General features: G+C 32.7%; 1 protein-coding gene across 4 annotated transcripts; it reads right to left on the reverse strand.

The window, feature by feature from the left end:
• Positions 1 to 8841: 8841 nt before the first annotated feature.
• On the reverse strand, positions 8842 to 109351 carry Ufl1 (UFM1 specific ligase 1). Of its 4 annotated transcripts, XR_013031942.1 has the most exons (18): positions 109201 to 109351; positions 104518 to 104663; positions 94448 to 94574; positions 88427 to 88541; positions 82821 to 82951; positions 76454 to 76512; positions 66834 to 66980; positions 64255 to 64430; positions 58647 to 58829; positions 48368 to 48479; positions 46659 to 46896; positions 40524 to 40687; positions 38643 to 38779; positions 24871 to 24951; positions 20925 to 21016; positions 18393 to 18492; positions 11962 to 12173; positions 8842 to 9745 (listed from the first exon to the last, which is right to left on the reverse strand). XR_013031942.1 is itself a non-coding variant. In XM_076516440.1 (17 exons), exons 1-17 carry the CDS (start codon positions 109275 to 109277, stop codon positions 9612 to 9614), a joined length of 2313 nt encoding a protein of 770 aa, XP_076372555.1. In that variant the 5' UTR covers positions 109278 to 109351; the 3' UTR covers positions 8842 to 9611. The 4 variants fall into 4 exon arrangements, 2 of the variants coding, with proteins under 2 accessions (XP_076372555.1, XP_076372553.1); XM_076516440.1 differs by lacking the exon at positions 18393 to 18492 and having other exon boundaries at positions 40542 to 40687; XM_076516438.1 differs by lacking the exon at positions 18393 to 18492.
• Positions 109352 to 122846: the final 13495 nt, after the last annotated feature.

Genomic DNA, 122846 nt, shown 5'->3' on the forward strand with positions numbered 1-122846 from the left:
CGAATTCAAGTCTCAAAAGAGGAGTGGGTACCATATAAAGTTTGAGCACTGGTATGATTTATATGTGCTATTTGCGGCTAATTCTTACCCTGCAATGGCTCAGTGGATCAAGTGAATATTCTCATTAACAAGTTTGTAGAAAGACTACCCACTGAGAAATATAGCACCACATGGGTGTAAAAGATCTTCAGTTACTGTTGCAATGTAGTAAGAAGTGATAACTTGAAACTACTCACAAAAGAAAACAATTTTGTAATAGCAGCTCCAATGACTTCACTTCGAACATCCTTTTCAAGTTCCCATTGTATACGAGGTTTGACCCCAGGAGATGGTTAACCAATCAGCCATATATCCTAAAGTTGTAATGAAACCGCACTAGTATCCAGTGAATATATAAGGCTACCTCAGTTCATCTGATTGTTTTGCCACAATTTATTTCACTGGTGTTTTTTTTTAGGACATTATCTTGGGAAAGAGGAGCAAAGCATATGCTTTTCATGTGGAATGTTGGATCATTTACGAGTAAACTCTTTACACTTAGGTAAGGCTGCTGGTTTTTACTTATGATTAAATATATACAGAAAAGCCAATAGTGGGCAATGAATACTACCGCTATGGCTCTGAGAAACTAAAAGAGTCAATGTCTGATGTAACTAATCAAAATGGAAAAGTGTAAAGAACAGTTAGCAGAAAAATGTATTGAGGGCAGTCCAGCTCACTCAGGGCTGTGCGAGTCTTGATATGTATCAGTGAGAATATAAAGGCAAGTGATCAAATTTCCAGCTGATACAGGAGTTACCAATGCAGTTTAGATCTCGTGGTGTATCAAGCAGCATTAGATTGAGCAATTATTTGTTGAAAGAAGTATGAAGTCCCATTGATGTTTTGTAATTATAGGTGCTTGGTTAGCCAACTGTTCATTGAAATGGTGACTACCACAGTAAGCAAACTGAAAGTAGCCTGTACAGTATATAGCAAAAACATTAAAGTTTACGCACATTTCACAGCATCCAAAACTAAAGCGATTATCATGACATCCGAAATAGCTGGTTGAAAACTGTGTAGACAGTCTATACTCAGCATAGTGGCAGCAACCCAGTGACTTATATATCAATTTATTTATTGGTGATTAAATCAAAACCAATAAAGCATAACATAGTTATAGGTCACATAAATTCAATTACGTATTTGAGTGCAGGCTTCTTCTGAGCACTAGGGATGTAGCCCATGTTGAATTACAGTGGATGTTAAAGTAATGATATGCAAGTACGTTATACGCTTTCTTCCTGACTTTAGTAATATATATTTTTTAAAAGTTTTTTTTTATTTAACATGGTTAGGAATTCCATGAGATTTCTTTGTAGTAGTTACTTTGTTCTTTGTTTTGTTATGTACAGTAGATAACATCTATTCTGCTCACAAGGATAATGTAGTAACTTATGGCAACTTTTCCGAACTTAATCTATTTTGCCAACAAAACTGACGCTGTCTTAATGTTAGAGCTGATCATTGTTTTCCTATAACAATGGTCAAAAGGTGACATTGTTGACTGGACAAAAAAACAAAATAAAAACAACTGAGTTTTCCTATATAATTCAGGATCACTGTGTTAGTTTAGTTTCTAACTGGAGGTTGACAGGTGTTGTCTTATTTGAAAATATAAGCATGTTTATTTCGACAAAGTTCTATCCTGAGAAAAAAATAAGCTGTGAATCTACTCACCATTGGGCAGAAGTGACTGCGTTTTTGAGTTCACACTATATACACTGAAGTTTCCTTTTGTTTGTTTTGTTATAAAATTGTGTTCTTGTTGTTAAATATTTCCATCTTGTACTCAACAATTAAGTTATCACACACAGATTACTCATCTTATTTTCTAAACCAATCTGTTGTTATCTATAGATAAATCTAACTTGTCAAAAATGTTCGTTCTTATTCATCTCTCATAATTACAAAGCAAAATAGTAATTTGATTTTGTTGATATAATCACAAGGATAAATTTGGGATCAACTGATAAGCTAGTCGTTTTTGATATTTGGTCTCTGTTTACGTATGTATCAGTTGAAGATGCACTTCGTTCTCTTAAAAAAATATTATGAGAGTAATAAATTTTCCCTGTTAGAAGGGAGTGAAATTATGATGCTGATCAACGACCACAATATATTGTCTTTTAATTTTTGAGTTTGTTTGTTTGGAATTAAGCATAAAGCTATCTGCGTTCTGCCCACCACAGGTATTGACACCTAGTTCCTAGCGGTGTGAGTCTGCAGACATACCATTGTCCCACTGTGGGGAAATTTTGTAGTCATTTGTAAGGTAAGAGAAACAACATACTGTTTGTTTGTTTGTTTGGGAATTTCGCACAAAGCTACTCGAGGGCTATCTGTGCTAGCCGTCCCTAATTTAGCAGTGTAAGACTAGACGGAAGGCAGCTAGTCATCACCACCCACCGCCAACTCTTGGGCTACTCTTTTACCAACGAATAGTGGGATTGACCGTCACATTATACACCCCCACGGCTGGGAGGGCGAGCATGTTTAGCGCGACGGGGGCGCGAACTCGCGACCCTCGGATTACGAGTCGCACGCCTTACGCGCTTGGCCATGCCAGGCCAACAACATACTGTATACATTTAATAAAAAAAAACTTTATATTTACCCATCATCGTAAATATAGCAACAGAATAAGATTACAATTAAAAGAAAGTTGTTAAAGACTATGATAACTTTATGGAAAATTTACTTGAAACCGTGTCTTTTGTTTGTTTGTTACCTGAGTGGGTGTCTCCCGCTGATACAGCGGTAAGTCTACGGATTTACAACGCTAAAATCAGGAGTTCGATTCCCCTCGGTGTACTGAGCATATAGCTCCATGTGACTTTGCTATAAGAAAACACACACAAACACACAGTTACCTGGGTGTATATTTTGAAGGGTTAGTCCACAGTGACACAACTTTAGGAATCAAATGACCTAAAAGTGTTGAAAATAAAACTCATACAGAAGTTTCAAATCCAATAAGAAATTTCTACTGCACCACAAACATACAAGAACGAATTAGTCTTGAAGAAAATTTATAATTTCTATTATCAGTTTCGAAGTCAGCTGTATCTTACCGGAAGGCAGTTCTGCGGTTTTATAACGTGGACAACCAAAGGCCTGAGTACTGAATAAACTGACAAAGGTGATACATTTTGAGAAACGAAATTATTTCCGAGGTTGAAATGTTTTTACTTGGAGACTTTGATACGCGAAATTATCGCTCCATGTGCGCTTAGAAAATGAGAAGTCGTATATGTAAAGAAATCAAATAAATTAAAACATTTTCGGAAGCACAACCAATGTATAATTCTAATGTTTTAATAAACTTGTAATTCATATGTTATGTAATATAATTGCAGTTTTACTTATGTACAGTGTACAAAATTTAATATTTACGTGCTTTTCAAATCACAGGAAGTAAGAATTTTGTATCAAGGTTTTGAACTAGGAAGCTCTTTTAATTTTTATTGTTGCTATTAGTGGCAGTAACTACAGAACCTGTGTATTTTGGTTTATTACTGCAGTTACAAGGCTCGGCATGGCCTAGCGCGTAAGGCGTGCGACTTGTAATCCGAGGGTCGCGGGTTCGCGCTCGCGTCGCGCTAAACATGCTCGCCCTCCAAGCCGTGGGGGCGTTATACAGTGACGGTCAATCCCACTATTCGTTGGTAAAAGAGTAGCCCAAGAGTTGGCGGATGGTGGTGATGACTAGCTGCCTTCCCTCTAGTCTTACACTGCTAAATTAGGGACGGCTAGCACAGATAGCCCTCGAGTAGCTTTGTGCGAAATTTCCAAACAAACAAACAAACAAATACTACAGTTACAGACTACAGAACCTGTGTATTTTAGTAGACCTGAGAAAAAATAAAAAGCAAGTATAACATGTAGAAAATAAGACAATCAAAGGAAACGATAGTTGGTTTGTATTTCAACTATTTGGTTCCAAACGACATAATCACATGCAATACAAAAAAGTCTGCAATGAGATAGTTTTCCGTTCATTTTTGATTGTTATAAACCAAAGACAAATAAAAAATATGAATATTTAGTATAATTCCATACATTTTCTGAATGTTCATGTTTGTATTTCCAATTGTTTGTACTTATATATACAGGGTGTTCGGAAAGTCACTGTGCACTTATATATTTTTTAACAGACATTTTTCAATATAGAATACAAGAGGTAAATATGAATGACAGTTATAAACAATGTTGAAAGTGACCTCCGTTGGCATCAATACAGGCCTGGATCCTTCTTATTTTGTTTCTAAACACCGCTATCAGTTGCTGGCTTGAAATAGACTGAATAAAATATGATAACAAAACTGCACAGTGACTTTCCGAACACCCTGTATATATGGATATATGTGTGTGCAGCTTTATGAATACATATAATTAAAGATCAATTCGTGTATCTTCTTTCATGTGATTATTATATTTTATAACTATTTTCGTAACCTCTGGGTTACTGTTTTCACTATGAAAAATAAGACAACTTATTGAATTTCAACAAAATATGAAACTTCCGAAGATAATTAACACCAACAACAAGTAACAATACCATAAACATAATATTAAATCGGGAGTGATACAATTACTAAAAAAAAATTAAAGAACCACCCAATACTGCCCCCACTATCATTTACAAAGCTAAAATCAGGGGTTCGATTCTCCTTGGTAGATTCAACAGATAGCCCGGTGAGGCTTTGCGATAACAAAACACACACACCACCAAATACAAACAAGATCCTAACGTAATACTTTTTCTTTTAAATCTCATAGTTAACAATTAATAAAAAAATATCAAATAGAAGCAAAATTATGACTGTAATACTTACGAGAGGATATTTTATCATAAATTATAGACTCAATTATAGGTGTTTATCAACTAAATATTCATGGAAAACTTTGTTAGATTGAAGAGTAAGTGTTTCCATGAATATGTTCATAAACGTATTGAAAGTATATGATTTCTGCTTACACCAAATAAGCTTTTAGAAATTCTATTACAATAACAGTTTTTTCTTTACATAATATTGTTAAAAAATTCATTAAATGAAAAATATAACTTTCACTTATAATTTTATATAAACATAGAAAATTATTGAAACTTGTTTGTGTTTTTGAATTTCGTGCAAAGCTACACGAGGTATATCTGCACTAGTCGTCCCTAATTTAACAATGTAAAAATGTAGTTAGTCATCACCACCTACAGCCAAGTATTTTACCCAATTATAATGGAATTGACCGTGTAATTATATTGCCCCACAGCTAATAGGGCGAACATGTTTGGTGCGACGGGTGAAACGCCTTAACCCATCTAACCATTCCGGGCCTCAACCGAAATGAAAGACTCAATTTATTGTTGTGATACAAGTGCAACTTTATCCATTAATGAGAAACAGCGATTCTCTAGAGCAGTGTGTGTGTGTGTTTTTCGTATAGCAAAGCCACAAAGGGCTATCTGCTCAGCCCACCGAGGGGAATCGAACCCCTGATTTTAGCGTTGTAAATTCGGAGACATACTTCTCTAGAGCAGAGAGTGCTCAAACTGCCCATTGTGAATGTTCTTATAGGAGAAATACTTCTGCTGCATCATGGCAGGCTCCTTGCTGTCTAGGGGAATCTAACACTAAATTTAAACGCCTTTTTAGAGAGACTTTTAATTCTTGTAAAAAATTAAACTATCACTTTTTAAATTAACCATAATTTGTTTGTTTGTTTTTTTTGAATTTCGCACAAAGCTACTCGAGAGCTATCTTTGCTAGCCGTCCCTAATTTTGCAGTGCAAGACTAGAGGGAAGGCAGCTAGTCATCACCACCATCCGCCAACTCTTGGGCTACTCTTTTACCAACGAATAGTGGGATTGACCGTCACTGTATAACGCCCCCACGGCTGAAAGGGCGAGCATGTTGGCGCGACAGGGATGCGAACCCGCGACTCTCAGATTACGAGTCGCACGCCTTAACGCGCTTGCCCATGCCGGGCCCAAATTAACCATAAACGAAGGTGTTAAATTTTGATATAATTTTATGGGTTTTGTTTGTAAACTAAGTTGAAATTTCCAGAAAATAGTTAAGTATGAACGTAAAATAATAAGAAAAGATTAACCCCTTAGAAATTATGTAATATTTTACTTCAAACCATTTTACATTTTGATGATGTAGTTTTCATTAATTGAATTTCGTTTCAAAAAGTTACCTTTTAAAAACACTTAATAGTTCAGTTAAGTTTATAATATATATTGCTTTGTAACTTTTTTACGTATTTGTTTTAGCAAAAAAATTTAGGATAGTTTTATTTACCAACGACTAAAAATGCACGTTGAACATGCTTTCCGACCAATGAACAATGGTGACTGAAAACCTTAAGGTAGATAATATATTCTTTGAATAAATTAAATCCTTTGTTTCCCTGTTATATGAGCTGTTTATACTTAAACTCGAAATAAATACTTTTGGTGTAATGTAATGACAACGACATACTAATTCACTTCATTCGATCTGAATTGCTCTAAACATGGTTGAATGAGGTCAGCTGGATTTCCTGGATTTAAACGGTATAATGGATTTTGTTTGAACGTCAATTTATGGTGTTTTTGCAGCCACAAAACTTACCCATCTTTTTCACGTTTATACTCAGAGCACTAAAAGGCTGTATTTACGATTGTGACTTGAGATTATACTTATTTTTTAAACCAAGTAGTTAGAAACAGAGGCTGTGATTCTGAAAATAGTGGGATAATGTATAATAAACATAGCGCCAAATTAAAAATATCATTATGTACAAGGCAGTTTTTTTACGTTTGGGCAGATTCTCCAAGGTGGATGTCAGTAACTTGTTGGCGATAAATTTCAACAATAAATAAAATATTAAAACAAGTCAGACGTACACGCTGTTGGTTATCACAGTTGTATTCAAAGTTTTAAATAAATCTCTTTTTTTTTTTTGCCAAAGTCTACATTGATTAAGACAATTTAACAAGACGAATGATTCTTTTCTTCTCTGTTACTACAACGGAGTCTGTGATAAATTTTTTTAAAAGTTGCCATTATGCGCTCTTTGTGGCTAAATTCAATCATGCAATGTACATCTACCTAAATTTCCTATGCATGTTTATATCCTCACAGAAGTCTAGAATGTTCCCCATGCAATGTAATATTATGATGCAATTATACTAAATTAAAACAAGTAAGACGCAGAAGGTTCTAATAACATGAACCAATAACACAGCAATACTTTAAAAAAAAACTTGATTTTAAAACAACGATTATTTAATATACATTTCTAAAAATAAGACAGTTTCTAGTCTCAAAAGTACAATAAGATACCAATAACTTACTATACGAGATTAAAATCAGTATAAAATCCCAATGAGGCTGAAAACAGTAATACACTCTACATGTCACTCCTGAAGAGAACAAACTGATATACATCAAAATACAAAATAAATCAAAACAAAACCTTCAGAACCAACACATTAGATGCAAAGTTGAGCAAAGTATCTTCATCCATAAAAGTAAAAGCAACTCCAGTTATGGTTGATAATGCTGGAGTTCTGAAAGATTAGCTCTTTCCACTTTCAGCAGTGAGTGATTAAAGTACATTTTCTGCAACAGAGAATACTGACAACCTCATATTGCAGGTTGAAAAAATTCAACTAGCTAAAAGGGATAATTTGTGGAGGTTAAAAATTATCAGATTCATCAGAAAAACCCTGTTATTAAAGTTTGTTAATATCATTGTATCCTCATTAAACAAATACTTCATCACGACAATATTCAGATTCAGATGTAGCTTTTGGTTTGGTTTAGTTTAACTAAAAATTGATAAAACAAGCTCTTTCACATAACCTATACCATTCAGATTTTTTCAAAGTTATAAGAGGTTATATTTCTGTTTATGTTATCTTGTTTTGTAAATCCGTTAACTAGACACATGCAACACTAACAATACATTTTCAATGATTCAGACTAAAGTGTTATAAAATCATTTTGTTGTTAAGAAGTGCATAATGATGGATGAATAATTAAAACATTTAAAGATGGGGTGAGTACTCACTATATTAGAATTGCCAGAGATAGTTTTTAAGTTTTATAAAAACCTTTTAGAAAGAGCATATCTTGGTAACCAAATGTTCAGTTTTTGGGTTAGACAAAAATGACATTTTTATTTAAATACCATAACTATATTTTGTAAAATTTCTACACTTTCTACTTGTATTAAAATAAACATATATATATTTGATATCCAGACTTCTATTCCAGAGATAAAACAATGATTACAATGACTACTAGAATTCCACTACAATAATGAAGGTTTACTAATTGCATGCTGTGCGTGCTCTAATGTTTTACGTATTCAGAAATAAATGCAAATTAATTTCTTAAAAATATTCAGATCCCTTGTATTTCTGTATTTGAATATATACATTTGTTAAGATAATCCAAGTTTTTATTTCCTGTTTTATCAGAAAATGAATTGGTTTTCCCATCTTTCTATTTCAAATAAGATAATAATAATAATAATAAAAAGTTTACTGAAGATGTATGGCCACTTGAGTGGTATGGAGAACCATTTTCACTACAAGTTTTAATTTTTTTCTCTCTTTTAATGATCAATAAACCAAAATTATAGTTGTGTGTTTTTTGAAAATGACTGAAATACTGAGTACAAAAATACATTTTTCTTTTGAGATATGAAGATTATTCCTATCTATGAATTTTTATAATTCCCTTTTTTTGAAAGTTTTAAATGATCACACACACAGTGGGAGAAAAAAATCTTTCACTGCACACTTTTTATACAACCTAAATTTATTTCATACACAAAACCATTTTATAAACTGGAATACATAACTTCAATCATTTAATTATACCATATTCAATTTTATACATCAACATTTTTTTCACATTCAAATAGAGAAGCTTAATGTGAGATTTTCTTGTGACTTATGCTGATCGTAATCCACCATATACGGTTTGTTCTGGTTACATTTTTGTTACCTACACATTATTTTTTCAGCTCTATAATATACTGATTTCATTTACATATAAAAATATTATCCAGATATTTAAGAACATTTAATTTCTTAGGAATTGGTAGCTTTTGGTACTAGGTAACAAACTTCATTCATTACTAAAAATAACCCAAAAATTAATTCTCTTATTTCTTTTTTCTTGCACAAAAGTTATTTTTGTATGTACTGTTAAGCACTTTCATTTGCCCAATAATATATCCCTAAAATCACTGAAAACATTTTGTTAGTGAGCTGAAAAGGCAATATGGAGAAAAAAGAAATTGCAATTTTCTACCCATTGCACACATTAGTTAGGTCTTAAAAATTAAACACAAAATTAAAAGTTTCTGTCACCACAGCTTTTAAATGGTTTTTTCTAATTAAAAAAAATAATAAAGTTATATAAATGATCTCCCAAAACCATGGAAAGGTAAACTAACTTATTTTGTGAAGCAGTTACAGAAAATATAAAATATACAAGATTATTAGTGAATCACAATATAAGCCATTACAAACGTATTTATATCTACGAAACTGACACATTCAGCATTAGGCGCTTCCTTCTGCTACTTTTTTGTATGTTGTAGCCACTTCTTTAACTCGAGGTACAAGTTCTTTCAGTCTGGCCTGGACTTCTTCTTTCTCCTCATCACTTCCTTTGGTCAGCTGCTTGACCACACTTTCTGAATCAAAAGAAAAAAAAATTGTAAAGAGAAAATACAATTAAAAAATTTCAAGATAACTAAACAAATATGGTCACATTCAAATAAAATTGATATTTAAAGGTATCCAATATTTGAAAAATAACTATTGGATACCTTTGAAATATGGCCAACATATGTGTATAAATATATGCTTGCTATTACATCTGGTTCAAGGACAATTGAGTGAAGTGGGAAGTTTTAAATACAGTTCTCAACTAGCTATGCAGTGATAAAAGAGCCTATTTCCTGTAAAAATGCAGCATACTCAGAGCATAAGGTGGGTATTTGACACAACCGCTTGTCACAACCAATCTTGACAAAATACTTCTTCAAGCTGGTAAAGCAGTGTGAAATGCTGTATTGCATGGAGAACAATGGTTAAAAAATGGAGATAATCAATGGATGTGGACAGAAAAACTACTATCTCTGTTCGATGAAATAAAGATGGCTTTAACATATCTGAAGAACAGGAAGGCAACTGAAGAAGATTTTGTCAAATGTGGTGACTGTAATAAGGTCTAAGCAATAGAAGAATGGCCTGAAGTCTGACATCATACATCATTGTTTACACCAATGTACAATAAGGCTGCTTTGACAAAATAGTGTTCCAATCAATATCCAATAAAGCTGTCTTGACAAAATAGTGCTCCAATCAATGTCCAATAAGGCTAACTTAACAAAATAGTGCTCCAATCAATGTCCAATAAGGCTGACTTGGTAAAATAGTGCTCAAATTACAGCATGATCAGCCTCATATAAACTCCAGCAAGGTACTGCTAAAGACAAGTAGAAGAAATATGGTGAACATATTGCAAGAATAGATTGCACTCAAACAAGCAGGTTTTCTTGAGAGAGACAAGAGATCAGATCATAAACTTGTGAAACTTAGAAGTGTAGATAATGCCACATACCATTCTGCATGTATTTTAAACACTTTACTGTGTGGAACACAACTGATGCAATGAGGCTTTCCCTGAACATCTAATTGACATATTAAGCTATCTGTACCATGAGCTAGACTTAGCAATGAGAACAGATGTAGGTAGTAGGAATAATTCAATGGTTGAAATGTCTGTTAAGAATGTGTGATATCACAGCACCTCTTTAACATATACAGCATGGACATAATGCAGGAGATTTTACAGGGTTTTGAAGGTGATACAAGTACTGAGAGCAGAAAAATTACATGGTTGGGTACACCAAGAACACAATACTCACTTGTGGAGGGAAAAAAGAGCATCAACAATTACTAGTAATTAAAGCCAGTGAGAGAAAGGATTTCAACTTGAACATTAAGAAAATAGAATGAATAATCATTAACTGAAATAAAGATATAAGCAGTGATAAAAAGTTTGAAGTGGGTGACAAGAGTTTGCCTGAAGGTTTTAAGTAAAATTAAATGTAGTGGTTAGAATCACAGATGACTGATAATTGCACTTGTAACTTTTCTGAGCAAGATCAACATTTGAAAAGACAAAAATGTAACTACAGCTTTGAAACTTTGTCTTCTAAGATTAACCACTTTTATAACAGCCACATAGAAGAGAGCCATAGGTCCCGAGGAAGACCAAGGAGAACCACTCTGATATCTTTGTGACGCTGTATTACCAAAGAGTACTCAAAGTTTCATGGAAGGATCAGAGAACTAACAGATGGGTATTAGACATGATACAAGATGAGCCTATATTGACAGTGAATGCACTAAAACCAAAGTTTGGGTTCTTTGAACACCTACTGAAATGTGAGATGATTGTTTGTAGAAATACATCATCTAGAATAGCATTAAAAAGAAGTGATGAGAACCATTTATCAATGGATAGAAAATGTAGAAAACAGGGTATAAGGAGGGCTGGTTGATTTGAGACGGATTGTATGTAAACATTCTGCCAGGTAAACAACAGTGGGATCTATGACAGCAATATGGGCTATTAGACATAAAAGTTGAAAACATTTTCTAAATTTTATAACAAATTAACATTTAATTAGTCTTGTTTCTCTTAACTACTGTCAGAACTGAATTTAAAAATGGTAGTTTCTCTTTGTAAAAATTCTAATTTTTGTTTCAGACATAACTAAAGAATAAGCTAAGACAGAAAACTATTAGAACAATCAATTGCTTTAATCAAAAAGAAATAAGAAACATTATCATATTCAATTAAGATAAAGACATTGGTGCTGAGAAAGCTACAACTCACCTTGGCAATCAATCAGTACTTTGTACAATTCCTCAGGAATTTTAAGTTGTAAGAATGAAATGATTTGTGGAACAAATTTCCCAGAAGCATGTAGCATGAATGAAGTTTGAAGTTGAAAAATCAGAAGAACAGCCAAGTGAAGACACAATGCTGGATCTGAACATTCGGCAAGTTGACTAATAAGTTCCTGTCGATGTGTCTGTATGAGTTGTCTATGTAAACAAATGTAATAATAATGGAAATGAATTACATCAAAAATAGCAGAATTCTACACCTCCATTACAACATATCTGTTTTTGTTCATCTATAAAAGTAGAGAAATTTAACTTTCTTCAGTCAGGCCAACATAACTATAAATTTAAAATTCAAAAACAGCTAAAATTGGTTAGAAATGCATCATTTACAACATTTGTTATATCCAAAAAATAAAGACCAGCCAAAGCACTCTGGGTAAGTCTGATGTTACTTACTTAACATTAGGCTTTAGTCAGTTTATCATAAAATATTAGTAGTTAATAGGCTATTAACTACCACACGATGAGTAAATTGGAATGGACAGCAACAACTTGTTATAAGAAGGGAAACTTCCAAAATGTCATCCTCCATATTTGTTTTTTTTTTACCACAGTTACTGTTCATTCCAGTTTACTCATCATGAATACTCTGCCTGAAGAATGCTTAACCAATACAGTTTGAACACAAAACAGCTTACAAACCAGTAAAGTGACCATCCAGCATTATAACCAAATATACATTCTGAATTATTAAACAAATATTAGTCAGTATATCCAATCTCTTTATTTCATCCTGCAGAACTCACTCTATACTAAGCATCTTCTCAAACTTTCCATTGTTTAGGGTACAAACTATCTTGTTACTTTAAAGCATGGATTCTCAACCGGGGTCCATGGAATATTTCTGGGGGTCCACAATGATATTTTGGTGGTCCATGAAGAAAACCAACTCAGAATGGTTTTTATTATTAAAAATTCAATTTCTACTGTAATTTTGGTTGGACGTGAAAAAAGCTGAAGTAGACATTCAAACGAATTTGGATGTATTTTCTAGATTTTGAAAAATTTCCAGAAGATTGCCTTGAAAGCAATAAAAAAAAGAAAAAAAAAGTGATAAGAGCTGGTTTTAAATATGCGCCTCAGGCAGTCGGTTCTTTTCCTATTATATTGTCTGTCTGACCTTCGCCTCCCATACTAATCTCCTTAGGGAATTTATTCCAGAAATACTTCGATCTGTCAAACCCTTCTAGGGGAAAATCTATTAAAATGTCGACTTGACCCAAGCAGTTCACTTCAGTTTAACGTTGAACTCCATTGTGAAAAGGTAAGAGATATTAAAAGTTCCTAGTACAGACATTCTTTCGTATTTTTTTTAATTTCTGCATTTCAATAATGAAAAAATTATTTCCCAGTATAAAAGTATAAAAAGACAAGAGAAAAATGGCAAATTTTTCCCGTTTTGATACAAATTTCAAATATCAATTCATATCTTGGCAGTTATCTGATATAATTATCAGCTTTGAGGAAGTTAAAAATGTCAATGGTGACCCTAATGATAATAATGAATGACTTGTATAGTTTTTTTTTAATCATTCAAGTTATTTTAACTATAACATTTCTATTTACCAGTTTTACCTCGAACATTTACCATGCACTCTGTTTCTAAATATGTTTTATTTGTCGAAAAATTTCTAAAAATGAATAGCAATATATATAGTTAGATATTATGAAATGCAATAATTGTATTACCAGCTGTATATATATTAATTATATATATATGTATGTATGTACGTATGTGTATATATATATATATATATTTTTTTTTTCAGACATCCCATGGCTGCTTCAAGTAAAAAGAAGTGCCGACAGTACTCCGTTGAATATTTGTCATACAGATTTATTCCAACACCACATAATGAAATGAAACCAATGTGCCTCATATGTATGGATGTACTTTCAAATATAGTATGAAACCTTGTAAACTAAAAATCCATCTAGAAAAGAAGCACACAGGAGAGAAAGATAAACCAGTAGAATACTTTAAAAAAACTTCGTGATGATTTCCAAGCTAGAAAAACGGTGTCTCAATTGTTTAATAACAAAGTGTGTAAAATGAGTGATGGTTTACTGGCATCATATGAAATTAGCAAAATAATAGCAAAGGCAGGAAAACCCCATAATGTTGGTGAAACAGTAATTTTACCAGCAGTGTCTGTTATGATTTCGTCAGTTATGAAACAAAATGCAAGTGAAATCTGATATCTAGTAAAAGTGCTATTGCTGCTTTTCTGAGGAAACTACAGTTGTATAAGAATAATATCAGGCGTCGTGAATTTGAACAGTTTCCTTGTTTAGCCTCTGTTATCAGCGATTTGCAAGATGAAGATCTTGCATTATATGGTGAATATATGGAAAATATGCATGAAGATATGCAAACTCGGTTTAGTGACCTACTCATGATGGTTATACTGACTTGGGTTTCAATTCCTTTCGAAGTTAATGTTGCCGATATAGACATATCTTTGCAAGAGTCTCTCATCGAATTACAAAGTGATGAAATAATGCGTGCAAAATTCAAAGATGGAAAGTACAATGTATGGAAGACAAATGATGTTGCTACAAAGTACCCTTTGCTCTGGGATAAAGCACAGCTCTACGTTATTGCTTTTCCAACATCTTATCTTGTTGAATCGGGATTTAGTCGTGTTTCTCAACTGTTATCAAAAGCTCGCAATAGACTTGACATTGTGAAAAGAGGTGATCTTCGATTATCATTAACATCGATGGAACCAGATATAAAGAAACTCGCCGAGCAGCATCAACCACAGGGATCTCATTGAATAAATATGCCTATATCTTTTTTTTTTCTTATCACACACTTAACTTTAACTGGTTTATCAAAAATTTTAACCAGTGTACATAAATAAATGCTGCAGTGAATTCAATTGCCTGAAGAGCTCTGATCTCCATGGGCTTGACCATGGAAGAAACATTATAATATTGTAATACAAGATATTGGTAAAGAATTATTATCATAATAATTTTGATTATTATTATTCTTACTAATTATCATTATTATTATAATTGTTGTAGAATACTTTATTTGCATTAAATTAGTTTTCATTTAAAAAATAAAGCTTAATTATATACTATTTCTTTGATTATTAAAACCTCAAAATTTATATTAGTGAAAAATAGAATATTGTCTTCTTATGACCAACAGTTATGAAGGGGTCCACCAAGAAAAAAAGAAGGGAAAAGGGGTCCATGGGTAAAAAAAGGTTGAGAACCACTGCTTTAAAGTAACACCAGTTTTAACTGAATATATTAGAAGTTAAAGTAACCAATTACATTTAAAACCGATATACAGAAGTCTGATTCTAGACTTAACGAGTTTCTTAAGCTGTAATAATTTGCTGATGTGTAAATACATGGCAGCTCTTAATCAACTCTTTCACATATCAGTTGTTCACTGTTTTAAATAATTGTAAATGAACTGTTTGTACTTAACACAATTAGAAAACACTGAATACTTGTTACATGGGAACTAATTTGTAAACAATAGTATAATCTAATAACTGATCCAAGAGAAGGAAAAGTCTAGCAGTAATTTTCAGAATGAATAAAGGAAAGTAAAGAAGAATGTATAACAGTATGTCATTCATACATTTATCATATTTAGTCAACATACACAAGTGTTTGAGAAGCAATTTATATTACAAAAACGTGCACAAACAGTAACTGTTATGTAAACTAGATTAAAGTTGGTTAAAGAGATTTAAAATTATTCTTATACAAGTGATTTAAAAGTTAAAATTAAGCTATAGATTATTAAGATTTTTTAATGTACTTGAATACCAATTATTTATTTTTATCTGAATAAACTTTAACAATCATTCAAAAGAACCAGCAAGTTAGTGTTATTGCTCCCAGAGAAAGTGAATAACATTTCACAAGTAAAACTCAAAGAAAAACAAATACTGAATACACGTTCTGGGACATTTTTCAGATTTACTCCATAAATCATTAAACATATAATTTATAAGCAGATCTAGAAAATATTCATACAAATAGGTAGAAAAATGCAAAAGTGATAAAATAAAGAAATTTGAGATAAACCACCTTACAAAACAAACTGTATTTTATTTTCTTGGCAACACTTGGAGAATTACTCTTTTTCAAGCTTCTCACTTAATGATAACATTTTGAAATGAAACAACAAAGTTGAAGAGAAGTTGGTAATTAAAAAATATAAAGAGTTTACAAAGAGAAAAAAAGAAAAACATAAAATAATAATTTAAGGTCATTTAAATATTTTTAAAAAAGCTAAACCATTCATTAATTTCCAAAGAACTTATAACAACACAATTTCAAAACAATTTCTACAGAATATACTCATTTTACCCATTCATGACAGGCTCGGTATAAAATACATGAGTTTGTATACACATTTGCACATATTAAGTATTTACACTATAACTTTTGATGTAATAAGTGTATTTTCACAAAAATTTAATAAACTTTCAGTAAACATTACATGTGTTTTGCATACAAAACGTAATTTTTTTTACTGAAATATTTTCACTAAAGATTTGTTTGTGAATATAGTCTGTTTTGTTACTAGTTCAAGCATAAAGTGATTTTCATATTATGATTAAAAAAACTATTATTCTATCCCAGAATCTCAAATATTATTTATGTATCTTTACAACCTCCTAAATATGTTTCAAAGTTTTGTTTTCTGCAAAACTCTATATTATTTGCTATTTTCTCTACCCTAACTCTACATAATGGGTTGGTCAATTTGATTGACTTCATAATCACCATAAAAAATTAGGAAATAAATATAAATTATGCTTTTTTTGTTCCAAAATGACTACAAATTACGACATAAAATCACAAATGTTTGGTCTAAATAGCTTAAACCTGGCTAGCATTACTAAAGCTGCACTGACACAGCTCGTATGCACTCATGTTACTGTATTCAATAATATAAGACTGGCCTTTATAAAGTGATCTGTTATGGCTGTGTTTTAGTGAACAAGCATTGTGTAAAATAGTCACATTCCACTTATATTATACATGTATATAAATTATTGCTCTTTACAAATAAGTTCTTAAACCTATTTTCCTTGAAACACAGAACAGTGAATAAAGAAGTGAACAATTATTTGATTTAGTTATGAACTTTGTACTCATTTGCTGCTTGTCATAGGTTGCTAAGCATTATAAAGTTTCACAAATGGATGACGTGAAACTAATTTTTGTAGGTTTTATATCTACATTTAAATTACCAAAATCCACAAATTACTATATTGATACCATAGGATTTTACTATGATTTATCAAGCTTAGTAGTTAAGCTGTATTTTGCATAAAAATTATGACACTTTGAGCAGACTAAAGCCTCAACCCACCTCCTTGAAATATTGTTTAAATAAAAAAAAAAGTTGATGTCATAATACTTCAAAATGGCTGAGAAAGCCAGGGAAGACATTCTAAGCTTTCAACTGGTTATGCAGATATGTATACAAGGGAGCATTTCAAAAAATGGAAAGAAGTGAGCTTGGTTCAGTACATGAGTATTATCTGAGCAAATAGAAAATATAGGAGGTTCTTATTTCATATTCTACACTGTCAATGCTGATAATTTGAGTACCTACTTTGCAAAAAAACTACAGACTTTGTATTTTAACATAACAAACGTCTAATTTCAATCAATTCTGCATTCAACATACCACGTAGGACAAAAATTGATATTTGTGATTTTTTAATATTTATTTTTAAATTGTGAAATTAACTGATGTATAATACTAAAATTTGAATTACAATCTTCAATTTGTTACCAAATGTATTGACATAGGTTCATAAAATAGTAGTTGAGTAACCTTTTTTAGTGTGAGTCAACAAATATAACGAAGTGGCATTTGGATTACGGTCCCAACAGATTTTCTTTTAATCAATTTAAATACAAGTGCTGCATTTGCTCCTTTGCCAATTGAATTGTATGTACCAATTTGAATATCAGATGACACTTGTATGTTGTTTGGAAATTAACTATGGATGAATAAATCTTTATTGTCTCATTTATAATAAATTAGAGGTTTGCTATGGAAAATGTGACAGATGGTATTGTGATGCATTATGATATAAAAGTTGTACTACAATATACATACTCTACAACATGCAATATCCAACAAAAATAAAAGAAGCATAATCAAATCAGAAATCATTTTAAAACTGGGTTGTTTACATCCTTTGTACATTAACAAACATTTCAGCTTTTTATAAAAATTAAGATAACCTTTATTTATTACCGTGAAAATGATTAAGTTATTTCTTTCATTGCTTTGTAGACCTTTAACATTTTAATCACCATGTTATTTCATACTGTTTCCTCCTTATGGTTCTATCTCACCTTACATTCTGCTCTCATGTATTTCTTCCTTTCAAACCATTCCTGTATCAGTCACTAACTGATAGGTTTGCTTCTGGCTTGTAAGAATATTTGCTCAAAACTTGCCAAGAAAATAAAATACAAACAGTTTTTTTATGGTGAATTATTCCTTAGAGAATATTTACACTACAAGGTACTACATCCTTCATTCCCAAATACAAAAACCACTATAATTAAAACACAACAGCAAAGAATATATTGAAATATCATGTAAGCAAGTAACCTTCAGTTTATAAATACATTTGTGACATTGAAAATTAAGTAAAAAATTGTAGACAATAAATAAGTTGAATACATCATAAACTAAATAAGTAATTATTTAGTGTCTTGTAGTAAACAAAGGAAGTGTTCACATCTGCTTTCCAACTTCTATGCTAAGGGTAGAATATTTAATAATAATCTAGTTTTACACCATATAAAATGTATGAAGAGGATATGAATGTGTAACAAATAACACAGTTGATATTTCTTGATTATTCAACATTTTTGTCTTTTGGTATTATAAACAAATACCATAGTATCTGTTTGTGTTCTTTCTTTAGCTTTAAATTCTCACTAACTCCAACACTTTTGAATTTCTGAACCACCTATGGGTCACAAAGTAATACATTCTTATATGCTGTTTATAGGAAAAAATCAATATGACCATTACCTAAATGTTAATATTTTCCCATAACTCCTCTCACACTCTAGCTTTATCCCAACAAAGCTTTATTTTCTCTGCCCATTAAGAATTGGGTATGAATCTTATCTCACTTTCTTAGTCTTTATATCCTACTATTGACCAAAGCAAGTTATACCTTGCCATTCTCTCAAACCATGTCAGTACACCCCAATCCCAATTCTGTATACAAGCTCCCCATTATTAATTCCTATTCACTTGAAGATAGTCAACAGGCAGACCAAAACTAGCCACTTTATAGGGAGTAAGGGTGGGAGAGTGCAAGTGAAGTGCAAAAGTGATCATAAATACATATTTGGCATAGGAAAATGTTAACTTTAAAAACATATCTCTACTTACACTATAAATAGAATCTCACACTGACAAGTTGGAAGGGCTAGCAAGGGCAAAATCCACACAAAAAGCATTTGCATAGAAAAAAAAAGGTGTGCAAATATGGGATATAACAATAGCACACAAGTGGGGTCTGCACTATTTCTGGAACAGACAACAATAAATCTAATTCTTGAGTGGTAAAGGCTGATCAGCCAAAGATGCAAAACTCTAACATCGTTAATATAACATGAATTCAGAAGGCCTGAATCAGGCAGATGTGGTCCCACATCTCATCATTGGAATTATAGGACTGAGGATCCAAATCTAGATCCAAAGTGTAGGGGTATGGCATGAGGATTATTTTTATTTTGTCTACTTCAGTAACATAGTATTATTAGACCAAACCTGATAGACATAGAATGTTACATGTTAAACCACCAGAATTATGAAAAGAAAGTAAGCAGCACAAAGATGGACAAACTCTCTTCCCAATTTGAACAAACAGAGATTACGTGATCAGGAATTACAAATTGAAATCCTAAATCCCAAACCTGAGAGGCAAGGCAATACCTTCTGTACCCAGAATTAAGAGGAGGATGTGGAACAAGTCCAACCAATGGTACAGGAACTGATGCTCTGGCATGCAGAATTATGAGGACTCCAGGACCCTCTTCCATGATCATAAAAATGAAGAGAATGACCAAAAAGAAATGCCATGCTCAACTCAACCATATAGCAAAGAGTCATTTCTGAACCAGAATTAGGAGGAGCAGGCTCCCATATATGCTGGTCCTGCTCCTATCATACATCTTGGAAAACCATCCAGGGTTATTGGTAGGAGAGGTACCCAATTTTGTCCTCTTCTCTTTGAGTGTAATAATGAGTTCAGGTATCATTCAGGAGAAATCAGAGGTTGTCCACCACTCAACAACTGGAAACTGGGAATGGTAAGAACTCCAATGCTCCACTAGGTGAATTGGAGGGGGAGGGGGTACTTGTGTTTGGGAGTTCCAACTTACGATACTCTGGAAGCAGTGCAATAGGTGAACCATGTTCCTTATTTTGAAAAGCAAACTGACCTCAATTTATTCAATCTAGGAATCAGCAGGGATGAGCTAAATCCCCTTACACTTTACTCTGATAGTTTAGTAGCTGAGTAGTAGTCTTGTAGTGTGTGTATCTGTCATTAATTTGTTCTAAACATTTTCAAATCAAAACTTTTGATAAAGAAATAAAACTGTTTAAATCATTTCCTGATGCTAAATGAAGTAAAAACCAAACTAAATTATAATATTAAGTAATTGTGAACAAGCAGTGTACCTGGTTAAAACAAAAGCCAAATATGTTCTTAAATGTAATGAACAATTTCACCAACTGACACATCCACTAACATTTTACATGACAAATACAAGTAATTACTTTTACAAGAGGTATTACCTGTATAAAGTACTACTGAACATCTTACTATAAAGCATTGATACAAAATATTCCTTTACCTTTCTCTTTTTTTATCCATCTTTTTAACCACAATGTCACATATACCTGGTCCAAGAATATCATCCATTTGTATCAGGAAATCATCTACAGACTAAAAATAACTATATGTATGTATTAATGTTTCCAGAAACATTTTTCTTTTGCAGTCTGTCATTTTATAATGGTAAATTTGATAATATACTTTCTAATTTGTTGACCCCTTGGAATTGTTGTGTTATTATAATTAGTGGTTATCCATTCATACTGGTTAGCAAGAAAATGAAAGGTACATTCTTAGATGTAAATATATAAAAGTGTAAAAATATGCAGAATAAAGAAAAAAATTTTTGAATTTCAAAAACATTCAAATGAGTTTTGAATTCAAATATTCTTGTCTTGATAGTGCAATAGATCACAAGTATCTAACTTCATGAACTAATGTAATGAGTTACAGGACTTTTAATGTATTCAGTGTTGAGTTAGATATTGTACAGAATAAAAGTATGCAAATTTAATGATCACCAGAACTGAATGATTTATGGAATTTACTGACTGATTAATTGGTGGACTAATAATTGATCATATTTAATTAATCAATTATTCCCATAAGACTAATCTTTTTACCAATAAATTATTGTAAAAGATATTTTTGGCTTATCCCTCGCTTTAGTGCGAAATGTAATTAACACTAAGACATTTGGTGTGGGTTGACCAAGAATAAAATCTGAACATTTTTCAAGAAATTTCTGGGATTAAACTATAATTCAGAGATTCAAAATCATGTCCTGCTGCCTGAATTGCAAGAAGTACAAGTACTACCTAAAACTTGTTACAGGGTCCAAAGAGACAGGTTAGAAAAATTCTAGTTTTTCAAGATATTTCTGGAATTAAATTAATAAAGAACCAAGCATATATATTGAGCAATTTTCTGTGTGTTTAAGCAAGCAATTTTTGGTTACAATGTGTGAACTTCTTTGCAATGTCACTGTCAAAAAAAAAACATTATAGCAAATACTTGCTGAATACTGTCACATGAGGTAAATGTATTATTTCTGATTTCAAAATGTTAAGTAATTGAAGCACTGTTGATCAACCTTAGGCTTAGCATTAAAATGTTTATGATCATAGACATAATACAAAATCCAGTTGTATCTTTAGTTACAGTTGATCTACCACAAGTGGTGTTACTAGGTCTGAGCATAATATCAACTGGCCTTTTCCCATAATTTTTAGATGATATATTTTTTCTCATAAAGCTGCCAATTCCCATTGTTTGTTGGTGTTTAAATAAAGCATTGTGCTTGGATCCTTTAATATGGCTTTTAAGTGTAGTTTTGCTTATTATCGAGATGTCAATGGTTTTATTTCACACGTTGAAACCAGCATTGTATTTAGTGGCACTATCACATACAAAATTATCCACATATCCTGATTTGTCAAGCTGTAAGGCATTAAATATGTATTTCCCACCAAGCATAGTTTTAATTTGTATTGTGTGTTTGGTCAAGCATGATAAATAAATATTTTGTTAAGTTTCAACAAACCTATGAACTGTCATTTGTTAAAACTGCATTGTGTATGCATAAATCATAAATGAGAATACAGATAGCATTCAATTTGCTAACATTTCTCATAGCCTGTGCATGATATAGAAGAGTCTAAGTTTATGATAGTTATATTGTGCATGTATGTATGTAACCATGTACAATTTTTCAAATATTAATTTCTTGAGTTTATGTGAACTGAATGGAAAAAAAAATGTTTTTTTACATAGCAAATAAATTCCAGGTGCTTTCGGGAGCTTTTGTGTATTTCCAGAACTGTCCAGGAGATGTACAGATCTTGCATTAAATTTTCTTAACAATTATTAAATGAAAGGATTACAATAAGAAAGAGTTTTCTGAAATTCTCAATAATGATTATTACTATTGTTAAAGCCTCCTATAAAAACATTGAGTAAATGATACTCAAATATAAAGGTAAAATTCAATGTAAGAGCATGTAATTACAAAATACATAACAGTTACTAGTATATAATTAAAACTGAAGTTTCAATTGCACAAGTCTATGTTTCATGTGTTAAAACACATGTAGTTATTTTGTTGTACCTGCTATAAAGTATAAATTACAAAATATTTCTATATTGTTGTCTAGTGAAGGTCACTTTTAGATAAATTAAATAGAAGTTCATTTTTTGTTCAATCATCTTTGTTAAATCAATCTGACTTCAGAATTTAGGTTTTGAAATTTAACAATTATTTCTTAGTTTTAGTTTATTGTTGGTATATTTTATATCAAATAAAATTTTGAAAAATGTAACAGTTTTATTTTTATCAAGGTTTCAGGTTTGCCAAGTTTATAAAACCCACTGGAAAGTAAAAGAGTTTAAAGAAATGTGAATTTTAAACTTTAGTATTGTGTTAATAGTTTAGTTAATCATTTGTTAAGATGACATGCTGACCAATTAAAAACAAACTAATTAACCAATGAATAAAGCTCTAACTTTTTTGCTGTAATAATAATTAAGTTAGATAGCTTGTTCAGATGATAAGGTTACTGATTTGACTAATAAACATTTCATTAACATTTGTAAAGTTTCAAGATTTTGTTGTTGTAATACGTTATTAAGGAAGCACATTATGCTAATATAGTAATAAAGTTTAACAAAATATAATTTATAAGCATAAATAAGTGATTTATTTTTGGGAGTAAATGAAGAGGATAGACCAACATTCTGTTGAGACATGAAGTATATGTTCTCCAAACATAAATCAAATTCATCTTGCTTTTAAATCATTCTTTGCCAACTTATTTTCTTAATAGTTAACTGATAAGTTAGACAATCTACTCCTACTTACCAAGCTCATCGGGATGTATGGTGATTTATATCTTGCCTTGTTATTTGAATTACAGATTAAGTTTGGTTTGGTTTGAATTTTGCATAAAACTACATGAAGGCTATCTATGCTAGCTGTCCCTAATTTAGCACTGTAAGACTAGAGGAAAGGCAGCTAGTCATCACCGCTCACCGCTAATTATTGGGCTTCTCTTTTATCAACAAATAGTGGTATTGACTGTCACATTATAATGCCTTCAAGGTTGAGAGAGTGAGCATGTTTGATGCAACGGGGATTTGAACCCGTGACCCTTAGATTGCGAGTCGAGTACCCTAACCACTTGGTCATGCTGGGCTTACAGATTAAATTCTCACACAGAATCTTTGTATGTTACTGGCGATATTTCAATTGAATATTTCTTATTTTTATAGTTGTGTTAGAAGGTAAGGTTATAGAATAATCTCTCGCATACAAAATTTACAAACCACCATAGTTAATTATGAGTTTCTCTTGCCTTGTTATTAGAGTTTTGTAACTTCTCCATAAGGCAATATTAAATATTCAACTTGCACACAGAATCCCCAAACTACAACAATGAGTTCCATATATTATTTACTGCTTGCTTTGATAGCTAAGTTTCAAAATAAGGTTAGAGGTTCAGATCCCACACAGCAATATCAAAAACCCATCTAATGAGTTCCAAGAATACAAGTTTTCTTGCCTACATAATTAAGACTTTGTTCAAATGACAAAATTTTCAATTAAAATCACACATACTTAGTTTCTGAGCTCATGGTTTTTCATGTTTTGAGAGGCAAGTTAAATATCCCAGAAAACAAGACTGAAGATTTAACTTCCATGTAATAAACACATAAATTACAGCAGTGATATTCTAGCATTGAAAGTGCAACTAACTAGATTTGTTATAAATCACATTTAGTTCAAAAACCTCACTTAAATTTGATGCACAGTGTTACTAACAAATAATACAACTTCTTTGCAAATTATTATACAATTTCTTACAAAATTACTAGCCAACATATTTAAATAAACATAGTTTTATTAAATTCAACTTGTTTGTAGTTTCAGATTATGGTTGAGAATAATTTATTATAGTTAAAAATATCACCTTTCCTCCTACTGAGTTATGAAGTTTTTGAAGGGGATCTTTCAAGTTTTCAGGTAAACTGGAGATAAGCTTCAGTCTCTTCTATAAAATGGCAAATAATAAATTTTATATAATTCTATTAAAAGAGTAATCACAAAACCAACCCAGATTTTTTCTTGAAACATAAACAATAAATTATATTATTTCTGAAAATACATTCGTTTATCATAAAATCTTTAGTGACATTAATATTTTTTAAACAATTAAAGAGATAATTACAATATTATAAGGAACATTCATGGTATTTAAATTAACTGTAGACTCTCAGCAATAAAACCACATCATTACTACTCTTATAAACTTGTAACAAATGCAAAAACAAGAATATTTTATTATAAATTTTTTATAGTATTAAATTAACAGAAACACTATCTGCTCAAATAATAAACAATCATAATACAGAAAAAATAGCCCATTCTTCAACAAAAGGAAATTAGTGACTGCACTTGAGTGAATTTATCTAACCTTAGATTAAAATTAACTAATGATTAAAACAAGCCACTGGAAATAAAAGAGCACTGTCTGTTCTAGTTTAGGCACCTACAATCAAAGTTCATTCATCAGTAAATTCCATGGCTTTTTTAAGAAATTTTATATTTAAATCAAATACTTTTCAGATTGATTCTATGAAAGTATAAATTTAGTATCAAATGGTACTGAAGCACTTCACAGTGTTCTACATAAAAAATAATTCTGGATGAAATTGCTTAAAACCACATTTTATAATGATTTTATGATGGAATTGAAGTTATTATGTTGACGTAACACATTGATTAGAGTCAGCATATGTTTCTATTTACTGTCTGGCACCCCTGTGATTTTTTTCCATTTCATGTACATTTCTAGAGTGAAACGGAAGTTTATTATCATAATTGCTTATGCATCTATATCTAGTTGTAAAAGCAAATGAGAGAAACCCTTTTCACAGTATTTCAATTATATTTTGCCATGTAAGTGAGGGTCGATTTAGGTCTACATCAGTATCACTGGGAGGAATTTGACCAATACATTGTATGGGAAGGGTCTTCAACCATTCACTCTAAATCTAGGAATCAAAAATGATGAGAAGCCTCTGTTCTGAAAACTTAAACCATCATGTGTGCAAATTCGGAACAATCTACAGCAAAAACTCCAAGAATGTACATCTGGATGCCATCAGGAAGTCGTAAATACAATGTGGAAGGTCAATTCTAGTCCAAAAACCAATCAGCATTGGGAATGTAACATTCAGTCTGTGGTAGGAGGAAATTCCCAATTCACTTACGTGTGAAGATATATGTTGGCTGGTCTAGCTCCAGCCAAAACCAGTCACACAGAAACTCACATCCAGGTGAAGGTAGGAAGAAGGATACCTAGCTGGAGTGATGGAATGAAAGATAGATTGGAAAATTCCAGTTTAAACGGATGGCATCTGGAATAAAACATCAGATCCATAGCATTAGGATAGTAGGTCCTTTTACACAGGCAGAACATCACCATCCTACTTTTTACTGAGTGGAACTGTGCACACTTAAGAAGATTTCTCCATGATCCACCACCCCAGTGGCTAGGATCAGTGATTGCTAAGTGTTAAGTTTTCATTTTGAATTTCACGCAAACGCTACACAAGGGCTATCTGCACTAGCTGTACCTAATTTTGCAGTATAAGACTGGAGGGAAAACAGCTAGTCATCTCCACCCACTGCCAACTCTTAGGCTACTCTTTATCAATGAAAAGTGGGATTGACCATAACATTATAACACACCCATGGCTGAAATGATGAGCATGTTTGGTGTGACAGGGATTTGAAACCATAACCCTAAGATTAAGAGACGAGTGTGTGGAAGAAGGAAAGAAAGAAATGCATTGGAAAATCCAAATAAATGTATCACCAGAGTGAGTGAAATGGGTAAAAACCATGAAACCCATTTTTACTTCAAGCAACCTAGGGAACATTAGAGATAGCCAGCAATCACTTTCTGCTTTACTCATGTTAATCTATAAGTGAACAACGTAGTACACACATATTTATAATGTAACATACTGTGAGAAATAATCTTTAAGCAGTCTTGTGGAACAATTCATCTCAACAGTTAACATAACAGATATTATTGATATTCTGGTACAGTTGATAAACATCAGTATACCTTGACAAGCACTACTTACCACAAAATGGGATCTATAACATGTAAGGTAATCCCATTAAAAAAAAAAAAAAAAAATAACATACTCAGAGTTTTACACAAATTTGAATAATGGCTACAGGGAGAAGAAAATTTCCAGCTGAGCAGGAAACTGCCAGACTGTGCAAGCATGAGGAGTTGTCTATGTGCTAACCTGGATAACCTCTTCCAAAGAAACAAAGAAATGAACAGCCAATGACAATGGAAGATCATGGATCTAACAAGATCTATGTTTAGGTTTATTCATAGTTTTATGTATTTCATCCAAGCTAAAAATGGCTTACATGCAGCAATCATAGCTTGGATAGAGACTACTGCAGATTAAGCTTTTCTTGTATATCACCATAGTCACATTGGTTAACTTTCTAAGTACAGGCTTAGTCCCAAAGACAGACCTCATAACTGTTTTGTACTTATTATAGTTTTCATACCATAACTCTTAGTACAGTAGGTATATCTACATGAAACTTTAAGGATTATCAGTAAACATTATAAAACTTTCAGAAACAAAATATCAGATTTTTTATCATGTTTTAAGATTTTTAAGCATTGATTTTCTCAAGCATTTTTCTTTCTAAATGTTGACTATCCAAGATACCAAATTTTTGTAACCCCCTAATAACTTTCACATAATTATCAAATGTTTTTCTTAAAAAACAAGTTTATATACTATTTGTTATTTTCAATATTTTATCTCTGTATGGCTTTAGTCAATATGACTGACCTCATAACCACACCATAAAAAATGAGGAAATAAATATAAATAATGCTTTTTGCATTCTAAAATGATTACAAATAACACAAAACCCCAAACGTCAAACAGCTTATATCTCATAACATTATACATTTATAAGCATTTATTATTTTCATTTTATCAACCTTTTAGCTGTGTTTGACTAACATTACAGGAGGTGTAATGAGATAACACATATGCACTCTTGTTATCATATTCAACAGAATAAAACTGACCTTTACAAAGTGACTTGTCTTGGGTTTGTTCTAATGGACCCGTATTTTGTAAAACACAGTCACATTTCTGTTATAACACATTACATATGCACATATATTATTACTATTCACAAATATGTTCTCATATTTCAGTTATTTTTTATAAAACATAGAACAGTATATATACAGAAAATAATGACCTCTATCTACTACTTACAGCTGTAAAATAGTTTGTACTTACTTGCCACAGCCTGCATGCTTAGCCATGTAATTTTGCATGTGGTAGATATAACACAAAACTTTTTTTAGTTTTATATATGCATTTTGAAACAAAAAAGAAATAACTTACTCTACCAATATCAATGTATTCCACTGTAACTTACCAGATTTACTGAATAACTATATTTAGGTCAGAAACAAAAAGTTTTTCAAACAACATTTTCACTTATTACCTCCTTCCAAAATTTGAGACAAGAGAAATAATCTTGGGAAGTTCTCATCTTCAAGAGGTCAAGAAAATCACATCAGGGAAGGAGGGGGGGGTCTGAGCCTTTGATTGGTTATAAACATATGACAGAGTGATATGGGTGTATACAAGCATGTATTTCCAAAAATGGAAGAGGGGGGAAGAGCCACTGTGTTTGATTTACTAAACATTTATATTTCGGCAAATAGATAAAATTCTTATTTTATATTCTAGCTTGTAAGTATTGGAAATATGAGTTTCTAATTTGTAAGAAACTAGAGACCTTGTATCTGGACATCACAAACATTTAGTTTGAAATAAAGCTGCACTGAAAACACCATGTGACATACAAAAATATTTAATAATTTCTTTTTAATATTTACTTTAAAATTAAGAAATTAACTAATGTATGATACTAAAATATGAATTATAATTTACAACATGATACCAAATTTATTTACATACATTCATAAAATAGTAGTCCAAAATATTTTAATGTAAGCCTGTAAACATGATGACATGCCCTTTGATCCTTGACCACAAGAAACCCATAGAAATAAATATAATGTATCATCATGAATGCCTGGCATTGTCCTATTTTTGATATCTGTGTCAGCCTTAAGTTTAAGAAATGTCAAAATGAAGACACCGTAATATTGGCTTGCTGGGCAGTACTCATTTCATGTCTTTTACTTTGGAAACTGACTGCCTGCAGAGTGCTCAGGCTTTATTATGTGCAATCCTTGCTTTATCTATACAGGTTTGGTCATGCCTTATCCACATGGACTCAACCTGGGCATGACTGCATGCTCTTCAATACTTCAATACACCAATATTGGAAGTTCCTTTTTTTTTTTTTTTAAAAGAGATGTTTAAGGACACACACTACCTGAGATGTTTTCATCCTTGTACGGGTTTCTGGATTGTTTTATACCAATTATGTTCTCCAATTTTTACAAGTACCTCACACAAGAAGTAATTTCTTCTGAAATTATGTTCCCTATGCCATATAGAAAAGACATTTAAGATTAGGTTATCAAAAGCAAGGTTTATGCAAAGCCTCTACTACCAAAGCATTCAACAGTTCTTGTTGGCTTGCTCTAGTTTACCTACATAAGGTTGGTGGCTATACAGTGGAGAACATGAGATGAACCACTGCCATTTGTGTTTTCACCTACATTCCAGGTGGAGTGTTTTACAATGAAATGTTGTCATACACGTTAAACAGGGTTCTTCAATCTCCAGCATGATGTATCTAAAAATTTCATGTATACAATAGTGATTCAGATGCATTTGGATAACTTTGGCTGAGCTATCTGGATGGTCTGTGGCTGGCAGTGGTGATTGTCCCAGTAAGAGTTATTATAATGTTCAAAGTTGGTGTTGCTATCTTATAAATCTACAATATTAATCCTAGCCTCTGAGTCAGTAGGTGGTATGAAGTTAAAGCCAGTGAGAGTGAACTCATCAGAAACTGATAGTTAAGTTTCTTGAAAAAGAACACAGCAGAGAACAGAGCACTTTTTACATGTATTCAGTTTGTCAGCTTGATGTTTAGATATCCATGTTTATCTCCCTGTTTAAATCAGGGTTGTTCATCATGTTCACAAATTCCTATGGAAACCCACCTAAATACTAATGTTAATTATATATCACTGCTTGTAGGCAATATATTAATTATCAGAGAGAAATGAGCTAACGATAGGAATTCTGAAAAGTCGCACAATGACAGCAGATCAGTATCCTCTCAGAATGGGGTTGCCATTTTTCAGGTAAGTGTACAGTGGTTAGCAACATCTAAAGATGCTCTCTTAAAAGAGAGAAATCTTCAAGATGCAGGACTTCACATCAATCCAGTTTTGCTTATCATTGCTAACTAGGCATCACTGCATGCAATACAGTGTTGTAAGGTGTGCTCACCACTTGATGATTTATCAGTGTGTGTATGTGTTTTCTTATACCAAAGCCACATTAAGCTATTTGCTATGTCCACTGAGGGGAATCAAACCCCCAATTTTAGCATTGTAAATCCATAGACTTACAGAGAACTGATGATTTGTTAACCTATTCATTATTTGTGGCACACTGTCTTGTAGATTTAAGTATTACTGGCTGATGATCTCATGATCTGGCAATTCAATTACCCTAATGAAGCCCACAACTGGGCTTCAGGTGGTTTATAACTGGGACTGATCTTAGCAGTAGAATAGTTTCTGTCTCAGCTGAAATGCCCTCCACATTAGGTCTGTAATAAATAAATTGATAGTTTTGTACAAGTATTTACACTTCCACTCATAACAACTCTTTGTCATCAAAATTAAACATTAAACTAACAAATCCTACAGTTATAATTTTCCAACACTGAAAACTTATTTCCAACAGGTACTTCCCTCTGTTTACAAAATTAGATAATCACTGCTGACTTCTACATGTGAACTTTTTCATTACTCATGCCACAAGCTTTCCTCAGTCCCATACTGGAATCAAAGAATTCCAAATGTGTCTCTCATGCAAATCATCATGCATCACTTCTCTACCAAAAGGAGCAGAATATACTCATGTGATGCTTGTGACACCCTTTAAACACCTCTATTGGACTATCACTTAGAAGTTTGGCAGATAATAGAAGCAATGGAAGTAAGTGGGGGAAGATGTATGGGAAGAAGAAAGTATCTATGAGAAATACATTTTCAATATTGGAAAAGTGATACCTTCTGATACAAGACTTCCCTCGCCAACAAAACAAGCAAGAATCAACGATCAGGAGAAAGTGTCAAGCAAGAATCCCATCATTTATGATCGATCAGGAGAAAGTGTCCAAAGGATACCTCTGTAAATAAAAGTCAGATTCAAATAAGGGAACAGCATCATTTATGATCCAGGTATACTAATAACCTATCTGTGTAAGAGATCAGGGCAGAAAGCAAGAGAATGAGGGACAGCCAAGGATAGCACCAGAATAATCCCTGCTGTGACCCACAACACAGAAGGATGAAATCCAGGGAGAAGACAGACAAATTGAAAACTGTGTGAATACTTATGTTGATTGGTTTACTCAAATTCCAAAACTACAGGGTATTAACATCCATGTGAAGGTAGGACAAAAGCTCCCAATCAATGGAGGGAAATTGAATTTTGACATCTCACTCTGCTGTATGGTTAACTGCAAATCAGAGAATATCACACCACATACATTTGCAGAACACTGCCACCACTACTCATAACTGAATGGTTATAGCCATCTTAAATGGAACCTATCCAGCAGTGTGCCTCAATGGTCAACCACATCAGCAGCTTTGAACTGGTAAGTAGTAACAACTCCCATTGTTCACAAGAAAAAAAAAGTGGGTCTGAGAATGTGTTGAAGGGCCTGAGGGAATGTGAATACCAGAAAGTGCAAAACAAAATTAGATTCTAACATGAAATTACATTATCTTAAGTAACTTTATGCTCATAATGCTATACATTTATTTATAATTAAATTTTATGTTTTTTTGCCCTTTGAACTGTGTTTAACTACTATTGTAACTGTGTGTAACTAAAAGGTATATATTTATACTTCATTTTCTATTTTTTCTATTATATCACTAATTATTAACAACACACAACACAATGAAGCATTCAACAAATGGAAATACGTAAATACTTTTCAACTCTTCACACAAATTCAGTAGAAGAGTCTTCTTTGGCTCATACACACAAGTTCAGTAGAAGAGTCTTCTTTGGCTCATACATACCAATTCACATCTTTATTTTTCACTTTCAGTTTATTTTTAATTGTTAATTTTCCTTTCCAGATGCAAGCTTTTATTATTCATGGAGTTATGTTTGCCCATGGTCATGAGGTTTGGTAATTATTACCTTCCAATTCCCATAGACCTGTCTGCTTCACTAAACAAGATGGTACATGTGCAGATACCGTCTTGTTTATAAAAGCTCTAAGAATCCACATGAGAACAAGTTAAATTATTAATTAAACCTTTCACATATCCATTTTAAAGCAACACATAATTAAAATATAAAACTTAAAAATACATTTAATCTACCTAGCAAACTATTACTTATAAGGCAAGAAACACTTGCCAAGAGCTATGTATCCCTTGAGAGAACAATGGACTGGGCTTCATTTCGTTCCATTTCCAAATGATAGACTACTCATATACTTTCCATTATAGAGCCAATATTCAGAGGCAAAATCTGCTCTTTCTATGGGTTATAAGTATCCCATTCAACTTCAATCAGTTGCATAGCAACAAAGCTTTGACTTTGCAAGAGGATGTGGCTAACCTTAAATTAAGAAAGTATTTATAATGGTTGCTTTGGGGGAGAAAATCTTTGGAAGTGAAATTAGACAGTAATGTAAACCATATACATACTTTGGCCATCTGAAGGAAGCCTATACAATGCAGACAGTTTCTCTTCTATCAGCTTTTAAGTTTGAAAAATTGTAACTGTAAGATGATCAAGTGATAGCAAAAACTGTAGTTTTTTCTTATTTTAGTAGAGGTTTCTTTTGAAATAAACGAATTAAAACTTAAATAATATAAAACTTTAAGTTATACCATTATTTCATTAAAATACATTAATAGTAAAGTAGTTTCATTAAATTTTGAATGTAACACTGTACCAAAGCAGAGATAAATTAAAAATGGTACACAGCGGCTTATGGTTAATGCAGTAACCCAAACAAAGGTAAATATAAAATATGTATGTATATATTTCTTGTCCATATATCTTGACACAATACGTATGGCACACATTCACTGGTGTGCAAAAGCCTAATTTTGTAATAAATAAAGATAACAATATTTTTTTAAACACCTCTTAATTTTTGAATGATTTAAGTTGTAGATCTAATAAGAGCTTAAATGAAAAACCTACAAACTTTATCTGCCTTGGTATCATTTACTGGGTATATCACGAGGTTTGGGTGGCTTACATTCAAAATTTTACTAAACTATTTTTGTTTATGTTATACCAATTAGTATAGCATAAAATCACAACTAACATACTCTTAAAATATGAATTATAAGTTTTAAAATTTTAATTTTATAAGGCAATATTTTAAAAAACAAACAGCAACAGAATTTCTCCTAGTGTTAGTGAGATGACAAATTTTCTATAGGCATCTCATCTTTATTTTATTCAACACCCTTTTAATATATATGAAATTCAATGTAAATTGCTCACAAAAAAACCACTATTGCTCAGACAAACCATAAGTTTTATAGCTTTCAATTTTTGTTGTTGTATAGCCATCACACAGAAAATAAAACCTCTTCTCAAACCCACCTGTAACATATTCTATTTCAGGATTTATTGATAGTTCTCCATTATGCTTAATACTATATTATGTATAACAAACAGAAAGACGTTTTCATCTATCAAATGACATATATTATATACATTGTTTTCTGGACAAAAAATTGTCAAGTTCTCACTTAGTAAAAACTTCGTTCCTATGAGAAAGATAACAAATAGCTTAGATTAGCTTGTAATAGCTCTTGTCACATAGTTAGAAAGCCAGAAAAACTATGATGGTTAAAGAAAACTCTGCATTTTGCATGTTATTATTCTATGTTCTTTGGTATATCATATGATAAAATAAAAATAATTTTGTACATTACCACCAACAGTGTTATCAATAATTGACAGAAAAAAAAAGAGAGAGAGACAGAAAAAGACATAGATAAGTACTTGATTTCTTTATTAAGGACAATAAGAAAACAAAATTAAATTATAAATATATGTATACTGTTACAATTTTAAAAGTATGTACAATGAATGAATATAGCTCATGCTATAATTTGAAGTCATTATAGAAAGAAAAAGAGGGTAATTTAGATTTATTTTGGTGGTTATGAGGTCAGTCAATTTGGCCAACCTTGTATACTGCTAGATAGAGAATATAACAGATACATTATAAACTTTTACTGAAAACAAGAATTTGAAATGCATTTAGGAGGTTTTAGAGATTATAAAATTGAAATTTGAGATTTTTGAGATGAAAAAAGCAATTTTAATCTGAACCTAAAAATTAGTTTGCACACAGGTCATTCAAAGCAAATACTTACATATTTGCAGAAAAATTACTTTTTAGTTTATTAAAACTACTTCACTAAAAAAATACAACTTTTCGAATGTGAAAGACTTATGATTTTTACTGAAAGACTAACAAATTTCATGTAGATATACACATTACATTAAAAGTTAGTAGCATCAAATCTATAAAGACTAAATGAGTACAAAGAGGTCACATGGTTGGTCAAACTGACTGAGCCTGTATGGATAGAGTTAATGTGATTTATAATATATGATATTACTTTACAAATGTTGGATTAAGATTTATTACTTTCTTTCCATAAGTGGCATAAGGGTATGAAAGATAGAGATGTAACATTGGCAAAACGACCTTACCTTAGAGCTAACAAACATCAGTGTACACATGCAAACACCAATAGAGAGATATAATGAAAAAGATACAATTTATTATTAGATCTATATCTGAACACTCCAAATACTACTCAGCAAAGACTTCAAGTTCAACTAAAAGTTCTTCACATTTGTTATTTATACATGTGTCTATAAATTAAGACTGCAAGAAAATCAGCTGATTTCATTCAAAAAGAAAGCCACTAATACACATCTACATCTGATAATTAAGACATTTTATGTTTAATCTTTGGAAAACTACATTTAAGTAGCTCTATAGCTTGATCAATTAGACCTGATTGTTACAGATATAACTCAATTAGCTTTTTATATCATATGTACAAAAAGTTAAGCCCAGGCTTAGTGTTACCCTTAGTACTAAATGTCAGGTCTATATCCACCTGTGAAGACTGAATTAGGTGCCTACAGTCTTATAGATTTAACAATTATCCACTACAACATAGGTTCTGATATAGTTAACACATTAGACATTGGCATTACCATTGGACATTTTAGATTTTAACTTTAGTGGTGTTAGTGCCTACTCATACATACCTAAAAGTTCTATAGAATATAACACATTAAGGAAATTTTTAATCTTATAATACAAATATTAGTATTTTACTATTCTATAGCAAAACTTGTAACATTTAACAAAGTAGTTAAGAAAATCAGTTACTTACTTGGTTAAATCACAATATCACTAGATTACATTAAATATGGACCTGTGCAACATGTCATACAATAATATGCATGTTTGTACACAGCAAAACAGTCTGTATGATTGACAACCAATGTTTTCAAACTGTTTACTTATCTTTAAACTTCATTAAACATTTTGGATCAGTTCAGTGTCTAAATTTCAAAACTTTTCCAAAATCTTTCAGAATTTTTATTAGTATTTCCAAGCCTGGAAATAACATTCAAAAGTTTAAAAAATTTTCAAGGAATGTTAGGACTATGGGAATTCTTATGTTAAAAATGTTTACTCATTAATGACAACAAAATAAGTATTTTAAGATTAAACTAAATTGAAAACAAGATTGAAAAATTATAGACTTGGATTATTACATAAAAGTTAAAACTAAAATATGTTTAAACTGCTACTGTTCATTCAATTTGACAAGTAAAGAAAACTATATGACCTTGAATTGACAAGAGATAGCTTAATGAGGCTATGAATTATTTTAATTGATAAAAACAAAAAAAAATTAATATTCATTTAAGTTTTCTGTAAGAGTTTTGGAGAATATGAAAACTGAAGATAACACTAGTGTTTCCAATATGTTACAAATAGTTAATTCTAGTGTTATAATCAGTTATTTATAGTTTGAAGTTTTAAAGACGAGTGTTCACAATGCATGTATATGAAACAAGAATGAATACATTGACCACACAACCTTTTCTTTGACAACTGATGGTGTTTTATGTTACTGCTTTGCAACACAATTCCAAAATTGTCCCCATTCCTTTTATGTATTTTCCTAAGTCTTTTAACTAAACAGAGACAACAAATTCTAAGAGCCAGTTTGAGCAACCCGTAAGCACAGAAGGTTCATGATAGATATCTGTGAATGGTATAGCATGATTTTCCATTTGTAATGCATGTTACATTTTTTCTAGAGAGGAAGTGAAAGGTACAACTGGATATATTTTCTAAGAAAGACAATCTAGAACTAGAAAGGTTTGAAGTTGAAAGTCTTAATAAAAACAGTAACACAATGTTACAAATTAAATAGAATTTATGATGGAGAAACCAAAGTCTAATAATGAAGATGGTGGATAACATACAAAACATCTATTTACGAAATTCAAAATACACTAATTCCATCATCAGAGAAACCTGAAAGTCATGATATAAAGACAATTATGAACTAAAATATACAAAACATCTATTTACGAAATTCAAGATACACTGATTCCACTAGCAGAGAAACCTGAAAGTCATGATATAAAGATAATTATGAACTAAAATTATAATATAATCACTAGTTTACTTAGTTATTAATAGAAGTTGTAAATAGACAGAAAAAACAATGACTTTATACATATTGCACAACAGTCGAGTTTAAGTGTAAAAATTTAAAACAATTTTAGATTCAAAGAGCTTTGTGAGTCATTAAGTGTTGGATGATCCTTAGCCAGGAGTAAACTTTATTTAATATAGAGTTCAAAGTTTAAAGATCCTGTGTAATGACAGAAAAATCGTTACATGAAATACTGTGACCTGTGGATGACTGAATTTAAGTAGTGGATGGTCAGTTGTGATAGATACTCCTAAATGTTTACACACTAGTGTTTAAGTGGCATTTTGTTTTGCCAATGTACATGATCATACAGTCACTCCAAGTATAAGTACACATGAACCATTAATGTATAGTTTTAGGTATTGAAATAAGTGTTTAATGTAGAGGCTAGGTTTGTATATGGTTCTGAGCTGAATTTGAGGGTAGAAATTTTGTATTGGAGAAGAAAGTTGTTTGTTATTTTGTAGAGATTTAAAGTCCATGAAAGGAAGGGGGATAATGAGAGATTTGAAGATGTGCACATTTGCAGGTGGTTGGAATTTGTTGTTCAGGAAATGGTGTGGAATTGTTGTTAGCAAATGAACCAGATAGCCATTATTTAATATGCATTATGTAGAAGAAGAATTTATTTGCATAGAGCAAAATAATTTGAAAAAAAAATTCTGTTTAACAATGATATCATCAGATTACATTTAAGGATGATGGAGATTAAAAAAAACTATTGAAATTGGTATAAAGGCCAGTAAAAGTTTTTATGACAAACAGAGGTAGAGAAACGTTTACCTTCTTTGGTAATCCTGATTGGAAATTAAGATAAAAAAGAAACTTAGAAACATAAACGTATGACTGTTGAAACATCAAAGTAGTGTCATTTAATACAGCATTTGTAAAGGACAGGTTTCAATTAATGTGGGCAGTTTTCTAACCTCTTGGATTCATTATAACATACAAAGCTGATGACTATTGTCAGAACCAGGGGAATCCCATCTTCCTGGTTATATGTAACATCATCTATTCCTTCACATTCTGAAATAACCACAAGCAATGGTATTTCAGTTACAAATTTCTCTGTCATTACTTCAAAATCTTCAGACTCTAAACTCTACATTAAAGAAAGTTTACTCAGAGCTAAGACTGCCCCAGTTTTAATGACTCACAAAGTTTTTTGGATCTAAAATTATTTAAAATGTTTACACTTAAACTCAACTTTTGTTAAATAAATATATATATGTACACACACACACACACACAGAAAATCATTGTTTTATCTATCTATTTACAACTTCCCTTAATTAATCAAGTGAACTAGTGGATATGATATTATGTTATACTTTTATCTAATAATTATCTCTGTACCATGGCTTTCAGATTGTAACTAGCTGAAGGTGTAACTAGTCGATTACGAACCATTTAAACCTTGTAATTAAAATGTTTTACATTTTATCAACTGTTACAACTTCCCTTAATTAATCAAGTGAACCATTTATCTCTGTACCATGGCTTTCAGATTTTGCTGAAGGTGTAACTAGTCGATTACGAACCATTTAAACCTTGTAATTAAAATGTTTTACATTTTATCAACTGTTTTCATTTTTAATAGTAAAACAATTCCTACAGTTTATTAAAGTTCATTTTACATAACCATACATTTTTGAAGCCTTATTTATAAGTACAGTGATTTTGAAAATAAGACATACCTCTGATGTAAAAATAGTAGGTGCATCTTTTTCAGCATATACTCTGTGTTCTATAGCCAAGTAGTTGACCACAGTGTTGACCATATCAGTACAAATTGTTTTCAACAAGTGTTTAGTAAGCTGGCTTTGAACGTCCTCTAAATATTAAATATTTTATTGTTTATTTTAAACTTAGAAAAATAAAGAGCAAGTCTAGAAAAAACAGAATGTATTGGTTGTATAGATAACAGAATTTAAATGGCTGAGGTGAAAGTTGGTTTGTTATCTCGATAAATTTTATTGTGGCAATCTATGTCAAAGACATGAATACAAAATACAATGGAAAAAAAAATCTTCACATTTCAAGTATACAGAGTGAATTTTGTACGATAACAAAATACACAAAAAACTGTAAAGTTTATAACATTTCTTCCCATGAAGGTTTTTGATATCAACAAGATATCAATGGCATTGAAGTTCATCACATAACTTAGTTACAGTATCAACTTTGAACAGCTTCAAAACCAGATGTATAAAATCTACAGAGCAATGAAAATGCTAAAGTTTTAACACAAGAGGTATACTGTTTTGAACTAAAATATCTTACAGTTACAATTAAAAGGTCAAATAAATTGAGAAAGTGTTATTGGTGTTTCAGGAAAGAACTCCAACAGAAAGAAATATTTCTGTGTGTGTGGGTGTGGTAGAACAATTTGGGATACATCTCTGTAAATAATACTGTATCATTTATTGAGAGTGGGAGGGGGTATGATGTGCACTTTTTGTTAGCCCAAAGCCACATAATGGGTTGTCGTAGTTTCATCTGCCATGGGAGAATTGGGCCCCAGAAGTAAGTACTGGAAGTCTGTAAATTTATTGCTTAGACTCTCAAGGCACACATATGATGTCATTTTGCCACAGTGACATCATTAAGCATATGCAGGTTTTGCTCAAGCAAACTCAATGAATTAAGAAAAACTTTAAGACTTGTGAAAAAACAAAGTCCCTAAAATCGAAGCACTTCAAAATTTTTACTTTCTGTTTCCAGTAAGTATAAAAATAAATAACGAGATAAAGACTAAAGGAAGTGTATGTGTTTCAACACTTGAATTATTTTAACCATCTGCTTATGTGAATACCTGTACATCATTAAAAATTATGTAAAACAAATAAGTTCTGTACATTTTGTGGTAGCTGTTAATGAAAAGCTACATAATATATAGTTTGTTTTGCACTAATCATGCATATATATGCCTTCAGACTTACTGCTGAGCCACTAGAGGGTGAATTACATTAGATTACATTGTTTAGAGCTGGCTTCAAACAAAAAGAACAAGTTTTAGAGTACGGTAAAAAAACTTGTAACCAATTTCTGTTTAAAGCACATAAACCTTTCTTTGTTTCCCTCACACTTTACAATACATCATTTTACAACTTCAAATGGCCAGAACCATCAGTTCTTGTGCAGCATTACTAAATGCTGCTATTTAAAGCAACAAGTAAGCTGGTGTCTTCTAATGTTTTCTTCTTTCATGTAATTATAATATTTCCTATTTTAGTTCTGTATTTCACTTTTCAACTGTTTTCAATATTTCATATTCTGAAACATGAAATATTTATTTCCCTAACCAATGGTTAAATTTCTTTCATTTTCCTACTTTTCAGGTTTGTTAGAAATCTATAGTAACACATCTACTACACCTTTTACTCAATGTCCACAAATAAAATTCCATTTAATACCTTAAAACACTTTCACACTGCTACAACCACACCACCACTTTAAACATCAACCTCTTTTTGTTTCTCATTAACATACCTTTAATAAATGACATCATATTTTTCTCAAAACCTAAAGACAGAAAGTAAAACCACCACATGACTGAAATGCACAAATATAGTTACCATGAAATACTTTTACACCTTTGTTGAACACGTGGACTTCTCCAAACATTGTGTTCAATCTATCTTGTAATTCTCCATGTGTTTTCTTCCTTGTGGAACTAGAGGCAGCAGATGAAGAAAGAAATGCAGATTTAACTTCTTCTTGATATTTCTTAGTGAGAGGCCTGAAAAAGAAAAGATTTAGGTTACTGATGTGCTGATATGCAAATTAGTGAATAATTGGTTGTTTGTAATTTTCAATTATTTTTAGGTTTTATTATTATTTAATTTGAGATTTCTGCAAGTGAGAAGCATAGTTAGACATTCATTCAACAAAACAATATTTTTAAGTATAAATAAATGCATACTATTAACTGTTTAAAACTCCTTCAAATAAAGTTTCATGTTACAATTTGAAGTAATTACAGAAAGAAAGAAAGGAAAAAAGCTGTATTTTGATTTTTTTTAGTGGCTAAAAGTCAGTCAAATTGGCCAACCTTCTACTGACTTAGGGTAGGGAAAATAACAAATAAAATAAAAAGTTTTACTGAAAACAAGTTTGAATTGTATTTAGGAGGTTTTAGAGATTATACAAAATAAGTTTGATATTCCTGAGAAGAAAAAAAGTATTTTCAATATTAACAAGAAAATGACTTTGCATTTGAACTATTAAAAAAAAAGACTATATATATTAACGGACAAATCTTTCTTTAGTTTATCAAAAATAAACTTGTAATCATCACTAAAAGTGACAAATTTTGTGAAGATATTCATATTAAGTATAATAATTTATCATGGATGAGTCTCCAGTTTATTATGTTATGTATTACAATTTCAAAAAGCCTGAAATTTTAATCTTTAGTAGTTTACTGAATGTTTATATATACCTAATTTATGATATTTGCCCACAAATCTGATACAATTTTCTTTCTTAAGATGAATATATTTTTAATATACACACAATACAATTTATAATAGCTCTTATTAGAAATAATGACTTATGTACAAAGTTTTACAAATTTACAAATAATACTAAGTCTTCTATCTGGTCTGGAACTGAATATTTTTTTGATAGTTCACAATGTGCAAATTAATTGTGTTGACATGCAGGTACACTTGACTTGACAGGAAGCTGGCTAGCTTTTTCATGTGTGAATGTTTTTTCCTGACAAAAATATCTAATGTTTGCATAGAAATACTAACATCTGAAGTTAATTCACAGAAGTTAAATGGTTTATAATGTTTAAAATCTGTATATGTTCCTGGCCAACTATATGTAGTTTCCAGATTGATAAACATTAATCACTATTACAGTTTCTGAGGTTTATAGTTTTTGCTACTAACTGTAGCAAACCAACAATATATACTGTCTCTTCAGTTGGTTACCTTTTTTATGCTTGAGAAGAGATAAATATTTCAGCTAAGGAAGTAATACTGTATTTACATGAATACAAATATTTTTTATTCCTACACTCAAGAATATTCTAAAAATTTAGTGAGCAGGCAAGAATTTCACAATACACATTTAACTTGCAAGTTACATGCATTTCTAAATATATAAAAGTAAATTATTATACTCACACTATGTTAAAAGTTAGTAATATCAAAACTATAATATTAAACAAATATAAAGTGGTTACATGGTCAGTCAATTTGATCAAGTTAGTGTATAGAGAGTTAAAATCTATTTGCCATGTCTGATGTAGAGTGTGGCAAAATAATTGTTTTCTGCTTGTTTTTTATTTATTAAGTTTTAAAACAAATTCCTAAAAATTAAGCATTTTGAGTAAACAATATATTTATGTATAGATATATTGTTGTTATAATTTAAAAAACAAGCCAAAACAAAAACAAACAAAAAACATTGCACAAATTAAAAAAATCCCAGGGTACAAACTATAATGTGGGATTCTAATATGTACCCTAGGTTTTGGAGGTGACGGAAGAAGTAGGACCCACATTGCAGCAGGGATACACCATCTATCAGTCTTAACCTCCATTTGTCAATCTCACAAAAGAAATAAAAGAATAGCAACAGATACAGAAATAGAAATAAAAAGAGTGTGATGTGGGTGCTCAAGCCCACAATGTCTCACATCTCTGTTACCCCTTCACTGCCTGCAGACAGTTATGGGAAGGTGACTGCTCTTCAAAATAATAATAAAAAAATTATTGTAATAAAAATAAGAAAATAAGGTACTACCATTTGGGGGTAAGTAAGTTAAAAACCTGCTTCTTGCAGTTAGCATTCCAGCCCCCATTATGGTAGAAAAGCACTAACTGATAGCACAGTAGACAAATTATACTAGTATGAAGTGTCTCACCCAGTTATCCAAACAAACTAGTATAGCTCCCAACCAACACCCATTTATCAAGTCTACTGTAACTATTAAGCTCTATACAAGCTTTTATATGTGGCAAAATGTACATCTGCATAAAATAATGCCAAGTTGTTAAATTACCTTATTCATAACTAAAAACAGTTATTAAATATTTTAAGTAAAATATCACTAATTTTTATTACTTCATATTTATTTAAGTTATAAAAAAACTAACATAAGTAGTCAGAGGTTTGGGTTTGCTGTTTTTAACACAGCCTTTCCTTGTGATTTTGTTTACTTAACTTTATCAAAATGTATTAATTTTTTACTAAAATATATATATGTTATAATCATAATTTTTTAAAAGCCAAAACATTAAAATTAAAAAATTAAACAAATTATGCTGCATTTAGAAAAAAATCCCAGGGTACAAGCTATAACGTGGGATTATAAAATATATCCTAAGTTTTGGAGGTGACTGCAGAAGTAGGAAGCGAGACATTGTGGGCTTACATACCCACATCTCGCTCTCCTAATTTCTAGTCTAATTGTGTGAATTTCTGATGTGAGACTAATGAATTGGAGGTTAAGACTGATAGACAGTGTATCCCCACTACAATGTAGGACCTATGCTGCAGTCACCTCAAAATCCTAGGATATATTTTATAATCTCGCATAGTAACTTGTACCCTAGGATATTTTTAAAAATGCAGCATACTTTAATTTTTTAATTTTAGTGTTTTATTTTGGCTTTTAAGAAATTGTGGTAACAATATGATTAATCAGAGGTTCGGATATGCTGTTTGTAATGCAGTCCTCCCTCATCATTTTGTTTACTTATACCTACTAAGTTTATTGGAGTAGCTTGGTTTTTATATAGAGCCATATCAGAAACATTTCCTCACATTTTTATTATTTCAGACAATTTTTCTTGCAACCATTATACTCTAAACAAGCTGATAAAAACTCTCCCACCATGTTCTTTAAAATAGGATTGTAAAAAACTGAGAATCATGCCATATTAACACTCCTACGAAAATTGGGGCCTAATAGTCCTCAGAGCAACTTGAAAGGTTATTAATATTAGGCTAATAATTTTGTATTTAAATGAAATTGCCATTAACTGACCCTATCCCTTTATATTTTAAGGAGCAATAATATTTTGACTTTTCAGACATTTGCGAAATAATATTTAAAAAAATTTTTTAAAACATCCACTATATATTTTGGGGCCTATTAGGCCCCAGATCAAAAAACATAAAAATGACTTTATTCATTTCCTGAATAATTCTAGAACAGGCCTGGGCAACCGAAAAAAGCAAATTATAGTAAACATATATTAATTTTACAACTTCTTTTCAAAAGATGGATATTTAGGATAATAACTCTACTCCAACAATAATTTTAGACGGTTCTGATTATTGCCTAGTTTGCCCACGCCTGTTCTAAAACATTCTAGAAACTTTACAGAAGTATTTAGAATAATCTAGAATATTCTAGAAGAATCCACAAATCCGAAATATATAGGAGCTGAAATCTTCAAACCGTGTCAAAATGATATCTCTTGATGAAGCTGTACATTTACTGACAAAACCATCCGACGATGAAAGTGAACATGATAATGTCAAGACTACTCTGAAAGTTGTGATGATGATCCTTCTGAAGCCGAAATATGATGAACAAATCACTGCACTCTTCTGAAAGTGAAGAAAGTAATCAAGAAGATCTTACTACGAAGCCAGTGAACGAACTTTTGTCCACAGATAAGAATTTTAGTTATTCAACAACACCTTCAAGGATCAACAGGAGAACCGCAGCTCTCAATATATTCAATGGGATCCCAGGCATTACAAGGCAAGCTGTTCCAAGAGTCTCTACACCATTTGAAACATTCAAAATTTTCATTTCTGATAATATGATGGAACAGATCATTCACTCAACAAACACCGCCATGAAAGAACCAATTTTGAAGAAGACCTCTGGAAATGGATCACAGCTAATCTTTTCCTTGGAATAAGCAAATCAAAAAATGCATCGATAGACTAAATGTTTTCAACTGAATTCGGTTTGCCATTTTTAAAAAACTGATTACACAAGACAAATTCAAAAAAATGTGCTCAAAAATCAGATTTGACATCCACTCTCAAAGAAATAGAGAAATCAAAGATGCCGCTATCTCTGGAGTCTGGAATTTTTTCATTGAAAATTGCAAAACAGTTACAATCCAAGCTAATACCTGACAGTGGATGAACAACTATGTAACTTCAAAGGAAGAGTTGGCTTCAGAACATACATTCTGACAAAGCCAGGCAAATATGGAATAAAGATTTGGTGCCTAACAGATGCAAAGACAAGTTACCTCCTCAACGCCAAATTTATACTGGAAAGGTTGGAAATATGACAGAAACAAATCAAGGAGAAAGAATAGTCAGAGAACTGAGTCAGCCATTTCTTGGAAGAGGAAGAACAATAACGACAGATAATTTCTTCACAACAATGACACTTGCCAAGTACCTATGAACAAAAAGAACAGGACTTGTTGGAACCATAATGGAAATCAAGAACCTTCCTGCCTCCTGAAATAAATGCAAAATCTAGAGAGTTATCACCAAAGTTTTTCTATCATGACGATATCACTCTTCTCAGGCACTCACACAAACCAGGAAAATATGTGCTACTACTGAGTTCTCAGCATCAGTCTGGTGAAGTACAAGAGAATGGAAAGCCCGAAATCGTCAATCTTTACAATGCAACGAAGGCAGGGGTCGACACTCTCGATCAACTGGTGAGATATTATACAACAAAGAGGCGATCAAAGCGCTGGTCAGTCTGCATATTCTATAACATTCTAGATCTTGCTGAGTACAATGCTTTCGTTCTATACTCGACAAAACATCCAAAATTTCTTCGTCAACATAAATCAAGAGCCAGAAGAGAATTTTTATGGCAATTGGTGCTTGAAATCAAAGAAATTTACTGCAAAGATAATGACAAAACAACCTCATGTGAACTGCCTGCAAAGAGGGCAAATAGAGGATGATGCCATTTGTGCAGCAGATCAAAAGATAGACAGTCAAAAATTGTTTGTTCAAATTGTAAAAAAAATGTTTGTCAGAGCCATTCTAAAGTTGTTTGTAATGAATGTTGCTAAATCACTGTGCTTCTATTGGAAAAATATATGGGGCCTGATAGGCCCCAAAATCACTTTAGTGGATGTAAATATTTTTTTCGTAGGAGTGTTAATAGTCTATAGGCAAGACCAGTGTTTTTACCTTGACCACTAATAGCAAAATCAATGTAAAAAGCTTAGAAATATTTGTTCTCTGGAACCATGTGATCAATATTAAATAGGATAGAACAGTACTAATTTAATTTTGCATTTTTGTATGGTGGTTACAAGTTAACTGAAAGCATAGAGAATTAAGTCAGAGAGAGGATATAACAGATAAAATGTAGTTTAAGTAAATCAAAGCATGTGATCTTTACTTAGAAAGTTTTAAAGATTATTTAAATGAAATTTGATAATTTTCAGATGAAGAAAAAAGGTATTTCTAACCCTAAACTGAAAACTATTTTCCACTCTGACTCTATTCATATTCAGTAAAAATTCTGACTCTTTTGCCTATAAAATATTTTTAATATTTAATAAAAGTACAAAAAACCATGAAGATACACAAGATGAGTTTACAGTTATAGCATCGAAATTCTGATGGATACTTTGGGGTCAGTTGGTTGGTTTAATCCATGGAGGCAGTAGTGAAAAAGTTAATGATAAAATGTTTTAACTTAGTCAACAACAAAGTTCCACCTAAGTATTCTTAACAATTTTTCATACCTATAAATATATTGGGCCAACTCCAATAGTAAATCTTCTGAGCATTCATGCAGTATTGGCAAGCTAATCAGTTTTTCTTCAATTTCTCTAACAGTTAGAAATTCCAATTCTCCTTGTTTTGAAAGGGAAGGGCCCATGTATTCTTCCTCAGATTCTGAATCATCTCCAGGTTTGTATTTCTTTTTCACAGCTTTTGTTTTAGTTTCACGGCCTTGTGTACCTCCTCCACTTTTACCAGCTACACATATGTAAAATTTATCTCAATTAACATTAAGATGAACTTCTAGTGGATTTTAGTTAAAAGTATTTAAATATTTTGACTCATAAAGACATGTTATGACACTGAACTATTACTGATAAATAAAGCAATGTATTCCAAGCAGCATGGAAATTAATTATCCATTCTTTAAGTGCAGTAATCCAAGTACTATAAAGATTAATAATCCTTTCCTTAAGTACCATAATGCAAGCAACATGGAGATTAATGATACATTCTTTAAGTGCTATAATCCAAGCTCATGAATGGTTTTATTGCCAGTCTGGCAATTTTTAAAATATTAAACAATGTTGAGCTGATTTTATTCACCTCCCAATCTAAAATAGAATATTTTCTACAGATAAACCATAAAATTTTGCAATATGATCATTAAATTAGTTTTGTGCACCAATGACTGGTAAAACAAATATATGGTTCAAAAAGTTCACTTCTTAGTTTCTTTTTTACAGTGATATATTTTCATTTTAGTAATATCTTGTTTATTTATATCAAACACATAGAGAATACGGTTCTCAAAATTTTAGAATATTGTTAGTTTCATGTGGCTTTTAAGTCACTTTAGAAGCAATTTGGAAATAGCTCATAAATGACAAAAGGTTTACCCCAAAATTTCAAGCTGTGTTTAACTGCTTTTCTTCACAAACAATTAGTGTTAACCAGATAAACCACTTTAACTGGAGAAAATGCATGATCGAAATGCTTGTTAAGACACTTGCAGTTAACTATACAAGTCCTACATACTGTAACTTAATTTCTGTGTCATGTTACACAACTTAAGGTTTATGTTATGCAGTGGAATTTATTACATATAACTAAATGTTCTTTTCTATCAAGAGGATTGGTCAAATGCCTGACTAGAAGAACAAGTGAAACTTGCAAAGTTCTTTACTGAAAAGATTTAGAAACTTATAAATGGGAGATGATGTCTTTACTATTTTAATTTTCCAAAAAGCAGGTTATATTTCTCTAAATGTACTTATGTTAGCTGTGAATTTCAAACAAATTCAGTGAAATCCAGGTAAGTAAAGATAACAACAGTTTTATTGTCAATACCTGGAACTATCCCATTGTTTAAATGTGTGTAGAGAAATATTCATAGGACTAACACCAATGCAACATTGAATTTTAAGAAAGTTTAAAATAGTTTCAAAAGTGATTCAGAGTAAGAAAGACTTACTGATATCAAGAACAATAATATATGCTCGTGTTTTTTTTTTTAGTGGTTTGCTGTAAAATGCCACAGTATAAATTTCACTATATCAGTTCCTACATACCAAATATATGCATACATAATAAACATTGAGAATCAAAACCAAAAATAAGATTTAACTACAATCAAATTTTCAACTAAGTTTGAATAGATCTTACATTTGTAATGAATATTAACAAAACCAGAACCCAATACAAATCCGTCCAAAGAACAAACTGTTACCTGCAGCTCTTTTTCTCCGTTCTTCTTTAGTTCTACTTTCTTGTTTCTCTCCTTTCCCCGATGAGCTTTTTGTTGTTTGAAGATTTGAAAGGAACTTACCTTTGGCCACATCCTAACAGAAAAGATGGAAAATACTACAACAGTTACGTTAAACTTAGATACCAACTTAAAAGTAAACAAACAAAATATGCATATTTTCTCCCAACATTTTATGCTTTAATCCTAAAATAAAATTCAATAGTAACCACACAACTTATAATTTTATGCAGACTTTAAATGCCATGAAAGATTATTTCACCATTGTGCATTAAGAATCAATATTAATAACAGTATTTAGCTACATATAAAAGTACCAATATTTTGTGACAAAATGTAATTTAATAAAATACTTAAATCTGCCATAACCTCAATGCTATACTGCTGTTTATGCCAAGAATTATACCATTTTTCCCCATTCTTTTCCTACTATCTTCTCTCTCACCTACTTTCCATTTATGATTTTAAATCTTGTGCAAATTTCACAGTGTCTGAAAGCATTTCTAGAATAGCCATGCACCTCATGCTCTTTTAAGAGAACATAATATTCTATTCAAAAGCCACAAAGTAAACCATGTGGAGACTTACAGAGTGGTTTGCAAAAGTTTTTATTAGAATCAATTCATTAAGCATCCATTTTATTTTTTTGCTAAAAGAACATTTACATTTTTCCATTATCTCAATGGTAAATAAAATACTAAATTTACTGTAGAAAAAAAGAACTCAATGTTTCAGTTTTTGGATACTTTAATACATAATGAATAAAGTGGTTTCAATGTGAGCGTTTATTATACATCAACATTTTTAGATTGTATGCACATTTTTTTTATTTTGGTTAGGACGCATTTGGAGTATTGTATTCAGTCCTGAGCTCATTACTCCAGATGGGACATTGAATTGTTGAACATGGTTCAGGAGTGTTACTTGGATGATACAAAAAGTTGAAAACTGAATAATTGTATTTTTTAATTAGTAGATTTTAAAACAGAAAAGATAATTTGCACTAATCCATATACTGCAACAAATGTCTTCAAACTAATGACAACAATTCTGAAATTACAAAAGTAACATGCTAGAAATGAACATCAGCTATAAAAATAAAAAGGTAAATTAGTTCAAAAAGTTAAAAGCAAAAGATAAGTGTTCCAATTTACACTTTTATCAACATATTTTACCTTTACAATTTGTCTTACCTAAAAATGTACTTCCAACAGATACCTCTTACACAGAAAGCTATCTTCCTTGTACATCTGTCTTAGAGACCTGCATGCCACTAGCCTTTAGGTAACCCACACTTAAACTCTGAAGGTATCTTGTGACTTGCATTACTGCATAATGACATTATGTAGCAAAAGCCTTCCACCAACACATCACCTCTGTGTAGTAGCTCCCTCTATGCTTTTGCATTTGTTCATTGAAGAGACAGTGCAAATTCGTTTTTCTTGCAAGTGAGGAGGAAGGGTGGAAAGTGTGTAAAAAGGTGAGAATATAATGAAATAAATTTTAAAGTAAGGAAAATGTTAACCTTTGGGATGATACACACCTCTTTACACAGAAGACTAGAATCCACATCGATATGGTGAAAAGACTGGTGCAAAAGTCACCTAGATAAGTTCCTTTGAGAAAGCACTTGAAGGAAACCCATGAAGTGTGACATACAAAGGCAGAGGTTCCATATAGGCATGTCTGTGGGATATTACATTAGATATCTTCTGGGGTACACTCTGCACATACCAGGAGAGAAGGATAGGCAAACAAGCTATGTGTGCTATAGGTATGGGTGTAGTAAAAACATGACTGTTCAAGAACTTGCAAAACAAAACAAAAAGCTGGAAAGCCAATATGTACTGCATGGTTAGAGTATACTCAGACTGTACATAGTGTGCATTTGAATTCTATTTTAAAATTTTATGGACCAATATTAGTTGCAAAAGAAGGGCACAGGAATCACTATTTCATGTTTCTGTTATCTCTACTGTTAGATTCAGGATCTTCATCTGACATCAGCTGCAGGAGGAGCACACAGAATACATGCCATTAGTGTGTACTGTCACATCCCTATTGTCAAGACTCTTGAACTGACACCAGCTGTAGAAAACTGGAAAAACAAGTTAGTGCAAATGCAAAAGGAATGTACAAATTGTTTTTAATGCTCATCTCAACAGAACAGAACAAGAGACGATTGCAGACAGATGGTAGGTTAACTCCAGTCCAAAACCACACAGCACTGGATATGTGTTTTCTGGTGTACAGTAGGAGGGTTCCAACTGTCTTCACCTCATGAGAGTTAAGGAAAAGTAATTTCAATTCTGATAATCCTCATGTGCACACCCAGGACACATCCAACATCAGGTGACCTAAGAACCCAACATTCAAAAAATGGTAGGAATGGGAAATGCAATATGGTTGGTCAACTTCAGTTCAAAACCAGGCAGTGTCAGAGATTTTTTTATACAGTCAGGGTAGGAGGATCCTCACTAACTACATGTATGAGGACTTGCATAGGCTGGACTTCTGTCAATGCAATGCCAAACTACTTAGGAATTGATATCCAGGTGGAAGTAGAATGAGGCATTTATGATGGCTGATCCTGCAGTGATCCAACACAAGATTACCTGGGAACTAATATGCAGGAAGTTGTAGGATGAGAGATGCTGGCACCTTTTATTCAACCATTGGCTATTCTGTCCCAATCAATTAATAGTTCTTCATGATCCACCACTCCAATGGCTTGGAACTGGTAAGTTGTAAGAGTCTCCTGTAATTCCCTTGAAGAAAAAGTGTAAGGAATTTACAGCAAGAAGATAAAAAAAAAGTCTGGAATCAACAGTTGGGTTTTTGGACAAGTCTATTACTGGAGACAGTCCAATGGGTAATTCTATTAGCCTATTTTGAAAAGTGGATACAGCAAAGTTATCCAAGGACAGACCTAATTCATCCAACTGCACCTGGATATGAAGGTCAAAAGGAGCAATGGCAGATTGTCTGTTCTGAAAAAGTATGGCCCACTGAAGAAGGAAAACACAACCCCAGGTGGGATGCTCTGGTAAGGAACGTAGTTTCAAAGCATATAGTAAAGATAGTTGCAAAGAAGGTTCATAAGACTCTACTTATAAGCTATAAACTGGGAAATTAAGGAAAGTCCCAATGCAGAGTCAAAGTCCTTAATGATGAATGGGGTCCATCATCTTCAAGGCCGAGGTCCCGCCAGAGCCATAGACCAGTGATCCATAATCGAGTTTCAATCGAATAAGAGCACGATATATCTTCAGCATACAACATCGATCTGCTCCCCATGTGGTGGAAGAGAGGACATGGAAGATGTTCAGTGCTCTTGTACATTTGACCCATAGCTGCTCGATGTGTGGTATAAAGGTTAGCTTACAGTCAAAGATAAGTCCCAAGAACCTTGTCTCAGGGACCACAGGCAGCACAACTTCACCGATAAGGAGTTCAGGACCAGGGTGAATACCCCATTGACGATAAAATTGCATGCAAACAGTTTTAAAGAGAGAGCAGTTAAAGCCCTTTGCTGTGGTTCACTTCAGTAAATGATTGAGGGCAGTTTGTAGCTGACTCTGAATATACCTCATGTTCAATGACCGACATGAGAAGTGAAAGTCAGCAGTAAGCGGGAGTTGTTCAGTGATGACATTAACCTTTATACTGAAAAGTGTGAAACTCAAAACACAGCCCTGAGGGACTCCTGGAAAAGAATGATAACGTGGTAAACCTACATGAACTTGGAATATCCTGTCCATTAAAAAAGTTTTAATAAAAATGGGCAAATGGCCACATAACCCACATATATGGAGGTCTTGCAAAATGCCATACTTCCATGTTGTATCATAAGCCTTCTCAATATTAAAGAATATCGATACAAGGTGTTGTCATTTGAGAAACTCTTCTCTGATTGATGTTTCAAGTTGAATCAGGTGGTCCATAGTGGAGCGCTGTCGTCGGAACCCACACTGGGAGGGGGAGAGGTTGTTTGATTCAAGGAACCAAACAAAACGAGCATTAACCATCCTTACAGAGACAGCTCATCAAAGCATCTGGACAGGAATCTTGAAGGAATCTGGGGATCCTTCCCAGGCTTTGACAAACATAAAACAATAGCCTGGTGCCAGGCATCAGGAAAAACATTCTCCTGCTAGATCCTGTTAAAAACAATCAGAAGAATAGCAAGTAAAGCAGGAGATAGATGGTGCAGAATTTCATAGTGTACATCATCATGTCCAACCAATGTACTGCCAGACCGATGAAGAGCCAGTTTGAGTTCCACCAGTGTAAAGGAATGATTATAGTCATAGAGACAATCAGTTCGAAAGGAAAGAGGTGATTGCTCTGCCCGAGTTTTGATGGCCAAGAAGGTAGAGGAAGAGGGAAAAGTGCTAGATACCTGGAAAAAGCTTTTACCTAGATTATCAGCGATGCTCCAGGTATCAGCTACTTCTTCGCCATCAGAGAGCAAGATTGAGAGGGGAACAGAATTACACTGCCCACGGACCTTTCAAATCTTGTCCCATGACTTTGGAACTGGTAGTAGATGTGCTGGTTGTGAACTTTATCCAGGATTCCTTCTGGCTTTGATATCTTACCCACCGAGCATGTGCATGGGCTTGCTGGAAAGCGATGTGGTGCGAGAGTGTGGGATACCTAAAAAAGTATCCCAGGCCCATTTTTGAGCTTCACATGCCATCTGGTGGGCAGGATTCCACCGCAGAGAATGATGTCATGGAAAACGTGTCAAGGTTTTAGGAATACATTGAGCAGCTGCTTGTATAATACGGTCAGTCAATGCTGCCACACAGTCATCTACTGATGGCTTACAGAAGATGGCAGGATCAAGTTCTGCGAGTGCAGTGAAAGAGAGCCAAGTTTGCTTGATTCAGCTTCCATCGGGGCATGAGGGTCGGGTGGCATCGACCATGGCCAGTCTCTCTCACAATTATAGGAAAATGATCACTGCCTCATGGATTACTGTGAACCCTTCATGAGAAATGAGACAATAGTGAAAAGGAATGAATTGAGAGATCAATAGCAGTAGAAGACTGACTAGATGCATGAAAATAAGAAGAAGAACCAGTACTGAAAAGAGAAAGGTTGTGAACAGATAACATACACTCTACAGAGCAACCCTTCCTATCAATACCAGCACTTCCCCAGAGAGGTTGATGTCCATTAAATTCCCCCAAGATTAAAAAGGGAGATGGTAACTGTTCAATGAGAGCATCAAGGTCTGATTGATCATATGTCTCTCCAGGCAACAGGTAGAGAGAACGAATAGTGATGGTATGATCCAAGGAAACACAGATGGCTACGGCCTCCAAGGGTATGTTGAGTGGCAAAGACAGGTTAGACACATGCTGATCAACCAACAGTGCCACCCCTCCATGCACTCATCCATCACACAGCCTGTCAATTCTGTACAAAGAAAACTGCCTAAAGGTGACTGTATTGGCAGGTTTCTGAAATGTTTCCTCTAAGGAAAGACATACAGGATGGTAGGAAGCAATCAGTGTTTTGATGTCATTCAGATCAGAATGTAAACCTTGACAGTTCCATTGTATCAAGATGGCCATTTCTATTTATTTGTAGGCAAACTGGGTGGAGAATCCTTCCATTTATGACCAGGTCTTTTTTCATTACTGTCCTTATTCGAGAGGGGTCTATAGACCACCATGGATCCTGCTCTGCATCAATTGGACAGGTCTTTGCTGTGAAGAGGATTCCAGTGACTGAGGACATGAACAAATGATCGTTTTGCATCTTGATGTGGGAGAAAAAGATATACCTGAGGAAATGTCCGTACCTGAAACCAAAGGAAGTGGATCTTGGATTTGCTGGAATGTATGTGATGGACAGAGATGGGTGTTGAAGCTGATTCATCTACTTTCTTAACCATGGAGGTCAAAAGACTTTTCATTTGTTTTGAGAACAATTCTTTTGGAGGCACAGAGAAATATGTCTGAACTCTCACTGTAGTAGTGGGATGAAGTGCAACAGCATATGTTTGAGATGAAGTGGTGGACAGAAACTTTCGAGTCTCAGGTTAAGTAATGTTATGAATCATTTTCAAATGCTGCACCTCTTTTTTTCCAACCATTTAGGGCAAAAACAAAAGCATGACAGATGAAAGCCATTGAAATTGATGCAATGATGGCCCATTTTACACTCACAGACATCGTGATCCTTGCCACCACGACGAGCACATGTCAAGAAACCACAAAATGAGGTCTTCGAGTGATTGAACCAATGACAATGAAAACATCTGAGAGGATGTGGAATGTATGGCCATACTCTGCAATTAAGATAACCTGCCTTGATGGTGGCAGGTGAATGTGGTGATGTAAATGTCAATGAAGACATTGGTTGGCATTGTGATTCATCTTTGTGAGTGGAGATATGCCTCACTGCAGAAACTCCTTCAGTGAAGAAACCAGAAAGAATCTGACTCGGGATGTTCTTCAAATCCCTTTCAACAATAACTCTTCGTGGTGAATTCAAAGTAACATGAGGTGTAACCTCAATAGGTATATCCCTAATTGCCTTTGAATGCAAGAGGAGTTCACTGTGTGAAAATGTGGATTTTTCCACCAATATGCCACAAGATTCAATCTTCTTTACTGACTCTGGAGAGCCAGCAAGTCACTCTCGTCCCTTTTGAATGAAGAAGGGAGACATTTGCCCTAAAGGTTTGTCTGAAAGAGAATGTGGTATAAGAAAATGAGGTAAAAAAAGTGTTACAAATATTAAAAATTGCTGCTTAGAATCTTCAAGACATGGCAATTTACATATGGACTGTTTTTTCACTATTTTATTTAAATTTGTATTTGTAGGATCCAAATAAAAAAAAGGAATTTTTAGTGTCACTGATCCCACCCACCATGGAGCCACTACAATGCCAAACAAGGACACTGCAGCAATGCCAGGGTTTTGTGAGCACTATATCCAAACACCAGCATCAGATACAATGTCCACAATACCTGTTGAGAACATAACACTGATACCTGGTTGATCCTAGACTAAGTAGACCAGCCAATTGACCCAAGGGTGTCACCCCAAGGCTGCTCATCTACAGCAATTTAAGGCCAAAGAGATATGTTAAGGTTGGACTCCTTAAGCACCAGGAACCTCTCCTCCCCTTTTTGGAACAACACGCATGGCAAACACATGGATGGATGTATAGATCCCAGAGAAGGTAAACTGAAAGAACAGAACCTTCCCTGGGAGGTCCCCTCACAATGCACAGGAATCCACACAGAGAGTAAGAATCTTGTTAAAAAGGTGTCAGACACAAGAGGTGAAGTAACAGATTTGGTGAGAAGAAATATGGAAAAGTCTACAGGAAGCAATTTCCAAGGAAGTGTAGACCAAATGGAACAGTTAAAGAACCCAACCTGTAAAGGGTGAGGAAGTTGATGAAAAAAGGAAGGAATGGAACAAAATGGGGAAGATTAAGGAAGAAAACACTTTGTGATGTTTAAAAGGCACCCCTACACCTGATAAATGGCAACCGCAGAGACAGCCAACCCTTTGTCTAACAGCAAAGTAACAAAGAAAGAGAGATGGCCAACAGTGGAATGGTCAGGAGGAAAGTGGTTATGGATAATCCAACATTAAAAACACTTTTGCTAGTAGATGAACAGGCTAGATGGATGTTGAGAACATGAAAGGAAGAATGCTAACCCAATGGGTAATAGGCTGCATAAATCATTGAATTTAACAGCAACATGTCAGTTTGGAGCAAGAGAGAAGGAGTGGGAGGTAGGGGAAGAGGGGGAGAAGTCGACAGAAGATGAAAAAGAGAGAACCATGGTTGAGCCAGATAAAGAGATGCCACCAAAAGGAAACAATAAGGAATGTTGTGAATCAATGTCAGGACCCAGAGAGATGGGTAAGCATAAATGAAAAGATCAGACAAGTCCTGACTGAAACCATTGACAGCCAGAGCTGAAAGATGGGAATAGAAGACCTTGGAATTGAGAGGTGTGGCAAAGGCATTAGTGAACAGAATCCCCAGAAGAGGGTATACCCATCAGTCAGTCTTCAATGAGGTTCATAGCACACAGGACATGATATAAAAGAGGCAAATCTGTTTAGAATTGGTCCAATAAAGGTTGAGAGTCTGAAAATGGAAGAGTTGTCAGAATGAAACACAACCAAATGACCCACCAGGAGAGTTTGGAAATGGGAACATGCACAACATACTGCCAAAAGTTTGAACATATTGATATGAAAATGCATTTGCTGAATGTAAGTTTGTGATTCAGAGATGTTCCTTATTCCAAGAGAGAAACATAGATGAATAGGTTAAAGTCAGGTTTGGGTGTATACATACTACATTAGTACTGGAGCAGTTCAGACATCAAGAGAGGCCAGTGAGCAGAGGAGAGAACAGGAGAATCATTGAGTCCAAAGATTCCCATGAAGAGTTCTACTTGTTTCACAAAGACCACAGAAGAAGACGTGTGAACATGACCCAATAGAATAAGCAGTTTTAGGAGAAGCCATGATCCCCAAATCTGACAGAATCTCTCAAGGAGTACATGTAGGAGATGTTCATATTCTGCTGCCAGAATGCTTCAGCACTTGCAGCCATAAAGAAGGTTTAACTTTACTGAGAAAGGAGATGAAAGAGGTACTGGGTAAAAATAAGAAATGACTTGAATGTTTTGATATCTAACCTATATGAATAGGTTTCTGCAGAAGAAGAGAGGTGAGAAGTTGAGATTTCTCCTGTGAATGGGTTTTAATAAAGCCAATCATCCACTTAATAATGGAATCATACACTGAATTCATGAAAGAAGCCACACAAAGGCCTTGATAGCTCTGTTTAAGATGCAGGGAGCTGATGCAATGACAAAAGGAAGACCCCTGAACTGATGCTGTTGAATGAATGTAAGAAAACATCTGAAAAATTCTGTTATGGTGATACGAAGGAATGTATTCAAGATATTGACTTTGGTCATTCACAGTCTGGATGAAAAGGTCTAACAGAGGGAAAATGAGAGAAAACCATGTAGTAATTGATAGAAGAAAGGTTAATGACCAGATCCTGGTCTTCTTGAAAGACACAAAGAGGCAAGTGTTAAACCCTGATGAAGGGTTGTGCACTCTCTTTATAGCCTGTTTGTGCAAGAGATCTGACACTGCATCTTCTAAATGTAGAAAATAGATTGAGGGGGGGGATGAGCTGGGTGTATGCTGAGAGGCAGAGGGAAGAAATGAAGGGAAAGGTCATGGAAAAGGTCAAGTGTAACACATCTGTCTGCTGATAGGTGTTCCCTAGGATATGCACACTGCAGCAGACACATTGTCTGAATCCACATCATAGCCACCAATGAGCCTAGTGACACTGATGTCAAGGCAAAGACAGTCAAGTAGAGAAGAAAAGAGAAAAGGTGAAAAAAATACAGGAAGCAGAGGGATTAGGATGAGATGCAGAAGTAGACTATGGAGTTTGGGATAGATGAGTAACCATGGAAATTAGTGAGGACTGATATCAAGCAGCTTCTATTCATGACTTAACTAAATCAGGAATACTACCATAAACAAAACAGTGAAGAAATAGTGGGAGGCAGAGGTCCCATAAAAAAGTAGAGAAGGATATCCCTACCTACTAATGGAACCTACTGATGCACAATGGATGTCATGTCAAGTTAGGTACTTCTCCAGTGTGAGGATATTCCTATATTCCTTTATCACTTCAGATGCTGGAGTAAAATGAACTTAAGAGTTAGAGTTGGAATGCACTGAAAATAATGTATTTTTATCAGACTACAAATTTCTGTAAACTGTGAGTAAAAACAAACACATGCCAAGGAAAAAGAACGATAAACACAAGTGTGAAAGCAGAGAGGGAGATAATAATGTACAAGGTTTTGCTGTATAATTACTTTGTTATGCAATAGCAGAAATCATGAGAAATCTTGTGAATTCAGGTATGAGTTGTCTAAAGGCTACTGGCATTTACTACAAACTTTAATTCCACACCTCTTCACACAGAAAGCTATCTTCCCTATGTGAAGAGGTGTGGAATTAATGTTTGCTGTAAGTCATTAGTAACTCATCCAGTAGTAACTCTCATTTCTAAACAAAACAACCATGACAATTTTTAATACTGTTTTAAGAACTGAAAAACAAGATGTTAGGTAATACATTATATACAAATACTAAATAATTGAAATATAAAGTCCAAAATATTATATAATAGTATATAACACTCCAAATAACTTACTTCTTTTGCTTTTTCTGTTATTAGTGTATTGAAAGGCTCCAGAGATTTTTGAAGGAATGAATCACTGAAGACAACTGTATGGATAAATGTATGGATGGGTGCATTCTGTTTGAACTTGACTTTTAACACAGAATTCAGGACGTGCTGGACATCTTCCACAGTGAAAACTGATGGCACCAGTGGCTGTATATAATGACATTTTAGATTTTATTAAAAACAAGAACTGAAAAACTATCACACTTAAGAAAAATTAATGTTAACTGTTCAATAATCCCAGTAACATTGATATTTTATGTACCAAACATTAACACAGAAGAGGAAACACTGATGGTATCAGTTACAGTCAAGTACAATGAAAGCATAAGCTCTTTCATACAATTTGTTGGGAAGAATTGAAGGCAGCACTGAATGTGCACACAGATGTAGAATATGACATTGATAGAAATCAATTATATATAGTTTGGTGTGAAGAATTAAAAACAGCACTAACTGCTTACACAGATGTGCAGTGAAACTGTTTCAGGACAAAGTCTATTAATGAGGAATGAGCAAACTTCTTACATTTGTGTTTTCATAGTTATCACACTAATGTAAATTTAGAGGAGAAAAATAGACTCTTCCAGTGCAGTTATAGAACCTATTACAGCTTTGTGGTTCATAGTCAGGTTTAAAAATGTGATGAACCTCCAGTTTTATTCTATAACAGGCTTACTTACCTGTCCTTTGTCTGAGTTATTAACTTAAAAAAAATCTTGTAAGGGTAGATGCTATGATAAATAATATAAAATTCCCTACCTACCTTTCATACAATCTATTTATATCATATTATTACAGTATTCATTACTACCTCACCAAACACTTTGTATTAGGTTTGAGAACTCTCTATATGCACTTAAAACTTAGTATACACTGTGTGATGGACAAGGTGACTATGTATTAAAGGTGTGAGCAAAAGTAATGGCAGTATGGGCACTTTTTTGCCTGCTTTCAACACTAAGCTCTTAATGTCCTTCCACAGTGTTTCACATGGCTAGTTAATTAACACTCATTGGTCACAAAGGTATCTTAAGGGCCAAAGTTGAAATTCACAAGTCAAAGTAACAAACTGGAATAACTCAAGAAATGACTCTTCATATCAGCTTTATGGTGATTGTTGGAGTAGAAACTTAAATTGGGTTTATGTATTACTGGAACAGTGATAGCCATTTTTTTCAATACATTCTTCCATAACGAGAACAATCATATTCTCTGAAATACGTAACACATTTGTGCCTGCTCTTACACACTTTTTGTGCGTTGTGTTAATGCTAAGTAACATGCCCGTTGTTCCAAAGTATCATCCTACAAAGTTTGATTTGAGAATGACTCAGCAATCTAAGAGTAAATAAATAAAAGACAAACATACAGGTACACAGTTTTTCTTTTATGGTTTATATGTATACAAGTTCAGGCTAAATGCTGACTTTTATTTTATTCTGATGCAATTTGTTTTGTTTGCAGAAAACTATGTAGTGATTTTATCTGAGAGTTTTATGACATTTGTTTTGCTCAAAGAATCATTCTCACATGAGTAACCACAGCAGGGACTTTTATACATAATTATTTTCACATGAGACACATAGGTGGAGTAACAAAAAAAGTAACAACTGGAAACACCAATTAAATGAAAATAATAAAATCTATAATAGAAATATTTCAGTTACTTGAACAGTTAAAGTAATTAGAAACACAATCTCAATTAGCTGATTGTTTTCCACATTAATCAATTTAAGTTTAATTTCAATTATTTATTTTCATATCATTAATTATTTTAATTCTAATTTTGATTAACTGAATATTTTACCTTAGACTAACCAATTTTCATAGTTAATAAATTAATCCTACAAGTGGCCTTGATTCAATGAACCAAGCCTATATCTGTTAAGCTATACATACTAGAACTCTGAATATACTAAAACGTTTCATATTTGGTAAGCTTTTGGTAAATATTAAGTTTGCTGTACAGAAAAAAAATCAGAATTTTAACATCGCATGTCTGTAAATTTATGAAACTCTTACTGAATCAGTCTGAGTGAAGAGAGCTCTTTATGTTAAGAAAAAAACATTATTTTACTGTTTTTATAATTAAACTTATATTGATTAATTGAATTAAGCACCAATGCAGATCTTACATACAGTTCCAATTCTCTATGAATGATCATCAACACATGCAAAAAGGAAATCAAATCTGTTGCACTAATCTTTATGAATGAGATACAATCTCAATTTAAGTTAAAAACAATCTTTGATAAAGTGACAAAGTTTTTGTCAACATACATTGGTAAAACTAAGTTTCTGTATGTGTGTGTAAAAATCACAATGATTCTATTTTTTACGGAAATGCCAGAAACCAACATCCACCCAAGGTTTTTCAGACATCTTAATCATACATACAATTTAAGCTAATTGACTTGCACAACCATTATTTCAAATTAGTTCATAAAAATGTGTAGTAGAATTACATTTATTATCAATTTTTTCTCTGAAAAAATCTAACTTGTTCTTGTTTTTAGAAACATAATACTCTGCCTGAAACTAACCAAAAAGTTCACAATGAATAACTCAACAACTGTCCTTGAGAAAATATTCATACACTCAAATCACAAAGGTGTGTTCAGATTGTATTGTTAAAACCTATAACATATTAATACAGAAGTTTGTAACAACCGAGTTAATAAAAAATGTCGATTTTAAACATTTGTTTTGCCATCTTTATTACCTCAAGGACAGTGGTTGAGTTATTCATTGTGAACTTTTTGGTGGGTTTCAGGCAGAGCATTATGACAGTGGACCCAACATTGGATAAAGAGGACAACGACCCTCAAAAAATTAAAAACATTTGTAAAGTGGACAGTGTCACCATTGACAATGACACTATCTAACATCATGAATAAACTCTTGGTAAAAACGTGTCTTAAAATGGTGCCATCACTTGCAGTCATAATAGAAAGACACAGACCACACACTGGTGTATCAGTCCCACATAAAAGAAAATAGTGAGTTAAAATGTGCAGCCTAGTTAGTACAACTTGCTCTTTCCTATCCTTACAAAAACTTGACAGCCAGAGTCCAATAGAAGGTTATATCTGGAAAAGCTTGTCATCATGTTGCTCACTCCAAGTTGACTGTCAACTGGCATGGAGCTGAGCCTTAAATACAGGGCTGTAGTCCTTGTATGGAACAAGAACGGCTGATAGCACCAGAGCAGACAGACTCATCTGTGGTGTCAGTGAGATCATTTCCATAAATATCAGCATGGCACAGTATCCAGAAAATCTAGACAGAAGTAGATGATAAAGAGAAATGGGCCAGACGGTTTTGAATATCAACATGAACAGGGTGAAAACTAATGTGAAGTGATTTTAGGGTCAATAGAGAGCTAAGTGAGTTTGTATAAATAGTACAGTTCATGTAATGCACAGCTTCTGTGTGTTCCAGGGCAAGAGAAATGGCATATGATTTGGCAGTGAACACAAAAACTGCAACCAACGAACCACAAACAAACCATGGCAGCACCCATACAGTTACTTGATTTCAAACCATCTGTATAAATAGAAATGGAAGGATGTTCAGCAAATAGAAGATGGTATTTCCAATCGGGGGTATCACACTTGGGGATCTGTCTGCACTCCTACTGTAGCAGTAGAATGGAGTACATCAGCATATGTCTGAGAGAGTGGGAGACCATAACTTCCAAGCCTCTGGGTAGGAGATATTATTCACAGTCTTCAAGCACTGCACCTCTTTCTCCTCCACCCACTTAAGGCAAGAAGCAAGAACTAGAGTAAGAGGGGTGTGAACCACTACAGTTAACACAGTGCAGTTCTGGTTCACACTTCTAGGCATCGTGGTCTTTATCACCACAATAAGCACATGTTAAAGAGCCATGAAATGATGGCCTTCATTGACCAAACCACTCACACTGGAGTTGGGAATGTATGGCTGTACCTTACAGTTCAGATAACATGCACTGACTGTGGCAGGTGGACAGGTGATGCAAACATCAAAATCAGAACATTAGTAAGCAGTATAATCCCATCTTTGTGAGTGAAGATTCAATACACTGCAGAACTGTCTTGGTTAGGAAAACCAGTTAGGATCTCCAACTTAGGAATGTCCTTCAAGTCCCTCTCAACAATAATTCCTTTTGAGGAATTCATGGTTGCATAGGGATAACCTCAATGGGTATATCCCTAATGCTCTTTGAATTTGGGAGGAGTTTAATGTATTGTAGTGAGGATGTTTCCAACAAAATGTCTCCAGAATATAACTTTCGTACTGACTTGGAGGAGCCAGAAAGCCCCTCTAATCCCTTTTGAATAGGAAAAAAAGACATCTGCTCTAATGATTTCTCAGATAATGAATGGAAAATGAGAAATTTAAATACAGAAACTGACTGTCATGGTGACTGTTGAACAGTCATCCATTTGTGGCTGTTTACCAATTATCATTTTTTTCTCAATTTTATTTATTTATTTTTCTTCATGAATGGGAGTATCCATAATAAAGTAAGAACATTTCACTGCTCACTGTCCCCACACATCATGGAGCTCTACAAGGGGATGCACTATAATGCCAAACAAGGACACTGCAGCAATGCCAGGGTTTCGTGAACACAATACCCAAACACCAAGATCAGATACAATGTCTACAACAGCTACTAAGAATGTCCAACACTAATAACTGGTTGACCCTAGCCCAAGTGGGCCAGTTGATTGACCCTGGGAGGCCACCCTGAAACTGCCTGTCTGTGAAAATTCGAGGCCAAAGTGGTGTACTAGGATTGGACCTCTCAACCACCAGGATCCTCTCCTTTCCTTCACAGGTTGCCACACATGGCATGCATGTGGATGAATGCTGAGATCCAAGAGGGTCTTAAAATATGTTAAATAATGGTAAAGATAAAATAATGAATTTCACTATCCTCTCCAGTACTAAAACATGCAATAACATGAAAACCAGGTTAAAAGAACACAAAAAAAAACACCTTCACACATTTTTGAACACTACAAATCAAATAAACACAACATAACCATAGAAAACACCCAGATACTAAGTAAGGAAACAAACGTAAACAAACACAAAATCAAAGAAGCTCTACTTATACAACTCAAACAAAATTAAACCAATATAAAAGAACACCTTTATACCTACACTAACTAATAACACATATAGCCACGGTCCCTACAATCCCCTATCCTTTTAGCTCTCATCTCCAAGACGTGTTCAGCAACAGTTTGTTGCAAACTATCTTTGTTAACCTGAAGATGACCTAAGAAGGTTGAAACATTGTTCTCTACTTTATTTTCATAAAAGTTTTAATACCCATACCAGCAGTCTTGAGATACATTTTACTTCAAGTAGGTTTCTCACCATCACAAAAGAAATTTATAACATGAATAAAGTACATCTAAAATTTACTTGGAAGTTACACTGTAACATTTATTTTATAAATTCATAATGCTCATCATTAGACAGCCACACAAAAGGTCTATATAATCACTAATGAAATGAAAAGTTAACATTTGTAAAAGTAACAATAATATCAAAAAGGCTTTTGTATCCGTACCATAACATCAACCCAAGATCCTGATGTCAGAGCTTCATCAACTGCAGCCTCAATCTGCTCTACAATAGCTCCACCAATGCATCCAGAACTCAAAAACATTAAAGACTGATCTTTGTATCTTTTTTTGATGTGGTTCTTTGGATCCTGAATGCCAAGTCTAACTAGGGAATCATATTCTGTTTGAAAAATTATAGACAAAACATAATATTACTTAGTGAATATTTGTTAATTTAATTCAATAAATTTTGTAGCACAAATTGATGTATGTAATTTTTTATTTTTTTGTTCTTAAGCAGAAAGTTACATAATGAGTTGTGTGCTCTATCAACTGCAGGTATCAAAATTTTTTTTAGTGCTATAAGCTTTCAAACTTACTATTGAGCCACTGGAGCAATGGAATTATGATGTGCAATATTCAAATCTAATATCAAAATATTTTCTCAAAGAACCACTTATATGCAATGCTAATTTCTAAATGGCAATACATATAAATACACAAAAACTGTTTCCCTAAAAGCCTGAAAATTTTTTGATATTGCATCATAAAATGAAAATTAATACATTTGCAAGCATTTCTTTTTCATATACATATACACACACACACGCACACACATAATAAAGACATGAAACATAATGCATTTGCCACGAATATTTCTGTTATTTACCAAATGAAAGTTAGTATCAAAATTTCTTTGTGGGCTTAAAGTACAGTAATGTGATAGCCAGTAGGGCCACAACAATTTAATATTACTGGTCAGGGGTAGACTTCAGTGACCAGGGATTGGCAGCAGCTTATGTCATCCTGGAAAGTAAATGCAATAAATGTCCTGCACTTCTCTATAAAACCAGACCAAATGGTATTCAGATTTCAGTCTTTTAAACATTTGTTTAAGTGCTTTTTAAATGTATAAAAATTGAACAGTTTGTCTCTCCTCCTCTAGTGATGGAGCTCCTTTTGCTGCTCTCCGAGGTGCACAAAAAACTGTTATAAGAACTGATAGAGAGTTGAACAGCAAAGCCATATAGCACTACACTAACTGCTGTTTATACAATACTTTCAAGTACATTAGAGTGGCAAAAAGACAATTTTTTAAAATAAATATTTTATTTCTTCCTAGACATTATTTTGAATGCCATAACACTTAAGTTATATAAACTGAGTCATGATATAGGTAGCAAGCCAATTATTGCTGTTTTTCATTCAATATTTTTATCAAAAAAGAAAGGTGATTTTGAAATGTTTTTTTTTTTTTTAGGGGAGTTAAGTTTTTCTTCTTCTGGTTATTTTTCCCATTTTTATTATTCGTTAACCTTAGTATCAAGTCTTGTCCAGGCATGTGTTTATTTACTATGTTTTTTTTTTAAGTGCTAAATTTTATTCCAAGTGTTGTTACAGTTTAATAAATTTTTTTTTGTTGTTGAACACTTGTAGCAATGTGCTATTTTACCCTGTTGCAAAGTCACACCACAAAAAATATCTAGATAATCCCTTCTTTTTCTTTACAGAGAAATGTCACACTTTTCACACTACAGTAGATTTGAAATTTGTTTGGACATATCTTGATAAAAGTATAATATTACAATTTGATTAAATAATCTAAATAATTAGATATACGTCTGATAAGACTAAGCCTGAAGAATTCCTATAGGGATAAGATTTTATTCAATAATAAATTGTGTAGTTAATTTTACATTGGACAGATTCAGAATAACTTTTGTATCAAAGGAGAGGAAATTGTGCTTTACTTTTTTCATAACATAATAAACATTAAAAGTGCAATGAAAACAAATGCAGGTATACTACTCAAAAGAAATATGCTGTTTTAAAAATTTCTATCAATATTAATTTGTGTTTTTCATTGACAATAGATCATATGTGAAATATTGGGAATTATGCTTTCTTTAAACATTAAAAATGATGGACCAAATAACTCGCACAAGTTAAATTTTTTACAACTGTAAATACAAATATATAAATTCTGATTACTTGCTAATAAATGGGTTTAAAACATTATTAAGTGCAGTGTTAAGCACATAGTCAGTACAACAAGAAGTTAAAACTCCAACTACAGCTTGTTCAAATTCTAACTGGAGGTTCTAAAACTGACTATAATGCAGTATAGCACAGTCAAACAACCTATTCAGAAGTTCACAGGGAAACCTAAAACTAATCCAGATGCTGCAATAGCAGGCAAGCACAAGAACAATTTGTTAGGAACAAGGTAAGCTTTATGTTTTACGAGTCCATAATAATATATCTAAGCAGTAGCAGAAAAAAAGCACATAAAAAACATACCATTAAGAAAGAACATTTTTTTGTACATTACCATGTATAAGATATAACTGCTTAACAAACCATCCATCATAAAATGGTAAAATGTGGCCTTGTAACATGGTAAATATTACAGCATAGGAAATGGTTAAGTGATTAATTAAACTAAACATTTCAAATCCAATTAGTTTTTAATGTCATGTGAAACAGCCTAAACATTACAATAAATTTTACTTATGCTATAAGGGAACACAAAAACATATAATGAGACATAATCAAGAATCAAAATAATAAATCAGAAATTCACCTAAATATCCATTCTGTGTATAGAATGAATCAACCCATTCATTTTGAGATTTAGCATAAATACTAGGAATATAAGACGATCTTTCAGCACGGCCACCTGACACACTTCCTGCTAACCGCTTGTCCTGTATTAGCTCCTCAATTACCGCTAGAAAACAAAATTACACGTTACATAAAAGCAAGATGAAATCAGTCCAATTAAACAAGGCAGTGATAGTAGAATTAATACATGTGGTATTTTCATATTTTCAGGTAAAAACTATTGACTTCCTGATAGTTATCAGATAAATAATTACAGGTTTGTTCAGAAAATAAAAAGAATGAATCAGGTCAGAAAAATGAACTGTGTTCACACTAGTGTTAGTGTAAAATAAAAAAACTGTATGAGTTAATAAAAGTGAAAATTTTTATTACTGAACAAGCAAAACCACACTGTACAGACTGCAAAGACACTTCTACTAGGGTGTCCTTGGTCCTATAGTTTTCTCTGTCTTAACACAGACTTCTGATGTACTTAACATGATGACCTTAACTCCTTCATGAAAACTGAGTCACAGATTTTACTTGTGAAACAATGCATGTGGTAACTTGGAGATTTTTTTAAATGTATATATTTAAAAACTGGTAAGATTTTGTTAAATATAAAAAGTACCTTGTACAAAAATAATCACATTATTGTGATTGCTTTCACTAAAAATATGCTATTTTCACATTCAAACTATCAATAACTCAACTGCAAAGTTATTTTCATTTTAAGTATAAAACTACTTTTCTTCATCTTATAGTTTTCCCATTTCATTTGTATAATCTCTAGAACCTTATGTAGGGATATCAAGTTTTTAAGGTAAATGTGTTAATATTTTATTTTTCATTTTCTCTACCAGATCACTAACTAGCTATTATTATCAACACATAATGTAATGAAAAATTTAAATTTATAAAACAGGAAAAAAAATATTTATACTTTTTAATTTTTTTGTAGAATATCTTTCAATGATTTTCCTTCTGGTAAATTCATAATTTCAGGTTTTTTCTTTTTCAGATGTAGCTAATTGTTATTATTTTATTTTCCTTTCTTGTCCTTTATCTCTTATTATTCATATCAACACAATTCAATGATACCCTTAAGGCATAATAAAATTTTATATGGAGACATGCACAACCCTTTGGCAAAAGTTTCATTCCACGCGTAATATTACAAGCCTTGAAAATAGGTGCAAAGTATGTTGTATATTAAAACGTTTTAATTGTGTATTGTATGACGTAGGTAATACATAATTAACTACAATATAATAGTAAGACTTAAATATAATTTAAATTGTATCTATAAACTGTTTAGGTAAGAACTATAAGTTCTATAGTGATCAAACTGCCAACTATGCACCAATTTCAAAATAACCATTGGTTGATTATAAGATAAAATAATCTCTTCTCTAATAACTATATACATATGTATGTAACATCTGCAAATAGGCTATAATGCTCAAACAAATTTGTTGAAGATGGGTATGGCACCTGTCAGTGATTGAAAAAAAATTATTTGTTTCAATTGTATTCATTCAGAGAACTTTGAAATGAATGAATCTAAAGATTATGCAAGAAACTTAGTCTAGATCTGCTGCTACTCAATTACCATTGTATTATTGAATATACAGAGTGCAATGATATATTGCACTAGCAAATTTCATTGCTAGTTGGTCATGTGATAATACATCTGAAGTTAAGTAGTTTGTAAAGGTTTATTTTCAAATAAAGGTCTTGAAACTTGAATAAAATATAATACATAATAACTTTAATACATTATTATGCTAATTTTGTTCACATATATTGGTAGTAAAGATGCTTAAATAAATTATAAACACAGTGACTTGCACAGAAAAGCATTTAAAGGGGCTCCTGCTGCAAAAGGGTTAAAATTAAGTCTACTCTACAATCTCCATGTAGAACTGAGCTAATAAAGTGTTATGGAATTCAACAGAAAAATGCACTTTGTTTGTTTTTATGTTTCTAGTTAAGCATAAAGCTACACAATGGAATATTTGTGCTCTGCCTACCATGGGCACCAAAATCCAGTTTCTAGTGTTGTACATCCAAAGACATGCCCCCACTTTCTTTTTACAGTCATTGGCATCATTTTGTGACCATTGTTTCCTTGTAGCATTGGTATGCTATTACATTTAACCATTGCCTAATTAAAACTCAGCAAAGAATATAAATGATCTAATTATTTTAATCTTGATGCTATATATTACTTCAATGTCCACTTGTGAAGAATGGTAGTCACCAGTTACAACTAAGAACAAAGAATCAAAGTAACTGGAACAATGAAGTATAAAATACCAAAAAGGTTTATTACATTCTGTTACTAAAACAGGTAGAAAATATAGGCCATACTGTATATTACAATTTTCTCTCTTCTCTTTTCAAGCTTGTCTCAAGCCAACAATTAAATTCAACTTCAAAACCAATCAACCTTTAAATTTGATACATGGATGACACTAAAACCTGAACAATGATCTAGAGTATACCAAAAAGCAGAAAAAAACAACACTATCAGAAATTTACAATGAACTACTATACACAATCTTTTACTATTGTTACACAAAATGTAAAAAGCTAAACTTTGAGATTACTTTGTGACAACATAGTTATAGTGATAAAATCCTCTAATTTTACTTTTAAAATGAAATGCAAGGTAAATAACAAAACCACTTGTACTAAAACAAGAAAATAATTTTGTAATTTTACAACCCTTTAGTATAATATATTACACAAATTCCCTTTAGCACTGACAAAACAATGTGCAAATACACACTTCCATATTCCATAAACAAAAATATATAAAAAAAGATTAACACAACCAAAACTAATCACAAAACTGAAACAGAAAAAAAGACCCTTTTAAAATTAAAAACTTAATAATTTAGATCTGACCCACCTGCCAAAGTGGCAATCTAGCACAATATTTAAACAAATCATATATATATAGTCAAACATAAAGGTATCAATAATAATACCAAGGTTAAAAAGATATCAATAATAAAGTCCCAACTAAAATGATGAAAATGTAAAAATAATAAAATATCAAAAGTAACACACATATACACATAAGAGCAAATAACTGTAAAACTACCCATTTTCCTCCTGCATGCACTTATGTGCACAAGCAAGTGGTGGCATGTTGAAACAAACACACACATAACATGTAAAAAATCTATACTCACAAAAATCTAACTTTTACTCATATTCACTTGTGGGAAACAGTGAGGGTACTTTCACTGTTTAAAACATAATATATGCAGATAAACTTATAAAACATATCTTCCCCCCATAAAAGACTCCCTAAGCACAGCTATGTTTTTCACACACACTTATGAATACAAAAAGCAAAGGGCATTCTCCAAGTTAAAAGTTCAACAGGATAAAAATATAAAGTATAGAATATATATCAAAATCAACTGAATTTATACAAAATGCACATACCCAAGAAAGTGGTTGAGGATCTACTCTGACCACCTTTGCCTTCCAGCAGTTTTCAGTGTTGTTGTGTTTTTATTAGTAGCAATGGATACCTCAAGCACTTCTAAGATCCTCACCAGATTCTGTTTAGCTTTGGTTAACATACCCTGCAGGCACAAGACCTCCTTTTATTGCACCAGAGGAATGGTCTTTCATTTAGTTCATCTTTTTGTAGGTTGTAGAGCCAAAGCCTCCATTGATTCAGTTATTTCTTGAAAATGACAACCAAGCACTGGAATCTGCTCAAAATGGGGAGGTTCATGATCAACATATATGCCTGAAAGGGAGTTCCAAAACTAGCCCATTTTTGGATGTTTCTCATGGTCATTTCACTGGGTGGTGCATTAGAGATAACAGTGGCATGATTCTTTTCCAATCTTCCAATATGTCCATCCCTCAAAGGTGAAACTCCCTGTTGACAGCAGGAACCAGTGTACAAAATATCTGGCTCATTTGCACCACATTTGCTCAGGTCTAAGTCACTGATGCTAAAGTATTGCAAAACCTTGCCTCTTGAAACTTCAAACATAGATGAGGAATCCATTATAATTCAGGTAAATAAAGGAGGTACAGGGACAAGACACAAACCACAAGCCAGTTAATGAAAAGAGGTTAGCCATGAATAAGTCCCAACCTTATATGTTGAAATTCTGGACTCAAATCATAAGACTGACTGATCCCACAGGGAGTGTAAGCTAGGGAAATTGTAAGGTGTATATATGACCGAGAAGTAGGTAGTGTTCAAGTGACAAGTATATAGATTTAATGTGTACTCACAATCATCCTTACCAAAAGAGAACATGAAGTCCCAAATCCACTAGTTTTCATGGTTTTCATTCAACCAGCTACTTATGGCCATGCTGTCCTCTGCTGAACCTGCTGGGCAACGAAAACATGCATGTCAAGCTCTCTGATCCAGCTTCGTCTCTCCCTATCCCTAGCCTAATATCTGGTTGTCATGTAGACAGGACTGGCAGTCAAGAATGCTCAAGTCCTATACATTTCAGCTGATGCAGGTTTCATTAATCTCACCTTTGGCATTTCAACCTTGTCAACATTTTCATTTTCTTTTCTTGACGACTTTCTTTCATTTACAAATTGTGTACCAGTTATGGGATGAATTACAAGGTTTTACAATTAGATTGTCTATTTTAAAACACCCTATTACACTTATAGCTAACATTTCCTTAATTCAAAACTAAATTTTATAATTAAACAATGCTAAAAAACTGTTTACCTATTTAAAATATTTCCAATCTTCATGATTGAAAATAATCATATCACAATCAAATATTATAAGTTCTTATTTAGAAATTTCACACATAACTAAAAATTTCACTCCCTCAAATGTTTCACTTGATCAAGTTAAAATTTCACTGCATTATGCTTACAAGGAATACCAGATAAAACCGTGTTCTTTAAAACTTCAGATAAAACAGTGATATTTCACTTTCTATCCTGCTATGCTGTGAATCACTTGACGACTACTGTCTCTTCCATAAAAAAATCCATGATCTTGCAGAATATCTCAATAATAAAACTGAAATATTCTCTGAGCATTAATGAAAATTTCTGATATATTTTTAAAAACTACTCTCCAAGTTATTCATCATGCTTAGTTTGACATTCATTGGCTCTTAGTGATGTCTATTGTCCATGCCATGCTCTCTCTCTTCCTCATTTCTTTTACACCTTATTGTCTATAACAATTCTTTGTGTTTGCTTCATTTATTTTGTTTGAAACATCTACAAAGGACTCCATATAATGTTTTAAGCATACACACATTACTACAGCCATCAACAGGTAATCATCCCTTCCAAATTTGTTAAGCTTACTAACCATTTCAACAAAGCATTATCCACTCATATCATAAAATTCCTAGAATACAAGTAATGGTGACTGTGTTCAACAAAGATTATCAATACAAGCAGTTTTATTCATTGTAGAATATCTGCATTCTGTAACCATAAGTGTATGATTAGCATATGCAATTACATATTTTATTCCATCCTGCAACTGTGATAGCATTGTCTTGACCATGTTGTCACTGGTATCACTGTCCAGGAAAGCTCGTAACTCTAATGGCACTGAAACATTCACTAAAGTAAGCTTCAAGGAACGGGATGTTTGATCGTATTTCTATCTCCATCCAAAGTACATTTTTACTTCTACAAAAGCCAACAATGGTGCTGTTATTTCTGCAAAGTTGCCATAAACTATTAGTAGTATGAAATGAAACCAAAGAAACTGTGAACTTCTCACTTTACTATGGGTCAAGTTAAGTTTTCACTGTAGCTACCATAAGTGAGGCCATCAATAGTCTATCCCTCTAGACAACGTAGCTTAAAAACTCCATTTCTACCCACATTAGCAAACACTTGCTTTCAGTTGCACACCTGCTTTTTGTATGTGTTGGAATTTCATTTTAATTTTCTCATATGCAGAGTGAAAAGTTCAGCCAAACATCACTGAATAAAAGTCCAGAAATACAACTTTTGATTGAATGTTTATTTTATATAACTTCAATATTTTCACCACTTGTGTGGCCATTATCAGATAACATAAATACAGCCACCAACAGGTAATCTTCCCTTCCAAATTTGTTAAGCTTACTAACCATTACATCTAAACATTATCCATTCGTATCATGAAATTCCTATAATACAGCATCATAACCACTTACACTAAATTAATGCTGCCTACTGTATGGACAGAAAACAGTTTATTTCAAGTGTGACTTCACAGTCATGTTACATAGAATTAATCATTATATCCTATATAAAACAAATCACCAAAAACCACAAAGGAACTATTATCCTCTGTTCTTGACCTGGATGACTTTCCTCTGTTATACCAGTTCAGTTGTTGAACAAGCAAAACTGACTGATAAATATATATGTAAAAACAGCTGGTATGGGTAGAGAAAACTATGTAGAAAAGCAAACAATGTTTCGACCTTCTTCCGTCATCGCAGGTAAGCTAAAAATTCAACAAATCTTTGGTATTACTTTAATATGTCTTACCAACAAGGCACTTTTCATATATGTTCTAAACATACAAATTATTTTAGAGCGACATCTATCACAATAGCAATAAAATGTATCATGTGTCTAAATCTGAGGGGAAAAAAACCCAAAAAAACTGTGAACCTGATGATGACCAAAGAAGGTTGAAATGTCGTTTGCTCCTCTAAATAGAATTTTCTCAATCCATACCAGCCATTTTTACATATACATTTTTCTCTACAAGTGAGTTTTCTTGTCATCACTGACTGATAAGTTCAGCAGTGTCCATTTTCACAGTGCTGATTTCAGATTAAAAACCACAGGTTACTGACTACTTTTGTTCTGAGGTTACACTTCCTTATTACTGATCAAACAAAAAGAAAATTCAATGTGTGTATATTGGAAAGACACTCACTTCTACTAGACTGTTTAGTCCCAGAGTTTTCTATCTACTGGGATAGACTTCCATCAAACTAAACAGATGATCTTAAAAATAACATTCTTGTAGAATTGAACCAAGAAAGTATATTGGAATTCATGAGGAATGTTTATTTTATATGTCCAGTTGATAGTTTTACTTTATGCCTTTTGTTCTTTCATAGCAGTTATCAATTATTGTCTTTAGTTGTTGTGATGTCCTGCCAGCAGATATTATGGTACTTATCCTTGTAATCTGGACATTATATATACGTGTGTGTGTGTGTGTTATTGCAAAGTACTTGAAAGTACTTATGAGCAGAAAAGGTAACATCTATTTTGAGAACAAAGTAATAAAGTAACTACAACAAGCATGTTGCCATCATTATGACATGAAAACTAAATAAATTCTATATCACCAAAACAGGATGACGCAATCCTATTAATAATGACATATAGTATAACATAAAAGTACACAAAAAAAAATTCAAAGATTTTTACTTGATTGCTACATACATTATTTTAATACTTAAATGAAATAAAATATGCAAATCCACAATATGCAACAAAACTCTAACCACACTTTTAAGTATATCACAATAGTTTAGACAGATGACTTAAGAAAAAAAACATATACCGACTTTTAAAAACCAGATCCAGTTCATCCAGAGTTCACAAACAATCATATGAGCAAAAAAGTTGATTAAAACCACAATTAGTGTTATTCTGTAAAAAGAGCATGGTCAAAATAACTATAAATATTAAATAACAATCTATTTAAAATGACTAAAATCTATTCAAATCTACAGCAGATCAACTGATCATATTAAAATACACTTTTAACACCTCTGAACAACAAAATATGAGACAATTATGCAGAAATGTTGAATAATTATGTAAATACAATTACAAGACAATTTTTCTCATATAATCTCATAAGCTACTTCCCGTTATGTGATAGTATCAAAATTTAATGCTTTGGATTGTTTTTTTTGTGAAATCTATAACACCATGACAAACTAAAGATATAACACGCTATGGTGTAAACTTTCAGTTAATCTCTACTAATAAATAAACAGTTTTTTAAATGTGATATACTTAGCAAGTATTATTAGCTAAAAAAACTCTAGCTAAACATTAAAGGAAATATAATCCTAAAAATATGTTACGTGACAGTTTTGACTCATCATGATGAGTAAAATTTTCTTTTGGACAACTGATTATAAATCCCTTATTTTAGATTTTATTATAACAGATAAAAACATAATATTTTATTTAAACTAGAAAAGTAAATAAAATGCTACTGCTTTCTGTATAACTTCTCCTCAAGATGGATAGTTAAATTGCTCACATATAGATATAAACAATACATTACGATGACACTTATACAGTGCATACATTTAACAATTTTCACACCACTCACAGTGTATCTTTTTAAATTTAATTTTATGACATTAACCCCACACAAGTCCTTTCATTATTCCCATAAAATGTACACTTCACAATTAGATGCTAATTTGAATGATGTATAAAGTCTTATTAACTGAAATAAGCCTTTTTGTTAAAGGTAATTTCATTTAGTAAATGTATATTTCTTGAAACTTTTATAGAAATATTTAGCCAGTTATATGCATAATATCGTGAATTTTGTCACTTCCAGTAAAAATTTTGATTCCTTTTTCCTTAATACTCACACTAACTTTGGTTTAATTAACATATTTTAATTGGAGCATGTGTAGTTTGTAGTTAAGTGTTGCTGCCTTAAGAGGACTTTACATACTTAGGATATTTAATACATGCACTGGTTTCATTGGAGTTTAGTATAACCACTGTTGGAACTGGTGAGTTAATGTCATCTTTGCTTGGTATACAGCTTGTGCATGTAGCCACAACCCTGACAATTATTATTGGTAGTTAACTACAGCTTAGAAATATATAAAAACAAAGGTCAATGTTCAGTTTCGTTCTTGGTTAAATAAATTTTATCGTGCTTCCAGAACATGATGTGCGAGCTTGAATTTGAAACCATGACCTTCAAGTACTAAGAAGGTATCAGATATTGCTGTGATCAAAAGTAGTAGAAGGGGACCATTCAAGAATGTTCAAAACAAATCAGTTACTAGAAATTACAACTGATGTAATTAACTTTATATCTCAAGTTTTAACATGAATGAGTTCACAAAATGCATATAGGAATGACAAAAATGTTGCATATGTATGTGATGTAAAAACTGTTGCAATACAAAAAAATTCCTAAAATATCCACAGGAATGTTAAAACTTTCATTAATGTCAAACATTCATTATCCTATCACATTTCAGACTACCATACACAGACAAATTAGTTTATTCGAATTTAAAAAAAACACCAAAAAACATCATTGCCATTTAAACTTTTATCATATTTGATTATTGAAAATGCTGAAAATGTTGAGTGACGAATGTTGATATAAACCATTAAGTGCCAATTTTAGCATTTAATTATATAGCAACCTGAAAAATTGATCTCACAGATACACACATTTTAGAAACAAAGACAGTTAATTTTAAAATAATGCATTATCTGTAATTTTAGTATGAAGTCCAATTAATAATTTGTAAAATAATTATCAATGCAAGAACATTTTATTTTCTTTAAAATAAAATTGATAGGGTTTTTAATTTTATAGAAAATACTTACAGTGAAACAATCTTTCTGGAAATCCATACTGGTTGATGAAGTTTGTCAGTTGAATTGGCCTAGAAGTAAATGTGAAATATGAATTATATGACAAATGCTAATCAGACATTTTGAGAGAGTGGACAATGCAATTAGTAAGTTTTTGATATTGTGAAAATGTGATTATAACTAAACTGTATATCAGGATTTATTTCACACCTTCACATACTTAGAAATGATTGATTTTCATATACTTGATTTTCATGTATTTTGTTTGCCTTTGTTTTGAATTTTGAGCAAATCTACACATAGGCTATGTATGCTCTAGTATAGCAGCATAAGACAAGAGGGAAGGCAACTAATCATCACCACTCACTTCCAACTCCTGGGCTACTCTTTTGCCAATAAACAATGGGATTGACTGTCACATTATAATACCCCCATAGCTGAAAGGGCAAGCATGTTTGGTGTGATGAGGATTTGAACCTGCAACCCTCAGCTCATGAACTGAGCACCCTAACCACCTAACAATACTAGGCCTTCCAAGTATTTTAAACAAAAACTGCAAATTACAAGTACTATGGCTAGAGTGACATAGATATCTTTTATAAGCTTCAGTATTTACTAACAAATAGAAAATTGCAGTATTGTTGATTTTAATTTCTGAACTGCTAATCAACTTCACAAAGAAATGTGCTGGTCATGTCCTGACCTGTTATGGTACTATGGTATGTAAATATACCATGCATTTCTACATTTTCATATTAATATAGCATTATTCTCTTTGTTACTTATTATGTATCAGTGCAGATTTCATGTAACAAATGGTTGTGAATGTCTTTAGCCAATGTTATTCTAGATGTTCCTTAAAACACTACTGAGGTTACAACTGTTTAGCCCACCAGATACATGGTTTCAATGATGCATATTGTGCTAGAAAGTAGATGACAATGTCTTTTACTGGCAGGTCAGGTGGTGTCTTGATGTTATGATTGACACTATATTTGAGTGAAAATGACAAGTTTCATGTGTGTGTACTTGTCATTTTGAGTCAATCCAACTTTACCTGGATGTAAAAAACATTGGATTTAAACAGTCCAGTAGATAATTTCATGCGGGTCAGTTGAAGATGACCAATCCAGTTTAAATGGCCATCTTGCAAGCACCCATGCTGTGTTTGAGTTTCTAGATTAACAAATATTGTTTATTTATATTTTCAAGTATCAAGTTTGTTTTTTCACAAACTCAGTTATTCAGAGGTTCAGTAAGGTTTTTAATAAATACCTCGTTATTAAGCAGAACTATCCTATTGCTCTAAGGTTAATTAAAGTTTCCCTAATATGTTAGGATGAAGACTTTGATCCAGTGACTATGAGATATCTTTTGGCAGAGTTTTGTTGATGAATTACCTCTTAACCTTCTTTTTCTCTCATGTGAGATAAATTCAAAAAGAGTTTCATTATTAAAGAAATTACATTAATTAGAAGGACTCAGAACCAAGAGGAAGAGTTTGCCATTAAAAAGAGATGATTTGTTCAGAACAATTTGTGGATGTTTTCCTTGATGTCAGACTTTTGCCAATGTTATGAAAGTTCACAAATTTTATTTTGTTAGATCTGAAAAGTCAAAAAAGTTGAGAAGCATCACAATAGCATGAATTCTGGAAATCCTGAGATCTGTAGAACATCATACATGGAAATATTACATATACAGCATATTTTTTTCATTTGGACAGTCGGTCTTAAATCACTGAAATAATTCATCATGCGTGCAAGCACCTTTCACCAAACAATCAAGTTTACCTGTGATTACTTGCCTACCCAGATTAACTTTCTTGACATCACAGTTTTTCTAAAAGATGGATTTTTACACATTGACTTGTACATGAAACCTATAGACAGACCAGAATAATTTCACTATGAAATCTGTTACCCCTCTCACACTAAATGAAACATTACCTAGAGTCAATCTCTTAGAATATAGAAAATGTGCTCAGATGAAACAGACTAAAGAAAATACACCAAGAATCTGAAACAAATCATGTAACAAACAGGATAAAAAGACTAACAATACTCAACAGAAAACATTCTAAATCAGAGCAATACCAAATTTCCAAACAGAATTCCTCTTATTATTACCTATCAGCTCAAACATTTTCATCTCCTGAAATTCCTATTATCTCCTTCTGAAAAGGCAGAACTCTAATAAAATATAATGGTATTCTTGTTCACACAAAAGTGAATTGTGTCCCAACCAAAAATGGTTGTTGTCCATGCGATAAGACTTATTGACAAACCTGCAAGTTCAAAGAAACCACATACTTATTTTCTGACAAGCTCAATCAAAGAAACTTTAAGATATCCAAAGAAGTTACTCATGAAACAAAAACACTATTTAACTAATACAGTGTAAAAAATGCAATCATCAATATGCAAGACATACACAAACAACTCTTAGAGAATGTTTGAACAACCATAAATCTTCTACCAGCACCAAAAAAAAGATCTCCCAATTGCTCATCATATTAACCGATCATGCCATTCTAGTAACGATGTTACTCTTATTGGCATTGAAATAGGTTTCAAAACTAAAACAGATAGAAAAATAAAAGAAGTTTACTGGATTGCTAATCTAAGCACTGTTCAACTTTTCAGAATTAATCTAGATCCAGTAACCGGTGATCTCCATTCATTGGTTTCATCTGTCAGAAAAATAATTTTCATTCTTTGCTTATTTTTGCATGTATGAAAGCTGAATTTCCTAAAAGTTACTCTTTGTTTCAAATAATTTTTCATAGCTGTTCTTATAAATTTATTAGCATAACATCTTTTTTAAATCAATCTCTACATGTCACCTTCATTTTACTTAAACACAGCTTTAAATATACACATATTTAGCTATTTCGAAAGTAAAATGTCCCTAACACCATTTCACATACACTCTTGCCATCAGCTATATTGTACTGGAAAACCAAATGCTTACAACAATACAGAAAAATAGACATTTCTTGGAAAACCTTTATGATGCCACTAAACTCTCTCTATATATAATATATCATTCATTCAATTACACCACCATGCAATACACAACGATCAGGTACATGTAAGCAGTAAATTTTGTTTTAGTTGTGTCACACGTATAAGAAAGTTACTGGAAATCAGTTACTCAGGGATTCTGACTACTTCATAACTGTTGAGCCAGATGAGGATAAAAACTATTTTCCATTCTAACTTTAAAGATGAATTGGGAGTACTTACTTCACTGTAATGATGAGTCAGACTAAGGAGCAAGAAAAATCTCAAACTATCAATAACAAATAACTAGAATTAACTTCAATTAGAACTTGAACAGTTACTCACCAAAGTATCACTGATAGAAAGGAAGAAATCCTTGCTCTGCATAAAGAGTTTGTTTACTTTTATATATATTCTATTTCAATTTCTTAGTAACTTAATTGCTTTGCTGTATTTTATATAGTGAATTTATTGTTGTACAAAAATTACTGATTTGAGGTTTAAAAAAAATGATTAATCAAACTGTATAGTATTGTTTGTTAAAAGGTTTACTCCATACTTGTAATTTTGCCAGTGTGCTTAAGTGATACTGTGAAATTAATTTCTCACATCTTGATAAAGAGGGTTACTGTTACTTTATGTTTTGATTCTGTAGTATAATCATTATATTATCTGTGATAAAGGACTGTTCTTTATTTATTACAAGTAATTTAATGGTACTTGTCATGCATGAGCCCTCTTGTTCCATGTATTTTTTACTGCACGACAAAATTCTAGTGTCTTACATTCAATATTTTATTAAACTAATTTTTGTTTATGTTATACCAATTAGTAAAGCCTAAAATGTTAGCTAATAATTCACATTTTAATAGTATTTAAGTTTTATGTTCCTAACTTCACGAGGCAACATAAAAAAAAAAATCTAGAATTTCTCCTACAGTGACATATGACACATTTTCTCTAAGTGGTCTTCTCTTTTTTTTTTTTTTTTTTTTTTATACACCACTCCTTGAAAAATACAAAATTAAATGCAAATTACTTGCAACAAGATGGTCATTGTTCAGATAAACCATAATTTTTATAGCCTTTGAAGTTGTTTGGTTACAGAGCTGCTACATCTACCTCATCCTCTCTTTCAGGATTTGTTAATAGTTCTCTCTCACGTTCACTTATATATTATCGACAACTGATAGAAAGTCAAGACTTTCAGCTACCAAATGACATATCATATAACACTGTGTTCTGAACATACATTAAATTTTACTTAAGCAATGTTTCTATGAGAAACATTGTGAGTTTGGATGAATTTGTAATGGATGTTGTTGCAAAGTTTGAAAGCCAGAAAATATTTTAGAGGAAAGGGAATTGTCTACTTTCTGCATTTGTTAGTCTGTTTTTTAGTGCATTATTTAACTTAATAAAAAATTATTTGGTACAATACTGCCATTAGTATAAAAGAGTAGGGTTAAGCATCCTTGACAATCAATAGCAAGGAAAAAAAAAGAAGACTGGGTAAGTACTTTATTTCCTGTTCTTCATGTTTATTCTTTATTATTATAAAAGTAACTAAAATAGGAATTTTTAGCTAAGTTAAAGATTACGTTAGGTAAAATAAACATGTTTCACGAGGCATGTATGCAAGCAGTAGGTGGAAGTGCTAATCATTAAGAACAAACCTTATGTTACTTACAATGTCAGGAATGATGAATCTAAGCAGGTTTGGTTTTCGAATTTTGCATAAAGCAACATGAGAGCTATCTATGCTAGCCCTCCCAAATTTAGCAGTGGTGAGATTAGAGACAAGACGGCTAGTTTTCATCACTCATCACCAAATTTTGGGCTACACTTATACCAATAACTAGTGGGATTGACCATAATATTATAGTGCCCCCACAGCTGAAAGGGTTAGCATGTTTGGTGTGATGGGTATTCAAACCCACAACACTCAGATTATAAGTCAAGCACCTTAACCACCTAGCTATGCCAGACCTGAATCTAGACAGTCTAGATGTTTTCAGCCTGATATGTTGAGATAACTAATTCAATAGACGTGACCATTCTGTGTTTGTAGAGCAAATACGTGGTTGTTGCATTAGTGAACTAATAAAATATTCACGTGAGCTATACTATATTTATATTAATGTGTAAATGAGTCTTAAAACTGTTTTAAAAAAAAAGCAAAATTTATTTTCTAAGACAAGATGATAGGAGCAGCAGATGTACACATTATTAAATAAGCTACATTATTTTCACACATGTGAATTTCATTTAAGAAAGATTTTATTTTTGTAATCTTTTACCTATACAATTGTGCCTGTCATAAAGAGGACAAAGTTAGTAGGCTATTACTGTTAATCCAATTGACACCTATGAATAAATTACTGACATAGAGAAATATTAAAACTGTTTTTGAAATCTATTTTAGAAATGCAAAAATTTCACAGATCATAGCTAATGAATTATTCTTATTTTAAGTACTCAGAAATGTGTTTAATATTCTATGGACATCTACTGTTTTTATTTTTTTAGTTCTGTTATGGCATCGTGGGCTACACCCTTAGTTCTTCATTCAGCCAAAATGTCTCATGGAAACTAACAAAGATGTTAAATGCCAATAGAAAATTCAGTCCACTTGTTGAGCACACTGCCTAAATCTTCTTAATACAAAAGTAAAATCAGAACAACATTCTGTGTACTAATTCTACATCTTTAATACATTTTAAATCTTCAAGAGAAGTGAGATTAACAAATAATCACTTCTCATAGTTGTCATACTCCATTTCTAAAATACAGAGAGTATAATACAACCTTCATACTTTAGCTGAGTTGATAATGATTGCCCATAATCCAGTATAATTGTTACTTTCAAGAAAACTGATACAAACAAAGCAGATTTTCATTTGCATCCCCAGTAAAATTATAAGATTTTCATATAAATAAGTTATGAAATCTGAAATCTGCCAAACTTGATGTCAGAAAGACACTTTTAAACTATACTAATGAGCAAAAGTCCACTTAAAGTTGTTTTATGTGGTAAAACTAACAATAGGCACATCATCTTACATAATTTGTCCTAATCTAAAAATTAGCAAAATAAGTCTAAAATTGTTCTGAGCTCTAATTTCTAGTAATGAATCAATATTATTCCCCATTATAAGTACATTACTTCCTCCACTTTGATAACTGCTAGACTTTTGATTTTAAAATTATGTCTATTGGCCAATTTTTGAGAATTATTTCTGATTAACTTCAAACAGTTTTGCAAAATGTTCATAAATATAACTCAATTTGTCATACTGTATTGACCTTTTGTACCTTAGAGGTTTAATGCTTAAAATTGCTACAATTTCACAAAAGATATATTTTTCACATACCTGGTAATAGCCGATAAGACTCCACGAATATGATACTTATGTTGGGCTATATAAGCTTCTGTAAAAATTGTCCTGGGATCATACTGGTCAGCTTGTCCATGAATGATGGTTCCCAATCTTAAGTTCACCTCCTAAAAACAGATAAAAGAAGTTAAAGTGAGAAATCTATCACAAAAATAGTGTAATGAAAAACATCACCTAACACTGACAAACCCTGACATTTGAAAATCATACACAAGCTGTAAACAGTCACTGTCACCCGTCAGAGTACCTATTAGCAGCCTGGTGGTGTGTCTCTATTCTTTGTTTACAAAATGTATAAAACAATAAACATTAATTTGTATTAACTGAACTATACTGTTTTAGTATTGAGAAAACTTGTGTTTGTATTTCAAGGGCAAAGTAAAAGTAAGAGGCATATATAAAGCTTTGTATTTTAAACTTTATGTTCAGTAAAATTGGAAATGCTCTGATGTTATAACCATCTTAAGTTCAGCACACAAAATCTTGTCTACATTCATATGACAGTTAACTTAAAGACAAAAGTTAAATGGTATCTAAACCTTTATTATGAAATATTTTCACTACTTATTCAAAAAAAAATATTAAAAGTCATAAACTTGCATAAGTATTTCTCATAAAAAATTGAATTAACCTGAAGTAAAATGACTGCAGTCATTTGTATGTATCAAGATCCTGTTTAACATATTCAATGATTTTTCTCACATACACCGTGTACAGAAGAACCATCTCCATCATCATTGTTAACATGATTCCTGTGTAACTAGTTCTTGAAAAAGATTCTCATCAGTTTCAGTCCTCATTACTTCATCTACTAAACTTGTTACAATCAGAACATCCTCATCATGATCTCATAACCACTTAATGCTCATCACCAAAAGAATCAATTTCAACTTCATTGTACCTGTCTGGATTCTGTTTCTTATCTGCACATTCTACAGACATGTTAGAAAAATTAACTGTTGTTGTTGTTTGCCATTTTATGCCACAAAGCAACTGGTATCTACACCAAACAATCAGTAGAAAATTAAAAATAAAGAAAATGATCAAAATTCATAAAAAGGAATTATGTTAAAATAAATCAAAGTCTAATTTTTGAATTAAAGATGTAAATAGTGTTAAACCCAATTTTTAAATATAGTTTACAGCAGTAAGAGAGAAAATAAAGTAATACAAGTCTTAAAGAACTTTCTGTAGCATAATTTTAATTATTATAACTCACCAGGATGACTAATGCACAGGTTTAAACATCAGTGTTAGCCATCTGAAGTTGGCCTTTCCAGTCCTGGTTTCAAGTTATTTGACATCATGGCCATTTTCTAATTTTACTTTAATTCTTAAAAAGAAATAATGTTAAAACAAAACAAAGTCTAATTTTTGAATTAAAAACTTAAGTAGTGCGTTAAGAATGCCAATGGCATTTCAAAAACTAAAAACATTTGTAAGGTGCACAGTGTCACCATTGCCAATGACAATGTCCAGCATCAGGGATAAACCTTGGAACAAAACATGTCTAAAATGGTACCATCGTTGAGAGTTGTAATGGCAGCATGACAGTAAAATGTGGATTATCATAACCCAATTGTCACATATACCTTGCTACATCAGTTCCAAATAAAATAAAACAATGAGTTAAAAAAACTGTGACCAATGTATAGTCTAGTTATGACAACTTCCTCTTTCCGAACCTTATGGAAACAAGAAGTCCAAAGTCCAATAGAGGGTTTTATCTGCAAGAGTTTGTTTTCATGTTGCTCACTCCAAGTCAACTGCCAACTGGCATGGAGCTGAACATTGAATATAGTACCATAGTCTATGTATGGAACAGTCACAGCAGTGATAGCACCAGAGCAGACAGACTTAGCTGCAGTGTCAGCGAGCTCAATTCTGCAAATACCAATGTGGTCTGGTATCCAGAAGAACTGGGTAGAAGCAGATATTAAAGAGAAATGGACCAGTTGATTTTGAATGTTGGCAAGAACAGGGTGAGAATGAACATGAAGCGATTCCAGGGCCAGTAGAGGACTAAGCGAGTCAGTATAAATAGTACAATTTGAGTACTGCTTAGCTTCTGTTATATCCAGAGTAAGAGAAGTGGCGTACGGTTCAGCAGTGAACACAGAAACTGTAGAGGGGATTCTGTATGCAACCACCACACCACAACAAACCATGGCAGAGCCCAAAGAATCACCGATTTTGAACCTTTCATATAAATGGGAATGGAAGAATGGTTCAAAAGGAGTTCTGCAAATAACAGACTGTACTTCCAATCAGGAGTACATGTTTTTTTCAGATAACTTAAAGAAAGTTTACATTTGGGGACTGTAATAAACCATAGTGGAATGAACTGACCAGTGGATACAGCAGCGTTATTCAAGGACAGACCCAATTCATCCAACTGCTCCTAGATATGAAGGCTAAAAGGAATGACAGATCGTCTATTCTGAAAATGCATGGCCCACTGAGGAGAAAAAACAACCCCAGGTGAGATGCTGTGGTAAGGATTAAAATTTCAAAGCATACAGTAAAGACAGCTGCAAACGGCAAAGGTGTAGAGGAGGTTCATGAGACTCAGTGTACACACTCTGGATTGGGAAGTGCAGAAAGCCCTGGTGCAGAGCTGAAGTCCCTGATGATGAACGGGGTACAACATCTTCAAAGCCAAGGTTATTGCAAAGCCATAGACCAGAGACCCATAGTCCGGTTTTGATCGAATAAGAGCACGATATATATTTAACATAGAACATTGATCCGTTCCTAAGTGATGGAAGAAAAAATACGGAGGATGTTCAGTGCTCCTGTACATTTGACTTGTGGCTGCTTGATGTGTAGTATAAAGGCCAGCTTACAGTTAAAGATAAATCACAAGAACTTTGCCTCAGGGACAAGAGGGTGTTCAGTATCAGGGTGAATACAGTGTTGGTGGCAAAAGTGCATGCAACTGGTTTTAGAGAGAAAAGTTAAAACCTTTTGCTGTGGTCCACTTCAGTAAACAATTCAGCATAGTCTCTAGCTGCCACTCAATAAACCTCATGTTCAAAAACTGACACAAGATGTGATGTTACCCCAGTTTGCTGGATCTGTCCAAAACATACTTTGATAGAGTTCATTCTGAAATAAAGAGAACATTAATTCAAAACAAATCTATATATTTGAAATGATTAATATTCTCAATTTGTTTGCAGTTTTCTCAGCACAGTCTACACTGTTCATTAGACTGTAGTTGACACTGACAGTAGTATATATGTGTGTGTGTGTCCTGCTTTAAGCAAAGTGCTCTTAGGATGTCAAGAATCTGATCTCATTTCCACTTCAAGTATGAAACCTTTCAAAAGATTTTCACAGCATGTACCTGAACTTTCTTCCCTGAATTCTTGTAATGCATCCTTTCTTTTCATACCATTGGCAGATCTGATATCATAAAACACTTTCTTTTTCAAACTGCATATACAGAACAGAATATGCATACAGTATATCTTATAGCAACATTTTGATAGAAAAGTCCATAAAATACTACTCTATCCTTGTAACTGGAAACAGAATTCTCTACTATTTGAGCAAAAATTGCCCAATTACTCAGTACTTGTGTACAACAAATCATATAACATGTACTACGGGATAACTGACATCAAACATAGCTAACAATCCAAATTATTATATTATATAAGATTTAAGCAATTTAATGTTTTAGCAATTATGGAAACAAAATTTGACAATTGTCAGATGAAAACAAGTATTTTCAATTTTCACAAAAAAAATCACTTTACACTCAAGAGCATAAATACTTTGATTCCATATATTCATGGATGAAATTCTAGTAAAAATATTTCATTAAAATGTCTGTTTTTTGTATAAGAACTTGTAATGTTTACTGAAAACTTGTGAACATCCATGAAGATATACAAAAGATATTAGAATTTATAGTATGAAGACTATAAAGGTCATTTTGAGGTCACAGGCTTGAGCAATTTGACTGAGCTAGTAGAGAGAGAGAGAGTGTGTGTGTTAAGAATATGAGAAAATTTAAAAATGGTGTTTAAATCTGTTAAGAATCTCAGATTACACTGCACAACAAAGTTTTTGCTTATTGAACACTGTTGGATGTTCCTTATAGATTTTTGGCTGCTGATCACAAAAATCACATCCAAATTTGCCCATCACTTACCATTTGATCAAAATCTTCAGTTTCACCAGGACATTGCTACAATGTAAAAACAATATCAGGGCAACTGGAATCCGTCAATGCTTGCTGATTACTGTTGAACACTGCAACGTGATGCACCAGACATTGAATACAAACGAAAATCAGAAGCAAAACACTTTTAATTATGTTGAACTTAATAATGTATTAAAAACCTAAATGCAATTAAATACTTTATTGCCAGTAAACAGTTAACTGTCTATTTCTCAGTGTTCCTTCGTGATGAAGCAAAACCAAAACTATATTTGTGCATACCCACCAGGTACCTGTCACAATCAGCAAAAACTTTTCAGAGAGCAAAACTTTTAAAAAAAATTGTTGTGCAGTGTTATCAGGAATAGTACATTTGGCACTAGTATTCTAACACCATCTTTAGGAATAAACAAAACAATATCTAAAAACTGCTGCTTCTATGATGAAAAGCAGGGCTTTTGGCATGATCATGTTTTAAAATTGGATCATTCCATACCAAATCATCTTTGACTTCCCAGTTCATGTCAGTTCCAGCCATGCAGTACAGCTTTAAGATTTTGTATGGCTGAAGAAATCAAAATTAAGTTTTTGCTTGAATTTTTTCAAGAAAATCTATAACACAAAATGGGAAAAGTTCTTTTTTTCTGAGTGAGTTGGCTTGGAATGAAACAATCATTCTTAGGGATAAGCATGACATTGTTTTAACTAAACAACTACTAAATATCAATAATAATACACTACCCTATATCACATACATGAGCAGGTATAAGCTATGATAAGATGCTTAAATCTGCCATGTATGTAAAATTATAAGAAACAGTGCATTTATCATTAGTGTTCAAACAGCATCCTCAGGGATAAACATGACATTTCAAAAAGTTCCAAGTATCAGAATTCGGAGATGATGTACATTCAAGTATGACAAGCGTTTGCAAGAGAATTCCTAGAGATAAAACAAAACAGTTATCTCAAAACTGGTAAATACCTAGAATTATAAAAAGTACATTCATTATGACAATGTTAAAACAAAATACTAAACAAGGAATTTGAAAAATTAAAAAACTACAAAGACAAAAGTTCATAAGCTTCCAAGTCATTGTGAAAACAGTTGTTTCCACATACAATGGAAATCATATCAATATTTGTGGTTTACTGTTGACCTTACCATATTCTACAGAAGCCTATTACAATGGAAACTCTGATGTTGAGAAATGATTTTTAATCACAGACAACAAAATGAGCATGATTCACAACAGTGATAACTCTTGAAGTACCAGGAAGCATGGAACATCATTGTTATCTTCAACTAGCTCAGTACAGAAAGCTTTTACTTCCTAGGAATATAAAAACAGAATTTTCTGGTCAAACTTTGTACAACTGACAATCAGTTAGCTTAATAAATTAGACTTACCTCTTCTAAAAAATCTGCAGGTAAATCATACAGTTTTGTTAGCTCTCCTATAGTAATCTGGCCTGACTGTTGTAATTTCTCATCAATTTCTTCTGCTAAGTGATCAAGATAGTCACTAGAAAGGAAAAATAAAAAATCAAATAGTAATAATGTTTAGAAACAAAAAGGGATTTATTTTGATAAATAAAACATTCACAAAAAGTTACATGATGAAAAAAAAATGGAAAGAAAAGTATAAGAAGCCATAATAACAACAGAACCAAAACTGATCAAACTATACAAATACACTGTTGAAGCCTATGTTTGCATTGAATTTGGATATTTTTATTCTTCTTAGCCATAGTGAATTGAAGTTTTCATAGCATGTGATTAACATACCATAATAATCAGAATTTTTTTTGTAAATTTAGGGAATGATTTGAATGGTAAAAAGTATGCAATGGTACAGCAGATAACTGATTAAGTTAGAGTTTTGTAAATTTGTCCATTACTAGCAGTCTATTACTTCAGTTTTGTTAAGTGGGTTTACTTTAATGAACAGGTTCATACAAAAGAAGTTAAGTACTACTAGCATATACTTTGAACTCAGTCCTATTAAGAAACATTAGTTGAACCAACTTGTGCAACTTGAAGAAATAAGACACTTTTATTGATGTTGAATGAAATGGTCTTTGTATTCTTTTTAAAGAGCAATCCAAAATGCATTGTTAAAAACAAGAACATGTATGTAGTAATAGGTAAACACAACACCATATAAAATGAAGTTGAGATCTACTATTACAGAACACAAGTTTACACATACACAAAGTTTCAACATCTTCATAGGCTGTATGTAGGGATAAGAAGGATTGATTTGTGGAATCATTTCAGTTAGAAAAAGGAGCTTTTTAGAATGAATGATTTGCATTTAAATATGGTAGGGGCTGACTTGTTTGCAAGAGTTATTAACTTAACTATAAGGGCAGTTTTAAGCTTATGCCAGTGAGAATCACAATAATGGAGCAAATATATAGTGTTGGCAAAAAAGTAGATTTAATGATGAGCTAAGCTACTACTGTTGTAAAGCTAGAAATATAAGAAACTAAATGGATGACCTTAAAGCACTGGCCAGAACAGGCAACTTTTATGTAATAGGAAAAACTGAAATATGGTTAAATGCAGACAATTTTGTAGACTGGAATTTTTTTCTATACAGAGTTTTAGGTTCTTTAAGAGAGATAGAGTACTAAAATTGGGGGGGAAGGAGAAGTGACTTTGTGTGTAAAATGAGAGTCAGATCCTGTTCAAGTTAGAATATCAGAGCTAAATAGTTCTGAGGATGAATCTGAGTCAGAGGTTATAAGGTAAAATGGTTTTTAGTTGGAATTTGTTAGAGACCACCATATGAAACCGATGAAATTAGTGAGAAACTATACAGCAAGATAAGAAATTCAACTTTTATTGAAGATTAGCCTTTTCCTAAATTTAAAATATATTTCAAAAATACTTTATTCACACATATAGCCATTACTCAACCACCAGGGTTACATCTTTACCCATCTAAACACTGGTCTGATTTTTTTCTCACTTGTTCCAGACTTTTATACTTCATTCAAACATCCAGGAACCCAGGCAGAAGGGCCCTCAACTATGGCCTCTTCTCCAAGAGTGGAAGAATTCATTCACTCAAACACTCAAGGAAAAGCCCTTGTCCATCACACCAGTGACCAGAAACCAGGTGTGGTAAGGACTCCCTAGCTCCACTGGTAGAATCAGAAGGTAATGTGCACTGGGGAATCCTGTAGAACAGTAGAATAGATGAATCAAGTTACTTAAATTTTTGAAAACAAATTGACTGCAATTTATTGAACCCAATCATTAGCAGAGATCCTCTTTAGCTTTACTCACAGTAGTCAATAAGTGGTAGTCCAGCATAATATGATAACATCATTTGGTGAATTCCTAGATGATCTTTTGAACATCTAATTTTCACAGAGTTGCAACTGGATTAATAAGAGCACTTCTGACTGGGCAATACAATCCAGTGAAAAAAAAAAGGGTAAGGAACCCTGGAAAATAGAAAAGTAGATACACAAGGATAGAAAAACATCTGCCCTACAACATCGATGATTTCTCCAAGCCCATTCAATTGGCTGTGGTTTCGCTAGATAGTAGATAGCGACAGTGGGAATCTCTTAAAGAAACTTTAAGAAAAAATTGCCAGATCATATAAATAATGTGAGAGAAATGTATTGGTAGAAGTCCAAACATTAGCTTGCATGATGTCCTTCAATGGGCAATTCAAGTATTCAGCTAAAGACATAGAAATGTGAAAATATTGATGAGAATATAATTCATCATCAAACTGAAGTGGGTAATGCTGAGAAGCTTTCTACAAAATTTGGAAGGAAGATAAATATCCCAGAATAGTAGTAAGGGTCAAACAAGTCTGAGAAAACTGTGATCTGTTCAAAATGATTACAGGGTCCAATCTGGATCTCCAAATATCCAAAACAGAATCAAGTCTTTGGAAATCTAAATATATATGCTTCTAATGGTGGTAAGTTACAGCACACTGTTCTGACAAATATGGGGGACAAGGCATAGATATCCCATGACATAACTGAGAGGTAAACCTTCCACTAAGAACACCAATATCAGGTAAAGGAGAAAAAACTAAGTAGTTGCCCTCAGACCTTTCAGCCATCAAGGAATGAGCAGATTCAAAGGCAATTGGGGAAAGCCCTAAAGCCTTATAAGCATGACTGACTACCTGAAGAAATGAAACAGGAGGTGACTGGTCCAACTTGGTCTCATGAAAAGCCAACCTAGTAGATGAAAAAGTGATAAATTAATCTCAATAAGATTCTTATATACACTTCCAGTAAAAGAGGGCATACTGATGTAGGTCGAGAGTATCACAAGACAGGTATCACCACGGGAAGTGAATGAGGTATAAAAAGATTAGAGCAAGTGAGAAAAAAATCAGATCAAATTTTAAATGGGCAAAGATGAAACTCTGGTAGTTCAGTAATAGCTATAAGTGGCAACAGAGGTATTTTTTGGAATTATAATTATGAAGTTTTTAATTTTAAGTACATATACTTAGGAATGTCAGTTAAATCACAAATGGTTCATTCCATGCCAACTCAACTAGGGATTCTCAGTTCATGTCAGAGATCTTCCTTGAAAAAATTCAAGCAAAAACTTCATTTTGATTTATTCAGCCATGTAGTACAGCTTCAGGACTTGCACGGCTGAATAAATCAAAACAATGTTTTTGCTTGAATTTTTTTTATGAAAACTATGACATGAACTGGGAAAAGTTATTTTCTGGGTGAGTTGTAATGGAATGACCCAAAGAAGACAGATTTTCAAAAATTGTTTAAGATGGTTTTCTTCATCGATTGTTTATGTATAATAAACAATTATACCTAGCATAATAATGTTATTTTAGATTTATTGTTAATTTATAATACAGAAATGGCTGACAGGGTGGAGAAGTGATCATTGCTCAATTAGATTTGATGTTTTGTTGCATATGGAGGTAAGAAAAAATGACACTTTGGTTACAAACTAAAAACAAAAATAAATGAATCAAACAAGAATTATGTTAAGTGAATTAACAATATAATTAACTGCAAATATGGGGGGTTCATATGTGTAAAAATTTGTTGAACAATTCTTAAAATTCAAAGATAGGTATGCTTCTTACAGAATAAATAAAAGGTGATTAGCTTCATGTAAAAAATCCTTGTTGGCTTGTAAAATTATAAAGGAGAAAATGCAAGAAAAACATTATAAATAAAAGAAATTTAGACTAATTGGAATGATGGGAAATGCAGAAAACTAAAGAAAATAAGAGTTGGTCAAATGGGAAAATAGGAATTAAAAATATATACAAGAACGGTGGTTGAAAATTTAAATATCAACAGTAAAGATTTCTTTAAATGTAATAAGGGTAAACAATATGTTAGAGGATGATACAGGAATGCTTATACTCAATGGATTATTATATTTTAATTTTTACTTCTATGCTAACTAATGAATATTTAAGAAATGTTCCTCAACTTAAACATTTGCTAGAGAGAAACACAATTATCATATTAATTTTGAACTTAAGAAAAATTGGAAATATAAAATTTGAATTATAAAGCTCCTGGGCTTGACAATATTTGCCTTAGGTTGAGATTTTCGTGAGTCACTTGCTATTATTTTTGCTAAGTCCTTAAAAAGTGAGCAATTGCCAGACAAATGGTAGTTAGTTAATATTAACATTCTTTTCAAGGAAGGTAATAATAATTGTCCTAGTAATTACAGGCCTATTATTCTTCCACCATTGACTGGAAAATGATTTTGAAAGTCAATAAAATATGTTTTGCAAAGTCACTTAACAAAATTTAAAATTTTACTGGATAGCTAGTATGGTTTCATTAAAAGAAAATCTTTTAAAACTACACTTTTAACATTCTTTGAAAGGTTTCTGCTAATTCAGATGAGTGTGCAGGTGTGGATTTGGTGCATCTGTACTAACAGAAAGCATTTCATAAGGTGCCACATAAAAGATTTGTTAAAATTATCTCTGTAGCTTGGGTGATATATTGGATCATTGGATAGGAAACTGGTTGGATGGAAGAAAGCAGAGAGTTATTATAAAGATGGTAAGTCAAACTGGATTCACAAGTTAAATATTCAGGAATCAGTCTTAGGGCTTTTCTTCTTTTTAACTTACATCAATGACAGATGAAGGTATGGTCAATAGATTATTCTGTTGCTTTGCAAAAAGATTTGGATTATTTGGTTAGCTGGGCAAATAAATGGCAGATGATTCTTAATTATAATAAATGCAATATCATGCATAACAGATGTCAAAAATTTAATTATTGGTAAAATTTTGATTTGAATAACCTTAACAATGTGATGGAGGATAAAGATCTTCGTGTTCTGATTGATTTAGTCATCCAAACAATGTACTGTTACTAGTGAGAGGGTAAATAGGACTTAGGTGTATCTAGAGAAATATATATATAATACTGGATATGAGCTTTAAAAAAGTTATATTGTATGGGTGACTGGTTGGATTCCATATGGGGTGGTGTGTTTAACCAAAAAAGAATATCATATCATGAAAATGGTTCAAAGGAATGCTACCAGGATGATACCTGGTACAAAAATGTTGTCGTAAAAGGATCAGTTAAGATCTCTGGAAATACTTTCTATTGAAAAAAGATAACTTAAAATTAGATATGATTGGAGTGTTTAATATTGTAAAAGGGAACTGACAGCTATGATGTATCACAGTTTTATATATTTACTAGTGAGTTTTGTAAAGCTAGGAGACAAATACAGTCTGACAGGGCAGAATAAGTAGTCTCCAGATTTGTTAGATGCAATTAAGGCTTGATAAATATTTGAATGATAATGAATGGAATTCAGTTTTTTATTTTAGAGTTTAGTAGAGTAGATGGGATGGCCCAGATGGACTAATAGGTCTTGTCCTTAAACTGTAGTTATGTTTATAAGAATTATAAGACACTAACTTACATATATGTATTTAAGATTAAAGTTGCATAAATATATTATTACATTCTCTAGTGTCATCTTAACCTAGAATGTAATAGCTATATGAACCAACCCATAAAAGTTTACAAAACCAATTTCCAGCATTTTATTTATAAAACACTTGGACCAAAATCGTAAACATATATTTTTTTAAATTTCTACCATATCTAGCTCCCATTTCAACTCAATCTCACTAGTCCATTTACCACTTTTTTCAAACAATAACATGATAGGTTAAATATCCATATATAAATTAAACAAATGATGTAACAAATTTGTTATTTTATATATTTAAGTGCAATGTACACCCTGTTTGCTTTTATCTATGGCTAAACACTTGTATCTAAATATGTAATACCACTGTGTCTTAACTATTTTTTCATGTTTTACTTAATTACATGTGTGATATTTCCAAGAGAAAATACAGAAATACTGTAAAACAAAAAGTTGGTAATAGAAGTTAAATATTACATGACATACCTGTTAATTAATTGGCCAAGAACAAGTTTTATTCCTTGCTCTGTTTTAGCAAGTTCACTAGCTTTAGCTTCAATGTGGCTGAAGTCCACAGAAAGTAACTGTGCAAGTTCAACCAAGTAGATCCTTCCTTTAGAAAAAACAGTTGAATACTGTGTCATGTTTAAAGATACTATGAGAATATAATGGCATCAAATCTTTATTTGAGTTAGGTGTTGAATATTAAATACTTCCATTACATAGCATTGGCTTTGCATGTACTAGGATTCCTTTTGTAATACAGACACAGCTGAGCATTTAATTTGATTAATCAATATAAATAATTAGCTATAAGCATTAATTTATTTTGGACTAATGTTACATAAAAAAACTGGTTCATTAATATGTCACAGAAATAACTGACTAATCACAATTGGTGTTTACAATTATTACTATTTTTGATCATTCCAAATATCCAAGTAATCAAACTGATATTATTTTCGATTAATTCACACTCATTCAGTTTTGGGCTAGTATGGCTCTGTGATTAATGGGATTGCCTTATGAGTGAAAGTTTCAGGTTTGATTCCTGTTGCTACCAAACATGCTTGCCCTTTCAGCATTATATCTGTTCCTCAATTACAAAAAACTACTAAGCCTATTTTCCACTGTTTGTAATGTTGAACTGCTGGCCAAAGGGAAGGCAACTGAAGGCAGCATCTATACTTGTGTTAATGTTTCACCAACAAGTAATGAAAGTGACAACTGACTATGATGTTATAAAGCCCTAACAGATGAAAAGTTAAACATGTTTGGTGGCAGTGGGTATTGGTTTTATAATTTTTAATTCACAAAACCACACCCTAAACACCAAGCTATGCTGACCTAAGAATTTATACTGTTTTCTTATTATACACTAAAAAAGTACAGTGTTTTATTATTACAGGAAAGTATGCAATGAAATGGAGGGTTTGAGATTGGGGAGTCATCCCCTTAGCATTAAATATTTAATACATACACACACACAAACACTAGGAAAAGTCAAATTTAAATTGCTGAATACTTATTTTCAACGTGAACTACTACAAAATAATGAGAAATATAATTTTTGTTTTCCACTCGGTAACTATGAAAATACACAACATATATAACACAGCTAAAACAAGACAAAAACATAAAAATTCTAAAAGCAGATAAAGGTAACACTATAGTCATAATGAACACGAATGAATACATCCAAAAAATGAATAACATCCTATCAGACATGAACAAATTTAAACCAATACACACAAATCCAACAAAGACACACGAGACGCAACTGAACAAATTGCTACTACAAATGAAAAAAGCCAACACAATTTCACAAACACTTTATTTCTACCTACATAAAACCGACTCACGCACACAGCAAACATACGGCATCCCCAAACCTCATAAACCAGATTGTCCATTACGACCAATAATGTCCACATATGAATCGTTTAATTACAATCTTGGTAAATACATAGCATGGGCATTCTCCAAATACGTAACATCAGCCAGCTCATTCATCAAAGACTCTTTTAATTTCAAGTCTAATCTAAATCAACTTAATCATAAAGCCTTAATGGCCAGTTTCGATGTTATATCCCTTTTCACAGAAGTTCCAACCACTGAAGCCTGCAAGATAGCCTCAGAACTCTATATCCGAGACCCTAAACCAACTATAGACATTCCCAGTAACCAGTTAGCAACCCTCATAGAATTCACCACGATAAAGACAAACTTCATGTTCAACAACCAAAACTATATACAAACAAATGGCCTAAGCATGGGCAACCCAGTATCACCAGTTCTAGCCAATATTTTTATGACACAAGTTGAAACACAAGCAATTAACACAGCATTACATCCACCACTATACTGGTACAGATATGTAGATGACACGTTTGCGGGATTCAAATCTACAGAACACATACTTAATGTTTTCAATCACATTAACTATATACATCCCAACATTAACTTCACATGTGAACAGGAAGAAAGCAATCAAATATCATTTCTTAACCTCAAAATTACAAGAACCGACACACAATTCAAAACAGAAATCCACCGAAAAATCACCCATACTGGACTATACATTCCTTGGGACTCAGCACACGAAACAAAACAAAAACTCAACATACTAAGAAACCAAATAAACACAGCCATAAAACTATGCTCACCAGATAAAATTAACGATGAATTAGACAAAATAACACAATACTTCATCAGCATTATACGCACACACCTGGACAGAAAGCAAAATCAACCAACTAAAGTAAATATATCTCACGAATCAAAAAATCACGAAACCATATACTGCTGTATACCATATATTCCTGACATCAGCAAACAAATAACCAACATTTGGCAAAAACTAGTAACAAAATATGACATTCCAGTTAATACCAAATTTATTCAAAAACCAGGCACAAAACTGAGGTCTATACTATGTAAAAACTACACTGACAAACACCACACCAACATTATTTATAAAATACAATGTGATAACTGCCACGACTTCTATAATGGAGAAACAAGTAGAAAAATGGAAACCAGATTCAAAGAACATAAAAAGTCACCTTCACACGTTTTCGAACACTGCAAGTCAAATAAACACAACATAGCCATATAAAACACTCAAATACTAAATAAAGAAACAAACATAAACAAACGCAAAATTAAAGAAGCCGTACTTATACAACAACTTAAACCCAAAATAAACCAATATAAAGGAACGCCTTTATACCTATATTAATATAATAAAATAAATAAAATTATATATTCAAACATCTAATACTGCCCTCTACATTCCGACACTCAGTTACACAACCCCTTTTAAACATGTGGTCAGCTTCCGGTCAGTTACCTCTTTCTTTGTGAACCTGACGATGACCGCAGAAGGTCAAAATGTTGTTCGCTCTTCTATGTAAAATATTTTCTCAACCAAACGAGTCGTTTTTGCATATAAATGTTGCATCTTTTGTATTTTGTTGCATATATATTTTCATGTATAACAGATTAGGGTTAAAAAGTAGCTTAACACTAAATCATTGTACTTCGTAGCTGTTATATTAAATGAGGAATATTTCAAAAATGTCTTAAAAAGCCCAAAACAGGAATATTAAACTCAAGTGAGAATAGCCAAAATTAATTACCCATCTCTAAATATAAATTGAGAGAATGATATTTATTTATAAAAGTATTTATTTAACAATAAAATTGGTTGACATGATGAAAGTTGTAATTTTTGACAAATTAACTTACAATATGACAATGTTTAATGAAATATACCTACAGCAACATATGCATGTTAATAAATAAACATGTGGCATCACACTTATATATGACCATTAGAAAAAATCATTCATGAGTGTTAAACTACACAAAAGAATCAATTACACAAAAAACAACCAGTAAGCAAAATATGGATGAAAACAAAAGAATTGTCTTGGATGTTAATACCTCGTGATACAATGTTAACTGTTATTGCTGATTTACAAAATATTATTTGAAAGCATATAGCATCTGTAATTTTTCATGAAAAGATGATAGTAATGTTTTTCAGTAGGAGTGTACCAATATATTTTGATGTAATCAAACTAAGATACTTACAAATGGATACAATTATCAGTGGTAAATTAAATTCATGGTCAGTAGCTTTGTTATTGCATCAAACATAAACTTGTTGAGCCACTGTTTTGGGAGGTTATATTCACACAAGCAGAATGAAACATTTGTATAAACACACACATTTTTAATGTATTTTACAAACACTATATTAATATAAGGATCAGTTAAAACATGCTTGAAAATGTATGCTGTACACCGATTGAGGTAAAAAGGAACAAATGTGGTGAACCTCTCTAAGTCACACCAAGCCAATACTGAACCTGGAAGAAAACTCAAATTGAGAGATACTGTAAATACTTGTGAATTTTAATGGTCAAAAGTATAGGTTAGTATCTACCAACCTTAATCAGCTCATTCATGAAGAAATGAATTTTGCAGTCCATTTCTTTCCTACTGGACCCAGGCTTTTTTTTACAGAAAAACCAGATGATAGTGGTGGGTATGCATACCTGGGTCAAAGGGTGAGCAGTGTTAGCAATTTTTACAGGAAAACTAACAGGGGGTAGGCAGAGCAACTATTATTGGTCAAGCAGAGAACTAACAAAGCCTAGGGAGTGTAATGTTCACAAGTGTTGGGGATGTATCTTCCATAGACAACTGACGTATGAAGGCATATCCTGCACAAAGAAAGAATAAATATCTTATACATATATTGGTGTCTGTCTGAGCACCCATCTGCCTCCTACTGGAAAAGCTGTACATGCAAGCAAAGCTCAACATTAACTTTTGAAATAACATGAGAACAGGCATGTATAATAGCACGAGAACAGGTGTGTACAATGTTGATGTCAAACTATTTTACAGCATGATATTCGAAACTAAATTATTAGAAGTTAATCATACTGTCACCCATGTTTGCAAATGTGATGTAACATAAAGAATAAAAATGTAGATTTATCATACGTAATTGTTGATTAGCTCTTAGAATGAGTGAAATACTCCAAAATTACTTTTCACAATGAGTGGCATAAGTAGCTTAGAGATTTGGCTTTGTATGAAACCAAGAAGTGTAACACAATTTTTTAAAGTCTATGAAATAATCTAAAATGAAAAATAAACTTAAACTTTTCCTGTCACTATGAAGAGGTCTTTTTTTTCCTTTTTTTTTTACTAGATGAACTAGGGATGGGTACTTTTGCTTGCTTTTCAATGAACAGAGGAATATCCTGATGTACCACACAAGCCTTAAAGTTATTTTTGACCTCATTTCTGGCCTTCTGCCTGGAAAAAGAGGATATCATACTAGTAGGATCAACCAATATGCCAATACTAAGTCTTATTCAAGAATTCAAGGAGCCATACCTAACTTTATTATTACATGATTATAAATAATTAAATCAACATAAACTATCACTTTAAGATTTCATTAACAATGATATTATTTTTATTAGAAGGTGCTTTGATGTATTTTGTGATGTTTTCTATGAAGAATTTCCATATATCAAAGGTAAATATACTTAATTCACCAATTTTCATTAAAGTGTATAATTTTATGATTATGTAACTGATTTATGTTAAAGAGATTTCAAATGGCACAAGGAGAGTTTGAAATTTCAGTATGCATGACAATACTGATGATACACTTGTGTTTAGTTACACACATTTTGATTCTAACACTTGACAATCTTCTACACCTTTAGTGAACAGGCAGAAATTTTATAATTCAGATTTAATAGTATAAGTTATGTACATTTCTAAGTACAAATTTAACTTACAAACTACTATTGATATTAAATATACAACACTAAATCCATTACACTTCACCTTTATAGAATTAAAAATTATCTAATTAGATATAATACATTATCAAAGAATTATACGGCTTCAATAACCATGACAGTACATAACACAATCAATACAAATAACCTTATGATCATAAAGTTATATAGCATGTCAAAGTGCACCAGCACAAATGTTATGAACCCCTTTAAAATGACTATTTTTAAATTATACTTTGATAATGATATAAGCTAACTTAATAGTCTCCTGTTTTGTCCTTCATTTGGTTAAAAAACATCAACAGGTTATGATCAGCATAAATGACAAGAGGCTACTGTTATACAGGTACATGAACACACAAATGTTCCAAAGCTAACACTAAAGCTAATGTTTCTTTTTCTGAAGTAGAATAATTCTTTTGGTAACAAATGTTTTAGCAAAATAACAAACAGGGTGTTCAATACCTTTGCTATCCGATTGTTATAGAATAGCACCAGCACCACAATCACTGGCATCAACAGCTAATGCAAAAGGCTCATCAAAGACAGATGTCATTAATACAGGATATGTGCACAATAAAGATTTGTCCTTTTCAAAAACAGATTGACATGTTTTAGATCACCTGACTTTTGATTTTTCTTCAATGGGTTGGTTAATACTAAAGTAATGTCAGCAAAATCTTTACAAAACTTCCTGTAATAACCAGACATTTTCAAAAATCTCAAACTTTTCTTGTTGGTATGAGTTGGATAATCTACAATACAATCAACTTTCACTTTGAATGTTGAGACAGGTTTTAAAGAAGTAACAGGAAATTTCTGGTTAAGTTTTCTGACCAACTGACAGGTATGACAAGTTTTACAAAACTGAGAAACAAGTCACCTAATTTTTGGCAAAATGAAATGTCTCATAATTTTATTATGTCTTGTTGAGACCTAAATGACCTTCCATTGGGAGTTCATGAGCATATTTCAATATTTCAGAATGATATGCTTTTAGAACAACGATTTCATAAACTACAGCCCAGTCCTAAGAAGCTGGCACATTTGCTGGTCTCCACTTCCTCAAAAACACACCATCTCTGAAAAAATAACCATTTGGAACTTTCTCCAATTCATCTTTTGGGAGTGAATATTTAAATAGAAGAGATATGTGGATTCTTTTCTTGCTTAGAAATCAGTATACTTCTAGTAAATGGAAATTCACTAGATGAACCAGATCCTTATGTCCACAACTGTCACTCACTGAGGAATTGCCAGTAGGATGATCATCCACAAGATACCCACTGGATCAAAAATAATGTCTGAAACAAATTTATAGTATTGTCCACTGAATATATGTCTATAATTTGTTTTTTTTTACTAATTTCTTAACCTTAGCTCGAGTCATCACACTAGGGAAACAAATCAAAATTTTCCGCAACATCATCATCCTCAGATGAAACAGTGATCAGCTCACTAATTTTGAGTTAGCCAACAACTTTTCTCTCCAGCCAAACCTTTTCCCAACAATAATGATACATCCTTAAATGGCAGAGTAGGTCATATTCCAACCACCACTGGTTCTGAAACTAGGTCTGATGTCAAATAAAAGTTATGAAGAGGAACATTAATACAGCCACCTTCAATACCCGGAGCAATGATTGGGTTACCCTAGTATCATGTATAATACTACGAAATACAAAAGGTCTAAATTCTTCCTCAACTACATCAGTCTTTATATCAGTGGCCACATCAACAACATCGTGTGATCTGGTGAAGCTGTACACATGTGGACACAAGTGCAACTGAATGTTGCCTACTTTTCTTTTTCAAACACCAACAACTGGACATAATTCAGTCAGGATTTTTACAAAAACAGCAGCCAGTCCTTGATTGTCTTGATGATATTTTACCCTGACAGTCAGAATATTTGAAACTAGAGAAGCTGGATTTTATTTAGAGGATTTTTTAACTTTAATGGATTAAGCAGATACAGGTTTTCGCTGATATGGTAGGAATTTCTTTTTTATGAAAAGCGGTTTTATGTGTTAAAGTGTAGCGTTTCAACTTTCTTAATATCCAAGTAGGTTTTGAGGTCGTCACATGCACAATGTTTAAATTCCTCAATTACACAAAATTGTCTTAGTATATTAAAACTGTTAACAATTATGTAGAAAAATTACATGCAAGTTTGATTATGTTGCTTGTTATAACCTTGAAACTTTTGGCAATAAACCTCTTAGACTAACTTGTATGCTTTGAGAATAGCTGATTTAACCTTTTCATAATTCATACAATATTCTAGACACACAGAGTTGCATAAGCTTCTGTTTACCATTTAAATCACCCTGTAACAATAATTAATATTTTTTGTTGGCCATTCCATGGTTTGGACAACCTTCTCAAAATGTTAAAAATATTTATCCACTTCATTTTAAATGAATGATGATACTTCAACATATTAAGTTCAACTGTCATTTTGTCTTGGCAGACATGAGTTGAGTCTAGTTTCTATTTTTTTCAACTTCAATGTGAGCTTTTTGTCCTCAAGACATTTATTTTTACTTTCAGCTTTGATACAAGCTTGCTCTTTCTCTTTTTTTTTGGCTTTGATACAAGCTCATTCAAGCTTTATTTGTTTTGGGGAGCTAGTTAATTCTATGTTCTTCAGTCTTTGCTATTCACGTTAAGATTTTCACTACTGAAGTTATGTAATGTCTTCATAAAAATATTAATGAATATTAATATTCCTCTGAAATTAAACAGTTTGTAATGTTTAAAATCTATAAACGTTTCTGGTCAAATATCAGAAGTTCCAGATGTATAAGTATTAATCACACATACAGCTTTTGAGTTTTATTGCATACCAACCCAAGCAAACCAATACTACATACTGTCTCTTGGCATGGCACATTAGTTACATTTATAGGTATGAGGAAAGTTTCTAGAAACTTCAGCCTGCACAACAATACTGATACTACACTAGTATTCAGTTTCACACAGATATTGTTGGTTCTTATGCTCAATAATCTACAACTTTAATGAATATAAGGTTATATTTCAAAATATATGATAGTAAATCCGTCACATCAGCACCACCTCAAAGTGCAGTCTCAGAGCACCCTGGAAACACACCACTGGACCTAATACATGTCCATCTCCTTAAGAATAAAGCTATAGACAGACTCAACTCAGAATACCACACCCCCAGCCTTCACTGTTGAGTAATGCTGGATATCATAGGTAGGAGATACCTGATCTGCCTGGAAAGGATAAATTGGGAATTCATGCCATATATCAGCTTGCTAAATGGATTTTTAAAATGAAAAACAATTATTGTAGTGCAGAGAAACACATTAGTGAATGCTATGTCAAGAAAAAGTGCTAATATTATCTGAATGAGATACTTATATACAGTACCAGGATAGAGGGCATACAGACATAGGTGGATATTGTCACGAGATAGAAATCACCAAAAGCAATTAAGTTGGTCGTAAAAGAGTAGAGCAAGCAAGAAAAAAAATAGACCAATGCTTAGATAGGCAAAGGAAAAGAACCCTGGGAGTTGTGTAACAGCCATAGTGTGAGGGAAAGGAAGTACATTTTAGAAGTCTCATGTTATATTACTTAACCCACTCTAGTTTTACCCCTTGAAAATACCCCATACAAGATTCCACTTTTCTGAAACACTCTGTAGAACATTTATGAAAGCTCAAACACACAAGTAATTGAATACATACCATGAAATGACTTTCTTTTAAGACACGTCCAACATAAACATGCCAACATCATTACTACAAGCAAAATAAACAAATATAAAAACAGGTTTAAAGATTTGACCTTTTTTTTGGGTTGTCCAGAAATAAATGTCCTTTTTGAACTGCAAAGTTTGGAAAAGCATACACCAGTGTTGTAAAACATTCTTTAATCAAAGTAAGCACCATTTGCTTCAACACACTTTTGCCAACTTGTAACAATGCTGTTTCTGCCCCTTCTGTAGAAATCAGAGTTTCTCTGGTCAATGAACTCTCTGAAAGCTTCTTCTGCAGCAGCCTGATCTTGAAAGCAATTATTGTTAAAAAGTTATCAGTGTTTGAAAAAAAAAATCTGTAGGGGAAAGATCTGAGGAAGAAGGTGGATGAAGAAGAACCTTGATTCTCAATTCATTCAATTTTTGGAGCAATTTTGTTCATCTTCAGCCACCTCATGCAGAACTCACTTATCCAACTTTTTTGTCTTTCCAACTGTACTCAGGTGGTTGGTAATGTTTGTTTTGCTTGTGCCTAGCTTTTCTGCAAGCTCACATACTGTTGTGCAAGGGTCTGTCTCAACTGCTTCCCTCAATGTGTTTTCCTCTAAGGATGACTTCCTTCTATGACTTTCATGGTCTTCAAGACTTTCATCTCCATGTCAAAACCTTTGCAACAAATGCTGACCTGTATGTTCAGTAACAGACCCATGGCTAAAAGAGGCTGAAATCTTACTTTTTATGGTATGATTAAATCTTACATTGAAGATTATAAATATAATATTAAATCTTGCAGGTTATAAATTTATAACCTGGAAGCCTAGATTCAGAAACACTTTGCAACAAAATTATTTCAAAGTTACATTTTGTATATATGCTAGTTTACATTAAGGTTTAAAGGTCAACAAATAGTTTTAGTTTTGGGGAGTGGAAGTAAGGTTGATGGGCATCACTGCTTTGATTTTTTTTTACATTAACAAATAAATAAATACCTCTGTGAACAATCAGTTCATCTTTAACCTCTTTCACAAGATGTTTTGGTGTAATATACTCCTTGCCATCAACTGTGAAGATGACTTCAATTAATTTCTCCTCCAGTAACTTCTTCACAATCTCTACACAGTTTCTTTCAGATAACCTGACAAAAAATATCATGCAAATATTTAGGTCTTCTAAATCAACAAACCTCAAGATACCTACATTTTTTTAAATGAAATATTGATTTTTTTCAACAAAGTATATGCACTGCCAAGTTAGACTTCTCTTGTAAACTTCTGTGTAGTTCTTGTAGTCCCTGCAGTTAGTTCTTTACAAAGATTTTAACTTAAACAGGAATCACGACCATTCATAAGAACTCTTAAGCTTTAAACAACTTTTCATTAATAAAAACATTTTCTCCTCAATAAGGTATAATACAGAATATTTGTATATGCATCTCATACACAAAATTTACATGTACCTTACAAGTAACAGGCATACCATTCTGGATATGACGGAACTCAAAAAAACAAAAATACCCTCCTTTCACCTTACTTTCTCTCTCAGTAAGATAACAGATAGTTTTTGAAAGTCCAAATTAGTACAAAAAAAAGGGAAATGCTCAAAATGTTCGGCTGAATGTTTGGCCATGGTGATAAATATAGTTATTTTACAGGAATTTAATTGATACTTCTCCACCAATAGGAAGGTGGCACATCCTCCATGTGTAGTACTTGCTTTGTGTATAGTTGTATTGGGAAGGTAGGGGGGATTATTGAATGTCTATCTGAAAAAATGTTTTCAACTAAGGACAGACCACAATACTCACTTTTTTACAGAACAGATAGGTTGAATCTCACATCACAAAATGGTGGAGAGACTAACATAATGAAATTAAAAAATTCACCTCCTTTCTTAGAATATAGCAACAAAAATAGGAAATTCAAATGTTTCTTCTACCAGGGTGTAGGAAGCTCAGTTGTAGCATCACTTGGTGGGAGAACTCACCTATCTCAAGCACTGTATAGTCTCTGCCTTATACAAACAGATGTGAAAAATGATACATTAAAAGAATGTCCTGCATGGTGCTAAAGTGTTACAAAGTTGAGTGTATATCTCACAAAGTTAGCAGACCTATGTTAAATGCAGCTAGTAAAATATATCAAGTTGTATACTATGTGAGAAATACACAATCTTCTTTTAATACTATACAGACCCAGAGATGGCTCATCCCAAGAAGAACTCAAGGTCCATCTGGCTGGTCACAACCACTACAAATATTACACTCCTTAGTTTTGGAACAGCCTGTAATACACTTGTAGGTAGCCATCCATATCCTCCTTTCCATCACAGGGTACATCAAATCATGCATAAAATTTGCAATACCAAGATGCTTGGGTGATTAAAAAAGGAAAGTGTGACTTTAGATTGGTGTAATCCCACTTGTATGTGATTGAGTTGTATGTGATTGTATGTGATTGGACCTATGGTCCAATACTGATTTACAATGGATTACCAAAACCAGGGACAGCAAAACTACACTTGCTGATACCATTACAGTGCTCCTTGGTTATAATACAGGTTTAGTAGGAGACAAGGGGAACTACATTATAATACCTCCTGCAGTACAATGAAGGAAATAGTCATATTACCCAAAACAGTATGTACATACACCTTCATATTTTTTAATTAACTTCAATTACTGTAAACAAAAAATACAAAAAATAATTTACTGACATTATATATGCAAAAACGGCTCATTTGGGTTGAGAAAATATTTTACGTAGAAGAGCAAACAATGTTTCGACCTTCTTAGGTCATCGTCAGGTTCACATCTTTGACGATTACCTAAGAAATTCGAAACATTGTTTGCTCTTCTACGTAAAATATTTTCTCAACCCAAACGAGCCATTTTTGCATATATATTTCTCTACAAGTGGGTTTTCTTGACATCACTGATTAATGTACTGACATTGATATTATAGTCACTACATAGAATAATTTACTCAGTTAAATAACTTCTTTAAAGAGTCACTAATTTTTTGATGTGTTGTACCAGACTTTCTTCTGCAAGGTCATTTTTTTGCTAAGAATAAACATAGCCTTCTTTCTTCTGCTATCCATCCATATACTATACCAACAAAAACATCCAACTCTTCTTCAATCTGCACTTTAGAAACCCCAGTGTTTATTAACTCAATAATTGTTAGTTTTTACTCAATTGTGTGTGCCTTTTTCTTATGTTCATCATCACCCACAAAAAAAAACTAATTTAATAACATAGGGCAACTGTGATTACTCCTCACAGTAATCAAATAAATACAACACTAAGAAACTACTAAAGATTGAATTACTCAGGAGACACACAGCAGAATGTTCCTCACAGGAATGTAGGATGAGGAGAGAAGACCCCACAGTATATCCAAATCTGTAGTATACTTAATGCCATTATAACTGGGTAGCACTGTATTTGTAGTTGCATGTGCAGCACATTGTGAAAGAAAATAAGTCAAATACATATACAATCAAAGCAGTCTTGCAGGGAACCCTTCTTACTGAACATCAATCAGAGGCAAATGGGTTAACACTTTCTATTAATCTGTACTAAATAACAATTTCAGGGGACGATAGTATTCTTTATACTTCATCAACCTCAATAAGTTTCCTCCACAAACCGTAGAAAACATTATACGCACACACCTAGACAGAAAGCAGAATCAACCAACTAAAGTAAATATATCTCACGAATCAAAAAAACCACGAAATCATATACTGCTGTATACCATATATTCCTGACATCAGCAAACATAACCAACATTTGGGAAAAATTAGTAACAAAATATGACATTCCAGTTAATACCAAATTTATTCAAAAACCAGGCACAAAACTGAGGTCTATACCATGTAAAAACTACACTGACAAACACCACACCAACATTATTTATAAAATACAACGTGATATATATGAAGAGTTCCACTTATTATCTCCAGTGTTAGAAGTATGAATTTCTTTTTTTTTGGGGAGGAGGGGCTCCAACTGATGAGGGAAAGGTAACGTGCAATAAAAGGAAATAACCAATCAACTTCTTACAGCCTCTAAGACTTCAAAAATGCAACTGGAGGAAGCAACACTCAGAAGTAGATGAAACTGCAATCTAACAGAAAGATATATTAAGGTAATGTTGGTAAGTTAAACTGACAAATTTTAATATTAATCAATTGTATACAATTTTCCATGTAATGTTCTTTTACAAGATATTCTGCACTGTGATTGACCTACCACATCAATGGTTTATATAGCCGAGTGTTATAGTGTAATATAGTGATGGTGTTTTCTTACAGCAAAGCCACATCGAGGTATCTGCTGAGTCCACCAAAGGGAATCGAACCCCTGATTTTAGTGTAAATCCACAGACTTACTGCTGTACCAGTGGGGACATGCAGTATAGGGCATTGATTGGCTGGACTTAATATGATTGAGATGTTAATGCAGACCCTACTCTAGCTTATTTCCTTTGTAGATAGAGGGCTACTAAAGCTTTTGTTGATTCTTTTTAGTGATTTAAATGAATCATACAAATTTTTTATATTGCTAAGGAAAAATAATTTGGGTGAGCTAGAGTTAAATTTGAGAGTACATGGTCCCACCCAGTTCTAGTCCTGCTTTAATGTGACCCTTATGGCACCTCAGATTGAAAAGGTTAATAAATGTGAATGTTTTATTTCTGGAGGGGAAGGTGAAATTAAAGGGGATTTGTTTTGTTTTTGAATTTCGCACAAAGCTACTCAAGGGCTATCTGCATTAGCCGTTCCTAATTTAGTAGCATAAGACTAGAGGGAAGACAGCTAGTCATCACCACCCACTGCCAACTCTTGGGCTACTTTTTTACCAACGAGTAGTAGGATTGACTGTCACATTATAATGTCCCCACATGGCTAAAAGTGCAAGCATGTTTGGTGCAACAGGGATTCAAACCCGTGACCCTCAGATTACGAGTCGAACACCTTAACTCACCTGGCCAGTTAGAGGGGATCCAATTAAGGTGTTAAAAATAATTAATGGTACCAATATTTTTTATCCATACTTTAACAACAAAAATGGTAGTACACTGGGACTAAAAAAAATTTTGAAAGGATAGTGGATATCTTTAGCTTAGTTTTATTTATTTATTTTTTTCAAGTGCTAACACAGTAACACTAACAGGCCTTTGGAATATGCTGCCTTCAGATGTGGTGGATGCAATAAATCTAAAGGAGGGTTCAATAAATAGCTTGTTTTTTTTTTTTAATAGAATGAAAGGCTCGAGTCGAGAATTGTTATACTATTACTAACATTAACTGCATATGTTTAGTTGTCCCTTAAGTTTTAACAACAAAAAATCAATGGTTTCCTTTCATGGCTAATTCAAAAAAACTGATCTCATCAGATTTTACCAGTCTCACTTCTGAACATATTCAGGTTTTCCCAATTAATTTCCAATAATAAATTTATTAATGCTAACGTTAGATGGAACTACACTACAGTTAAACCTATCAGTATTATTAACACAATAGCGTCGTGTGCAATCATACGTTTGCATACTGACACGTGTTACGGTTTATCAAATTTCATATATGTTAGGTGATGCCTTTCAAGTTAACATAACACATACTTGTATCAGTGTTATCCAAGTTATTATTATTGTTAGCAATTATACCTTTGAACTGAAGAAGTTAGCTGAGCTCTTTGAAAATCTGCTGCAAGACGTTTCACCTCTTCCCAAGCTGAGGCCATGTTTATCTAAAACAACTTCACCAGATGTCGTGAAGTTTCAATGTTTTAAATCGAGAAGGTTTGATAAATATGACACACACACACACAATATTAAAAAAAAAAAAAACACGAACATAAACGTTTCAATAAAAAATGTTTTGTTTTGATTTTTCTCACTTTTGTTGATTGGTTTCAAAGTTACTCGAGGTTGTCCATGTTAGCTGTCTCTAATTTTGAAGTGATAAACTACAGGAAAGGCAGATAGTAAAATGTATTAAATTGGAAGTAAGAACAGTTTTTAACTAGCGATCAGTTCAACAAATCAGTTTCCAAGTTAAAAAAATGACAAGTGTATGTATCGAAAACTTTCCTTTTCGGAGTTCTCCAGTGGCACAGCGATATATCTTACAATGCTAGAGCCCGAGTGTCGATACCCGTATTGGTTAGAGCTCAGATAGCCCATTGTGAAGCATCACGCTAAATTACAATGAAACGAACAAAACCTTTTCGGAATAAAATGGTTTATTTATAAAGAATTCTGATATCAGAACAAATTAATTTGTTAAAAAGACATTTATAAACCTTTTAGAACAATTTTGAATTAAGCATGATTTATTTGAAGCATTTTCAATTCTTGAAAATTCTAGAATTCAATGTATTCCCTTAAATAACAAGGCCTAGCATTGTCTGATTGATAAGAGTGCTTAACTCGCAATCTGCGGGTATCGGGTTCTCTCTGTTAAATATGACAAATATGATGCATCAATACTATAAATTTCCTTTACAATCTTAAACTCCTTAGTAGGATTTCCTCTAATTTTTAAAGATAAAACAATTTCACAAATCTTAACCTCTCCTCGTATGACAATATTTCCATTCCAGATATCATTCTAACATCTCTACTTTAAACCCTTTCAAGCAATTTAATGTCCTTCCTAAGGTTAGAAGCCTAAGACTGAACACAATACTCCCAATGTGACCTAACCAATGACCTGTACAACGAAGTTATATATATTTTTTACTTTTATTCAATATCTCTCCAGATACAATCTAAAATCGTATTTTGTCCTACCACTAGCAAAAACACTGCTTGGATGGCTTAATTAAAAGACTGAGCAACCACTACACCAAGATCCTGTTCTTCCACAACACTGTTAAGTTTATTCCTATACAGATTATACTTATAATTCAAATTACAATAACCAATGTGCATTATTTTGCATTTATTATAACTAAAATTCATCTGTCAGTTATTTGCCCAACTCAATGAATGGTCTAAATTCATTGGTAAGGCAGGAGAATTATCTTCCCAGCCAGAAACACCAAAGACCTTGATATCATCTGTAGTTTTTAAGTAGTTTATTGACCATTCCTTCACTTAAGTCAAGAAAGAAAAAATCTAAGGCCTGAGATTGAGCCCTGAGGTGCTCTACTTGTGACATTAATCCAGTTTGACTGAACTCCATTCGAAACAACTTTATGTTTTCTTCCATCCAGCCATTCATCTATCCAATTTGCTAACCTATCTCCCACACCTAAATAGATACTTTTTAAAAAATATATATGTTTTGAGTGGCATCTTATCAAATGCCTTCTCAAATTTAGATACACCAAATCTACACTATTACCCCCATAAGTAGTCATATTTTCATAGTGTCAAAATATTTGATAGGCAAGAATTTCCTGTAGCAAAATCATGTTGACTGTCTCTTAGTTGTTGTGTTACTTCGCGGTAACATGAGTATATGGTTGGTAGTGACTCCATTTGTTTGTACTTTTATTGTTCTGAGGTCTGTGATAGCTTAATAATAGAACTTCTAGTGAAGTTATTCTGTGTTACTTTTAGTTTTATAAAGCCTTGCGTTAATATTACCATACAACAAATAACGACGAAATATATTCCATTCCTTCTTTTGCAGTTGTAAAACTTTGCAATAACATTACCATATGACAACTTTCTTTTGAATTTTCGCGCAAAGCTACACAAGGGCTCTCTGCGCTAGTCCTCCCTAATTTAGCAGTGTGAGACCAGAGGGAAGACAGCTAGTCATCACCACCCACCACCAACTTTTGGGCTACTCTTTTACCAACGAATAGTGGGATTGACCGTCACATTATAACGCCCCACGGCTATAAAGGCGAGCATGTTTGGTGCCACGGGGATTCGAATCCGTAACCCTCACATTACGAATCGAACGCCTTAACCCACCTGGCCATGGCGGCCCTTTAAAAATAGATTTCTCATTCTATTTTGAAGGATATCTTTTGTCAATGAAGTTAAATTGGTAAAGTGCTTAAAGACAACGGGAAGAATCGAGCTCGCGCTTGCCTGCGCAGGAGGCAGGCGCTTTAACCACCTATGCCACGGCGCTAATATGACTAGAACTGCTACCTTTTAATATACTTTTATTTCATATAAAAAGGCTTGGAAGTCAGTTACACTTCGTTTTGTTGTTGTGAAATCTGCTGTAATATAAAGATATAACTAGTATTGACAACATAAGGTACCATAGAGAAGGTACGTCATTTAGCCGAAATTTTAATGTTGTAAAGCTAAACAGTAACATTAGGAAACGAAAACTAGTGACACCATTTAGTCTTACATTTATTATCATGAAGATTGCCGATAATATTGGGACATGAAAAGTAATGTTTCATTTAGTAAAATTTTTACTGTCGTATTTGCCGTAATTTCTCGATATGTTTGTTTGTTTTAATTTCGCACAAAGCTACTCGAGGGCTATCTGTGCTAGCCGTCTCTAATTTAGCAGTGTAAGACTAGAGGGAAGGCAGCTAGTCATCACCACCCACCGCCAACTCTTGGGCTACTCTTTTACCAACGAATAGTGGGATTGACCGTCACATTATAACGCCCCCACGGCTGAAAGGGCGAGCATGTTTGGCGGGACGGGGATCCGAACGCGCGCCCCTCAGATTACGAGTCGCACGCCTTAACACGCTTGGCCATGCTGAGCCCTTCTCGATATGATTGACTAGTAGCAAAGCAATCAATCTATTCATACTTTTATCGATGTTAGTCTATCCGGTAATATCACGTTAGAACTAGAAGGGACACCACTTAGTCATACATACATATATAGTCGTGAACCTTTTCAGCAGCTTACAACGCTAAAATCAGGGGTTTGATTCCCTCCGGTGAACTTAGCAGATAGCCTCATGTAGCTTTGCTATAAGAAGACACACACATTTTCAGCAGTATCATGAAATGACTAATAGTTACACCATTGAGTAGTACTTTTATTGTAGTGAAACTGTCTGGTAATTGTACGATATGAAAATATCTACCTGTCTATCTCATTTTTAGCAGCCGCTTGGAGTACTTTATTTACGTATTTAGACTTATATTTATTTATGTTTTCTTCCCATATTACAATTTGATTATAATTTGAGTTTCAATATCCCAACATCGATTACTTTAATTTGATGTGCAATCCCTGCTCTCTATGGACATTGTTAATGTAATTTTCAACGCTTATTAACCCAATAGACAGATGAAATGCTAATTTTAAGAACTAAGCTCATAACTGATATTTCGTCTCTGAATAAACAGACAACAGAATATTTACAGTTAACTTATAGAAGGCTGCTTTGTCGTTCTGTGCCAGGGTGTCTGTGAGAGGGCAAGAGAAGTTTATCTACTTACTCTACTTTTCTAACACCCCAGTTTCTATAGCTTTTGTAATCATAACGCATGTACTAAATCATTAGAATTATAAAGGCACAGTTGTTATCCTTAATATATCCAACAAACATTTTCTCGTTTATAGTTCTTGTTATAGAGTCTAATAGTTGTTAACACCTACACTATTTCCATTGCAATCAATCTTATCGCAGCGTGTGAAATTAGAGCAAAATTAAATCTGTCGCCTTGTGTGATTTACTAGCCTGCTTGTTTTCTCTGAGTGTATATTGTGTCTAGTAAAATTTGTTGAATGCTGTTATTAAATCAAATTGTTAAACTCAAGTTTATTGTGGAAGATGTAGAGCGGAACAAACATAAAGAAGGCAAAGAGTTTATTTATTGTGATTTAGGAGTAATATTTCGCAATTACGGAATATGGGTGATCCAACAAAAGATTTAAATGAAAAAAATCACACTTTTTCGTTATTTAAACATGTAATTATGTACTGTTAAGATAGAGCGATCATTTCATAAACTTATTACTTTGTCGGTACTTCTTAGACACAAGTTTACACACGATGTAAAAATTTGGCTCATCTTGAAACGTATTATTCGTTCCATTCTTCTATTACATCAAACTTCCTAAAGTAATACGAAAAATACAAAATTTAAGCGATTATTTCAAATTGGAACACAACACATATATAATCTATAAATTTAAATAGTTTGTTGAAATCCGTTTACCGAATGAAGAACTCCATATACAGATTTAAGCCTAAATGTCACAAAACATAACAATAGTAGTGCAGAAAAGTGATGTTTTACAAATAATGTGAACGATGATATGTTGCTCCTGATCCATCGTTAAATAAAGTAACATTTTAAAATACCCCAACCAGTTTTTGTTCCTGATCTCTCGTGAAATACAGAAACATTTTAAAATACTCCAATAAGTTTTTGTTCCTGATCCCTCGTTAAATATAGAAACATTTTAAAATACTGCAATCAGTTTTTGTTCCTGATCTCTCGTGAAATACAGAAACATTTTAAAATACTCCAATAAGTTTTTGTTCCTGATCCCTCGTTAAATATAGAAACATTTTAAAATACTGCAACCAGTTTTTGTTCCTGATCTCTCGTGAAATACAGAAACATTTTAAAATACTTCAATAAGCTTTTGTTTCTGATCCCTCGTAAAATACAAAAACATTTTAAAATACTCCAACCAGTTTTCGTTTCTTATCTCTCGTTAAATATAGAAACATTTTTAAATACTCCAACCAGTTTTTGTTACTGATCTCTAGTGAAATACAGAAACATTTTAAAATACTCCAACCAGTTTTCGTTTCTTATCCCTCGTTAAATATAGAAACATTTTTAAATACTCCAACCAGTTCTCGTTTCTTATCCCTCGTTCAATATAGAAACATTTTAAAATACTCCAACCAGTTTTTGTTCCTGATCTCTCGTGAAACACAGAAACATTTAAAAATATTCTAACCAGTTTTTTGAAGTGATTTAAAGTACTTTTAAAAATTGATATTGAGTTCCGTGTATATTTGATAACACATAATATTTCAAATTAAAATCAAAAGTGGTACCATGGTTTTGGTGCTCTGTAAAGCTCTATTTCGATACAATGTTAACACTGATGTTGTATTCCCAATCTATTTTGACGTTAGGAGAATTTAAAAACATCGTAAACAGTTATACTGTTTTATGAAAATAATAAATATTTTAACATTTCGAAAACAGTCATAATATATTTCTGATTTCTTTTGAAGTTAAGCTTTTATTGCTATTCGGGTGTTGTGTTGTTTATTTTGGTTTGAAGTTCACACAAAGCTAAACAAGGGTTATCTGCGCTAGCCGCCCCTAATTTAGCAGTGTAAGACTAGAAAAAAAAGGCAGCTAGTCATCATCAATTCGTGGGCTACCCTTCTACCAACGAATAGTGAGATTGACTGGAAAATAATAACGCCTTCATCTTAGAGTAAGTTTGATGTGACGGGAATTCGAGCGCGTGATCCTTGAATTACGAGTCGAGTGCCTTAACCATGCCGAGGTTGTGTTGTTTACCTTTGATAAAATTGAACAATAAGATATGTACTGTTAGAGATCAGATTAGTTTGTTGCTCCATCATGAATATATCTAAAAAAATTAATAAAAAATTTAACCTCACTTCAGTTTTTACTAGAATAAGTAAAATATGAATATTCTGAAAAAAATATTGTAATTGATTACTTACACCGTAATATTATAAATGTAATTGATTACTTACACCACAATGTTATAAATGTAGTTGGTTACTTACACCACGATATTATAAATGTAATTGATTACTTACACCACGATATTATAGATGAAGCGTCGTGAACAAGTTCCCAAGACCAAGGTTTCTTAATAATTAATGAAATTTTCTTTTGTTTGAAGTTAAGCCCAAAGCTACACAATGGGCTGTCTATTTTCTGCCCACCATGGGTATCGAAATCCGGTTTCCAGTGTTGTAAATCCGCAGACATGCCGCTGTGCCACTAGGTGGGGGGACATGAAATTTTCTCTCAACAATAGTAATTTTTATTATAAACAAAGAAGAAGGTAAGGTTAATTATGGTCCCAATGGTATAAAAAAATATAATTAGAAGTAGATTACAACATGAGAATTGTTAAATAGAACAAACATAACATACGCTTCGATTTCCTAGTATATACGTATATAAATATCTATATAATGCCCTGCCGGAAGTTAATGTTATTGTTTCGTGAAAAACAATGTTTAGACACTGGGTCCAAAGTGTTGTGCTGTATGTGTGCGAAAACGAAAGTAATGATTTAAGAACTTAATTGGAATCCATTTCGAAACTCTCGTCTGAGGTCAAATCCACTACAAATTGTTTTATTATTCTCTGCAGTAAGGTTTTTGTGCCGCTAAGGACGTTGAATGAATATGAAATAGCAAATACAATATGAACATACATCAAGTATAAAACGTACGAGATATGTGGCGTTTTAATGAAGTCACCAGAAGTGTCATAAAGACGATTAAGAAAAGATACGACCCAGATTAAATATATCGTATTAATAACTGACTTATGAAAAAGTACTTTAAACCCGTAAGAATGTATTACTAAAGTAATGAATAAATAGAGGGTTTTGGTGTAAGATCACATATGTCACTCTAACTATGTAAGCTAAGAGACAAGTTATTACAACAAATAATTGTATGATATCTCGCTATGTAAGATACCCCAACATCAATCCTCACTGTAAATAACAGGATAACAACAGGAAAAGAATCATTAATTCGAATAAGTATTAACAGCATATCAATAAACTTTACTATTAATATTAACAACAGGGATGAGTTTGCTATTGATATTAACAAGAGAGAAGAGATTCCTATCAATATTAATGGTCGTATAAACAGAGAGAGCTTTCTATACATATCTATATAGGTATTGTACTTTAAATATCCATCATCTTGTACATACAAGCGTCGAGCTCAATTTAAACCGCGTATTTTCAAATGTTTCCTGAGAGATATTGTGTTCCCTTATGAAAAATTCATTTTAGATTATTTTAAATATTATTTTATTCAACGAAAGGCATTTCAATCTTGAGAAGTATGGGAAAGTTGTCAACGGCCACTTTCAGACGTAAAGGCTTAAGAGTTTCTTTCATCGTTCCTGTTTGATTTATAGTAAAATCAAATCTTTACAAGACATGCCTGTAGTGAAGTTCTTAGCTTTTTTTTTTTGTAACAGGAAAATGAGGTTTAACTCGTGTATAAATGCATAATTCAAGGTCCGAGTCTGCCTGCAGGGCATTTAAATGTCCACACTTACCTTCGTTGGTTGTGCATTGAAGTTTAATTCGGTGTAATACCGTAAATAGATAAATCATTGTTTAAACGAACTAAAGTTACATACATAAATTCATATTTTTTATTAAGGAAAAAATAAATTCTTATTACCGCTTCAACGTACCAAAACGAGACACTTTAATGGTATAGAATTGTATTACAAAACAGATTAAGATTATGGCTGCATATGGGAATACCAGATATGGAAATGTTTACCCCCACCCTGATACAAAGAGTAAAAAATTATGGGACAACAAAACTGTGATACTTTGTGAAAACTCTTTTTTGTTTTCGCGAATGTATACTGAACAAAAGTTAAATGAATACTTGTGGACTCAGTGCTATCTTAATGTGAAAATTAACACTAAAACCTTTTATGGAAATGTTATGAAATTTGGTAGTCAAATAGAAAATCAACATTTTCACTTTCTACTTTATTTATGACTTAGGTATTCTTTTTGAGCTTTGGGACAGAGAGTAATTTTAATTTGAGGTATTTAAAAATAATAACTTTTTGCATTTTTATAATTAATTTTTATAGTGAGAGTAATTAAGATTAGGTTCAATGTATAACCACGAGATTACCTCCACCTTGTGGTACAGCGGTATGGCTGTGTGCTTGTATCTTTACAAACTGCGTTTTGATACCCGTAGAGGGCAGAGCACAGATAGCCCTTTATGCTTTACTACAAACAACAACATATTATAAAAAATATTTATTTGTGCAAAACCTTGTCTTGTTGTACAATTTGCTACTAGTATATTTTGACTAGCTTTGTTAGAGTAATTCCATACCAGTGCGCAATAACTTCGAATTTTAAGCTATCTTCCTCAGGAGCCATAATTGATGGTATATGTTGGGTTTGTTAATTCATATATCAGGAATTAAAAAAAACATAATCAAAGGAGATCTAAAGTTAATTATCCATTCATAACTATCAGCAATACAGCATAATGTTAAATATACCTCATGATGACGAGAAACCCACTTGAAGTAAAAACGTATCTCAAGACGGCTGGTATGGATATTAAAAATTTTGTTAAAATAAAGTAGAGAATAACATTTCGACCTTATTACGTCATCATGAGGTTAACGATTTTAATAAAAGTTTTAAAATCCCATACCAGTCGTCTTGAGATACGACGTTAAATATAACTGTGGGATACCTTTCGTAGTTCAAAGGGAATTTCCATTTAAACTAATCAGTTTATAAATGACAAATATCGGTGCATAAATACATGATGGTTTAACTTGTAAGAAATCCAACAATTCCTGTTATAAACGTTCATATTCTTAACGTAATAAGTCACTACACATCAACATGTACAACCAAGAAACATAAAGGTCTTTGTGGCTAATTATACATGTTTAACTTTGAAAACAATTATCAGCAGTTATATTATTAAAAAAATGTGGGACGTTAACAGTTAATGAAATTACCTTATATGCAGGCTTCTTTTATTAGAAACAGGAAAGAGAACATTTTAATACATTGTGGTGTTCTGTGATTTATTATTAGGGGTAAACAGTGAATGTTCATAAAATTTCTGACGTAAACATCGGTTAGCAGCGTCGAAGAAACTTTTATTATTATAATTGTTGTCAATTAATGACTTTATTAGTTCGGAAAATTTATTTTTATCAGAAAAAAAGATTAAAAAGTAAGTCGCCTGGCTTACTTTGGGAAAGAATCGTGGGTTTTAGGACATCAACTCGAGCAATTCCTGAAATATTTTCTTTCCACATATTATACTCACTATTTTCTTTACAGAAATAATTTTAGAGTTTGTCATCTTTAACTCATATAAATTCTTCGGTTCAGTTGATGTTTTCTTAAACCTGTTTACTTATGAGTTGTTTGGAGTATTAGACGTCATGGATGGACAATCAAACAGTGAGATTTCATAAACTGTGATTTATAACAAATTGTTGTTATATACGAAAGTTACTATGGCCGTCGTCCGTCGACTAGAATATGTTTAATTATTCAGGGCATTCATGATGAATTTACAAACACTTAATATGAACAAAGAAACTTTCAAAGAATAAATATCACTTCACTTGTTTTATTATCAGAAGTGGTAGCAGATGTTTCGTGTACTTTCATTAGAGGATTTGTTTAGCTATTGTCGACTTATGCTTAGAGCAAACATGTAAGATACAAATCGTTGCTGGTGAAAGTTTCAAGCCATGTAAAACACCCCGTTATCCAAATTACACTATTCGCCTTGGGATCGTAACAGTTTGTTGCGAACATTTCGTTGCTGGATATTTCTATACGCCACATTGTTACAAGGACAACCTGTGAGGAGTGCATTCTTGTTAAATCATTTATGTGACGTGGTAGTTTTTGTTACGAATACCAAATCAATTTGAGAACCATTAAAAAATTACACAATTAGGAAGTGGTCAATTTGGTAACAAAATTAACCAATCAGAAAATACAACAACTTGTAAGGAAACTTTTCGAAACGACGTTGCGGTAACTAGGAAGGCGTAATGAATTTTTTTTTGTAACAAAAAGTCCATGTCACAAGCTGTCTGTAACAGAATGTCCCAGACTCTGTGCCATATATCGTTTTCTTTTCATGGAATTCAAACGAATGTGTCAACTATATTCAACAAAAATCATAAAAATTATTTTAATACCGACATAAAGTGAATTAAAAAGAACATTTTGCTTGCTTGTTTGATCAGTTTCTTGCAGTGCTATCCAACGACCATCTGAAAGAGCGAGGATGTTCGGTGACGGGATTCGAGCTCGCGAACCGTGGATTACAAGTCGACCGCTCTAACTACTGGGCTATGACACCCTAACGGATGTCCCGCCATAGCTAGGTGAGTTAAGGCGTTCGACTTGTAATCTGAGGGTCGCGGGTTCGAATCCCCGTCGCACCAAACATGCTCGCCCTTTCAGCCGTGGGGGCATTATAATGTGATGGTCAATCCCACTATTCGTTGGTAAAAGTGTAGCTCGAGAGTTGGCGGTGGGTAGTGATGAGCTGCCTTCCCTATAGTCTTACACTGCTAAATTAGGGACGGCTAGCGCAGATAGTCCTCGTGTAGCTTTGCGCGAAAATTCAAAACAAACAAACACCCTAATGGAGAAGTTAAAAAAAAATTAAAACAGTTATTGTTAAATATTTAGAAATTACGAGAGCGTGTGTTTTCTTATAGCAAAGCCACATCGGGCTGTCTACTGAGTCCACCGAGAGGAATCAAACCCCCTGATTTTAACGTTGTAAATCCGTAGACTTACCGTTGTGTCAGCGGGGGACAGTTACGAGAGAAGCTGTTTCGTTACTAATTACTGTTTCAGATTTTACTAGAATAAGTTTTACTTTCAGTTCTATATGAACGTTTTAGAAACAATCACATGACACTAAAACCGGAAATATCTTGCGCACTAGTTGGTATTCCATTTATATATAGTATAATTAATAACAATGTCCTTGGAACCTAGTTTTTCTTCTAAGCTACTTCATCTAATAGCTGTTGCGTTTCAGTGTTTAAAGTGAAGTAGGCGTATGGATACGCTATTACAAAACAACACAACAGGCAGTGTTCGCGTGATTCTTAAAGTATTGTTTTAACAATAAGAATGAATTACATTCACTTCTTTGTAACTTGAAAGAAACGGAAATCAAATAGTTTGACCCAACCCTGAACTTACAGGGCGTAAAGCAGAAATATATTTCTGTATCCGGGCTAAAATTATCATAAGTATGAATTTGGTTGTTCATTAGGAGTTTTAATATAACAATATAATCATTTCTCTTTACAACCTGTTCCCTGCTGGAATGGCGGTAAGTGTACGGATTTTCAACCCCAAAATCAGGCGTTTGATTCCTCTCGGTGGACACAGCTGATAGCCCGATGTGGCTTTGTTGCAAGAAAACACACACCCTCTACATTTTATAACTGCCTATCCATCTAGTGTCTTGTAGTAAACCTACGAGACAATAATATAAAACTGCACTATATTTTTTTAAGTGCTGTTTCGATCGGTTTGTTAAATATTAGAATACGGAATATTTAAGAGTATATCTATCTGTTATACGCGTACGTGAGCCCCTCCTTTTGTTAGCTATTAGTTTATGCCAATTCAAGAGTAAAAATACACAATGTTATTTTTTTTTCTGTTAATATTTCGGTATTGTTTGGTTACCGATTATACTCTGGGACTTGAAGCGTAAAATTATATTAACCCTGAAAAGTCTGGGCCCGGCATGGCCTAACGCGTAAGGCGTGCGACTCGTAATCCGAGGGTCGGGTTCGCGCCCGCGTCGCGCTAAACATGCTCGCCCTCCCAGCCGTGGGGGTGTATAATGTCACGGTCAATCCCACTATTCGTTGGTAAAAGAGTAGCCCAAGAGTTGGCGGTGGGTGGTGATGACTAGCTGCCTTCCCTCTAGTCTTACACTGCTAAATTAGGGACGGCTAGCACAGATAGCCCTCGAGTAGCTTTGTGCGAAATACAAACAAACAAACAAAAACCCTGAAAAGGCCGCAAAGACGAAATGTTAGTTTAAATAAAAATATATTCTTTTATATTTATCTGGAGTGTAAAGGTCGTTTTTCTTTCTTAACTTTGATCAAAATATATAAAATAAATAAAACACCAACTAGACTGTATGTTGAAACTTTGTCCCAACTGTTAAATCACAGATATTAAACTCGTGGCGTTAAAATCCATAACGATATAAAACTGTGCGTTGAAACTTTAGCAAGCAGCTTCGACTGTTTTGATATAGATTACTTTATTAGACTTGAACAACAAACGTATAATAATATGAAATGGTAAATGTCATATCGTCACAAGCAGTTATAAGATGTATAACTTTATTCAAACACAATAATCTCATTATAATTCGACTAAGTATCTGTTAAACAGCGACAGATCGTGAAATTCAACGATGAAGAACACCCTCTTCAGACATCTTGTGGAATCTATTCTATGTCCAACTTAGTAGTCACCCTCTGGTAGAGCGGTAAGTCTACGGATTTACAACGCTAAATTCAAGGGTTCAATTCTCGTCGGTGGTCTCAGCAGATAGCCCAATGTGGCTTTGCTATAAGAAAAACACACACACCTACCCAGTCTGGTCAGTTGGATGCTAGTATCTGTATTATTAGATTGTGTTTTTTATTGCTACAAAACAATGTAAAATGTTGACTTGTTCTGTTTCCCTCAGTATTTAAATTCGTGAATAGTGCTATAATCCTTTAGCATTTTGATTAAATTTTTATATATTTTTTTGTTTTTCTACATCATTTGTGAAACCTTTTAATATAAATATGTGAAAGACGTTTACTATTATGGAGTGAAAAATAAAATGAAATATTCAAAATTAAGCCAATATATTTATGAGATATCTTGAATTTTGTAACCTGCCACTAGAACTTGTAAAAAAACATCATACTTAAGAAAACTTTTCTCTAGCTATAATTCAGCTAGTAAAGTAATCAATTCTTTCTGAGCAACAATAAAGAAAACTAAGTTTATTAGTATAGGATGTTATATGATCTAAAATTAACAGCCAGCAACAATAAAGAAAACTAAATTTATAAATATAGGATGTTATATGGTCTAAAATTAACAACCAGCAACAATAAAGAAAACTAAGTTTATAAGTATAGGATGTTATATGATCTAAAATTAACAACCAGCAACAATAAAGAAAACTAAGTTTATAAGTATAGGATGTTATATGATCTAAAATTAACAACCAGCAACAATAAAGAAAACCAAATTTATAAATATAGGATGTTTTATGATCTAAAATTAACAACCAGCAACAATAAAGAAAACTAAGTTTATAAGTATAGGATGTTATATTATTCAAAAATAATTACCAGCAACAATAAATGAAACTAAGTTTATAACTACAGGATGTTATATCATATAATATTAATAACTAGTAAAAAATAAATAAAACTAAGTTTATAACTGCAGGTTGTTATATAATCTAAAAATAATAACTACAAATAATTACTAGGAACAATAAAAAAAACTAAGTTTTATGACTATATTATCAAAAAGACTTACCAGAAATCATTATAAGTAACAATAAAGAAAACTA

Source organism: Tachypleus tridentatus, chromosome 7 (assembly GCF_004210375.1).
Source record: "Tachypleus tridentatus isolate NWPU-2018 chromosome 7, ASM421037v1, whole genome shotgun sequence".
NCBI classification, from domain to species: Eukaryota; Metazoa; Arthropoda; class Merostomata; order Xiphosura; family Limulidae; genus Tachypleus; species Tachypleus tridentatus.

Excerpts from the sequence above, each read along its gene's own strand:
- Ufl1 (XM_076516438.1), bottom strand. The coding sequence starts at position 109,277 with ATGGCCTCAGCTTGGGAAGAGGTGAAACGTCTTGCAGCAGATTTTCAA. Across the intron at positions 58,830-64,254 it reads GATCTTGGGTTGATGTTATG|CCACTGGTGCCATCAGTTTT; the intron begins GTACGGATACAA and ends CATTATATACAG. Across the intron at positions 9,746-11,961 it reads AGTACTGATTGATTGCCAAG|AAAGTGTGGTCAAGCAGCTG; the intron begins GTGAGTTGTAGC and ends CTTTTGATTCAG.